Source organism: Gasterosteus aculeatus, chromosome 6 (assembly GCF_964276395.1).
Source record: "Gasterosteus aculeatus chromosome 6, fGasAcu3.hap1.1, whole genome shotgun sequence".
Taxonomy (NCBI): domain Eukaryota; kingdom Metazoa; phylum Chordata; class Actinopteri; order Perciformes; family Gasterosteidae; genus Gasterosteus; species Gasterosteus aculeatus.
The window spans coordinates 8,990,731-9,132,146 of record NC_135693.1 but is presented as its reverse complement, the minus strand read 5'-3'; the positions used below and the strand labels follow the sequence as shown (position 1 = coordinate 9,132,146).

The window sequence follows — 141,416 nt, the reverse complement described above, 5'->3', positions numbered from 1 at the left end:
TCCCAGGGTGGCGTTGCTGGTTTCCTTTAGTTTCTTTCTTTTTCCCCTAGTTAAAAACATAGATTATTGGGGTAGTTCCTACCCCACCTCACGCTTGCCACAAACTTGGCGTTGCTGGCAGGACTTATACTGAAAAAAAAAGGCAGAGACGTGTGTTCCTTTGTTTTTTGTTGTTTGTTTTTTGTTTGTTTTGTTTTTCTGAATAAGACAAAGCAGCAGCAGTCCCCTGGCAACCATGGAGGAAGAAATGCAAGAGTTGCGAGCTCTGGTTGCGCAGTTAAAGGCTGACAATGAGAGGTTGCGTCAAGCTTCGTTGGTGCCGCCCTCTAGTGCTACACCTTCAACCTCCTCAGTACTGCCGACTGCCCTTACTTCTGCCAGTGCCCCTGCAGCCGAGAGGTTAGTGTTCGTGCCCCGAGACAGAAAGTGCCCTATGTTTAGAGGAAGGTCAGGGATAGCTCTGAGCGAGTGGCTTGAAGAGCTACAGTCGTGTATGCGGGCTCGTCATTTAGCCCCAGCTGATCAGGCCTACTTTCTGTATGACCATTTAGAGGGAGAAGCACGGGAGGAAATTAAATACCGCCCCAGCACAGAGCGCGGGGATCCAGCTAGACTAATCACTATATTACAAGAACTCTATGGCTGTTCTGAGTCGTATGTGGCCTTGCAGGAAGCATTCTTCTCTCGTAAGCAACATGAAGGGGAAACGCTACTCGAATTTTCGCTCGCTCTCATGAGCCTTATGGAAAGGGTGAAGCAGCGTGCACCGCCTGGAATGCTTAATACAGATAGTCTGTTGCGGGATCAGTTTGTTGAGCAGGTCTTAGACAGCACCCTGAGGCGAGAGCTTAAACAGTTTGTTCGTCATCAACCTGCAGCTACCTTGCTCGACGTCAGAGGGGAAGCCATTAGGTGGGAGCGTGAAGGTCTGCCCAGCACCTTCAGAGGCCGCAGTAACTCCGTCCCTTCCATCAGTGGCATTCAGTATGGAGTTCAGGGTGCTCATTCTGTTGTATGTGTCCCTCCGTCCTCAGAAATGGTAGAGTTGAAGGAAATGTTGGGGCTGCAACAAGAGCAGCTCAACCATTTAACCCAGACCCTCGCTCATATGCAGCGCCCTCATGCTGGTAGTCATACAGCGCATCGTGGGCCCAGAGTGTGTCATCGCTGTCAGAGACCAGGCCATTTTGCGAGAGACTGTGACGGTGTGCGCAATTCCCGCCCCCAGTTTTCTTCACCAGATTCCAGGCCGTCTGCTAGGCAGGCAGAACCCAGCACGGCTCCGGAAAACTAGCACCCACCAAACTGCAGAGCCACAGTTTAGGTGGGGCCCCTCATGGCTCACGCCCTGTGTCTGGTGGGCTAGCTCAAGGCCCCAGACTGGTGTCGTCCTGTCCCTATTTAGAGGTTCTCATGGGAGGAGTCAAGGTGCCATGTTTGATTGACACCGGCTCTATGGTTTCTACTGTTACAGAAAGCTTCTTTCAAAAACATTTTGAACCTTGGGGTCAGGAGCGGCTCAAAGCCTGTAGCTGGTTACAGCTAAGGGCAGCTAATGGTTTGAGCATCCCATACCTGGGTTATTTGGAGCTCGATGTTGAGTTGTGCGGTAAACTAGTTTCACTGTGTGGTATCTTGGTGGTAAAAGACCCCCCTGGTAATGCTTCTCTTCAGGCCCCTGGTGTGTTGGGAATGAACGTGATCCAGAAATGTTATCGAGAGCTCTTTGTGCAGCACGGTTTGTCCCTGTTTAATCTGCCCTCTGTCACGCAGGCCCCGCAACCTGTCACGCAGGCATTACAGGAGTACCATCAGGTGACCACGCAGACCTCCCAGGAGCTGTCTGGGAAGGCAAAGGTCAGAGGTAGGCGTGCCTGTCGTATTGCAGGTGGTGTGATGCAGATAGTCGCAGCTACTTGCTCAGGGCAGGGTACCGATAGCACAGTGTTGTTTGAGCCCCTTGACTCCGGTTTACCTGCAGGTTTGTTGGCTTCTCCATCTGTGGTGAGGGTAGTTAGAGGTACAGCATACATACCCATTGTAAACGTTGGCTCTATAGAAGTACTGCTGTACCCACGCACTGTTCTTGGCACTTTACAAAAAGTGAGTGTTGTCAGCCTCCCTGCAGGAATCGCAGAGGTCCCATCCACTGTAGCCATTGTAGCTTCTCACACCGCCTTACCTACCGTGCCAGACCAGATTGAGGGTTTAGATCTGTCTTCTCTTTCCCCTGAAGAGCAAGGTCAGGTGAGGTCTCTCCTTAGAAAGTACAGTCCTATTTTCTCTACTCATGACGGTGATTTAGGCTGCACTAACCTCATCTCTCATGACATTCCTCTGTTAGACGAGACCCCAGTCACGCAACGCTACAGGCGTGTATCCCCTTCTGATTATGAGGCTGTCAAAGACCACATTAATCAGCTTCTTTCTGCTCAGGTAATTAGAGAGAGTTGTAGCCCCTATGCCTCCCCCATTGTGCTTGTAAAGAAGAAGGATGGGAGCCTGCGTATGTGTGTCGATTACCGGCAACTAAATGCCAAGACCAGGAAAGATGCGTTCCCGCTGCCACGCATTGAAGAATCATTGGATGCCTTGACGGGTGCACGCTGGTTCTCTACCATGGACCTGGCCAGTGGGTACAACCAGGTTGAGGTCACGGAGAAGGACCGACCGAAGACGGCGTTTTGTACACCATTCGGCCTGTTTGAGTGGAACCGTATGCCATTCGGACTCTGTAATGCACCTGGCACTTTTCAAAGATTAATGCAGAGGATCTTTGGCGATGAACAAGGTCTGTCTCTGCTTTTATACCTAGATGACATTGTTGTTTTCTCTTCTACTGTAGAGCAGCATCTTCAGCGACTTGACGTGGTACTAGCCCGTCTGAAACAGGAGAGACTCAAGGCCAAGCTCTCCAAATGCACCTTTTTTCAGCCAGAGGTGCGGTATCTCGGCCACATTATATCGGCCAACGGTGTCGCCACGGACCCATCCAAAATAGAAGCCGTGGCAAAGTGGCAGCCTCCCCAGACGGTCTCTGAGCTTCGGTCTTTCCTGGGTTTCGCAAGCTACTATCGCCGCTTCGTGGAGGGCTTTGCAACGCTGGCAGCCCCCCTCCACCGACTGATTGCTGAGCTTGGAGGCACAAAGTCTAGACGGGTCCAGCGGTCCCCACAGCTGAGCCCTGAGCACTGGAAAGAGGAGCTTAAAGACTGTTTTGAGACACTTAAGACCAAGCTCACTAATGCCCCTGTGCTTGCTTACGCAGACTTTTCACTGCCCTTCATCCTCGAGGTTGACGCCAGTTATGGTGGGTTGGGTGCAGTGTTATCACAAGAGCAAAACGGCAAGGTGAGGCCCATAGCTTATGCCAGCCGCGGACTGAAGCCCACCGAGCGTAATATGGCAAACTATAGTTCCATGAAGCTGGAGTTTTTAGCCCTAAAGTGGGCTATGACCGAAAAGTTCCGAGAGTATCTGTTGGGCCACCGCTGCATAGTCTACACGGACAATAATCCACTCAGTCATTTGGCGACTGCTAAGCTTGGCGCCACGGAACAGCGCTGGGCAGCTCAGTTGGCCTCTTTCGACTTCGAGATCAAGTACCGTTCCGGCAGAAGCAACCGAAATGCGGATGCTTTGTCCCGTCAGCATCGGCCTGGCCCATTAGATCTGACGGCCATGCTCCCTGGCACACCACTCCCGGAACCACTCCAGCAGGTCCTAAAAGTGAATAAAACGGTCGTGACACAAGCAACTGTGACTGTTTTACCTGAGAGAACCCCTGACGACATCCACAACCTGCAGCAGGCTGATTCGGTCATTCGGGAAGTCCAGAGGTACTGGGAGGAAGGACGGCGTCCCAGTTACGCAGAGCGACAAGAGCTCTCACCTCCCGCATTGATCCTGCTGCGTCAATGGGGCCGGCTGGTTAAGCGGGGCGACATCCTGTATCGGCAGACCTTGCGCCCTGATGGAGCTGAGCCCATCCTCCAGCTGCTCCTGCCTGCAGTTTTAGTTCCTGAAGTGTTGACACAGGTTCACCAAGAACATGGCCATCAGGGTGTGGAACGGACCCTCGCTCTTCTACGATCCAGGTGTTATTGGCCGGGTATGTCAACAAAGGTCGCACAGTGGTGCCAAGCTTGTGAGCGGTGTCAAGTTGCCAAGGACCGTCAGCCTGCTGCCAGGAATCCCATGGGACACCTTTTTGCAGCAAGACCAAATGAGATCCTCGCCATTGATTACACCCTGCTGGAGCCCGCTCAAAATGGCATGGAAAATGTCTTGGTGATGACAGACATCTTCAGTAAATATACGCTCGCCATCCCCACCCGTGATCAACATGCTTCTACTGTAGCCCATGTTTTGGTGGTGGAGTGGTTTTCGAAGTTTGGGGTTCCTGCAAGGATACATTCGGATCAGGGACGCAACTTCGAGAGTGCACTTATCCAGCAACTTTGCAGTCTTTATGGCATCCAAAAATCTCGCACCACTCCATATCACCCAGCTGGCAATGGTCAGTGTGAAAGATTTAATCGAACTCTCCATAACCTCCTCCGCACACTGCCTCCATCCCGAAAAAGAGACTGGACCTCTTGCCTCCCACAAGTCCTTTATTCTTACAACACCACTCCCCATCAAACCACTGGCGAATCACCATTCTTTTTAATGTTTGGTCAGGAGCCCAGACTCCCCATCGATTTCCTGTTGGCCAGAGTCCAGGACCCTGTCAGTGGAGGTGTTCATGAATGGATCCAAGAGCATCAGGCCCGGTTGCAGATTGCGTTTGATGGTGCAAGAGAATGCATGAAGACTGCAGCGGAGCGCAGAAAGACGGCGCATGATCAGCACCTCAGAGGTGAACCACTGAAAGAAGGTCAGTCAGTCTTCCTGCGCGACTTGAGTACCAGGGGGCGTCACAAGATGAAAGACCGCTGGAGCTCGACAGTGTATTCAGTCCTCAAAGCACCAAAGGAAGGAGGCGCCGTCTACACAATAGCCCCAAAGGATGATCTGTCTAAAGTAAAGCATGTTTACCGTACCTTGTTGAAGGCGGTGGTTGGAGCAGAGCCCCCTGACCATGCGGTGGCTAGTCATGCACCGCCCCCTGACAGCCCAGTCTCTGAGTCCTCCTGTGATGGTGACTTGTTGTTCCTGGTCCCTAGGACTGCTCCCCTCCCCACCCTTCCAGCCACTCGGGCACGGGCCGAGACTGAAACCGCTCCTCAACAACTACACCATCGACCTAACATGGATCCCACTGTGCCAGGTCCATCAGTGCCCCCTGTTCTGAATCCAGACCTGCCATCTGCATCCCCAGTTGCTCCGTTCACCAGCTCCTCTGACCCCATTAACTTGCCACCCCGGAGGTCAACGCGGTCAACTGCTGGCCACCATCCTAATGTCCACCGCATTCCAAGGCCAGTGGGGGACTTGGCATCGGGGGCTGCAATTTCCGAACGCCCCGTATCACACTTAGTTACTGCACTCTTTAGACCCTGGAGTTAAGCACGCATTTAGTTTATCGTCGGGACGGCGATACAAAGAGTGGGGGTAGATTGTAGCAGGATGACTGCTTTTCCAGTGGCTCCGCCCACTCGCAGTATTGTCCCCCTTTAATTTATTATATAAGGAGGGACCTGTAGATCTGCTCGCTCTCTGACAGCTGATACGCACCTCCCCCTTCCGGGTTTACCTGGCTGCAGGTTCGGCAGACGCTCGGCACTCTCTGCAGGGTTGTGCAAATTGTTCCACCGTGCAGGTACGTTGCAGTCTATTGCGCGTCGGCGATCTAGTCGGCACCGTAATAAACTTGCGTTTATGTGCAGGCGCTGGCAGGTCGGACTGCGTGTTTGCTCGTTTTGTCCCGGAGCTATGCCACGCTGAGGTCCCGACTGTCCTGACCCGTTTTGGACTGCTGCTGCTTTGTGTGGGGATAAAACCCACACTTTTTACGGACATTGCCTGCTGCTTTGTGTGGGGATAAAACCTACACTTTTTACGGACATTGCCTGCTGCTGCGTTCGGGTGTGGAAATCCCGTTGTCCGCATTTTTATGCCTATTGTATTATGTTTTCATGTTTAGCTGCCTGAAATAGGAGGTGGATGGCAAGGGAGATTTTTCTTTATTATTTTTGTAGCTATTTTTGATTATTTGATGGTTTAGTTCTTTGAGTTCAAACTGTAACCTGTTTTGATATTTTCCTTTCTTTTTGATTTGTATTGGATCTCTATTGTTGTTGAATTTATTTTCAGTCTCCCATTAACTGTCCATCTATGTGATTCCAGGTGCTGAGGGCCTCACTGGTGATCCTGTTTGGTGATGGTGTCCCTTCGTGTGTAGTGTCTTATTCACTCCCCTCCTTTGTTTTGCTTTGCCCTTGTGTGTTTGGAGTGTTAATTTTGGATTGTGGTGCTCCCATTTTAAGTTTATACTCCCACCCCTCACTCACCTTGAGCACAAATGCCCCAGCCCTGGAATACATGATAATTTAGACAAATAGGATAACTTTTTTTTAGATTTGAATTGTGCCCAATAAACTGTTGTATATGCTTTTGGAAACACGTCTCTCGCCTGCTCAGTGTAACGAACTTGTGTTGTCCTTTTGTTTAGATTTAGTAATTTACCTTATTCATAGATTTCTTTCTTTTCCCTGGGTGATTTCTCCCAGGGTGGCGTTGCTGGTTTCCTTTAGTTTCTTTCTTTTTCCCCTAGTTAAAAACATAGATTATTGGGGTAGTTCCTACCCCACCTCACGCTTGCCACACATGAGAGGTGAGACTTTTCATTCCACTCTACAGCATAGACGCTTTGTCCAACGTATTTGTTTGGGCCTGAGGTTTTGTGTTTGCTGCCACGTCAATTTACTCCTGGCCAACATCATTTAAATTGTCCCAAAGATAGCATGCGTAACTACACAAACAGGCGTATTGCATTTTGCCATTCAATTTGCTGCTGTAATGCATGAATTGCAGCCTCTGTTCATTTTATATTTAGCTATTGATGTGTTGGTGAAAGTTCTGAATATCAGGAAACAAGGAGTGTGCAGAAAACACACTTTACCACAACATTAGAAAGTCCTCTGTGCAGGATAAAAATGTACACTTTCCCTCCTCGTACTTTCTTGATGCCAGCATGATTTCCATTGCAGATGCTATTACTTGACCACTGTGTAGGAACTCAATCTATTAAGACATTCTTCAGGCAGGTTATGACTGTGTACTATATCATATTTAAAATGATAGTGCTCAAGGCCGAAGGAATTCCTCCTATCATCTCTTGGGCCCCCATTGAAACACCTCAGGCTCGGAGTCTTTGCTCTCTTCAAATGGCAATTCAACACATTTTTCCCTCACATGTTGCACGGATCTATCATCCAGTAAAAGAGGCTGTAAATCATAGTGCTTTATCCCAAAAGAGGCAACAGAAGACACCTCTTACTAATACGCTGTTCCTGACCCCCTAAGCCTTGCTCCGGCCCTAAGTGTACCCCATGTCTCTTGTACCTTGCTGTGTCTCCCATTAGTCCCGCCCTCTGTGCCCTGGCTGGGTTAGGATTAAGATTACAGTTTTGTTTTCCAACCCTGCTGCTGAAATGCTTCCAGGTTTAAGTGCAAACCTTTTTGTTTCCTTTCCTTTTTGTTTAGGTGTGGGAGGAAAACCCTGGTTTTTGGCTCTTTGGTATTCGGGGACATGATTATTTTGACGAGAAATGGGCCTCTGGGAGAACTGCCGTCATAGTCGACTCTAAGAGACAGACTGCGGCCTCATCAGTGATTTCTGGAGGGAAATAATTAGACACTATCTGAAAGCCTGGGCTCTTACAGTAGACCTTCCAGTAGCACTTTGAGTTTGAGGCAGTTTGAGGTGAGGTGTTGATTTGGTGGTATAATCACGGGCCTGTATGGCTCGCAGGCTAATGTTCATAACTGTTTCATAACTGTTTCAACCAATTTCAAGTACAGTGTTAGCTTTAACCATTAATTAAACAGATTTTTTGTACATTGACAGCCCTGGTTTTTCCAATCACCTGCACTTTAGTACAGATAATCATTTTACGTGGGTTGGTATTTGTTTAGTTTATTCATTTAATAACATAATTTATTATTTCAATCATTGTTTGAAGTGAGTATTACTGAGCTGATTATCAGGCCAAAAAGCATTCTGTAGTGGTTCCTATTACATATAATATTTAAATAATTATAATAATGATAACTGTAATAATAATCTACACAGGAAATGTCACAATGTTGAAGCCACTTGTCAGGGTACCAAGTATTTAAAAAGGTGCTGAAGGGTGTGATAATCAAAGGAGAAAACGTATTTGACTTATATTGCACCAAAAGTTTATAAAATGTGTACATTGGATAACCTGTATTATCTAAGGGCCAGGGGACGGACCAATGCAATGCTTTCTGTGCTAACAATTTAGCTGCAGTTGGGCATTTGGGTTGAAACAATTATCATTTTCTGCTGCAGGGCTTCAAATGATTCCACAGCCTTTAAAACATCTTCCATGATTTTCTTTTTTTCGATTTTAGTATCATAGTATTTTAAACTGGAAATAGCTGCTCTTTCCTGATCCCAAGGTACAATCTGTCAAGGACCTTGACATGCAAGAGTGATAACTACGAATAATGTACCCTCAATCCTTTATTTTTTTTTATATTATTTGTTTTCATATAAATGTATGTGTAACTTTCTGCATCACAAATGTGTGCATGTGCATGTCAATGCATATTTCAGTAGCTCTCAGCAGCAGCAGCAAAGAAACATGGTATTCTACATTGAAACAATTCATTCTTACCAGTTTGACATTAAAGTCCACTGGTCATCATGACTACATATCCTCTCATCACATCCTCATGTATATCAAAGAAGTACAACTTTTAGAGTCAAATTAAAACTCACCAAAGAGAAAAAAGAGAATATGGAAGGAAGATTACCGTAATTTAATCTGCGCTGTTTGTACTATTGAAGGTCATGCATATTTCTAAGAGTGAAAGCCCCAAAGCAATGCCAACAGCTGTATTTATCTTGTCTCTGTCAGTTCACAATGAATGGCAATCTGCTCACTTAAGAGGCAGTTTAACAACCATTGATGTTCTATTTACTTAATAGCATTTTAGATGCATTTCTGCACGGATGTAAAATTTATATAGAAGAGAATTCCAATACATTACATTTTTTTATAGATGCAATGCAGAGTAGTCGGGTAAAATTATACAATATCTCATATCTGTTTGGTTTTTAAATGGAAATTGAAAGAAGGCAGCAACCAATTCTCAGTTGTTGTTGTTGTTGTAAATAAAGGGAAATAAAATTGTACTTTAAAATAACACTTAAAATAAATATTGAATGATAGTTTGATGGGAGCTTGAGTGATGGGCATCCCTGACTCTATCCCAGCTGTCAAGATGGAATGAATTGTCCATCCCATCAAAGATCACCTTTGAGCTTGCTGGAGGAGATGGTGAAAAGGCAGAGAAAAAACGAAGTGATTTCTACACTCTGTTTCCAGTCAATCTTATATGACGGAATTGCTCACTCTTCCGAGTAGTGATGGCAAGTTTGGAGCATTTTACTGACTCGGTTCTTTGAAACGAACGAATCTTTTTCGAGTCATTCGTTCATTCCGGGGGGGGGGGGGGGGGAGTGGTAAGATAAATTCCTGCATTAAAATATAGTATCATGACAGTCTGGATGATTTGAAGTGATCATTTATTTTCACACTATCATTCAATTATCACGGCAAACAATTACACTGCACTAAACTGCAAGTGTAAATGTAAAGTGAAAATAACAAAACCAGTCATTATGACTTGTGAACGAATATAATTCACGTTTCGATACTAAAACAGCGGTCACGAGAAAGGGAATAAGGTAACTGTTTCCTCTTCTAAACCAATGCAGGTCACGTGAAAAACGATCTCAAGATCTGTATCCGGCAGATGAGTGAACCGTTCACCTCCCGACCGTGTCTTCGGGTCAATGTTTCGTTCATCTGCCAACCGAGCATTCGGGTCAATGATTCGGTCATTTTCTACCACGAGACTCTGCAAGCGGGATTGTTGCTTCCAACCACAGCGACAGAAACCCACCGGGACTTCGCTGCTGCAGGGATTTCATTCGAATGACGGAAGGATCGTTCACGGCTCAAGAGGTCCACGAAGCCTCAAGTAGAAACTCTGGAAAACGTTTTGGATTAACGTCTCCGATGCTCGTCTGTGTTCGCGTGAAGTGATGCAGCCCCTGCAGACGTCCAACTATGGTTTGTAGATTGTGTGCGGGATTGTTGGAGTGTTGGCGAGTTGAGGACTTTGTGCGAGGGCTGCCACCAGTTGCGGGCGGCTTAATTAAGTTGGCGACGGCAGGTCGCCGCGCAGTGGCTGCGTGAAGCCTTCTCGTTAGAGCATGGTTGGATCGGGCCGACTTTTTCTGTCCGAGCCTGGCCCGACAGAGTTGAGTCCGACAGCCTTTAAACTATTTTGTCCGAACCCGACCCGAGCCCGACGGAGTCAATGCCTGAACTGTTCATAATAATGACACATTCACGAACCTTTTTTTTATTTATAAATAGCCTGCCTTTATTAAACTCAGGCATCAACAGATAAATATACTCGCTCAAACAAACAAGTGTCACGGTGTCGTTCACTTCCTGTCCTATTTTGTAGTTTTCTCCCACTCGTGTCCCCGGGTAATTTCACTTCCTGCCTTGTCCCGTCATCCCCTGTGATCGTCTAATAGTTTCCACCTGTGTCCAATCACCTGCACCTCCCTTGTGTATTTAAGCCGTGTGTCTCTTGTGTCACTTGTCGCGTCATTGTCTATCATTGTGGATGTTCGTAGTTCCTGCCTGCTGGTTTTCCCCTGGTTCCTGTGTGTTTTTGTCCCTTGGCCTTTTGCTTTTACCGTTTGACTATTAAAGTCTTTTGCTTTCTATGAAGTCTGCGTTTGAGTCCTGCCTCCTCCACCCATCCCTGACAACAAGCGCTGTTAAACGCACGAGCACGTTGAAAATAAATTATAAACAATGCAAAAACGGAGAAATAGAATACACACGACACAAAACTATGTACATTGTCCAACCTTCGAGGTTTAATCCACGTTGTTGTGGACTTCAATGCCTTATCGCGCTGATGTGTCCGAGCCCGACTATATTTTCTAAATATTTATCCGAACACGGCCCGTCGGGCTCGGGTCGGGTATCCACCCTCTACTTCTTGTGCAGACAGTGTGGTGATGTTTAACGCCGTGTCTTCGGGTCAATGATTCGTTCATGGTTCATTTTTCACGTGACCTGCATAGGCTCAGCAGCACTGGTAGCGAGTAGATCAATGATTCGTTCATCGTTCAATTTGGCAAGGATCATTTTCCACGTGACCTGCATTCAACGAATCATTTATGTTTCCTTGGCTGAGCCTATGCAAGTCCCGATGCGTGGCCACGATAAAATGAACTAATCTTTTTTTGAGAGGACTCGTTACTCTCGAGTCCTTGTAAGGATTCGTTCAAAATGAACGAATCGTTCACGAACGACACATCACTACTTCCGAGTCATTTCACATGTGGAGTTCCTGTGTTATGGTTTAAAGGCCTTATATGAGATTCTTAGACAATGTGTTTATAATTAGACAGGCTAATAAAATGCCTGCGTGACTGATTCAAGCCATAATCAAACCACTTTGCTATCACAAGAAAACAAGTTTTTGCCCAGATGTGTCAAATTTTAAATCAAGATTGAACACGACTTCTTCAACCTTCAAGTGCTGGTCTGTAATCTGTCATAAGTAGTTGCTGTGTTTGAGTTGACTTAAGCATGATTATCCCAAAGACAAATGTTTCTTCTCATTGCAGAAGCCCCCTCAACCTTCACTTGCTCGCAAAAAAACACAGAAAGTAGGATCATCCTCAGGATGTCTTACCACGTACACACACTGGTGTTTGGAAAGTCTGACATACGCGATAGCTCCGTAGCTGGGCAGGTATAGAGATGAAACACTGAAGTGACCTGGTTCCATTCCTGGTTATAAAACAAGAGAGTGGTGGGAGGCAAACCAGGGATCAGATCCTGGTATTTGCTGAGATTCATGTCACAGTGGGTGGACTAACACTCCTAGCGGGAAATTTCATTCTCCAAGTGAGGGTTTTTTGTTGTGTCAGTGCAGGCCAATGAACATTCTTAGTGCTCGCATCGAGGATATTTATGTATGTAGGTAGGTATGTAGGTATGTTTATGTTATGTAGGAAAAATTAAAATACTACAACCTCATGGCTAACTGCAAGTAAAGTTCCCTAAAAGCTATGCTGTGTAGAAATACGTATTAATAAGGGATGGGATAGTTTCTAATTTACTATGTACTCTCAGTAGGGCTGTCAATAGATTTTAGAAAATTAACTAATCACACATTTTGAAATTCATTAAACTCGATTAATGGCGATTAATGAATGCTGTTGTTGTAAAGCCAGAGGTTCCCACGCTTTACCGGTTCGCAAGCTACTTTTCAACTAACCAAGTCATAGCAATCGACCCCCTCCCCTCCGTGCCGGCTACTGGTGAATAGCTCCAATAACGAGTCAATGTGAATAAAACATCGAGCCTCTCATCAGTCAGAAGAAGGGTCACAAGCATCGCGTAGATTCTTGCTTATTACCTTACTGGAGTCAGCCTGGGTTGCTTTGGAATTAAATTAAATCTGTCCGTAAGCAAGGATCGCTAGTTAGCATTGGCATTAGTTTTGGTCATCTCCCGCGGTAGACCGCAAATGTTTGACGTGATGTCATTTTTTTTATCGATGGCACGCGATCGACTGGAACTGCCTTCGAGATCAACTGGTTGATCGCGATCGCCTTATTGAGCACCCATGATCTAGGCCATAGATTAATGCATTAATGTTGACAGCCTTAATTCTCAGGCTTGCTAGCATGTGGTTTCACAATTTGGATGTTTCACCATTGTTTGATTGTAGAGACAGCCTACACCCGTTTGACTACGTCTTCTGCTGAGAACTTTTAAGCCGACTTGCTCTGTATTTGTAAAGCCCTTTGAGACTATAAACATGATTCATGGGCACTACAAATAAGCTTGATTTGACTTACTGTCTATTATTAGAGAATAAAGGGGTGTAATCCCCTGCTTTTTGGATACCTTATCATATGAAAAATAATTTATGCCTGTTACACAGTTATGTGGACACCAAATGACACATTTGTCCTAAAACCCATTTGTCACTGTCATTACACATTGCAATCAATACATGACCTACGAAGATTTTTTTTGTGCCAAAATTCAACTGATTTGATCATCCGTGGCTGTTTTCCTTCATCATAGGTAATCAATATTCATCATTGTTAACCACAGGTATCATTTGTCATAATCCATTCATTGCGCTCTTTGGATCCATTTCATGGTCAGAGACCAGGAGCTGGATGTGTACTGTGTCACAGCCAGCTCTCACACCGCAACAAAACAGGGGGACAAACTAGCGAGCTGCTAAGAAGAAACTATTTATGGAAAAAACAATCAAACAATGTAATGGGGAGGTATTAGTTTATCAGTAGCGCAGTGAATGGTGGGGATGAATATGAACATAAACATAAACACAGCCCCAGTGTCATGCCAGAAAAACGATATATATATATATATATATATATATATATTTTTTTTTTTTTTTTTTTTTCCAGAGTTGACCAACTCTGTAATTGAAGAAGAAAACGTTGAACATAGTCAGATTATGAACATTACACGTCTATGCTCTTTTTGTTAATCCGCCTACAGTTGTTTATATCAACGGAGGCGGCTGAATTTTCTTTTATTCTCCACTCTGACAACCTTTCATTTCAAAGAAGTGTGCCTCATATTTGTCTCTATAACTCTCTTTAAGTACCTGCTGCTATGTGTTGTTTTCCCTTCATTATAGGCAAATTACTGCTCTCTCTTTGTTTAGTATAACATCGTGAACTGCCGACATGTGCCTGTGTCTGTCTTCCTGTCGATCACATATAATTAGATTCAATTCAATTCATTTTATTTTCTATTGCACAAAATTGCAAATTATAAATTTGCCTTAGAGGGCTTTACAGTCTGTACGCATGCGACATCCCTCATCCCAAAACCATCACATCAGCACCGGAAAAACTCCCCAAAAATGAAAAACCTTCGATGGGGATAAAAAAGAAAGAAACCTCATGGAGAACGGCAGAAGAGGGATCCCTCTCCTGGGACGGACAGACTGCAATGGATGTCTGTGTACAGAATGAACAAGATCAACATGAAGTGTTTAGGAATCACTTCAGCAAAAAATGTAAATAAACACAGATGCACCAACCCACTCATGCACACAGTATGTCCTTATGCCGTCAAGCAAACAAGCATGTGCACAACAAAAGATGAAGATGGTATACTGCCTTAGAATAAATTGTTTTATAATTGTTTATACATTGTATGTAGTAGTAAAAGTAGTTAATCAGCTTAAATACAACTCTGATCAATGTTAGAAACACATCCCAATGGTTCCCAAAGCATAATAAAATGTGCGGCACCACCCACAACTGTACATAAAAGTCACAAATTACTCGCACAAGGAAGAAATGTTGGTCCAATTTAGAAACTAATAGCTAGTCTTTTTATGTACCGCTGCTTCTTGTGTCTTCAAATTTAGTCCACTTGTAATGCGCTGTCGTTAAAGGCTGCATCATATGCCAAACATCTTGACTCAATGCTGAGTAAAGACCAAATCTTGGAAACGCAGCCAGTGCAGCTTATGCATGAATGTTGGTGAATCAGCTCATTGAAACAAATTCAAAGCTGTATACTGAATACATGTCTGGCAGCTGCAGACAGAAACAGTCCAAACAGACAATTTGGGACTGCTGAAGATATGTACAGTTACTGAAAGACATTTGTGAATGAAATCGTTGTGGGATATGTATTGCTAACAAAGTTAAACGACAGCTCAGCAAAAAACACATTTATCAGCATCCCTGTTGCAGCATTTAAACAAAGGAGAATTACAAGAGAAAAACAAAGTATTCTGTAGAAACGTCCTTTTGCACATGAACAAATAAACCTTGTTGAGGCACTTTGTTATCTCATCTACTTAAAATACACTGAAACATGTCAAATGGAAAAGGCACTTATTCATCATTTAGCTGTTACAACACCATCAGCGAATCCCACAAAACAAATTCAATTTTATAACAGAACATTGCATCTGTAAATACATGCTGTATTGTTGTTTTATTTTTCAAAGCACAATTGTGACCTCTCCAAGCACCATAATGATTTAAGGAGACTCTACAACAGAGACAGACGATAACCTCGTTTTAGGCACACCCAGAAATACATATCCTCCTGAACCAAGGAGGCACATTCTACCCGAAGCTTTCATTTCCATAGGTCTATTTTTAAGTGAGGAGTTTCCATGGTAACCTGAGGTGCAGGTATTGCGTGTTGAAAGCGTTTGTGTGGTCTAGCCACCGAGTTGGAATTCAATAAAAGAAGAAGAAAAACAGAAACAACAACCTTAGCTCCAGTCATACTTTTTAGTCGCACAGCAGATGAGAAGAGGAGAGGGAAATGTCAGAACTGGTGATCTGAAAGAGACAGGAGGTACAGATACCAAACTGTTGCTTGATGGAAAAGCTGAGATCAGGCAGCCTTTGTGAGTTGGATAAAGCATGTCCCAATTCCAGTGGCGGCTGGTGGAAAATCTTCCAGGTATCGCATCAATTTCAGCACACATCTCAGGATGGTTTAATGCAAAAGAATTAAGGTATCAAAAACACATTACTACTTTGCAGTTAAATATTTCATATTTATTCAAACATGAAAGAAAAGCAGTAAATAACGCTTTGTCAATCCTATTTTGTCAGCCTCAAAGGACAATTCAGTATAATATGAAATATATATGAAATAATAATCAGTATGATATAATATGTACTGTGAATATGTCAGTTGTCTCGTCTGCTTGAATGGCTAGAAAATCTGTCTTCATTCAAGCAGTTATTATTGTTAATAATTAATTGTAAAGTTAAAAAAAAAAACAGCAGCTGAAACATAATCTGCTATCACTGAAAAGATTCATCACGCAGAACCTAAACCCTGACTTCTAATTAGTCTCTTTATCATCACAATCAGTAATGACAACTAGCTAGAGACAGACTGCTTAAGCTAAGCTAAGAATCCTTCTAACATGATCTGTGGACATCTTTTCTTTGGGTTGCGTTCCGCAGGTCGGGATCTGAATAGCAGAATAATACAGGGAAGGAAATTGGGAAAAGTATCTTCCTAAAGCGCCAGCGGCCTGAGCAGTCCCTTGACAGTAATACAGGCAGACACAAAATTGACATAAGCAGTTAATTTCTTCAATAATAGAGCCTCGTTGGAGGTTGTAGTGGTCAAAAAATAGACCAATTCAGCGCAGATGTAGCTATTACAAATAATAAAGCCTGTCAGGGTTCTTTTCATGATAACATGTAAGTGACCCCTACACATCTGTCCTCAGACATATCTGTTACTCATCTGGTGAGCTGTAACAGAAGCGTTTACACAAAATGAATTAATTAATTAGTCCATATTCATTTATTATTCATTTTAACCCGATACATTAGAGCGTTTTATGGTGTCTTTCTTTGGCAGTGTATGTAGATCCAACGTGATCTCCAAAACCTGTTCGTAAAAATGTATACGAAAATCTTGAACATACAAATTCGTAACAATACATACGAACTGCGGGGGTTAACCACGCCTCTTGAGTGAACAACATGGCGGACCATGTCGGATTCTTGAGTGAACGTCTCTCCGCCATGTTTTTTTTTTGAGGGGGTTTTAAGGGGGTTAGGGTTAGTATTCTATTCTTAGTTAACATTGATTTCTCGTTAAAAATGCAATCATAACACGTTTATTTTACATCGTTAGACTTCACAAAGCGTGTTTACGGGGTGCAGGTCCCCATTCACTTTGAATAGGGTGACATCATCAGTTGCAGTCCGTATTTATTTCGTATTTCGAATTTGTATGTTCAAGATTTTCGTATACATTTTTACGAACAGGTTTTGAAGATCAGGCTGGTAGATCAGCCTTATACTGTATATACTGTAGATCTGTGCTCCTCCATGAAGCTATGTGGTCCTTTCACTGTTATATTTAGTCCTAGCATTGTGAGTCGTGGCCATTGTTTAGCTTTGCTTGTGGTTCTAATCCGTCCAGTCGCTAAATCTCTATAATGGTTCTGCTGCAGTAAGTCAATCAGTTCCCAGGTATAGATTAATGTTTTGTTCTTCTCGTGGTAATCTCATCTTCCCTCTTACTTCTTCTTCTTTTCCCCCGCTCGTCTCCTCCACTCTGCACCGAGCTCACAAATGCGGGAGCATTAATCAAAAGAACTGCCTCCCCATTCCCTCCTAATAAGTGGAGAGTGAATGCATGGCTGCCTCCATCACAAATAGCAATGAGACCTTAGACTCCATTACCACGGGCTTGTTAATTCATGAAGTGGGTTTTTTCTTGCCCCCTCCCTCCCTCCCTCTCAGAGGTCTTTCGCATGCCCATTTTTCTTATTCCCTGTGATATATTTTGTACCCTCGCACTTTCACTGCTTTTCGTTTCATTGTCATATTTGGGGCGGACGAAGGTTGTTTCATATGGGAGTGCTTCCAGTGCAAACCGTGTCGCGCTTCATAATTCAGCAGCGAACAAGGTAGAAGTTATTTCTGGACATGCATGGGGAACAGAAAAGCGATCACGACACACACATTAGCAGCTTTATACGCACTAATGGATTTATATAAATGGCGTGAGAAGGAAGACTTACATTATTCTGCTACATTTAGTCTCGGAACTTCTTTTTGTTCTTTTTTTAATCCCTTTTCTCTCAAGAAACAACACAGCCACTGAAAGTGCAGTCAGTTCTCGGGTTTGAGACCTCTGCATTTATTTGAAATTCATTTCAACGTTTTTTGCAAATAGAAAAATACTAATTATACGTAATCAAATCATTGAAGGGCATAACTTTAAGATGTACTGTATACAAAGAAACAGCAAATAAAGGATTTGTCAAGTCTCTGGTGTTGTTTTCGGCTTGCTTATATAATTTATATTGCAATTCAGTTTTTATATCATAATCTGCTTTCGTAAATCTAAACATTTTTACAGTTTTGACTGTTTTGCTTTCTTGCAGTGGTCGGTTGTACGGTGTTCATTGTAGGACATCCTCAGATCTCAGACTCAAACGAAAAGGCGTCAGGTCTCAGACCAACAGTCGTCAGACTCAGGCGAAACGGCTTCAAACCAAACGGCGTCATTCTTTATCAGTCATTCTCAGCTAAAACCTAGTCAGAAATAAACTTGTCAGAGCTAGATGAGGGAGCTGTTTACTATCTTTCTGAATTCTGAATTAATCCCCCTCTACAATGAGCTGAAGCCTGCACCATAAATAGTACATAAAAAAGCTTTGTTAGAGAGTGGAGTAATGTAACTATGTTAATTGACATTTTTATGAACATTTAAAATGAATTCCCCCACTTGTCGCTAACCTAACTTTGCTAGCTAGTCAGACTTAACAAACTAGCAGAAGGTCTATGATAGTACACGACATATTTTTCCTTTGAATCGTTTCATTCATGGTATACATTCGATTGGCGATTGTGTTGTGTATTAGTCATTAATGTTATGCACGGAACATTACAGCAAGAATAACGGAGTTTTGTGTGTTTTTCTGAGACTGAAGCCGTCTCGACTTTTGGTCTGAGACCTTGTTATGATCCGGCTCCAAGGCCACAACAAATACAAGCAACCACGCTACAGGGATTATCAGCCAACAATTTTTATTCTCCAAATTAACCGATTAGACAAACGAAACCGCTATTGCGCTGGGGAACAGGAGAAAGCCAGAAGTCACGCCAAAACACTCAGAAAGGAGCAGGTTTTAATGCACTCAAGACAGTGACCAGCTGCGTCTGATCTGCCTGATGGCCTCAGCTCCACTCCAGGAAGTTCACCCTGTAACACACACACAGACAGAGACACACCCACAAATAGCCTGGCAGTGGCCCTGGGGCCGTCACAGACCTGACGCCTTTTCGTTTGAGTCTGACAATTGAGTCTGAGATCTGAGGATGTCCTGAAATGAACACCTTACCGGTTGAGTAGATTGAAATCTGTGTAATTTGTTTGCGCGCCATCGATGAAACTGCAGCCAACAGCTGATTAGCTTAGCATTAGGACTGAGAACAGATGGAAAGCTTGACTGGCTTTATTCAGAGTTAACAAGATTTGCCCACCAGCACCTCTGTAGCTCCGCAATTAACCCACCTTGTTTGTATGATTTGTAGTACAAAAGAATAATAAAATCAACCCATTGCTGTATTGTATCACGATGTGATTATTCCACTATACTATTCCATGGCCAGATGCAGCGACTTGGGAGTTGGTAGAAGGATTTTGATGTCTTCCTGCAGGCCAGCTGTTTTTTCCCTGTATCCAGACTTTGCAATAAGAAGGTTTAAGGTTGTAATCCTTTAACTCAGACCCTACGGCCTCTCATTGTGTGTAAGAACGTTACTTATACACTGGAAAAGCGACATTATTTCTTATAATTAAACAATTATATAAATACACATATCCTGTTGCAATGACGAAAAGTGAACATTAAGGTTGTTAAATTGTGTCTACCTGCAGCCTGTGGCCCTTGTGTCTGAGCCTTCCTCCTGCCACTGACATCGATCGAGGGTCCCTGGAATATTTGCACAGCTCATTTGCACTCTGTGTGGCACACAGAATTGCCATTGACTGCAATCTTGCAAGCTCTCAACGGCCTCAGAATGACAGTGCTTGTTAAAAAACGTACCACGAATAAGTCCTACGATGGCTAACAAGCATATTAGGTATGGCAACTATGTAGTGCACATTGTTTACACCCACTCTCGAGGCACACATGCACATGGACACACGCTCTCACACACACACAATCACGTGGGCCTCAAACTTAAATGTTCAAGGGAAGTAAGGGAGGCAGTGCCAACAGGAGTGAGTAAAATTAGCTTGTTATACAAAACACTCAACGCAGGTTGCAAGTGAAGGATCACAGACGGCACAAGTGCCAACGACAGATCAGGTAGTCAGGATAATGACCCTAAAGTGTTTGTGAGGCAGCAATTAGCTCTCAACCGTCAAAATAAGGCCTGTTTGTCTTTTCAGGCATTCATTAACAAAGGAAAATCTTGTCCACAAAGTTTCCTCTTTCCACATCTATTCCTCCTCCTCTGCACTCTGGTGCGTTGCCAGAAAATCAGATTTTTCACATGGGCAACTTTTCTCCTTGTGAGATTATTTTAATAAAATTATTTAAATAAAAAAACAGTCTTCCCCCGCAAGGCACGATCACAAGCCAAATTACCCACTCAGGGAACGTGGCTTTAAGAATGAATAATGCATATGTTCCCTGTTAAATTGTATTTAGCTTGCAAAAACCAGAATCAAATATCTGGACTGCTGGCAATCTGAAAAATGTTAAACCATTCCCAAATTTTATATGGCATGTATATATATATATAAAAAGCAAAATATACAGTTGAAGCAAAATTACCGAAAGTATAAAAAAGGATTTTTCCTGCAGGTTTTGTGAACTGTACACTGCTCTGTGCAGGCTCTTTAGTTGAAGACTCTATTAATTTAATCAGAAAGACTATTTAGAGAGATAGCACATTATATATATATATATATATATATATATATATTACGTCTTTGACAGTGAAGTTTAATATGATTGTGTGTGGATTATTGCTAGGTAACATCAGTCCTGTGTCAAAGAATAATAGGTCTGTTGGATGTGAAAGATATTTTTTAATGTGTATCAAAGTGTAAGTTCTAAAAAAGCAATTGAAGGACACATATGTTAAATCTGCTGTTAAATTTGTTATTCACGGCTCTCGGATGTTTTTTAATTATTGCCTGCGCTCAAAGATATTGTACTTTCAACTCAAGTCTTCCCGGTATGAATATTATTCATCAACATCTGCCCTGACTCAAGCATTAATTAAATAAACTCTTAACTTATCAACAAACCACTTATAGTATCTTGCAATCAAACCCTGGGAGACGGTGTAGTTTTGTACTCAAAAGATTGCTAAATTCCTTACAGCGTAGAAGGACTCTTTTATGAATCAGCTCTTTCTCTTAAATCCACAGAGTGAGTGTAAGTCGAACTACATACACAATGTTGTTCCAATCCTTTCATAACATCCGAAGATTTCCTTTTAGAATATTGTCTTGGACAATAAAACTGAAACATTTTGAGTCTTTTTGGCCCCCTGCACTTGTGTTGGCAAGTGGGGATAATTTGTTCCCAGTCAGAGTGTGAATGCTAACAAGAAGTAGAAAGCAGGGGAGCAAATTACTTTCACGAGGACTCGGGACTGGGATCTTAACACTCGAGTGACATGTATAATAAAAATATGTCTATGCCGTGAATTCAGTCTAGCTTTCATTAATGAGTCTAATTCAGTCACCTGTTCTGCCCAAATATTCCAAATATAAATGGAACGTAGTTGGTCCATAACTCTTTATAGTAAAAACTATTTTAATGATTATTAAAATTAAAGTTATTTAAACTTGAAATAACTCACAGTTATTTAAAGTAAAGTCATTAAAGTAATTTTCAAGCAACCACCTTTTTGTTTTTACGTTATTGTCTTCTGTAACTAAACCACAGACCTGAAACCAGAAACATATTTCACCAAAAAATCAGTTATCATCATAATGGAAAATGCTGTTTTGTTGTACGGCCAGATCATTTTTGAAGAGAACAAACTTGATGATTCTTCTCATTCTCATTTATGAAACCTGTTAATAGATCGATCAAGAAAATAATTTGCTGATTAATGGATAATGAAAAACAGTAGTTTGTTGCCCTGGTAGACTTCATACATTAAAATGAAGATCTTACTTTGCAACGGATACATTTTTAATGTGTGATAGCAATATCATTTAAATGCATGTGCAATCATGTTGAGTAAAGAACTATTGTTTTTTTTCCCAGAGATGCAAGTCAGAGTAAAATTATTTTTAACTGCCACGGCTCAAAAAAGGAAACCACCTGCCAAATCTGTCGATGAGCGACTCATACACTGGTCACACCCACATCCCCATTTTCTCATGCAGCGCCATGTGAATTATCATTCACATCTCCCATCTTTCACTCATCTTTATTCAGTTGATCTGATTATAGTTTGCCTTTTCAATTAATGCTACAACCCAGACAGAAGGGGGGGGGTCAGATTGAGCTTGATATGTGGACTGATTGTAAATTAGTTGGATTTATGGAAAAATGGCAGAGATGTGGTCCACAGCTCTGGAGGAGCACATCTAGAGCCCCTCCAAGTGCTAAGAGGAGCTCCTCTCCCCGGCTCCGTCAGAAGCGGCAAAGGGGGAGAGAGCCTTTGAGCAAACAAGAAGAGAGGCAGAGAGAGAGAGATGGCTGGAAGGGGCTGATTTGTACTGATCAGCAGTCGTTCCTTTTCATAGATGACCTTTTTTTATCAACTGCCAAAGAGATACTGGACATTCTGACATTCTATATCCTTATAAAGTCCTTATCCCCCTACTCCAAAATGTTGAAGTTGAATTGATGAATCTGCCTTGATGTAAGGTTTCGTAAACTGTGCCGAATCCCCAGTTTGGATCTCTGATACTCGTAGCATCGGGCGCAGAGCATGCAGGAAATCGTTGTGGGCAAGAGATGATGTCGGAAATAAGACAATGCCTTATTTGGATGCAGTAAATTAGAAAGGTCGATTGATTGATGGCACTTGCGGGGCGGGATAGTGAAGTTCAGCCGTCTGTGAAAAAGTCCACGCTCGCGGTCAATATTTACGCCTTTCAGGGAAGCTTTAATAACATGACATTAAAGGCTCTGTGAAGAAGCACTGTTTTCTTTTTGAGTTTGTCTTCCAGGACACAATTCACACGAATCCTTCATAAAAAAAAATGTGTTTGCTCTCACCATCACTCTGCTCCAAATATCTGGTTTAGTTTACTGTGTGCAGTTGTATCAAAGTGCATTGATTTTTTATTTGGGAGACAGAAAGAAGCCATCTTAATGAAATGCTGCTTACGACGATCGGTTGTTCAAGAGGATATAAAGCTCTTCTGATCGTTCCAACTCTATTTATCACTGAGGGACGAGCTTGTGCAATAAAGCCTAACTCCTGTTAAGCTGCTGCGCAGCTTTTCTTTAATCTGTATCAATTTATTTTCTTTTTGGGGTTTGAAACCGTCTCTGAACTTGTTCCCTTTCTGATCATAAATCTCTTGTCTCCTTGTCATCTTTTTTTTTTCTATGAATAGACAAAGAAAAAACAGTAAATATTCCCCATATCACTACTACAACTACTACTACACTATAAAAGAAGTATCCATTTTGTAAAAATTCTGCAGCAGAATATTGTGGGCTTATAAACTTTTGCAAAGCCAACATAGCTGCAGCAACATTATAAGAGCTGTAAAACTGCATATATATACATATATATGAATGAATTTCATATGAATTTGAAAGGACGTTGCAAGAAGGAAGATAATAGAGAGAAAGATATAGGAAAGAGGAATGTACAGTGACTGAATGCGAAATTATCTCAATAAAACACGAGGTGAAATGATGAAGCTCTTAGTGTTGCTTATGCACTCGCATTGCCTTTTCTTAAAAAGAGGAAGAAAGAAAGAAGTAGTAATAACACTTTGTGGTTACATTATTTTACTTTTTAAGTAATGATTCTTTTTAACACAGGCTAATATCAGTATTGTTTATTAATATACTACACTGTCACTGACAAATAATATAAAGAGGATAGAAAAAACAAGAAGAACATTATGTGCTTTAACACATTCTCATCAGTTTCTAAATCATCTTGTATCAATTTGAATAATTGTTATTCCACACAAGTAAATCAAATACTATTCATGTCAGTAAAGAGAGAAAGACAGACAGACAAAGGCTGGTATAAATATTTGCAAGCGCCTGCACCCGCACACAAAACAAAAACAATAAAAGTCGATCATTTTTTTCTGACATCCAAATTAATACTAAGCGTCCCCCAGAGGATTATATATGCCGGAGTGGTGCATGCTTATGACAGCTTCATCACTGTGGTATGAAATGCAGACCAGGCCAGAGGGACACTATTGTTTACCCCCAAACCATTACCAAGCATTCTCTCGTATAAATCATTCCTTGCATTCTATTCTATTGTCAGTTTGTATGTTCAATGTTCAATGTCTTTGCTGCTTATGTAATAAATTCCAGTCTGGCTTTGATCGTGCTGCGTTCACGCTCCATATAGTCAATAAAACGCATCTGTGAATGTCTCAGTCACTAGTTTTATGAATGGAGTTAATGTATATATAGATACATAGATATATCTTTAGTATCTGTTTTTATTTGTGAAACTTTAAATTGGATAAATTGCACAATAATGTCATTGTCCTGTCCCAATTCTGTTTTATTCCCATATTTATTTTACCATTTTATTTTTGGGGCTGCACAAAAAACACATCATTCATGCAATTTAATGAATATGTCTCCATTTATTCATTTATTGCAGCAGGCAACTTTCCTTTACTTTTTGTTTTGTTGGCACAACTAGCAAAGAAAACTGCATCCTGTGCAACTAGTAATAATTTAACATTTCCAAATAGGGCAGAGCTTCAGTTATCTGCCATATGGGATCATTAAAGGATTGTGAATCTTTGGTATAAAAACAAGCTGCTCTTTGATTGGAAGATGCAAGTTTCCTCGCATGGATTGCTAAACCGCTGAATGCTGACACGATGAACCAATGATATCAATATCTGTGATCAATACTGAATTTTGGTGTGCAATTCTTGTTCCAACTCAAGGATTCAAGAGCAAAAATATAGAATTCCAATTAAGATTGAATGATTATTTTTCATCAATGTGCCACGGTCCGAAGCAGCACTGCTACTGCTGAAGACAGTTCGTCTCCTACCTCGTCGCCTACCTTGTCTCCTACCTCATCTCCTACCTTGTATCCTACCTCTCATAAAGCATCAGGAAAAAAAATGTGAAACTCAATGACGGTACGTAACTTGTCCCTTCCTCGAGACCATTGTGTATTGCAACATACTATATGTGGTTATAAAGCGAGATATTGGCATTCTACAAAGGCATGCATGTTGATCCGCTGCTTATTCTCAATGCCACCTGTGTCAACCAGAGAGGAATATGGGGGAGGTCCTATATGATGCTTTGGGATGTTTTCAGTGTTTTCAGCAGATGGTAAGAGCCATTTTAAATCCCGGTGGAGGCTGAGACGGCCTACACCACCCTTTGTTCCCCCACACGCTTGCACAAACCCACTTCTGGGCTGACGGGGTAAAATCAATCTTGCCGTGACAGTGCTTCCCCGGGAAGCTAGGGGCCTAAATTTATTGTTCTAAATTAGGATCTGACCGAACACCTTTCTTTCACAGGAGACAGCAAAAAGTAAAATTTGGAAAGTGAATGAAAGCCACAAATATTGGACACTAACGTTGTTTCTCACTGGATTTGAGCAATATATCTAGCCAACTCATTTTGCCCTTTAGATTCTCAAACACAACATTAGCTTTTACCCTGAACTACAAATTGTTGTGTTGGGTTCCTGTTTAAAGTACATTTTCAAAATACTATTCCTGCATTATCCGGGCTTTTGTTGTGCATCCTTCTGATGCTCTTGTAGGAGAAAACTAACAATGAAAGTACAAAGAAAATTTGCCCTTGAAGATTATTTGAAATGAAAGATGTTTGTTTGACTGTATCAGATAAATACAGAATGTCATTTTTCTTCAGCCTAAGGTCAGTGTACCAACAGTAATTCATCAGCTCTCGAAGATTCTGCTTATGTTTGTGATTTGAAATACTGTTTCTTGTATGTTTATTGGTATTTAGAATGTCAATTTTAGTGCTGAGTAACGATATAGGGTGTTAAAACCGGTGACTTATCCAATAAAAGAAAATTAAATATGTCGTGTTTAATAAATAACAAATTAATACACGTTACTTCAGATTGATTATTGTTACAGATTATTGGTTAATATCAAAATGATACTGACTGTGTGCTCTTAAGTCAAAGTTTCATGCAGTCCTTTACACAGGAAATAATTTTGCATACATTACATGTTGAAATGCCCTCCTGGCAATGTTTCATTCCATTAATAATGGGATATCTAATTGATACCTGTGGGGGAACTTGTCTATATGTCACCTTTCAATATTCAGTCATGGTCAACTTTAATACCGGTGGAAGAGTATTAGCGTCCTACGTAAAGGAACTGAGGCGCCATTAAAGCACCTTAAAGAGACGCTGCACACACTAGCTGCAAACTAAATGAAATGACCGCACTGTGATGAGACACATCAATGCGTGTGATAATATTATCATATCTTAGCAAATTTACAAGAATCTGCATTTCATAGCCATCTGTTTTAAATTTGGGACTGAACATTGCAAGGTCAAAGCTGAAGTATCATTTCTGTCTGGAAATGTTACATTACCATCCAGAGGCGACGTTGTCATTGAATAAATTTGGCAGATGCTTTTTTTTAATGCATATACATCGAAAAGATATAACCAAAGATAGATTTAAATACCAAATTTCAATTCTAAAGACAGAAAAATAGAGACTCCCTCTCCTCATTTATGATGCTACTCCGTAATGCCGTTAACTGCAGGCCCAAGTTCAACTCAGGTCGACATTCAAATGCTCCATTTATTTTCCCATTGAGAAGCTGATGCTCCATTAATTTTACAAAAAGAATAACAATATTCTCTCGTGCCCTCCTTACATGAAAGGCAGGAGCTCTGTCAACCCAAACAGCAGATGTCCACACTACACTCTGCTTTTCAGGTGCATATATGCTTGACTGGCCTCCTCCCACCTGTGCATTAGTATCATCACTCTGGCAAATCATTCAATCTGGACTCCCTGTGGAGCCAATTAGGCCAATAATTCCAAAGCCTCTCTGTGCTTTCTCCTTCATTCAGCCGTAGGCTGCAGTCTGGCTCGGCAGACGATCCAGTTTGGGAAGCGGAGTTAAAGGGAGAAAAGTAGGGAAATCAGAGCGATGACAAAGCAAGGTGAGACCTCCAGGGCCAGGTATCAGGAATCAGGAATCAGGAAACATTAATACCGGTAATAGACGGGCTTAGACACTCGTTATGATACATCTCGGTGAAATCCACCGCCCAGTACAGCACCTGCAGCGTGCTAAAGATGTGAACCTTGCCTACCGCAAACGCCTCCTCCATCCCACAGGTGACCAGTGTCCACCAGGAGATGGGACATTGAGGGTGCCGTCAGACACTCACCTCCACTTACAGCATGACTGCCACTGCCCTTGACTTCTGAGACACAAGCATTGGAATAAAATACGTATCAGCATTTATTGGTAAGACGATCACTCTGCCTCTCCCTGTTTCGATTTTTTTGTTGTTGTTTTTTTTTGCAGGAAATCTCAGATCACTTCACATTGACATTTCAAGGGGAGGAGGCATATGGAGGCAGTGGGGTAGTATGAATGGTATCCTCTGCCAACAGCATCTCGAGCTGGTTCCCAGCGTATCATGCTATGAAATATTCATCCATAATCCCAAAATGTCATGAGTAGGCCACTGCGCAACGCGGCCCCTCCTGGATCCTGCAGCAAAACGAAAATGGAGCCAACTCATTGTTGGAAAAGACACTTTTCACGCTCAAAGTGCAGTTGTAGCTGTATTGTACACTGTTTAGGGAGCAGTACAGTAACACCACAGAGGTGTATGCAAAGAAGAAAGTCTCATTGCCTCCGTGTCTTGTTTCCTGGTAAGGCGAAGCTGCCAAAGTCACATACTGGGTGAAGCAACCTGTTGCTGTTGCGCTCTGGAATGAAGGCGAATCCCCTGGCGGCCTGCCATCCGACATGGTGCGGTACCACAGGCCATAGATATCCGCTTCCTTAGCACCCATCAGCAGGCAGCCGAGGATTTATCATTGGTGTCAGGGAGGCATTAGCAGACCTAATGAAATTTCACGTTGTTCTTCAAGCAATATTATCCCTGTGACCCCTCTCTTTTCACTAAGGCGAGGTTTAACTGCTGAATGTCAAACAGCTGGATAAGCCTTTGGAATCAAGCTTAGTTGCATTTCGTCTTCTGTCTTTTGTTATCTGTGCCTATTTGGATTTCCGTTCCGGACAGAATAATAGAAAATAATGACAACCACGTAGCTTCTTTCAGTCCGAGGTGGGCTGCAAGGTAATGACATTGGGCCATGTTGTGATTGGCTGCATCCCCACACATAATTATGGTCTGATTGGGACAATAATTGTCTGCTGTTGCAGCTATAGCTATAGAGTGCTGGCATATGGCCGTATTCAAACATATATAGGTGCAGCGGAAAGGTTTATACCTTTAAGTTTTACTAGCGATCAGTTACAGTTAGTTAGTACAATGATAGTGTGGAAATGAAAGTGTGTAGTAGCACGGATAACTATAAACGATGAACTAAATTTATTAAATGATATTTATTTCCATTACGGCCTTGGTTTCTGGCACAATTTGTATTATTTACTTTGTCATACCTCCCAATAAAGCACAATGGTCATGGCATGTATGATGATGATGTCGGTTTAAAATAAGTATTTTCCACGATACACACAGTCCAGCTTTGAGTGTTCATACAGATGATTAAGTTGGCTCCTCCAGTAGAAATAGCATTTTAACAATAGACTTCTGTGGCCATCAAGACAAGCAGCAAACAAAACTAGATGAAAGTTATTTTATGGCTTTGTATAGTTTCTGATAACAACACAACAAAAACAACACTGACTGTGTGTTTTCCTGAAAATGATTTGCCACCAAACAGTAGTTATATATATATATATATATATATATATATATATATATATAGCCATTGTGCAACGCTGGGACGACACCTGCGTGCAGTGCGTAGATACGTGGGGGACTTGGCACGCTGTAGAACCAGGACACACACGCCTCTCCTCCTCCCTCCTGCCAGACCTCTCCGGGGACTCCAAGTTCAGGTGGTTGGTCGTCATGGTAACTGCTGAGAGTGAGGGCTATTTTGCATTGTTTCTGCTTTCATCTCTAAAACCATGTCGCTATCCATACGGTGCAGGTACTGCTGTTTATTTCTTTGCCACCACCTGCCTGATCATCCTTCTATTTGTCCGTCCGCCAGTTCGTCTATCTGCCTCGACCAGGAGTCTGCCTTCCTTCTCAACTGCTCTCTTCATCTTCTGACCAGTCAATCTGTGCACTGTTCCTCCATCGACGATGCATTTACCACATCTGCCTCCTTATCTGTGTCACAGCTGGAGCACTTAATGTATCTGGAGCCACTTTTCTCTGCACCCATTCTCTATTAATCACCAAAGTACCAAACACATACACACACACACACACACACACACATGCAAAAGAATCAAAAACTGTATTTTTTAATTAGTTGTTTACTCACTCAACAAAAGCCAAACCTTGTGTTTTTTTGTGTATTTTGTTAACATTCATCTTACATGTTTAATGTAAAAAGAAACAAGCTTGATGACAATAATATGAAGTGAGTGCGTAGAAGAACACCCAGGTTTTGAGGAACACCTCTGACATCTGCTGGTCGGGACATGAACCTCAAAATATTAAGACAAAGGTAAGATAAATGGAGCAAAGCTCATACTGGCACGAAGAAGCAGAAATGGCAAATGTGGTGGACTAATTCACTAATTAATGCTCTGCAGAAAAGACATCAACATCAATTAATCTTCATAAATCCCGCATATATTGGAAAACAGGCTATGTTTGTCATGTCATTTGTTATTTTAACAGCATCATCAAATTCAACAGTGCAAATCTGCTTTTAGTCAACCTACACCTGCATCTAAAAAGAGCAAGAACACAAATGTATGAATAAATGCACCAACTATCTATGTACAGCATGAAAGCACATCGGGATAAAGGTGGAGAGCTGCGAGATATCCTTTCTTTAACAGCCTACTCCTCCACAACCTCTCAGCTGCACTAATTAGGGGATTTATAAGCTATCAAAATGAAAGCTTTTCCTTGTTTTGTTTCACCGTAAAGATAACAGATTGGTTCATTAATTACAGATACGTCATTGGGTGTTGTAACACCTGTCAGAAAGACTCATCCTGGAGCAAACATCTCTCTCTGCACTTAATGTGTCATCATACACATATTATCAGAAATGAAGGCCGCAGAGACCTGAGTTTCAATATGTCAATGTACCGTTTGTTTTTGAGGAAGAGGAAAATGAGAATTCACAGAAGACTGTGAGATGGAGTCTTTTCTGCGTTGTGTTTTTTGCAAATCTGGATCCATGCCAGTATTTCATGAAAGAGAGAGCAGCTGTTTGCTGAATTAACATATCCACATCCAACTGCTTGGTGTTTTGTGTGCACCAATTCCCACCTCTCCACAGCATGCTTCATTGCAGAATAGCAGTGCTTTGTAAAGTCGCGGAAAAGTCAGTTAAGCCTGTAGATGTTTGATTGTAAAGTATCGCAAACAACGGGCCTCGACAATACTCGGCTAGATAGCCTTTGAAATAGGAACCAAAAGGCAGTTGGTTGGAGGCGGATGTTATGTAGTGGCCCTTAAAAATGGTGGAGTGACTTTTAAAAAGTAATTTGACAGCAAAAGCAGCAGTAAAAAGTAGGAATATTTGTCGGTGGACTGGAACTCTTTTAAACTCAAAGTCAGCGCATCACTGACTAGCATACGGCTTCCCTACACACTCAAATGTTAAATTTCTTTGGCCATTATTCAGCTGCAATAACTTACTTTATGGCCAATTGTTGGAATCTGGATCTGTAAACACAACACTTACGTTACGTGAGGCTCACGTGTCCAGCAGGTACGGAGCCACATGGAGTCCAGTTTGGGAGTTATTCAGCTTTGTTTTATCTCCAACAACTCCAGAGTCCTTTGCTTAAAAAGTCTAACTGTGCCTGACGTCTGGTGCTGGGCAGGTAGCAAGGGGCTTAATCAGAGCTTTTCTTACTGAAAACCACTGCAGGATAAAAAAATGACTCTGTGCCATTACCTAGCAAACATTATCAAAGCCAGAACAATAAGCTAAAACATGCTGCCTGATGATTGATGATAATGAGTATCATTATCATCAATCATCAATTGTAACAACCTCTTTCCCATTAGACCGATACAAATATTGCTCAGTGCAGCTTAGTATTTTGAAGTATTGTAACAAGACAGGATATTGAGCATTCAAGGACAATGAAGTTTGTATTCTAAATGAACAAGCAACAAGAAGTTAGTTCTTGCTTGTTCATTATATCGATATCCTCCCACTGAAAAGTCTCAGATCCCCTTCACACAGTTCCTTCAGTGAGCGGTTCACAGGAGCGGTGGACCTTCAAAGAAAACTCATGGGAAAGTGAGTCACAGAGCGAGCGCTCCAGACAGGATGTGATGATATGATGGGTAGTGGAGAAACTTGTGCTGCCACGGAGAGCTTAATCCGTCTAATCGATGACAGGTCTGTGTCTCCATGGCGAGCCTGCGATTGATGGCACTTGACCCCCCCCCCCCCCCCCCCCCCCTTAAATATCAGAAGTGCCAACATCCCTCTTGTCTCCAAGTCTCACCCAATCAGGATTGATTGCACCACTTCCACTCTCTTCCATGGACGAGTGACTGCTGTTATTCCCTCTTGGAGAACGACGATGCTCAACGCAATACTGCAGATTGATCCAATAACAGCTTCCCGTTGTGTCTTGAAAAAAAACAACTTTAAGGCCTTTGCACACATTGCACTCAAGTGCAGAATTTGAATTAAAAGTCATACTATAGTTATACTATAATGCCTTCAACGCATGGCTGTAAATTGCATTATCTTTCTACTTGTTTGGATTTGGCCGGATTTCTGACTCTGTTTTCCAGAGTCTAGAGGAGCAAGGTGTCTTATATTTAGTGTCCTCACAGGGCCTCCTAACAACGCCATTGACCTTTTCTGTGACACGGGCTGTATTTTAGTTTGCAGAATGCTTAAACAGCCAAAGCTGGAACCCCGGAGGTGCAGCTTGTGAGCTGTGATTAACGCTCCTCGCTCCCAATATCTGACAAGCACCAGGGCCACTCTCCCCGTGTGATACACTTCTTCCCAAATTGAATCCTCTGCGCTCCTTTCTTGTTTGTGATGCAATCGCACTTGGTACCGACCACTTCTCACCGTACACCTAACCTCTTGTCATTTACAGCAATAAAGTATAATGTGCGAGTCGACTTCAGCAGCAGCTCTCAAAACACATTTGGTGCTTTTGGAGGTCAGCACGGGTATTCATCAGCGCTGTGCCCCGCTGTGGATGTAATGATCAAAGTTTTTGTGTGCCACAAGGCCTAGCGGAATTTACAGCACCCACAAGCGCCCTTGGCCATCACTCTGCATGGCGCTGCGCTGATCATTGTTCAGACCAATTATACGACCCGGTGAGAAGTATATGATTGCCGTTCTGTATCAGCGGCTTGCCAAATAAATAAAGTGTTTAATGACCCTCTCACTCCCCTTTTCAACTTAATTAGGGGACGAACAGATTTGCTGGATGGATCTACAGCAACAGACTGTGAATTCGAAGCAGGGGAATGCCAGCCCTTCATTTGTTGTGTGTGTGTGTTGGTTTGTTTTGCAGCTGCTTGATTGCTGCCCGAGCCACTTAACTGTAGCTGACCACCGGCAGGCCCAGCTGTGTGGCTGCAGCCATTCCAGCGCCCTGCTGCAGCCCGTCGCAGAGAAAGAGACGAGACCATCATGCAACCAATTCTGCAGGTTGCTCGAATGTGTCTCCTTGACCACACGTACATGCATTGTGTGTGTGTGTGTGTGTGTGTGTGTGTGTGTGTGTGTGTGTGTGTGTGTGTGTGTGTGGGTGGGTGTTGGTTTGTGTTTTGTTGACATATTTTGTTAATGACGTTTTTCACAATAACAGCAGGAGGAGAAAAGGACAGAAAAGAATGAGTCATTGCAGGCTAATAATTCTGCATCTGGCTTATGACACATCAGTGTGGCGCCGTCCAATAAAACCGGCACGACTCTATAACTTCGTACATCTCGCTTTAAAAACCCTTCCAGTGCATCATAATTATCAAAGCCACAGCTTGCCTTTCATCAGTCAAGAAACCTTGAACAAAAATCTGCACAATCCATGTAGGTATAATGCTCAAAGCAGCATTTCAATAACCTCTGAGAATAAATGGAAGATCAGGGCGCCTAAAGTGAAGGTGGTGTCCTCACCGTTGTGCTCGGCAATTACTGTTTTTTTCGCTGACAGCTGGCTGGGTGGACTTCTTTCTGCGCTATGACTGAGAGCGTTGTGTGGTTTCACATGCTGTTTACATTCTTTTCATCACTGTCCTCTGTTTCAAGGTCAACCTTTGCAGTCGATGTGTTTCAAATTTTTTAGCTGCATCATCTTCACAATAAGGTACTGTGAGGTCCAATAGGGTATATGATTAATATATGCATCATATTACCCTATTGTTAGTTTCATATCATTATTTTTTGTGCAATCAGTAGGTCGAGCCTGTGACTGGTCAGGCTGTGAGCAGGAGGTAAGTGACCTTTGAGAGCATGGCAACATTTTGACTTGTCACAGCAGGAAAAGCACAAGGAGCACGAGCAACATCTCAGTATTACTATGCAAGTGTCACATTGAGCCAGCATGCTCAATACCAGCTCCCTGAAACATAAGCAGCTCAGTGGAATTCAGCCATCACCAGTTGTTCTATTTACACCTTTGCTTCCCTGTGACATGTCAGAAAGGCTCCGGTAAGAAAAGGCCTATTGTATGTAAGTCAATGTGGAATCTCCAAAACAGTTAATGACATCATTAGCCTAATTGATGAAACTGACGATCGGCCGGCCACTTGATATTCATCATATAATGTGAAGTTATTCATTTTAAAAATCATTTTTTAGGGAGTAAATAAGAAGCTATTATACACTGGTATCTAGTGGACTGCCTAATAATCCTTAATTCGGCTACAAACTACTCAGCAGCTAATTTATTTGCCTTTATTTTCTCCAGACAACTGCATTTAGTTAACTTTTTCTTAAAACCTGTGCACATTCCTGTCTACCCACACAGGAGTTTCTGCCCAATGCTCCTGATGAGACTCTTTTCAGAGCTGTTTGGTCATGGATGAACTGTGACTTATTCACATCTCTCTCGCCCTTCTAGTTGTTCTGTTGTAGCTGTCGGAAACGTCTTTATTGTCAATTTTTCTGAGGCTGCTTCCATGTTCATCACTCTTATTATGGCATTGAGTGTTGAACCATGCATAGCTCTGTCCAACTTCAACCTGCAGGTCCAAAAACTGTACACAACTTCGCTGAGATTTGCCAGTTTACGGAACAGAGGGCGTGGCCTCTGTGGAAAACTCTGAAATCATTGCGCTACAAATGTGGCTGATTGGGGTCAAAAGTTGAAAAAATACAAAAAATTAATGAGGCTTATTATTGTGCAAATAGTCAGTTCCCAACTGGATAACAGGAATGTATGTGGAGAAATTGAAAATTAAAACTGACTTGTTTATCTAGTTTAGCAAGATTACCAGTTGCTACAAAGATTTGACTTTACTTGCCTTTCAAAATGTGAAAAAAACAATGTAAACAACTGTTTACTAAAGGGGAAAACGTTGAGCTATTGATATATGAGCAATTGCATCATACCAGGGATAAAAAAATGTTTTTGCAACAAAGCGCCACAAAGAAAAATCCATTGGAATGCAACAGAAGGGACTCAGCCAAGCAAACAGTAATTAACTTTTGGTTCCCAACCAGATGAAACTGATCACTGCACTAAGCACTTTGTCCAAATTGTGGTTTGGGGTTTCACATCCCATTAAAATCGTAGACATTCTGATTTTTTATTTTTCATTAGCGTATTAGGTGGCACCAGGAGGCGCAGCTGCTTTTGTATCTGCTTTTGTGCAACTGCTCATAAGTCTGTTTTACACACAGACAGAAAGTTCTGCATCATCCTGTTTTGAAAGACTTTTCAGGTTTAAATAAAAAAACCAAATGATCTATAGAGCGGACAAAGAAAGCATCACACCAGGTCATCAATGGAGCAGTTTACCGTCACTCTTCTACGTCCCCTTTCGTCTCAAGTTGCCTGCCGCAAATAGTTACTAATTCTAGGTCTGACTTGTAAAAATATGGAGCGGTCTGCAACAAAGGAATGTTGGGTGTAAACAGAGCATTTCTGTTCTGTTGCTAATAAATCCAAGGTGCTAAACGTCCAGGCCAGACGCAGCTCAGTCTGTGCACCGACGGTACATGAAGTGCTGTCCTCAGACGTCCTGTGGAACACACGGTGGTGAGGAGTGTTTCGGGGATTTAAGCGGATCGACCTGTGGAGCTTCTCAGTGTCTGACACGTCTTTTCCTCTCAGGACTGTCCTCAGTAGACAACTAAACCTCTGCTTCTGGGCAAACGTCACAGCATCCAGACAAAACGATACGTGAAGATGTTTCTATCAACAGAAATATGCCGATGGCTGGGCTGCAGTCCAGGTCTCCCACTCTCTAACACACAAGCACACACACACACACACACACACACACACGCAATCACACACTCACACCTAGCCAATTCCAACACTGCTGTTGCAGTCCAGCTGGCACTGAAAGGGATGCTTTGATGTTGGTCGGCAGAAATTGCACGAAGGGTGTAAGTTGTGAGTGGTTCTGCCTCTAGTAAATCTATTTTAGCTACAGTGCTGGAGATAATTTGGGGTAATTCAGAATAAAAACATTCAAATGAAGGCAGAAACTCCTCGGATCTTTTTTGTAGCATTGTGTGTGTGTTGTTTGTTTTTTCTGAGGACGGAGCAGAAGAGGTACTTGGTGAATTATTGACTGATTATCAGTCATTAAATGAAATACGAGAGACATTTGTATTTAAATGCATTTGAACTCGTTGAACTTGTTGAGGAAAAAACAACTTAAAACGCATATGTTACAAATCCAAATGATAATAAATTCAAATGACTCTTAAGACAGCCAACATGCATTCAACAAGTGTGCTGTATAGTCAATGATGGCGATAACTAATAACTGGTGACAATTAGATCATATTCAAGACTTGAAATGAACAAGGGGCCATTTTGATTTTTAGAAATCTGCAAGCGTACAGGTACCCAACATGGACACAGTTGATGCATAATGACACTTATTAAAGCATTGGCCTGGAGTTGTGTGACAAAGGTATTGTGTAAGAAGTGGACTTAGACGTCTCCCATTAGTTTGTGAATAATGTTTTTTAAAACCTTGAGGTTTGAACATTTTGAACAAGGCTTCAATGTTCCAATTGACCTTCATGAACTGATAACACACTATGAAAGGATTAAAGATGTAAGATGAAAACAGATAAATCCCCCACCAGACAACGACGTGGTAGCCTGTCAATCACAGTCACAGGACATGCCCTGCTTTACGGTCTATTACCGTAATTGCAACCAGAAATTCCATACTTAAAGGACTTGATCTAAAACAACTGAAATATACTGCACAGCTCTCTGGACACTTAACATTTGAGCTCCCTGTCTTCCACAGAGGCTGTAACCAGGCCCGCGTCCCATATTCACAACACGGATTATTCTTTATCATTAAATCAGAATGAATCAGTGATCAAAGAACCAACTGGCTTTTCACAGCAGGATTCCTGAACTCAATCCCAAATACGAAAGTGCTCCCGGACATCTGTTGATGAAACTGAAGAACTACAGCCACAGTCAAACAGGTGAGTGCATGATCAAACAATGTAGGTAAGATGATGTGTCGTAGGTCATTGAGGTCCCTGCTCATACACTCTTTTTTGTGACTATGCAGTGAACAAGGTTAACGTCCTGTCTGGTTGCTACAGGGTTAACGTTCTTAATTTGATATCTCTGTGCTGCATTTCAGATGTCCAAGGACCAGAGAATTCCTGCCCTGATAAGCTGTCAGGAGCATTGCCTTGTCAAATTGTGGTGTGTGCGTGCGTGCGTGTGTGCGGGTGTGTGTGTGTGTGTGTGTGTGTGTGTGTGTGTGTGTGTGTGTGTGTGTGTGTGTGTGTGGGTGTGTGTGCGTGCGTGCATGCAATTGGGAATTGAGTGAGGAGACAAGCCTCAAGGTTACATGCTATTAAAACAAGGCTGTATGAATTAATTAAATAATTCATAATTATGAATACCGTGTTTGTTGGCTGCTTGTTTGTACCACATTCATTTACATGCCGGCCTCATGGTGCACATTTTGCAAAACGTCTTGTGGCTGCAGGAGAATGATTAGAGGGCATATCCAAATGGTGGTAACCTGCTGAAGGGGAAGTATCCCAGGTCCACACATGCACAACCCCTTGTGAGCAGCAACGATTAAGTAATAAATAAGTAAATTGAAGGCATATTAATGGTGTGCATATGGATGTGTGTGTGTGTGTGTGTGTGTGTGTGTGTGTGTGTGTGTGTGTGTGTGTGTGTGTGTGTGTGTGTGTGTGTGTGCATGCGCACATCTGTGTCACTATCTCTGCTCCGTCATGTTGAACTCTCTTGGCTCTCTTTCTGTCTCCTTGGCCGTCACTTCGTTGCTTGTGATATGAAACTTCTGTTGTGTCCTCGGGTGCATTTTATCCTTCATTTTTGAAGCCAAAGATAATCATTCCTGACCAGCAATCTTTTCTTAGAACACATGTAAAAATTAATTAATGCTTAAATATATTTTCAAATGCCTACAGCGAAGTAACTTAAACTAAGATACGGAAGGAGAAATCAGTAAGAGACTGTTATTCACATAAAATGTATTTATCCCGATTCAATCTACCAGAATACTCGCTTCATTCATTTTCATTACTTTTATTTGTTTTGGTTCAATACGTTTGAGTAGCTTATTTTCTTTCAGTGACGCACGCAAACATATTCAGAAAAGGACATACAGATTATGGAACGTTGTGTCCCTGCCTACCCAATTCCTAATGACTACATCCTGAAGCCCAATGACCCGCAGAAGAGATGCAGGCTTCGACCTTGTGGTTGTAACCAGACATCTCTCAAACTATTGTCGGATTACAAGGCCTTTTGGAAAGTCAGCACCCGCACTACAGTGACCGAGCTGCCATATACTGTATTTTCAATATTAATTATATTTGCAATTATAATTGCAATATAAAGGTTCTCTGTAGGCTCTCAAAATATCAAAAGCACCAACGAGCATTCAGATATGAACTAAAATCATCAAGCGAGCAAATGAACAAACAGTTGATCACATAAGGAGGAGGTGGAGGGAACTGGTGTCATCGTCAGTGTGGTTAGAAGAGTTAGTGAAAAGTTCACTTTGCACCGGATTATAGTATGATTGCATGTTAAAAACCAGGCACTGTGTTACTTTTAAGTAAAGCTGTGCTTCATTTTTGCTGAATTTAACTTGGCAGAATTAGAAAAAGGGCTTAAAATGCACTGCCACCGAGTTGTGGTTTCATTTTTAAAACAGGCAACTGATTGTTTTAATTCGATTGTGTTTGATGGAAAGAAGATAATCTTTGCCCCATCTACCTCGAAGAATAAAACAAAAGGGCCACAACAAGTCACAGACTGAGTGTCCCTGTTGCCGATTAACTCAAATGCCACACTGATGTGTGTTCGTTTTTGAACTCGCTCCCTGAAAATGTCACCTGGGAAAATAGCAAAAAAACATTTGACACCAATTGCTGCTGCCACCACTTTCAGTAATTACTGCAGGTCTGTTCTTACTCCGAATGGGATTTACTGATGTTCGGGCTCCTTCTGCGTCATGTTGGTTTGTGTGTCTTAATTTGTGCTCCATTGTTATTTACTTGATTGTATGAAACTGCTTTAGATTGCGTTGTGTCTCGTGTGTGTCATGTCATTTTGTGCTGTTGTGCTGCGCTGTGTTCCTCACACTCTGGTCGTGCTCCCCGACAACCAGCAGGACGCTGACAGGTCAACAGCCTCCCTCCCGGAGGCAAGACAGACCTCGTCTCTAAAAAAAGGAACCTCTACATACAGAAACAAAGAATGTGACTGTGACATTGCGGGGCGCGATCACACCTACGGTCTGTTATGCAACATCCACACAGGACTGAGTGACACTGCTCCAGAATGATTGTACTTTAAAAAGAATCAGTTGTCCAACTTCCTTTAAGTTGTTTCTATATATATTTTGAAAGGTCTACATTCTTACCAGCAGGGATAAGTGGCTTCTAAAATTGTATCTGCAATAGTGGACATGGTTTTAAGATGTTTTAACAGCAATGCAAACTGCCCCACGATCTGCTCAACGTTCAATTTCTAGTTCATTCACAGAGCACAATATCCTAAAACAGGATAAGCAGTCAAATCTCTGGTCCAACTGGGCTTATGGAGTTCAAATAGAGCGGAATGAGGCCTGGCTGTCCAAGAGGAACAAACTGCAATGAGGCCACACACACCTGACTGAAGGTAAGAGTGAACGCCAAAGTCTCTCCAGGTGGATCCACCAGCATGTTAGCATTTAGCATGTTAGCTGGACTATATTGGTTACATTGCTGGTCCTATTGAGATTGAGACAATTCAAAGAAACTGCACGAGAGCGAGCGCTTCTATTGGTGCAAGGAAGCATGAGGATGTCTGATAAAAGTAGAGGTACTTTGCATTTGTTAACTTCAACAACAAGCATGTGTATTGTAGTAGAAATATCAATGTGGTTACCCGATGGCAAGCTTCTTCATTTATTGTATTATTTTTGCTATTATTTTTATCACATGCATTGTTGTTTGTTTTTTAGGTCTTTTGTCAAGAACTGTTTTGTTAAATAAAATGCAAATTTATAAAAATGAAGGTCATAAAGTAAACTGAACTGTCCTTGTAGGGTATCTTGATTAATGGGGTTTATTTGTCTTCATTTTAATTTATAACAGTGAATAAACAATAAACAATCCAACTAATAATGTCCTTTACAATGCAGAGGACCAGGGATTTAAATGGGAGTCTTGACATATTATACATATTATTACTTTATCCACGTGACCCCTTCTTTAAACACGGCCCCATCTAAACTTTGAAAAATATCCTTATCATAAAATCAACTGTGATGTGACAGTGTGTTATCAAAATCACCAGTAACTCTTCCAGCATGCTAATAAACCAGGTCAACTATTAGGATGACTGTAACCACTTGTTTTTCACATCCTGTCGAGCAAATATGAAACTTTAATGTGGTCTAATTTTGAAATTGTGTCCGTATGCTTTTTCCTGGAAACTTTCTTCCTGCTGTGCGTGACCTTCGAGGTGCGATGTGATGCACAGCGTGGTGTTTAGCATGAAGACGTGGGCTGACTCATTGAAGTCCACTTGCATAAATTATTCCCGCTCTCTCGCTGTCAGTGTTCTTTTATTTACTTGGTCTTCCACAGAGTTTAACATGCAGGAACTCGACACTGTGACCGGCTGAGAGGCTGCCGGGGAACGCCAGAGTCTTAGTAAACAGTGTACCGGGTGGAAACCTCTCCAGGGGACTGAGCGTGTGTGTGTGTGTGTGTGTGTGTGTTACGCAGCGGGAGTGAGAAGAAGGTGCTGCTGCTGTGTCGTCGGGGGTGACAGTGGCACCGTGGAGGAGCAGGATGAGAGAGCTGTAAACGGGGTCAGGGGCCCTGGCAGAGGAGGGGATGTAGCTCAGGGACGGCGCCGACACAAAAGCTTCTCGTTTTCACAGACTGGTGTAAATGGGAGCCAGAGTCGTTTTGTTGTCTCCTGTGATGTAAAGTACAGATAGTTTTACAGAAAGGTAGCTTTAGATATATAAAACTCTCCTTTTCTTGGGTCTACGTGTCTACGGCTTTATCGAGTGGAACAAACCGAAGCACTCTGCCGGAGCTTTGATGTCATCCTTGGAGGTTCCTGTTACTAGCTGCATACAGACAGACCAGGTTGTACAGTTTCAATGGAGCAGACCCATTGTTAGACTATATAAATTAAACTAAGTAGGGTTGTTTAACATGTGTCATCAGGCTTTTAGTTGGTCTGTCTGTATGTTTCTTTTTATTCTGGCTGTCCACAGACATGAGCTACACTGGGCAACTGTGCAAAACCCGCGAAGAAAGGAACTTCCCAGTTTTCAGTGTTTCTCCCTGGAAGAATGAATGTGTAGTACATGTAATATATGTGTAAAAACACATATTTTGCTGCAGAGAAGGCCGGGCCATAACAAAGATACACAGCTGCAGCTTCTGCCGTTTCTTTGTCTCTGCTCCTTTGCGTCATCTTAAAAGGCACACCTGCGAGGCTTTGACAAAGGCTTTTTTCTTTTTGTTGAACATGATCCTCTTTCCAAGTTGGTTTCTTTCCATTGAACAGCTCAGTTTTTGGCTTGATGAAGGAGTCTACATTTCTTGTTTTTTTTCTCTTTTTGGATATCCAGCGGAGCACTAACAAAATGATTAATAGAAAGTGTATCATTACAGTACAAGCATTACAATTACATGATTTAGCTCTTAAACAAAACTTTCAAGAAACATATATTATCTTTAACCAATTTAAATATGTATATCTACCAGGCATCAATTTCCATAAACACTGCACAAGTGAACATCAAGTTTCATAAATTTTGAGAGTTGATGCAGTTCAGACCTTTCAAATCAATCGGCACCGAGAAGGATTTCAAAACAACAACATGGATAACTTGAATGCTCTTTATGGTTTTATATGAAAAGCTATTAAATATATTTGGAGAATGCCAAATATCCCTTACAAAATAAAGATATAGAAGAATTATACCGAATACTGTTATTATAAACAAATATAACCAAATTAAATTCTGTTCCCTTGAAAAACCCAGTGACAGCTTGACTCCATCACTTTGACACCAATACTTGACGGAGCTTTCATGTGATCTCCGCCCACTAAACGTCACTTCTCTGCAGCTCAGCTGTCAAAGACATTTCCGCGTGAGTTTCACTTGAAACCGCCAGACATGCAGCAACTTCATAATTACGACGGCACCTGAAGGCAGCACTGGATCCCGTGAAGCGCGCATGTGGAAAGAAAGAAAAAAAAAGCCTATCAATATTTAACCTTTTGCCTTTGATCTGCTGTGATTTGAAGATAAATTAGCGCAGACTCAGCAGAGCCTTTGGTTTTTGTCGTTGTTTTTCTCTCTTTATCTTTTAAAATCGCGGGTGTCGCGCATGGCTCCCCGGGGGGTCTGTCTGCTGCTCGCGCTGTCCGCCGCCCTGAGCGCGCGCTCCTGCTGCGCCTACACCTGTCCGGCCGTCTGCCGCTGCCGCGCCGACACCTTCCAGTGCAGCGGAGACACGCAGCGGGCCTCCGGGGCAGCGGCCGCCTCCGTGCGCCGCCTGTAAGTAGCCCGGCTCTGCCCAGTTAATGCTTTGTGGTCAACTTGGCTGTCAACGTATTTCAGGACTAATGCGATGTTTCTGTGGATAACCTGAGGAGTTGTGCATTTCGCAGACGGCTCCAACATCTGCCGTTGGAAGAAGTGCCCGCTCAAGCCTTCAAGGAGCTGATCGACATCACACACATGTAAGTGCTTTTGTGTGTTTTATGCTTCTGTTGGGTCACTCGCGTGGGCTCAAGAGAAGGAGGACGCCCAACATTCAAAAGCATTAAACATTTATATGATATTTTAATATCAAGTGTAATGAAATGGACAAGAGAAGTTGTCCTTTGCGAATAAACCTCCAAATGCAATTGTGCTTTTCCCTGTAGCGCCACCTACTGGCGTCTGTGTGCGCAATTTTGGAATTTTGTATTAGAGAACAAAACCTGAAAATATAATAAATCCGATCATTTATTCAATTATCCATTTTGTAGCACCACTTGCTGCTAGACAAGGAAACACACCCACTTGCCTCTCACAGTTCAAAAATGTGGTCTCGATCAATGATATTGAATAATTATTAGAACTCTATTAGAACTGTATGTACATTTATGTCAGACATTTTTTTAAAATATGCATTGTTTCTGTTATGTGACAAAGAACCAATAAATATATTACATCATATATTTGCTAGATTCTTGAACAGCAATGACAACAAAGGACGGGGTGAACTAGTTTGGGATTATTTTATTCACTAACATTACACTGCTCTGGAGTTTACTTCCTACAAAGAGTTTTAACAGCAATGTAAGACTTTCTTACATCACAACATGAGCATCCTGCTGCAGGTATTTAAATAAATGACCCGTAACCAAGAATCAGATGGAAATTATTCATATACATGATCTTTTTTTAAAAAGGAAGCTGTAAAACATGTCCCACAAGTAAATGATTTATCTTGTTTAAAAAAAAAAAGCGACAGTCAAGTGAAAACATAACCACAGTAGCTGATCTCATCTTTATCATGTTCTTCAGATCTTCCAAATACTCGTTTCACCGTTTAATTAACATATCACTCACAGCTCCATGAACAGATAAGCGTAAATCCTTTCCCGGAGGTTTCGTGGTGAGTGTGTGTTGACGAGTGTTATCAGTCTCCGGTACTCGCAGCGCCGACATTGTGTCTTCATCGGTTTCAAATCTCGCCTCCATTTGGTTGGGTTGTCATTGTTGAAGCACACTAGAAATCACTGCACAGCTAAACGTACAAAAAGGTTTTGAATGAGCTGTTAGTGGTAATTATGATCCTATCCATAATGCAATCAGAGGAGGGCGCGATAGAAACTGAATTTAAGACGCGCAGACAGACGAGAGTCATTTAATTGTTCCGGTTTTGTTTGAGATGGACGCAGGGAGTCGTTAACCTAAGAAAAGTGTGCGCTGATTGCAGAGGAGGGGAAGAAAACATGATTACAAAAAGAAGATGGAGTCGGCCGTGCGTCTCATCTGAAAACAAAGTGCTCAAGGACAAGTGGAGGACTGTTGTTGACTTCGTTTGTGTCTGAGCGTCTTTGTTTAGTCTTGTTGTGTCCAATCCCCCCCCCTCCCCGTGGCCCAGATACATCCCTGCTGTGCGTTTGGAGTTTCTCCAAACAGGATGCGCGTGGTGCCCTACAAGTTTTGAATATTCTCCCACGGTTTGTATCCCAATATCAATCATCTCCGTCCTATTTTCTAAAGGAAGCGCATTGCGAAGCTGGTAAGGAACGAGAGATCCATTACTTGCTGTGGCTCCGCGTACCGAGGGGAGTGATTTGTGTTTTCCGGGCGCTTATTAATCTGTCGGCTGTTTGTTTGTTTGTTTGTGCCGCAGTGAGATCTCCCAGAGCAACAGCATCACAAAGATACGGAGGCACGCCTTCCTCTCGCTGCACAGCCTGATTGAAATGTAAGAAACGCTTCACCTTCCACCGCACCTCCCAGAATCCAAGCTGCACCGTTAAAACCGGCCGTTCGCTGGATCACTTGTGCTTTGCGTTTAAGTTTCAGCAGCCTGATTAATCCTTGAGTGCCGAGAGCGGCCTGACGGGCCACTAGGCTTTGCCGTGTTTGTTTGTTGACAGCCACTGACAGTAATATTGTAATTACTGAGGCCTTTCTCTCATTTCTATTCCCTACAGTACTGTGCAGAATATCAAAAGTCTGAGAGTTATTGAAAAAGGGGCCTTCACAGACCTCCCCAGACTGACACATCTGTAAGTCTTGACTTTGTCGATCAACTTGTTTCCACTGAATTCATGACATTTTTCTTCTGTTTTAGTTGTATTGTATTGGGATCCTGGTATTGACACCATGTTTGACATGGATCCTGTTCAGAGTATTTTTCAGCATTCGGACCACTTAAATGTAACTAACATCTTATTGTGTGTTTATTTTCATTTCAAACAAAATGCAAAAAAACTAGCTTTCCTCAAATAATACTGTTATCTTTCCTGATGCCATTATTTGATTTACTATTCATGTTTTGAGACGAAGCATTAAAAATAGAAGAAACGGCCAAACTAGCTTTAGGCTATGAATGCTGTTGTATGTTTGTTGGCCTCAGCTTTGTACTTGAGTATCAAAAAGTAGTGATAAGAAGTATACATATTACATGAATGAACAGGGATATTAAATGGGGGAAAGGGGATGTTGAGGTGTTAAAATAGCACACAAGCCAATGATCTCGTCAACGTTGTATTGAGTTTATACCAAAGACTTCAAATATCTGACCAAACACCTGTTATAGAAACCGGGTTAATGGAGTCAGAGACACATTCAAACAGGCAGGGAGGGTCTGCAGGAAAAACGCTGTTGCACTCTGTGAATATGTGCGATCCAGTATTTTGAGTCGTTTAACCTTGGAGATATCTGGCATTCAGCATTCGTCGGTGCACATTAAACCGGGAAGAATCGCATTAAAGGTCACGACAGGCTGTAAAAATTAGGTGATGAACGAGATTTAAACTGAACCGTGTCTCACCAACTCTGCTCATCTGCAACCCTGTGACATTTTGTGGGGACTTTAAAAGATTTGTTCTTATCCGCTCGTGATCATCTGTCTTCTTAACAGGAGCGTCTCTAACACGGGCCTGAAACACTTCCCAGACTTCACAACCGTCTCCTCCCTGGTGCCAAATGTCATCCTGTGAGTAACCGTGTTTCTGAATTGGATTAGTGTGTCAATATGACGCTAAGTGGAGCCCAAGTTGTTTATTCTGAGCCCGTTTTTTTACCTTTATCTATCAATGTCACGGTGCCACCCACACCGCCGCGAAACCCCCGACTGGGTCACAGTTCCTCAAACACCGCTTTTTTTTTGTCATCATTTTGTCTGACAATCACGGCAAATAACCCCGGTGAGTGTTATCTCCTCCGTGTGCAGGGAAATGGTAGACAACATGGGGATTGATACCATTCCCGCCAATTCGTTCCAGGGTGTCGCAGAAGAGTATGTTGACTTGTGAGTATTTTTGCCACATTATCAGAGCCGAGGGCAACAATTTGTCGCCGCCCGCGGCAATTTTGTTGACATCGGTTCGATGCGGTTACGTCACCGGGTGCTCAGTTCTCTGACCTCGGCGGTGTGTCCAGCAAACGTATAACATCGTGTCTTTGGCAGGAACCTGTTCAGAAACGGCTTCAAGAAAATCAAATCTCATGCATTCAATGGAACCAAGATCAGCACACTGTAAGACTTCAAAACATTCATAATAAACCCACAAAAAAATAACACAAAAGGTCGATAGTGTGGATAAGTTTTCTTTTTCTAATCATAGAAAACTCAGCGTACCAGTAAGCAAACGTTACGTCAGACCAAACAAAGATTGGTTGCTCTGTTTTTTCTTGTTGCTCTGCCCCGTATGGATGAGACGTGTGCAGACACCCTGCAGTCTATGAATAATGCTCATTTTGCTCAGCGTCACCCTGAGAATACAAAAAGTATGTGACTTTAGGGGCATTGTTTGCCATTAATGTGTCATCTTACATTCTCATTGATATTGCATGTTAACTGCCAAACTGCTGTTTAAACTGGATATCGCTTGTTTTATGGTCGTTGTTTATGTCTTGTAGGATTTTGAAAGACAACTGGTATCTCAGTGACATTGAAGAAGACGCTTTTGAAGGAGCCACAGGTCCGAGTTCTCTGTGAGTGGCAATAATTCAAGTTGATGAAACCAATAAAACTAAACAACTTGCCAGACGTCTCATTCAAAATGAATGATGATAGAATTATACATATCTTTTTGTTTTAAAGCTGCATCTGTCAGCTCATTGTTTTTCATGTTATGATCCACAGCTTTGCTGTTTTGGTTCACTCTCTGCGTCCGACTCGCTTTCCAGCCATAAAATATCTGATGGACTGACGGAGATGGAATTAAAATATTAAATGATATTAAAGTAAAACATTCAGCATTTGAATTATTACTAACGAGTTTAACGAGTAGTTAAAACTTGTTATGCAGAATAGCTGATTTCAAAATCCTTTCATTTATAGTTTTGCATTTTCAGAGTTAATGTATAAACAGTTTAAAGAGTTTTTTTAGGTACAATACATAGTACACTGTTGGGCATTTAAATCTGTTAAAAATGCATCATACTTTGAAACTGAATATAAGATTGACGATAAAACCTTCACTTAGAGTAACTAGAGTCTGTCAAATATATCCAGTGAAATAAAAAGAACATTTTGTGAAACTCAAAAAAGAAGAAACAAAAATGCTCATACTTATAGCTGAGACTTGTACTTACGTAGATACAAAAAATGAAGCGGTCCCAAAGTTAAAGATAAGAGGTTGACATAAATACACCAGGTCATTTATGATTGTGGAAGTTAAATACCAAAGCAATTTGCTATCTTTTGTTGTTTAAATCAACAGCATTACGGCGCTAATATTTAAACTGGGCCAGTGTAGCATGATTAATATTCATGACAATGTTTATCATTTTATTGTATAAACATTAGGGCAGCCCGTCTGTGTAAACAACCAACAAGGAAGGCAGGACTGCTGAATGCTGATGAGTCTGATGTAGCTGCAGCTCACAAGTCTCTGATTGCAGCCAATTCTGCATTGTTGATATGAAATGTCCCCTCGCGAGTAACAGAAGGATTTGTGGTATTATTCCCTGACACGCAGGGAAAGAAGGTCTTTGGTCTCTGGTTATTTTCAGATTTAACGAGTGTTCTTTTAATGTAAAAAAGGTATTTTTGTTGGGGATGAGCGTCTTGATGAATACAACAACTTTAAATCTGCGCTTGGCTGCTACAGTCACGGTAACTTTCAGAGGAATCGCATTACCACTATTACAGAAATCCCTTCATGGTGGGAAACACTGCCTTTGTATCTATATCTATCTATTAGAAATCCCGGCCCAGTTAGAGCAGCCGCTCTGGTGACCAGAAGTAGTCCAATGCTTTTTTTTGGGGCGGGGGAGGAAGTATTTCATTGGTGGATGTTTGGAGTCACCCTCACTGAAACACATGCCTGTGTGCTCCGCGTGTTTGAATCAGGGATGTTTCCTCCACCGCTCTGAGCTCCCTCCCACCGACCGGATTGAGGCAGGTGACGTTTCTGAATGCCACCTCTGCCTTTGCTCTGAAGACGCTGCCTCCGCTGGAGAGCCTGGCCGAGCTGCTGGAGGCCGAACTCACGTACTCCAGCCACTGCTGTGCCTTCAACACGTGGCGACGGAGTCAAAGGTATAGCCGCTGCCCAGAGGTGCAGCAAAACCGTTCACATGCCGCACAAAGAGCAAAAGCTCCGCCCGGTGAATGCTGTTCATGAGCGGTTTGGTAATTAGCAAAGAGTTTTGGGGATTTTTGTAAGCTCTAACCTTTTTCTTTATTTTGTATTTAAAGGGAAAGTGCCTTAAAGAACTTCACAAAGTTGTGTGATCTCATGGAAACTGAAATGTAAGTTGCTTCACTGCCCACTGTGCACAATGATTGCTGTGTGACCGGTGGATTTCTGCGTTTAATATATACATATTAATATGAGGCCCACAAACCACAGAAGACAAAAAGGAGGACTGGCCCTCAACATCAACACGTTTCAACTTCTAAAATATATCTATTATTTAAAATACTGTATCTTTTTCAATACAATCGGACTAAGAAAAGGTCCCTCAACCTCCAAAAAATAACTACACACACATATAAACCTTTTTCTGACTCCTCTCCAATTGCAATTGCTCTGTGATATCTGTGTGTTCTCCAGAGAGCCCACTGCGGATAGCGAGGACCTTAACGATTACATCAACTTTCAGTACCCGGACCTGGAATCAGATTGTCTTAAAAGCTCCTTGGTCAAGTGCACGCCGAAGCCAGACGAAGCCTTCAACCCCTGTGAGGATCTGCTGGGCTTTCCCTTCCTACGTTGTCTCACCTGGATCATCACCGTGTTCGCCGTGGCCGGTAACCTGACTGTCCTGGCGATGCTGCTGATAAGCCACCACAAGCTGACCATCTCCAGGTTCCTCATGTGCAACCTGGCCTTCGCCGACCTCTGCATGGGACTTTACCTGACGCTCATTGCCTTCATGGACCAGCTCTCCCGCCACGAGTACTACAACCACGCCATCGACTGGCAGACGGGGCCCGGGTGCGCCGTCGCCGGCTTCCTGACGGTGTTTAGCAGCGAGCTATCGGTGTACACTCTGACCGTCATTAGCCTCGAGCGCTGGCACACCATCACCAACGCCATGCGCGTCAACAAGAGGCTGCGGATGCACCACGTGGCGGCCATCATGGGGGCGGGCTGGGCCCTCTCTCTGCTGGTCGCCCTGCTCCCTCTGGTGGGGGTCAGCAGCTACAGCAAAGTGAGCATCTGTCTGCCCATGGACATCGACGAGCCGGGCTCTCAGGTGTACGTGGTGGCGGTGCTGGTCCTCAACGTGGTGGCTTTCTTGGCGGTCTGCTACTGTTACGCGTGCATATATCTGAGCGTTCACAACCCGGAGCACTCGGCGCGCCTCGGCGACACCAGGATCGCCAAGCGCATGGCCGTGCTCATCTTCACGGACTTTGTGTGCATGGCGCCGATCTCCTTCTTCGCCATCTCGGCGGCCCTGTGCGTGCCCCTCATAACCGTGTCTCACTCCAAGATCCTGCTCGTCCTGTTTTATCCCATCAACTCGCTGTGCAACCCTTTCTTGTACACGCTCTTCACGCGGGCTTTCAGGAAGGAGGCGCGGCATCTGCTGGGTCGCTGGGGCTGCTGCCGCGCCGGCGCCGACTTCTACAGGTCACAGACTCTGGCTTCACACCTCAACTCCACCCCGAAGATCCCAAACAAGATCCCTCACTCGCTCAGCATTTACGCCTATCACATTAAGATGAAGGATTGCTTTTTAAATAAGGGCGCCACATGAGCGGCGTTGGGGATTCTTTTTTTGGGGAACTTGCTGAGAATGTTGCATTGCTTTTCAAATGTAGGTACGTACGGGTGAAGGGAGTCTCAGTCTGGCACACGGCAAAATTAGATTTGAAGTTTTGAATTTAGTTTTCAGAGTGAGAATTTCCTCAGTCTGGACAGAGACGTCCAATTAAAGGCGGCGAGTGCTGCAGCCTGCATTTCTGCGCAATGTTGTGGCACAAAGAAGCAGATAGATGGAGCAGGAACAAATACAATATTACGGTTTATTTGCAAATCTATTTTGAAGGTGTAAATGATTTTATCAAGATTTGTGTAAGACCGTACAAGACACAGTTTTCTTGAAGATCAGTAAGTAAACAATGAAGTAAATATGATGGAACAGAAGCATCCGTTTCAGCTCATCAGAGACAAGTCGTTGTACTCAGGAGACCCTCAGTTCACCGCTGATGTTTTAATACGGTTTATTGGTCATTAATTTATCTTGCGCACCACTCAACCCTGGAGGGTCTTTGGGCAACTGGAGTCAATCTCAGCTAACCTGGCAAGAGGGGGAGGAACAACCATTCACTCTCACACCTACGAGTGATTTACAGTCACCAATTGACCAACAACCAACGGAGCAGAGTGGGGGGGTTTTGGGCCTTTTACCTTTAACGCTATTCGACAGTCTTTCGAATCATTGCTGCAGACTTCTATACGTTTACGTCTGCAATGGTGAACTTTACCAATTAAATATCTGAACGGATGCTATTTGGGTGACTTCATTGTACTCGAGGATCAGTGTGACAATGTTTTTATTGGTCACTGTGAGAAATGGCATCAGGTTTACAGAACATAAACATTTCACCATTATTTAGAGCCTTAAATCCCCCTTGTGTGGCGCCCACTATAATTGAGTTATAAAACCAAGTACACTATGTAAAAATGTGCACACTGTTTGCGTGCTGTATTTGAAGCCAGGAACCAAGACTGTTGCCTATATATTGCTACACTTCACTACAAATGTCAAAAATATTATCTGCATTTTTCAGTGATTTGTTGCTGAAGCCGTCTCACCTCCCACATGCTTTCTTTCCAGCTGTGAGTAGATGCTTGATTGTCTATCCAAAACAGTGAAATATTAAATTGATTTTGGTGTCCATGCTGGTATTCATAAATTCATTGTGTCATGTTTCATTGAGTTTTCTATGCAGCGGTTTAGTTTGAAACAATAAAATCCTGATTAGAATGATATGAAAGCAAGAGGCTTTGTACAGAAATAAAAAAAAAGGTTCATTGAATACAGCACAGCTCAGTGTATTTGAAGCATGAATAAAGGCAAACCATTACATAGTTTTTACCACAGCTAACACATTAGGTACACTCAAAGCAGCCCGGTCATGACAAAAGAAACAACATTCTAGATCAAATTATGTTTCGCTTCACCAGTAAAGAAAACTATTTTCAGCAAAATATTATACAACAGAAATTCATGCTTTTTTCATCAGTCTGGATTCACGAGCAACGCGGTTGGGAATCGTTTGCACAGTTGTGTAAATGACAAGCAGAATTGCCCTGATACTTACTTAATAAAAAATAAATCAGATCTTGCACAGAGGTGTCTCACACCAAATGCAGGTGTTTTACCCAAATGATACCACCAAGAGGTATAAATGCCTTCATTATCTTTCCCTTTTAAAATCAGTCTCTACGTGATACTCTGATAAGCTCAAGGGAACTAAAGCTCATCACCACTCTGCTTCCCCGACAGCTTTGGAGAAGACGTAGTCTCTGCCTCCATAACAAATCACTCCATCCTTCAAATGGAACTTCCAGCGGTTCTTGCTTCGGTGAATCTGTAATAGAAAGAATACGGTTACACAATATTGAGCCAGTGTTAAGGTTTGTTGAGAGGAAAAGTATTTCCCAAGAAGATTATATATACATTATATATATATATATATATATCGTACTTTGTCGTATTGGCAAACAATGACGTTGTCAGTGTCAAAGAGATCTGGGATGTCCTGCTCGACCACATCGTCACCCGAGTTCAGAGGATCCTGAGGATAGAAGTGTGTCGTTAAAACAAGTGTGATCAAGACATGCTGCAATACCAGACTGATTAAAGTACACACACACACACACACACTTCCAACTGACCTCATCCTCTACGTTAGTGAGTTCATCTGCTGCCTCCTCGTCGCTGCTGGAGGAGATGCTGTTGCAGTCACTGCTGCCGCCTCCTTCCTGCAGGGCCTTTATGGCCTCTGCGTTTATTATGCCCAGGAAGTCGTTGTCTTCCAGGGAAACGGCCGCCTCCTCCTCCATGTCAGAGTTGCCTGCAGCACCGTCCAGCTGAACGATGTCTGACAGTTCACTGTAATTGTAGGCCAGGTCCAGCTTAGCAGGGACATAGAGACAAAACAGCAACAGTTATGACAAAGTCATATTTAGAAAATATGGAGTTTGCTATGGTTTAAGTTTCTCTTTGGATCGGCTTCGGTTGAAAGCGCAACAGCTGTTTATACAGCATTTGAGAGGTTCGTAACCAAACTAACACAAGAAGGTTTGCTAAAAATGAATGCAGACTTAATTATGAATAAAAAGTTATTTCAGGCAAATTAAATTGTCTTGACTTTCAGACTGAGAAAATGTTGGATTCCACACTTCCAACAGAGCGGTTTTCATCAGTGCGTCCAGTTTAAGGAATATTGTATCACATTTTGTATAATATTTACATATTTAGGAAGAATACATATGAAATATAGCTGCAAGGAGAGATATTAATTTCTTAATCACCCCAAGATCAGCATGGGACTGGTTGACAGTCTTCCTGGCCATTACTGCCTTCCCCCTCTCCTCTTCAATCACTTCCTTCAGGATGTCGTCGAGGTCATTGGTCCTTAACTGTCCCGTTTGGGTCAAAGCCTCCTCGGTGCTGATCTGGAAGTCCAACAACTGACTGCAGGGGGAGGCGCTCGCGCAGAGGGTCGCGGGTTCGGGCGGTGGGTTCGGTTCACTTTCTCCTGGGGGGGCCTCTGGCTGTGGGAAGTGGGCCCCCGGAGGCTGCGAGGCCTCAGCAGGAGGGACCAGCGGCTGCTGGGGGAGGGCGCTTTCCTCGCCGGGGGGGAAGTTGGTCTTCGGGCGCGGCGGCGGCGGCGGCGGCTGCTGCTGCTGCTGCTGCTTTTCAGAAATAGCCGGGGCGGAGAGCGCCTCCTGAGGAGGACGAGAGGCATCTGGTGGGGCCGCAGTGGACGGAGGGTCAGGAGATTCTCTGCGCTCGATGACCTGTGCGAGTCGGGACACGGGGGGCTGACCTGCTGGGGCCTGAGTAACCACAACAGGAACATTGACCTTGTAAAGTTGACCTCAGGGGAGGCAAAAAGGAGAGAGTGACATGTTAATTAAAAACCATCAGCGCCTGGTGCAAAGCAAAATCAAATGCCAGCCAGGATGAACAGGTCGTTGTGTACCAGAAGCCGTTTGTAGAGTGACTCCAGCTGGTATCTGAACAGGGTAAGATAACCCAGCGGGGAGAGAGAAGGTGGGAAGTATCCCCGAATTGTTCTGCAATGAAGGAAAATAAAAATATTAAACAGTGTTAGTGACTACAAATCATTTAAACATTGCTGATTATTGCCCAGGTTCGTCCGGTGTCAACTTATGTTGTTGTGTCTGTCGAACTTAACCTTTTATTGTAATTAAAAATATACGCTGACAGGTTTAAATGACCCATTTTGAATCACACACAATGCGAATGCACACAATTTTAAAAGTATATGAATTGGATAGATAAATGTATACACAACCGTGAATTGCGAATATAACTACATCTGAACTTTAAACAACTTCATTACACACTCAAGTTCTTGAAATTTAAACAGTGATTTAATTAAGCAAAGAGAAATTCAGTTGCTTTCAAGCTTTGAATTCGGATGTGCCCTTTATGTAAAAAGCCACATGAGGTCAGGAACAAGATGTGCTTTAAATCTGGATGATACTTTCCTTCATGGGGAAACTGCGAATATTCTGACTTGCGGGGATCACAACAGAGGCTGAGGGCAAAAAAATGAAATCAGAGGAGAGCAGGTGATCAAACAAAAATCATCCAAGCATGAAGCAGTTCATTTCAAGCAGAGCTGCATCACCTGTGAGCTCTTGATTGGTCCGATTGTAGTTGGCAGGGAGCTGCAGTACAAAGTTGGAGGAGTTGATGTTACTTTTCCTGTAGTCTTCCATTGCTTTTGACTGCATCATCTTGGACTCCCAGATCTGCACAGCAGGAAGCCGCAGCGGTCAGCCGCCCCGGTGGGACGTTATGCTTCCGCTCTACATGGTCGAGGAGTTAAGATGTGACTCACCTGTCTCAGGTCGTCCAACACGCGATCCTCCAGCCCCTCGTCCGTGAAGAGCTCCCTCATGCTCTCGATCACATCATCGATGATGGACAAGTAGAGTTTGGCCTGCAGTCGTTTACAGACACTGAAAGTCAGAAGCTGTTGAGCCGCTTTTGATTCTGAATTATTTTATACGCAGCACACACACAAAACACCGTTTAATCTTAAATGTACACACCAATATGCCATGTGACCTCATCACAAAATTGACAACACAATTGATTAAACCGCAATCAGCTGTTCCAAATAAATAGCTTGATCCTTTAAATGTACGAGATTAAAATAAGTACCTTGAGGGGCACATGGATAAGCCTATAGTTTCAGCACAAGCGGACCTCCTCCCAACACAAGTAGCTTAGCTGGTATTCACCTAGACGGTAAGAGAACCACCTAAAAGCAGCCGGGCTTACCACGGGGGCCGTGTTGGTCAGCATGATGCTCTCCGCTGATGGCGTTGGACTTTGGGAGCGTGATATCCCGGACGCGTTGGGAGGAAGGGCCTTCACCTAAAGGCAGAGGAGCCCCAACGTTTGGCCCTCACTCACGCGTGAGCGCACAGGTGATCGTAATCAAGCTCCACAGGGAGAGGCGATTGGAGCAGAGACATCCGCGTTTGTTTGGAGGAATTCTCAGGAAAGATTTGTTTTTTTTTCTTATACATACGACATGCAACTTAATTTAGCTCAATTTGCTGAAGCAAAAGCGTTTTTGCCATTTATTTTGCCATCAAAACATTTGAGACTTACAGGTGCAGGAGTGGCTGGACATAAGGAATTCTTCACCCATGTCCTCGATACGTCTGTGCTCTTGAAGCACTGACTTCAGCTGCAGTCCACTCCAATTTCTTCAGTGGGCTTTGCTCCAAACTCCTTCCTGCTCCTGTGCTCGGTTACAACCCTCAGTGATCAGCTTCTTCAGCAGTGACCTTCGACGGCTTCCCCTCCTGGTGGAGGCCCTTTCAACCACTGTGAAGTCAGCCGTTTTCCCCCGTGAGCGCGTAGCCTCCCCGACCAGACTGAGAGAGAAAACCTTGGCAAGCGTTTTGAGTTCATTAGCTGATTAAAGTGTGACAACAACGTGTTACTACAATAAACACAATATTCTCATGAGATACTGCATCCTGGGTTTTAATTTGCTGCAAACCATAATCATAAAATAAAAAAAAGAAATAGAAGCCTAAAATATATCACCCTGTGTGTAATGAATCTATGGGTTTCCCTTTTTTAATTGAATTACTGAAATATTGAACGATGATATTTTAACTCATTAAGATGCACCTGTACTCGAGGTTAAGCTCACTTCTGTCGGCATTGGTCATCACTCAATGGGATGATAGGGGCTTAAGAGGCATCAGGACATGAAGACAGACATTGTCCCCGCAGGCCGCCTTGTATCCACAAATCACCCTGATGCTGAATATCGTTCCGCTGTCTTGTTGTGAGTCTAAAACATGAGGTTTGAGAGAGACTCCGATAACTCTGCCCTGGATAACTTCAACAGAAAGCCAACGCCGTTGCACATCTTCCACAGCGCTGGGGGCTCAGCGTCTCATCCTTAGACTGCAAAATGCCAGGAGTTAAATATACTTCACGCTCTACAAAACACTTTATTTTGAATTTGCTGTTCAATATGCACCCGTCGCAGCAGCAGGGACTGAGATCCCTGCTTCCTCCGAGCATCCGTTTGGTAAAACCGGCAGCCTTTCAACACTGCAGGTTTGCTCCTCTGATGCGGATGAGAGAGCTGTGGTTCAAAATCAGCAACAGCCGAGAGTCTGACACCTTTGTTAATGTGCAGCCAACGACTCCAACGGGCTCCAACTCAGCTGTCCCTTTAGTCCTCCTGGATTCACAGGCTCTCTTTACCCTTTCACATTTATAACTAATGGTAAATGATTGTTTTTCTGGTTCACACTTACTTCATAGACAGTATCAGGTTATGGAAAATATTACCGAAATGGAAGTAACCATAGTGATTTTACTGTGACAAGCACTGCCCCCTATTGTCATTAGAAGAACAACTAATCTAAAAGCTGTTCTAGTTACTGGTGTAATTTTCAGTTGAGAAATGCAAGAAAGAAAAATGATTACAGAATTCAGAAACATCATTTGTGAAATAATTTGGTCGACGTAGTGCAACAGTCGTCATTTTTGATTAAAATGTGCATTCACTCTTCGGGTTTTTGTGTGTTGAAGTGAAACATCCTAATTTATATACACCCAAAGACCGTAAAAAACTGACATGTAATTATTAACCAAAAACAAGCGAGTGAAGCAAAGGGACTCGGAGGTCCAAGGCTGAGGCTTTGTTTAATAGCAGCAACAGCATGAAAATAAGCTTCTTGCAAAGCGCGTGTCATTTCTTGAGCAGCAGCAGCAGCCTGTCATTACTCTCTGCTGGATGTCTCGGAGGCGACGGGCAACAACGAGTCAAGTTGTGCAGTTTTGACACTCAGTGTGAGGTTTGTTTTGCTCCTTCAAGAAGCTCCAGGAACATCAGTGAAGAATCACCATGAGACACACAGCTTTAATACAATTTTTACTGTTGTAAATAAGAAGTAATCCAGCTTGAGCCAGGTACCTTATACATAAAAATCACCATAAAACCCTTGCTGTCCCCATAGAAGCTTCACCAGTCTATTCACAACCCAGAGGCAGAAAAAGCACATAATAAAGATCTGCTGTTTTGCTTAAATAAAATTACAATCCTCCAGAACACAACCTTAATATAAAGTATAAGGTCAATTTGAGGTAAACAACACAAGTAATGAGTAATATTCCATTTGATATATATAAGAAATATACATGAGACAGAAATATAAATGTCCCAATTTATGTAATAAAGCATGACAGTGTATTTCAGAGCGGAGATGAGCTTCTACTTGTAACTTTTTAAAGAAACGCTCCAAAGGCCGGTCAGAGGACGTTGTCATCAGACCTGCTGGGTTTGTTTCAAACTGCAACTACAGTCTCATTTTGTGAATGCACATACGCAAACCATCAAATACGATATTATTTGGTAGCTTTCTAATTATCTCTACTGGCTTTGAACCTTTGATTACAGTATCACGCTGCTGAGAATGGCTGCAAATTGGCTTTAAACTGCAGTCAGTTCAACCAAAATAATTGTGATTAGGGCCAATTCAGACAAAGGCTGACGGGGCTCAGCATGAAGAGACCCACCTGAGAATAAATGTATTTGAGCAACTATAATCAAAGTCAATTGCACTTGGTTACTGCACATCGAATGTAACCCTGATACAAGGTGTTACCTACATGGGAGCTGCAAAATATAATACAAATTTGAGGATTCGTAGCTAGATTAATACGTTTGGAAGTATGTGAACTTTAAACGTTGCCAGGCAACAAAAGAGCCTGACTCCGTGCGTCCGCTGATAATATTTCTTTCTCTCAAACTGAACACGGCTCATTACTTGCGCTGTTTATCTCATGCAGCCCAGTCGGCGCACATTATTAAGGCCGCCAATCATTGTGGAAGGCAGTGCAAGTGATGGAAGTGTAAGCTTATATACAGTACTCATACAAACTGTAGTTAATAAATCTATTAAATGTAAAGTGCTAGGCAAAGGAACCACATTTCTTTATTAGGTCTAGACTAATCAAGTCTCAGTTAAAGGGTAAAAAATCAGTTAACCTCCATGACAAATACTAACTATGAGTTATTAGATGATTTTGATACCAGATAGAAGCAGAAAGTCCCTCATCACCCTAGTTTGTTCTTTTTTTTTGTCATTCATTTTCATAGTAAAGAAGATTTTGGCAAATATCTTAGACCAAAAGGGGAAAAGTCCCCATGTCAGCTCCAGATAATCACTGTGTCATGCAGCCAGATTGCTTCTGTGACTCGGTTTCAATCCATTTCTTTTCCACCTCCACCTATGAAACGATAAAAACACGGTAGTTAGTTGCACCTCGTTCCACCAGGGGCTGACAGCGCTCCCATCACGCCGCTGGGCCTCCTCACCTGACAATGATACCGCGTCCAACTGGTCACGTGTTTCTGCGGCTGGACGTCGTTCTCGGTGCCGAGGGACTTCACCCTGGTCTGAGACACGACTGCGCCCACAATTTCACATTCCATGGTGACAAACGGGTACCAGTCACTCGGGATCTCCTGGTCAGAACCCAGCTCCAGCTTGCAGGAAAAGGAATGGGGATGATCCACTGCTGCGTAGGAGAAAACAAAAGGTCGCTTGTAGTTAGTGTCACGCCACTCAGCTGATGACAAGCACCAGAAGCCGAGGAGCTAAAACGGAGGATGACGCGTTGAGCTGCGGCGCGGTGCGTTGTGCGTTACCCGTATTCTTCGCCGGCAGTCTGTCGATCCTCCACACGACGGCCGAATATACGTTCTCATACTTGACGGTGCCGACGGTCACCTGCATGGCCGGCTGCGAATGTGCGGCGCCGGCGGCGCCCAAGCAGGCGTTTCTGTTCATGCGGGCCTTCAGCGACCTCTGCCGAAGCAAGGCCACGGTCTGCGTCACTTTGACCCAGTCGCCCGGCACCGGCACGCGGATCACTACGTTCTCACACAGCGGGTTCGTGTCAGACAGCCCCGCTGTAGAACAGAAGGAGGCGGACATGTTGAGAAAGGCCTGGAGCTCCACGTAGGCACCTTGGACCGTGACCACGGCTTTGATCGAGAAGGGAATGTCCGTGCGGCCCAGAACCGCCGTCTTGTAGCGCATCAGCTCGACCCGGCAGGCGTCCGGAGGGGAGAACTTCACCAGCCGGGACCTCTGGAACTCGGGCTCGTTTGCAGATCTGTGAAAATGGCAGTCGGCGATCTCCATCCAGAGTTCGCCGTCGTCCTCGGACCCGTAGCTGGAGTCGAAGCGCATCAGCCCGAGATCGTTGAGGGCGAGGAAACAATCCCCGAGTCCGTTCAGGAAAGCCAGACAGTGGATCTGGGTGAAGGCAGTGCGCTCCGTGACTTCCCCAAACCTATCCAGTTGCACCCAGATGTGATCGGTGATCTGCAAGGACAGCTCCTGCTCCTCGTAGTGCCGCCTCTGCTGGTGGTGCACGCACAATTTGAAGATCTCCTCCTCCATGGACACTACCAGGTCCTCCATGTCACTGTGCACCGTGGAGCCAAACTTCAGCAGCTCTTCTGCCTCCGCCTCATGACTAACCTCCAGCTTCGGGTGGTAGCGCTTCTTCTCCGTGTACGAGAAGTGCTCCACCTTGACCGAGAGGACCTTGCGCGGCTCGCCGTAGCTTTCCAGCTTAAGATCGGAGAGCCTGCACTGGGGGAGAAGCTGCAGCTCCTTGTACGGCCTGTCCAGCCCTTTCTCGTAGTACATCTGCAGCACGCCTCCCGGCAGCAGGCGCAGGTAGATCGGCCCCCACTGTCGCGAGGACATGCGGTTCTTTTTTTCAGGGATCCTGAGCAAGACGGACCAGCCGTCCCTCTTCTGGCTGCGAAACAGACCCCGAGGGACGAACTGAGACGCGCCCTCGCCGAGCACCTCGCTTTTGCAGCTCGCCCGCCTCTCCCGGGCCTTTTCCGTCCCCTGGTCCGATTCCGCCCGCAGGCCTTCCAGTTTGTGGCAAACGTAGGAGAAGGAGCTCCGCAGTTGGTCCCGCGGCGGCTCGCTGCCGTCTTTGCTCCGAATGAAGAAACGCGGCAGGCTGTTTTCAGCTTCCGAGTCCGAGGAGGAGCTGTCCTCCACATCCGCGCTGTGTCTCGATCCGTCCCAGAAGGGGTTGTAGTGTCCCGAGCGGCCCTGGAAAGAAGGAAAGGGGCTCGGCCCGTCTGAGGATGGGTGCAGGCCATCTGGCGCAGGCGAGGGAACCGAGGCGGTGGATTCGCGCGAGTAACTCCGGAAGAAGTGGTTGTTTTGCTGCGCGTTGGGGTGAAACGGGGACGCGCTGTCAGGAACCCCACTCACAGGAGTGCAAAAGGGCGTGTTGCACGGCACGCAGGAAGTCTCCCCGAGGCTGGAGTGGCTTTGAGGGGATTCCAGGGAACCGCTGAAGCTCCAGGAAGTGTCTCCGATTGGAGGAAGGACTAACTTCAGACCGTTGGGACGCGGCAGCGATGCTTTGACGACCCCCGCGGACTGCAGGGGCTTTTGGGGTGACGAGAGCGGCGCGCTGTCATCTTCAAACGTGACCCAGTTTGATTGATTTGTGGAACACATGGCTGAAGAGGGCAGATGGCCAGTTTCAGATCAACAACTCCTCCTTTGTTGGGTGAACTGCCCCCCCGTCCCCACCCCGGAGTCTCCTCTGCAAGAAAACAAACAGATACAGTCAGAAAATGCTACGTAAAGCTGTTTAAAAAAGGTCATTTTCTCAATGGTTACAATGTCAACACGTTACAGAGGCCACGCGCTCTTGAACTGATCAGTTCCCTCAGAGCGAGCTCCTGGGAATATGAATAAAATATATTTCCTTAAGGTACTCCATTAAAATGTAACGAGCGAGTGACCCTGAAAGCCGTGAGCATGTATGCATGATTATATTAACACCACAATTAAGTAAAGGGGCGTTTGATGTGAACGCTGACACAAGCACGCAGAGTCAAGCTGCAGGAGAACATCTTTCTCGGTGACGCCGCGGATTAGAGCTTTTCTTTGATGCTTCATACAAACATTTAGCAACATTAGCATTTAGATGCAGCGCTGCAGCCTCGATTCTGTGTTGCCACTATAGTTCCTGCTGTGGGTGAGGCCCATACAAATGCACCGCACACAACTTTTTAGTTTGTCTTTGGAAAACAAAGACTAGTCTTTTGACACTGGAATTGTCGGAGGATTGTGATGCATGGAGGTGATCGGTGTGCTTTGAAGCTCCTGATAGAGAAGAGGACGAAGCGCTCAGTGAAAAAAAAAGAAAATTACACTTCAAAAGCAAGAAGTTCTGTTTGAGAAGTTTTTTTAATTGGTGAGCTTAAAAGTTATAGTTTAGACGTAGCGTTCTTTGAAATGAGCATAGTTTAAATTTTCAATTCGAAGCCTGCTCTAAAGTATGTGTGAGAAAAAAAGGTTCTGCCTCATTAACCACCATCAAGTCAAGTGTGAGAAGCAGGAAAAAAGCTTCAGAAAAGGAACCAAGATAGTGAAATGCGTCCTCACACCTCCATGCAGGCATTAAAAGTTGGAAACGGGTTATTGCCAAAACCACTACGCCGTTGGGGGCTAATTGGCCACGAATGAACACGCCGTCATATTTACACCATCTTTCTGTCAATTCCCGCGCCGGTCCGTCACAGAGTGTCTTTTGATGTGCCAGCAGCTCTGCTGTCACCAAACATCAGGCGACGGAGAAGATGCATCTCTCAAAACGACTCCTCTCCCCCATAAGATAGTTGAAAGCCCAGAGCCTCAATTGCCGTCTTCTCCTCGTCCCTTCAAGATCACAGCGACGACTTGGCACAAAGGCGATGCAGGGGGGCAAGCTCCCTGAGCTATAAATAAACAAGGGAGCGGGGCGGCGGAGGGGAGAGGGGGGGTTCTGGTTCAGGGTAGCGCATCGGCAGGTCTTCAGTCAAACCCTGGAGAACATCCTTCTAATGAGTTGGCGTCTGCGATGGCGCGCAGACACCCAACGCCTCGGCGACTCATTGAATCCCTCAGTTTCAAAAGAGTCGGGCCCTGAGAAGACGCAGTTCTCCGCGGGGGGGGCGGGGGGTGTTAACTGACAAGTCTCTCGGGCGCATTCCCAGTCCTGCTGAGCGTCCCCGGGCTCTCCAGCAGGCAGTGGGATGCGGAGAGATCTGCAGAGGACGCAGAATTACATTCCACACATTCCCCGGGGAGAAGCAGCTCTGCACACAGGAAACACCAGCCCGCTCTGTCCGCGTCAACCCACAACAAATATTGTCTCAATCTCATATTTTAGCAGAATTTGCCAAAAATGAAGCGGCTATTTATATTCTATATGGATCGTCGGGTTGTTTGTGACAGCCAAACATGACAAAACAGAAACAAAGAAGCCGCCTGGGGATAAAGAGATGTGCCTATTGTTATTTTTATTGTAAGCACCAAGGTATTTGTAAAACATACAATACCAGTCTGAGGGATTTAATCTCATGTCGGGACATGGCGGGGGTGAAGAAATCTCACAACAAACCCGTCTCCCCAACCAACACTATTCAGGTTTGTACCCAGTTAAACAGCCAGGCTAATCCCACGCGTTAGGCCTATCTCACATTTATCATTACTATACTTACAGAAATGACTACCCTCGCTTAGCTTGGTGAGGCAAAATAAATGTGCACACTTCACAGATTGCAACCTAAAATGCACAGTCACCAAATTATAATTATTGGGTCAGAATGTGGGGCCAAGCAGATGCACAGAAGAGGGCGGTCAGCTCTCAGATATTATGTGCTATTTCTCTACACACATCCATTTACAGTTGCAACACTCCAAACTGTATTGAATAACGAGGCGGCTTATTACAAACCCAGAAAGTTCCATCCACAAAGAGGAAGAGCAACCACAAGCTGATGCTAACCAAGAAGGATATGAGAAAACATGAGCTCCCTCTGACTGTTCATCCTAAAACGTGGAACCTCTTAATTGCAGCCACTGCAAGTCATCTAATTCAAGATTGGTCAAAGTGTAATTCAACAAGTCCGTGAGGAGCTTTTCTTATGTTGCCTTTAACTGTTATTCCTGGACACAGTGACAGAAAGGACAAATCCCTTGATGACAGGAAGCAGGAACCGTCGCATGACAAATGATGACTGAGAGGAAAATGAGAATAAAACCGCTGGGTAAAAGAAAAAGCTATTTTGAACTTAGACAGATGCTTTCTGATTAAATGAGACAGGATCCTGTGGGATACAGTGGATTATTTGTTAGTGAAGTCACACTAAATAACCTACTGTTGTGACCACAACGGCCGTGTAATCTAATGAAAATGTGATGACCCGTTTCCGGTGGCTGGCAACGCCGCCGCTGTCTGCAAAGTCAGCTCTGTTCTCCCGTCAAAAACAAAGCGGAAGACAAAGTTTGGGTGCAGCTTTTGTCTCCTCACACCTTAAACAAACAGAATGAATACATGCTGTGTTAGTTATGCCATGTACAAAAAAATCCAGGGGCATTCTTTTTGGAGAAGTTCAGAAAGGAAAATAAGCAGGAATGAATGAATGTCAGCTGAACTAAAAAAAAACAACAAAAAAAACATGTTTCCTCTTTTCCACTTCATGTAGTTTAATCAAGTGGGAGTTGTTCATTTTGATCCATTGAACTATTAATAAACTCATGGAAAATGCACGTTTCCTTTATATGTTAGAGCACTAAAAGCAATATGTCCCTTTTGGGAAAAAAAAAGTATTTCCCTTTGCAAAGGAAAATCTGAATTCATGAATAATAAAATACACAACTATTTATTCCGCTACAGCTCTTCGTGACACCAGCTGGCAGCTTTAAGGTTATTTAATGTTAGTTAGCTCACTTCAGCTAAACGTCACTCGCATCCACGGTGGCTGAGAGACAAAGTCTCCCATCCGGTGGACGAAAACCACCGTGTCCTAACAACTAGTGCACTGAATGTCCTCTATAAAATAAATGAAGCGTTGTTGTTAAAGAGTATCCTCGCAGCGTGGTTTGTCTGGTATTTACATACCAAACATTCCAGACAAACCCACGAGTTGCCGGAAAAATGACTTTTTTTGTTTTGTTTTAATGTCGCCCAATGACGAGTCTGCCGGGAGAAAGATAACAGAGGCAGCATGTTATCATCCACAACACACACACACACAGCGAGAGACGTGTCCGTGTCCCCGGGACCGGGACATGGGACATGGGACATGGGGGGGGGGGGGGGGCACTTCTGGGGTCCGTCCCGCGCCTTTGTGCTCGTGCGGGCGTCTGAGGAAAAGTTGTAACATTGTAACTGAAAAACATCACGTCACGAACACGCGTCATTCGCGGTGCGGAGCAGCGGCTGACGACGCGAGCGAACGTCCGCGAGGAGTGAAGCGAAACGGGTCAAAGTGCTTTCTGACGGACGTGGACTTCCTCGGCTCTCCCTCTCAATAAAAATAAATAAATAAAAAAAAACAGAGGAGAGAGAGGCGATACTCACCGATTCCCGCGCGGGCTCACGGGCTCATGTCATGACTTCTTGGTCAGTGGACGCGTCTGTGCTCTTCGCGTCGGCCGGGTTTTTTTCCTCAAAATGGCAGAGTGTAAATCCTGGGAGTTTTTTTAACAGCGCAGCGCTTCCCCTCCCGAGTTCACGCAGACTGTCCTGCAGCGGGACACTTGGGGGAATGAACGCGTTCAGTGCTGCGTTCAAGGCGGTAGGAAATGCTGCCACCGGGTGCGCAAGTACACGGGAAGTAGCTACAAGCAGTAGCGAGTGAGAGAGATTTTAAGTAATTATTAAAATAGTGGGCCCAAAGAGATAGATTTCCTGTCAAATATTGTAAATTCGTACAATATGTTGGTCTAAAAAGGGTTCGTGCAGTACCATCCGTTTGCCCGTTTTGTTTGTTGACATGCCATTTGTAAGAAAAAAAAGGTCTGCCGTGTTATTACTTTGCCAAAGTACATATTTCAAGCTGGATACTTTGGCCACTTTTCCACCACTGCACATGTTTTGCATTATGTTCTCACAATTACTGAATTGCAAAAATGCAAACCACCAAATTGGAATCACATTCACATCATTATTGGCCAACAGCTCTTGAATGCACGTAGACTGTTATTACATTTTTAACCTCCGAGTTCATGAAAGCGTCATGAATTAAACTAAAATGACAACATGATTTTCCTCCCAAACAAAGTGACGCATCGAACAGTAATCTATTGGTTCTCCGATATGGTGCTGCCTCATTTCCCAGTGGTTAGGGTGTGTTCAGGGAGGTGGTCTTTTAAATTACAGGCAATTTAAAATCCCAGTCTCCGCCAACTCCCAGAAATGCAGCACGAAAAGAAATCGGATCATCGATAACCAGGAGAATCTAAATACATGAAGCCTTTGAATGTTGAACAGCCTTTTTATTTACTTTTACATTTTTCTGTGTGCTTTAGAAGGTTACATTGTGAGAATACAAGTGTTAATAAATCAGTTGAGGGGTTGTTGGCAAATCTTTTATGATCAAAAGGGCCTGCTCATAACCACTGTTGCCCTTTCGTTTCCCTCATGTCACAACGTGCAAAGACGTTGTACTTTATTGTAAACTTTAACAGCACTCTGCCGTGAATCATGCATCAGGCTGTCTAAGCACCTGTTGCATTGTGGGCTAAAACTCCAATGACTCCCTCTTCTCTGACCTTATGAGAAAACCAAAAACTCAGTTTTCAATTTTTTTTAGAAAATAATGTGTAACGTCTGAATCAATGCTTTTGTGTGTGTGTGTGTATATATATATATATCTCATTTATAAATATTTTTTAGAAATTATACAGTACAATTATATCATGATTTGAAATTTGTATTTTCACATTAACCCTTTTTGTGCATACATAGTACAACATGAATTTAGCTCTGCTGTGCCTCACCAGGCTTCTGAGTGCACATCGACACTTACTTTGGTGATAAAAACGACTATTGTTACAACGTCACAGAGACTGACTGACACCATTTCACTGACACCATTTACGACTTGTCCATCCTTAGCTTCTCGTCTAGTGACACACCGTTAATCAGTGCTTCAACTAAAGACATTTATTCTTGCCTCACAAGACTGAACAATTCAATGAGGAATGAATTCAAAATTTGTTACTTGTTCCTTCCGGTTTTAAAGCCCTTCTTTACAGGAGCTTAGGGCATATGCATGTGTTGTAAGGGCTGTGATGCTCTGTGTATACGTACGGGCTCTTAAAACCACTAGCGCACATAATCGGAAATTTGATCTAAAAACTTTTAATTATAAAATGTCAACGGGTAAATCTTAAATCATTAGTCGCGTGTTGTGGAGCCCGAAGAGACAGCCCTCCGCCCACACACAGCCACACCAAGATATACTCTGATAGGCAGTAGGAACAGTTGTCTTTTCTTTTACACGTACGTTAAAGCAGGAGAAGTACAAACGCAGCTCAACAGGGTTTGGTCTTCAAGTCTTGACTTCAGTGAGCGTTGCCAACAGCGACTGTTCCCACCGTCCATCTTCCTCTGTCTCTTTGGGGGCAAGTTGTTTCTCTCCCACTCTGCTGAGGCCAAAAAGGTCACGCAGCAGCTCCTTGTATAGTTTCAAAAAGCATTCGTTCCAAATCGTGGCATTTTAACGATGAGAAGAAAAGGGGGGCGGAGGGGGCTCTTCCAGGTCAAACATGTTCAAGCCTCCTCAAGAGTTCATATCTCAGAGGGTCCTGTAGCCGTCCTGTGCGTTGGTGAGCAGATCCTCCTCTCAAGGTGCTCTTTGTGGTGCCCAAATGGTGCAGCTTTAGCGACCTTTGTTCTTTTTTGCATTTCCCTGAAGAAAATAGAAAAAGGGGAGAAGATTGAAAATCAGTTCATGCTAAAACACGATTCCCAGATTTAGTTTTTAAGAACCGTAACACGTTAATGTGCAGCAGCTTTTGTCTTCGATTTGTTCCGTTTCAAAACCTCAAGAACGTGCTGAAGCCGGTCTCTCGCCTTCCAGACAAAATGACAACCTTTGACTCACAAACGTGTTCCGTCCCGCAACTTCGCGGCTCGCGGCCATCTGTGAGCACGCAAGCAGGAACTTGCTCGCTCAACGCGAGCCCCTCCGCTGCCTCAACGACTACTTCAGAGGCTTCCAGCAGGTGCTTTTCCCATCAGGCCCGAAGGCAAGCACAACCCCGCTGTTCACCTCATGACTGACTCTTCACAGTGTCACATTTCACTGCCAAACCTCAACTGATCCTTCACACTCCCTAAAGCCACTAGATTTTTTTTAAATTTATTTTTCAAATCGCCATCTCCTCAATGACTTTTAAAATGTATTCACATGGGCGACAGCTCGTCACCGCTGAAAAACAAAACAGAGCACGAAGCTTGAATTGCAACGGATAAAAAGCACACCCGAGGACGGGAAAGGCCGTACCTTGCTGCCCAGCTTGAGCGTGTCGATTTCCTCTCTCTGCTTGCTCAGAGTCTCATTCATGCTGCACAGGTGGTCGCTCATCATGCTCAGCTGGTCTTCGTAGCTCCTCTTTGTCGTAGTCAGCTCGTCCTGCACGGAGACACCACAGCGAACATGAGATTGTCCTGCGAGCCGGAGGGGGGAGGCTACGGTCGGTGCTTGGACAGGAGGCTCTTTGGTAACGGGTCTGCCTTTTACCTGCAACCGTGTGATGTTCTGATTAGCCAGTCTGACCTCCTCGCTCAGGGCCTCCCGGGATTTTTCTGAAATGGCTAATCTCTTGGCCAAAGCTCGACACTAGGAAAGGGAAAAGAGAAAAGGTAGCGCTTGCATACTTATTAGATCGTTTTCAGAGGCTGAAATGAAGGGGGGAGTTTCTCTGATTAGTGTGGATATTGGAGGACAGCGCCAAAGATGTGAAAAGTGACAGTTTAATTCCACAGACACCGACTCCAAGATCAGGTGCGTTCCTGTGGCTACGATCGAAAGAGTTGATGACTGACATCCCGGATAATCAAACCGCGACCGGATGTCACTTAGAGCAGTTTTATCATTCAGATCAAGCACCGGTGTGATTGCTAAAAATATAGGGTGTCAGTTTCTCAGTCAAAAAAAATTTCCATAGCAAAAATTGTAAAGAGAAAAAAAGTTAACTCCTCGTTCAGTTTCTTTGCACACACGAGGGAGCAATCCAAGTGACTAACTGCGTTTAGTGGAGGATTTAGGAATTTCCATATCTCCTCCCAGGTGACATGCAATGCTAGAGAGGCTGTGTGTGATGAAGAGGTCTTCTCTTTGCTTTGACAAGGAGGGCAGCAAGGGCCTCACCTCAGAGTGAAAATGCACCGCTTTGCTGTCGGAAATCTGGAGCTGCGTGGTGAGCTCCCCCACTCTGGCCATGTAGTGAGTCTTTATCAGCTGCTCCCGAGACTCCTCGTCTCCCATCTGCAAAACAGACGCAACGTCCAGCCAGATAAGACTAGTCTTCTTCTGGAAAGCATCAATTTCTTCATCTAAATATGTCAATTGGATAAAGTCCGCGACAACTCACATGGTCAACTGTCGGTGTCGTGCACAACATGCCAACCTGAGAAAAAACCATGTCAGGAACATGTACCAGTTTCGATGAAAGAGACAACAACGATAAAAGCTAAAAAACACGAGTATTACGGAGACTAGAGTTAATTGTCCCTGGATCGTGACTGAACTGTAAACTCTTCACTGACTCAATCAAAACAACACTATTCTGCAACACCAGCACATTTGAGGTCTGAGCTACATCGAGCAAAAACATGCTTTGCGTGGGACCTGCAGGAAAGGAACGATAATGCTCCCTTTTGTTGTAACAAATCACACACCAGCGCCCCGGGCGGTAAAATGTCCGCAGTAAGCAAAAACTAACAAGCACGGCAACCGCAACGGAGGCTGTACCAGGCTGGCGCACAGCGCCGTCTCTTTCCCCGCGGCCTTGTGCTCCCTCTCCGCTTCCTCGTGGCTCTCCGAGAGCGTGCTGGCCTCAGCTCTGTGGCAGTGTGGACTTCCCCCTAGAGCTGCGGCGAGCTGCGCTTCCAGATCCGCAATGCGCTGGTTCTCCTTTTCCAAGCGCACCTTCCCCAGCTGCGCCTCCAGGAGCCAGTGCTCCTTCTCCTGCTCCAGCCGGGCAATCTTCTCCTGGCTCTGCTGCACCTGCAGGGAGGAGAGGACAGTGGGGTGAGACATTTCTAAAAATCTTGTAAAGAAATATGAGGTCCTGAGAGTTCTGCACTTGTATGACAAAACTCTTTGACGTCAGTCTTTCCCAGAAACGATTAATTGCTGCCATTATGTCAACACAACAAGCATAATTGCATGTGGAGCCATTTTCGGCTTAACCTCCATGCTGTTCTATTACTGTTTCTAAGGCAACCAAACCTGGCTGGCACAAGGATTCATACATAGCCACATTGTCCACATAACACTGGGTGTCTATTTGAAAGAACCTTTAAATACATGAGCTTTAAACCAACAAAATAGGTTTGGGTTTTTTTTTTTAGCCAAGTCATACCTGCTGCGTGAGACCTTCTCTGCTCTCAGTGGAGCTGGTGAGAATACGACGGTTTGACAGGGCGTCTCTGTACGGAACAGACTGCGGCATGTCCTGAAAAAAGAACAAAAATCTGTCTATATAAATAATATATTTGTAATGAACTTCCCTCATACAGCAATACACTTAAAGCTACAACGAGAAACTATTTTCTGTCGGTCTCCGTGGCCAAAGGCAGAAGCAAGGCGGTGCCTCTATTGGCACAATATTCCAAAGTCTGGGGGCTTCCACTGCCGAGGCTCGGTCACACTTCATCAAGAGCAAAAACCTGGAAATAATCAGCCGAGTGAAGCGCATACTGACCTGTTTGATAGCATGGATGTAGGCAGCTGCTTTCTTTTTGTTTGCCAGCATACTCTCTGCTTGCAAGGGGTTGAGTGCTACTGTGCAGCCCCTTGGACTGTAGCCTGGTGACGTGAAGAAGTCCAAGTTGTTGCTAAAGAAAGTGGCAATCTGCAACAAAACAGGGACATAATGTCTCAATCAAACAGATCCATGCGGCCTATTTATTTAAAGAAAACCTATTAATGCCTGCATGTCGCAATACAGATACTCAACATTCTGTTTAGCCTTGAATTGGGAATGTGTCCAACTGGATAAATGTCTAAGCAATTACGCTGCAGCCTGCATAGACGATTGCTATCAAAATGCAGCTCGCGCCACATGTCACGTGCCGGCATGTTATTGAGCATCACAACCCGCTGGACTGTGCTTCCCATCTGCAGACAAACCTCGGCCAACGCTTCACTTAATTCACAAAGACAAATGTGTTTTTTTCTCCCCCTTTGGTCTGACTGGGGAGCAGCTGTACAAACGGTGAGATTGACGGTACCTTTCAACTTTTAGCGGCTGCCCACCTGAGTCCTGTCGTTCCACGCCCGCAAAATGACCAATTACAGTGAAATTTCACCACTGGTTTCCATTAAGTTTTTGTGCTTTCACGTCAACCAAATAGCATGTGTGGACTGAACATGAGTGAGGGGAAAATAAACCTGGCTGCGGCCTGCCCCCTGTTGGCCGTACCTTGCCAGTGCTGCTGGTCAGAGAGCCCAAAGATCCCAGCAGGCAGTCTGTGGTGGTGCAGAGCTTCTGGGTGGTGGTGGGGAGCTCTTGCTCCAAGCTGGCCTTCTGGTTATAGTGCTTGGACATCTCTAGACACAGGGGGGAGAAAAGAAATACAGCATTTACAGCCTCAGTTTCGTCTTCAGCTGCACTAGCTGGATATTGGATTTCTGTCAAGTTTGGAGGTTAAAAAGGCAGCTTTTTTGTGACACCCCTTTACCGGTGTGCAAAGGATGCAATTGCATTTCATATAGTATGCCTGTATATCGCCTCAATGTATATTTAACACCAATCACTATCTCCACAAGTACAAGACAAAAGCCCTCATTATGTAATCACGTTTTCACTCAGCTAATGTGTCGTCTTAACACTAAGTGACTCTCCTCTGCCAGAGAGCACTACATTATACTTCCATTTTACATGACAGTGTAGTGGATGCTGGTTATTTGCACTTCAAAGTATAACCTGCTGGGTATCGTTATGAACACTTTTCTGAATAAAAACACTAGCAAGGTGGATAGCTTCGGGAATCATTGTGCTGCATCCAACTGGTTGTGAATGGCAGCAGATTTCTTTAAGGTGCTTGTCGTGCTGCTCACCTTTAATGGCATCGTGAAGACTGTGTAGGCCGGCAGCCAGCTGGGTGAAGACAGCTGAGGTGCTGCTCTGTGGCACGGCATTCTGCCGAACACCTGAGACATTTGTAAAAGAAACATATCGGTTCACTTCACAGCAGGAGCACCCGTTCTTTCCATAAAAACAAGCCACTTTAAAAAACCGTCCTCTTTTCTTCTCACTGACGTTACTTTTCTCATCCAATATCAACTGTGTTAATGGAAAAAAACGTTCAGCGGGTCTGGATAAAGTGCACTGCCTGACCTGCCACAGTAAGCAAAAACCACAGAAAACAGAATTTATATTCACGTTGCTAAAAACATTTATAGCTGTTTATATAATAACTATAAGAACTAATCTATGACATATGGAATGTATTTTCAATGTGAACCTACTGGGTAAGGCCAAAAGCGTAATGTAGCTCTGCAGCTTCTCAAAGCACGAAGTCACTCTCTTCATGTCGCTCTGCAGATCCTGGTTTTTGGCAGTAAGGGCAGCTGTACCAAGAGGTGCGTTGCATTCTTCTTCCAGGCTGAACAGAGGGGAGAAGATCAATAAAGCCGTAGTCTCATTTTTATTTTTATTTTTTTTACACAATCTCCTGCCCCCCTCACACATACTGACCTTTTCAGCTGGTAGGGAAGAATCTTTTGCAGAAAGCTGGTGTACGAGGAGAAATTATCAGCAAAGCTCTTCAGCTTGACCACAGTCTCCTTCAATTCGAGAAGATAAAAACACACAGTTGGTGGTTGGCTGTGAGGCAAGCATGATGAACAAGACCCCCCCCTCCGCACTCACCAGCACGGTCACGGTGTCCTCTGTGATGCTTTGGTGTAACTGTAGAAAGCCTTCCTCCAGGGGGCGCACATAGGCTGCATTCTCATGTAGGTACTGAGAAAACTAGGTAGAAAGGGGAATCACACATTTAAGCCTGTACTTTTCTGGTTGGCGTAACGGTACGGATGTTTTACGTGAAGCAGTGCGGATTCCTAAAGTGGATGTCCTCACCTTCTGGTTTAGAGGGGAGATGGGCTCAATGGACGAGTCCAGGGGATATATGTGCACTCTCTGCTCTGTGTACGAGTGGAAGTTCAACAGAGCAGCCACCAGGTCCTGAATAAAGCTCAGGGCCTGACCTGCCACGTCCCGGGCTTTAAGCTGAAACCACAAGAACAAGCCAACACTGCGTTTGAGAACCACCTCTGAAGAGATTCAGCTGGTATCAGATGTACTTCTGCCAAACATACAGGTTTGAGTCAAACAACAGGGAATGAACATGCAACGGTTTTGATAACCAATTCATAATTTAGGTCATTTTTAAGCAGATGTATAAAACCCTGTTACGGCTCCAGCTTCTACATGGATTTGCTGTGTTTTTTATTTATTTAATTGATGGACCAATTGTCTAGTAAAACCAGTCATCTACAGTGGTCACACATTGTTGATGTACGCAGTTCAAAACTGTGTCCATAAATACGGCCTGTTAACAGCAGTGGCCTTCTGTAAAGCAGTAACACATTATAGAATACTTTAATTTAGTGATACGATTTCTTCAAATAATCCATCATTGCAGCCACTATCAGATTTATTACTGAGGTCGGAGAATAACTGAGAATTTGTTAGAATCATTAGTTATGGATAAAATCTTTGTAAGACATTCAAAATTAGGCTGAGAAACAGAAAAATCTAATCGGCAACAAAAGAAAAAACATTCTAATAACAGCTGTAAAAAAAAAAAAAAGAAATCTAGTTATTGACAACTAAAAAATTAGCTTTGCCTTTTCACTCACCTGGTGCCTTCGATTGTGTGGCGGCACATTTAGGCTGTTGTAGTCACCAAATTCTGGGCAAAAGAGGAAATCAGTCAAACCAGAGCCGATCTTTAGTCTCCGCCAAACTATTCGAACTCAACAATTAAATGCTTTAGCCTCCTAGCGGGCAATATCACTGTTTGGTATATGAACTCCTGGAAAAACACAACAGTCCTCAAATAGATGGGTCATGTTTGCCCACGGGGCTCACAGATACTCACTGGTGTCATTGAAGGGCACTTTCTCCTGGATAACACTGCTGCTTTGTTTCACGTGTCTGTTCAGCTCTGACTGGCAGCGTCTCACCTGCTGCTGACTGCAGAACGAGAGCAACAAAGGAGTTTGTCAGACAAAGTTGCGCATTTTATTTGGTAAATCTCTTTGAATGGGTTATCACAACTATATACTCCTATTAATCACCATAGTTGTATGGATTTAAGAATGCTGGTACGTAATTGTCGATCTTTTTAACAGTCAGGTAGTGTGTTCATGCAAAAAGTTTATCTAAACTATACTAGGAATGTATACTATGTGTAAATCACCATTATGGTTTCCTGACACCATATTGGTGGATTAAATCATTCTCAAACAGAATAAAAAAGAGGATGTACCACTCTTCTGTTCGCATTCTGCACTCCTTAGCTTCCCTCTCCAGAGTCTGAGTTTTCACCTGTCAGAAGACAAAACAAATACACACATTCTAATCAACTTCATGAAAACTTTGTCCTTTGTCCTCATCCCCTTCATCTTCATCGTCACCTCTAAACGGGCCTTGTCACTCTGCAGACGCTCAATGGTTTCCATGTATTTAGCGGTGAGTCCGTCCACAACAGCTCGGTGTTGCTCAGAGTCTTTTTCCAGATCCTGTAGTCGTGTCGTCAGCGCAGCCTCCTGCTTCCTGTGGTGCTCGTCTGCTTCGTAGAACTAATGCGCAGGCAGCAGAAAATACTTATTACATACATGGCCCCACCAGAACATACATGTGCATATATACAGGTCACTGAAAGGACAATCTAAAGTTGAAACAAAACGCAGATGCTTACTTGGATATGAAGTCGCTCATTTTCTTTTATCTTTTTCTGCAGATCCTCATCAAAAACACTCTGAGTCTCCAGACCATGCTGCGACGGAGAGTCTGCTTTGCTCTGAGGGAGGCAAAGACGAAATAGGGGCTAACTAACTTCATCTTAATGGCAATCATTATGGAGTTTGAGAATTTCAGAATTACTAGTTTTAAATGACACATCTATGCGAGTGCAACCGGTTCCCTCTGTTAAGAGAACTGCTTGGCCTCTCCCTCATTTCCCCTCATGATCACCTTCCCCTTTTTGCCCTTGGCTTCACAAACAGCTAGCTCCTCTTGAAGCAACTCCACCCTTTTGGCCAGCTGTTGGTTCCTGAAGCTGAGACTGTCCATCTCCTGCTCCTGCTTCCTCAGGCTCTGGTCCCTCTGCTTAAGCTGCTCCTGAGGAGGATAATGAGAAAAGCATCAACTTGCTGTACATTCCTTCTCAGCAATCAGCACATTGAGCAAATCCCTACCTCCTTTTATTTATTTTTTGTGTTTTTGAAGAATATGGCAGAAATGACTTTGAGCAACTCCAGTGAGATTAGCAACATTGCAAGATTTACATGGCAACCTGATGATGGATCACAGTTCAAAATATGATCTGCAATTTCCAAAGCATCATAGTTGTGGATTTATTAAGCCTCTATCTGGAGTAATAGTGTACAAAGAGCTGTGGATCGTGTTTTGTTCTTTCTGCTTTCCATGCCACGTTACCTTAAATGAGGCAGAGTTGGCCTGTTCATCCACAACTCCCTTCTTCAGCACCTGGTTCTGGGCACGGAGCTGTGAGGCGAAAAAAACATGAGCCTTAACCTCAAAATAAAATGCTGTCTACATTGAGAGGCAATGGAAGTTTATATATAAATAAATAATATAATAAATACTCATTTGTATGGGGCATCTGAAAGTGAAAACCCATTATTTCTTTACACAGAAAATCCCTGTTAAATGCTTGCGTGAGGTTGCAGTTTATTCATCCAGTTCCGTATAATAGGAAACGGTCAACTAAAGAAATGAATGGCTACTGGCCTCTAAAATCAAAATAAAGCATAACGGCAGTATGTGCAACAGCTACTTAGTCAGCACTTCCTCAGCAGATTATGGTGCTTTGCTAACAGGGAGATCAGAGTGGAACAGGAAGCAGCACACACTCCCCGTGCGGTCAGCTGACACAGAAACATTATTAAGACACATTCAAGCTTAAACATGACACCATAATCATTATCCTGAAACGTCCGATGTCAAATCCGTGCACATGCAGTTGCCCATACATTTATTAGTCTACCGGGTGGATTGTATTAGACATGGCAGTGGTGTGTCCTGTTTAAATCACACTTTCAAAGAGTCGGGTTCAATTGTTTGGTATAGTTTGTAGTTTATGGGGGGTAGAATTTCGTTGCATTATAGTTATGGGCGTTTATAAGAAAATACATTTAAACAGCATTTACATTTCTCAGACCACACAAGCTTTGTAGTTGAATCAAAGGCTCTTTAAAATATTACAACCATGAATATAGGACAGTTTGCACTGATCACAGCTCTGCGTGCTTTAGCCTCAACTCCTCTCTCGTCTATGAGTGGAGATGTTCCCTATGTAGCATTGAGTACAGGTGCACGGCGACAAATCAAATAGCGTATTAAATGGTCGCTTCAGAGTTTCCAGCGAGGTCAGTAACTTAACGTTAATAACTGTCTTCAACAATGACAACACGTGCGACACCTGCGCGTTTTTTTGTTTTACCTTAGAGTACTCCTGCGCCAGCTTGCTGTATTTCGTTTGCAGGTCCGTAACGTTCGCCATTGTCGTTGCCCTTATGCCGTGAACACAAACTTTTGACAGAAGGAGAAGGGGTGCCGTCGTTAGCCCGGGCTAGCTGATGAGAGAACAGTTAGCTCGCCGGAGAGAACGCCCTCCACCCCGCCGGCTCCTTCAGACGTGGACGGTTAAGACGGTTAGCTGCGAGCTAGCCGACTCGGGCTAGCTAGTTCGCATGTAACGTTATCACTCAACGGGCGGATAGTTCCGTTACTTTGGGAAATTAAAGTGAAAAACATGGTCCCCGGGGGGACGCACTTGAGTCCTGGGGAACGAAGCGGCCAACGGTCATCTGATTTAGGCTAATTTCTAAAGCCGGATGTTATTCCGACTTGACAGGGACGCGTTTTTTTTTTTTTTAAGTTAGCACTATCAGTGTGAACACAGCCTAGCGAGCTAGCCGGCTAACTTAGCCAACAGCTAAACTAGCTTGTAGCGGGTCATATAAAACGTGACAACATGTGACAGCTAAACCGTTTTACTGAGAGTGTCGCTGCTGCTAAACTAATCCAGCAGCCTCTGGAGAAATGTATCTGAAGCGGTGCATTCATTTTCTAAAAAAGCTCCTTCGAACGGGATCCGACGCCGACAGGCAGGCTCAGAGGTCAGAGTTCAGGAAAGAGGAAAGTGGTGAGCTGGTGTGAACAGTGCGCCGTCTAGCGTCAGAAGGCCTAGAAGAGGAAATGAGATGGATGGACGGAGCGATAATCACACAGCCACACGTAGAGACAGAAATACAATAGAACAACACTCCGAAAGGCTCAGTTTTTATGTTCTTTTACACTCGAAAACGTATGTAACGTTACTTTGAATTGAATTACTTACTGATAAATGATTAAAACACGCTGGCATTACTAAATATATTATGAGTGTGACATAAAATCTAGATCTGTTATATTAACATTGTCCCCCTTTCTGAAACTACAACATTTAAGATTACACAAGTGCAGTGATGTCACTGCTAAATAATTTAGCGCTGAGTTTGAGTGTGGTGTGGGTCGCGTTAACAAAAACAAGGTCAGAAATGACAAGCGGGTTGCAGCTCTGTTAAAGACGGTCTTTCCCTTTAAAACGCACATGACCTCGTTTAGACTACAAGTGAAATGACATGTTGCTAATGCAGCCGTCCCAGCTCAAATCCTGCAAGATTAATTTCACCTAATCCATAATAATCTCTTTGTATATATTTCAGCAAATATTATAAATATTTCTTCTAATTTCTAAGTTATTTTTTATGGATCAAATCAGCTTGGATGTTTTGTACTATGGCATGGTATTTTCTCTGCTGCTGTTTCACTATTCCTGATTTTGACTGCACACGGGCAAAACACAAACTCTCACACGCACACCACAGCCAGTGGCACCAGCATTGTCTGGTTGCCTGGCAACTGTCGGCGTGGCGTGGTTGCTAGGGCCGTGTGGGAGGGGGGGAGGTGATGCTGCTCTGATTTCCAGCTGAATTGAGGCAGTCAGTAGGGAGAAGCCCCCCTCTTCCACTCGACACACAGGACTCTATTGAACAATAGAGCTGTGCCAATGGGCCCGGGGCTAGTCAGACGAGCCCTTGTTCAGGGTCACACAGTGTTCATCCCACAGTCCTCCATGACTAATTAACTTACAGCGGAGAGTGTCGTTTGGGACATCTGATGATGCATCCATCACTGGCACAACCCAGGAATTTACATTGAGGTGAGGTGCATTTCTGGTACCCTGCCATGTTGGTGCCGTACGAAGACACAACCGCAAAGGAAAATGAGCGGACGGAGCCGCCACATGTAGCGCCGAGCACAGCTTGTGCAGTCAAAACAGTACTTAAGTACTGGTCTTGGTGTAAATATTTGCCAGGTGTAACATGATTATGGGAGAACTGAAAGAGCAGTCACTGGGAGACGTAGCGCTTCAGAAAAATAGACCAGCGTTAACGAGAAGTTCAATCTTGAGGCCTTCACAGCAGGTGGCAATGTTGATCAAAAGATTTAGCCAGTCTAGTCTGCTAATGTAAAGTGATGGAATTCTTGTTTAGAGGGGAAAAAATGGGTAAATTCTTATTCAGTAATGAAGTGCTACAACCGAGCTGCTGCGACAAGAATAAAAAAAAAGACAATGAAAACAAGAACAGGTTTTTATTAATATTTTTGAAATACCATATATAATGCAATTGCATATCTTTGGCGAAAATAAATCTTATAAACATTTTATCAACAGAGGTTAGCATACAAAAACCAAAATGTCGGTTCAGTAGACATGGCAGACAACTGACACAAATGTATACTGGGTTGGCAACAAAAATGTTCTTCATACCCTTAGGAACTGCAACAAAAATTTAGAGAATCACGTAATCAATATTCGACAACAGGTGTTGAGCAATGAAGGAACTGGGCTTTGCGTTGGACGCCTAAATGTTTAGGTGGCTCATCCACCGATCTGACTCATATCAGGTGAGTCTGATCCAGTTTTCACTGACATTATGAACATGCATAAGCATTATGAGTTATGAGTGGCAGTCATTTTTTTAACTTGTTTTTTTTTTTGTGACTGTGATGAGACCCGAGAGCCAATATTTAATTGGCTTAGGTCACAATATCTAAATGTTAACATGAGACAAATGTAAAAAAAAAAAAAAAAAAGAAAAGAAAAAAAGAAATTCACTTCTGCAATGCGTCTTGAATCTTATAACCCAGCTATGCATCAAGTTTGGCAACAAAAAGGTTTAAGGATCAATGATAATAAACTATCCGGCATAACAAAAAGCAAAAACATCAAGAAAACCTGGCAGTCAAGGTTAGATTGAAAAACAAAACACCCTCTCTAAAGACAGTAGACATTGGCAAAATACTTAATCACTATATCATAGTGAAAAAAAAGTGTATTGCTGTAAAATAAGACATGGAGAAAAACAGAAATACTTATTAAGTGGTGTTCACAGAGGGAGAAAAATAAATCTGCCTAGTCACTTGTTTAAAATGACCGGTTTTTGATAGACTTTGCATTCAATAATCCCATAAATTAATGTCATAAATAAGGTGATGATTAATGAACAATAATTTGTTCTTTTTTTCACAGCTAAACAAGACCAGTGTATGCAAGTATTACTTATTAGTAGAACTGCAGCGTACTCCGCTAAGAGCAGTTCCCACTCTAAAGCTACAAAAATAACCCAAGAGACTGGTTAGGTCACTGTAGTGGCCAGCGTCCTCTCCCATTTCCTGTTCGGATGATTGAGAAAACTGGGGCATTGTTACTCCCAGCGCTGCATTGTGGCAGCAGAGGAATACAGTTACCGTCGCCCTTTGCACTTTTACACCAGTGGCACGGGAAAATGTTTGGCACTGACCATGCATGCTATACTAACAGTCACTGCGACGATGTGATCTAGTGCTGCGGGAAGCGATATTATGATTTTCTCTTTGTTTACCTCAATGGGCTTCCATGCTACCTTGTATTGTGTGCTGCCAGCATATCGCCTTTTTTTTTTTTTTAATAGTACAAATGACACTTTTGGCCTTTTGCACAAGCGGCTCGCAACTTCCCCTCAGTGAACTGCATGCAATCAACTGACAGCAAACACTCCATTTCGCAGCTTGAGAAGAGAGCGTGCACTTCTATCATTTTGTTCTAGGAGGAAGAGCGAGGACGAAACACTTGTGGCCGACCAGAGCCATGAGAGAGTCACAGGTCTGCCACCCCTTCCAGTTCTTTCTGGCCACGTACGGTTCCCTCCTCACCCTTTGACCTCGAGTATGCACAGTGATCGCACCTTTACAGTTTCCTTTCCCCAGAACAGACACAGCCTCTCTCAAGTTGTGAATTAACTTTACCACAGGTCCAGCCAACAGAAAATGAGCGGTATCAATTTGTCATTTTCCAAAAGTACACAGAGGAGTGCTGCAAACCCAAATAATGGAAGGAGTCGCTATTTTAGTTTGCCGCCCGCTCCTTATTCTGGTTATTAACCAGCTCTCCATTGAAAAAGGACCCTGAGCAGGTGGAGTACCAGCGAGAAGATCCGTCATTACACCGATCACATCGGGGGGGTTCGAGTACTTACTCAGTAGAGGAGAAAGTGTTTGACAATTTCAAACCCTTTCTGTCAAGACCGTCATATCTCAGGTTGAGGCTGAAGTCGACATGCACTATGAAACAGGCACGCACACGAGACACGCAAAATCAAATTAAATCTATGGAGGTTCACCTATGAACAGGCAGTGAACATCTGGCAACAAGTGGCAGATGCTTACTTTGCATAGGCTGTCACCAAACATGTGAATATATGTCTGCACAACGAATGTCAAAAACACACTGATGAACAAAGGGGGTCGACAGGATGAGCAGCTGATTTGCAAAATAAAAATAAAAAACAGCTTTCATTTGTATAGCAATGTAATGGACGCACAAAACTGAGCGAAGTGGTGTAGCTAACTTTGCAACTAAATTTGGCAGTGGTAGAGTAATACTATTTCCACATCTTGCTAATCCTGAAATGGAGCCAGAGCTTGTGTGTAATAACTACCGCATAACAAGATAATAGTACTACTCCATTCATTTTCTTAATTGTAAAGTTCAACTAGCATACCCAACTCGGAAAAATGCCAACATGAAATCAAGTCAAAAAAAGTTAGGGTTGTGGATAATTATTGCATCTCTCTTACAAGAGGATTTGTGGAACAGGAATTCCTTTTAAAAGTGTGGAATTTTTTTTGTCTTTAGCAGGAGAAAATGGATAACACCAGGAGGTTAGGTTTTGTCTGTTACAAACATGCATTCATTCGCTTCATAAATAGATTCACTTGGAAGAGGATACAGGTTTGAGGAGGAAGCATGCAACGCTTTGAGTTATAAAACCTTCAGCTTTTTCCCATTATGTCTTTTTGAGGAAAAAAAAAAAAATCACAATCTTCTAATCCAACAGAAGCAGGCAGGTCATTTTGGATAGGTTTTCCTTGATGTTTCTCCGTAGCCCAAACACCAGACCCCTCCGAGTTACAAAAGTCTATATGGCTTTGTTCTCCTGTGTGAACGATACTATTGCCATTAGTTTTGTTGGACAGGGATACTCCCTAACAAAAAAAAGGCTCCAAATGGCCAATGAACGATCAGATAAGGAGAAGGAGGCACACTCGGACACACGATCAGGGGTCAGAGGTTAGGGTCCACAGGGTCCGGAGTCTGATGGGGGGGGAGTAGGGAGGGGGGGGGGGGTGGTGAGGCGAAAGCAATTCTCATTTCCTGTTCAGTTTTGTGCTCTTGACAGTGCGTTTGGAGCCCTCCGTGCAGCTGCGTATACCGGCGAGGTGCAGCAAGGACCCGGCGGCCTCCTTCAGCTCCTCGTCCAGCTCGGGCTTCGCCTCGCGCCGCGCCCTCTTGCCGGCGGGCCACTTGATGGCCGGCGGGCGTCGAGAAGTCTGGTGGACGCCCCTCTCGTCCCAGAGGTCGGAGTCCTCGTCGCTGTGGAAGCCCTCACTGCCGGCGCGGTGGGACTGCCGGCGCTCGCAGCCTCCTTCGTCCAGGGAGGAGAGGGACGAGGAGGAGGAGCGGGAGGAGCAGCGCTGCATGGCGACGCTGCTGTAGTTGTGGTCCTGCTTGGGATCGCTGCTCACCAGGACAGAGTCGGGTCGGGAGAGGTCCAGCGGGCCGTCGGAATTGCCTGGGGAAAGAGCAGCATGAGGAGAGCGGCAAGTGCGCGTTGGAACCTAAAAGCAGGTGTTTAAAGTCCTGGAGCAAATGCTCTAAATATAATATATATATTATCATGACTCAAAGTTTCAGTTGGCTTAAAATAAGACAGATACCAGACAAATCCCATAATATGTGAGGACTTGTGCAACTTTACAGGTAACCAGACTTGACTTTATGTTGTTATGTTCTGATAAAACAAAGAGCCAGAACCAGTGAACCATATACTGCAGCTCTGTCTCACTCTGTTTACAAACATAAAGCAGAAGTGATTCTTGTCACAGCCCACAAGCCCACGACACCTAATTTAAAAATATATTTTAATTAAAGCAGACCAGCGAAAGCAGAAATATTAGCAAAACCCAATCACGCTGAAACAATACTTAGAGGGCTCCTGCCGTAACTCAAATCAAATATTGTGGAAGAGGATAATAAGAGGAAAGATTTCTGCAGGAAAGAATGTATGCAATCGGTTACATGTAATATTGTGGAAAACCTTTTCTACGCCAAACAGTTGCTTGCAAAAACAGGTGACTTGCACACAAATTAAAGCACACAAAATAAAAAAATGACATAAGCAATGACAGGATGGTATGTCGGGGAAGGAGACAAAGATCTCAAAGTATGAAAGTATGGCTGCTTGTGGATTTTCTTACATGGGTCAACGTGGTGCCCGGGGGCAGAGTTTAAGAGCATCATGGCAGTGGCAGCATCAATGTCAGACTCTGGAAGAGGAGAGAACATGCATGATGGTCAGTCCTGAGGTGTGAACGCATGCTAGCAAGGCATATGTACTCGGACTGGGCTCCCTTCAGTTATTCTAAACCAGGGACAGAGTGACACAACCAATGCTCGCCGAATGGATCGGAGATGCCGAAACGAACCCGAGGATGGATTGAAGCCACTGATACTGCATCCAATCTTTTCAGACCTGACAAAGTGTCTAAAAGCCTCATAGCTCACTTCTGGGGGCTCTAAATAATTAATGATTACAGTGAGACTGAGTGCTTAACACAGCACCAGCAGAACCTCTGCCTGTCGTCAAGGTTACCAATCCAAGAGGCGGAGGGTTTGGGGAGGGCTGGGGGGAAGGGGGGGGGCAACGCTGATGCATGGACTCGGAGCTCTCTACATTATGGTCTACATGAGGCATCAATGACTCGAATGCAACAAATGAAACCAAGAGTTGCGGGTACAAGCATAGCGATGCTGAATGTTCTGGGGCTGAAATGTGAACAAGCAACATAATAAAAATACCAACAACACACAAGCTACAAGAAACTGCCGTGATTTTTATACACCTTCTTTTAATGTAGACATCAAAACCTGAAATTTAAAAAAAAAAGTTTGCTTTGCTTCCGTCTCACCTTTGAATGAGCAGCCTTGTAGAAAGGGATGACGGGGGGGCGAGGAGGCACTGCAGAAGGTAGACAAAACACACACAAAGGTCAGATCTCGAGTTTGAAAAGGAGATATAAAGTACTATGTGTGCCTTTCACGAATTCAAATGATCACGCTTCAAATAGATACATAAACCCTCGAAGTAAAAGGAGAAACCTGTTTCACTAACAGTGTCACAAGTCACATCCAATTAATACATGGAACACGGTATTACCGATTCACAAATCTAAGTCGCAGCCCCCCGTGAGTGACTGGTGAAAGTTTACCTGGGTGGGGAGGCGGGTGGTGTGCAGAAGGCATATGCGGCAGGGAAGTGCTGCTTCTTAAGGGCTTGGATCAGGTTGGGGCGGTACTCCGGGTCAACACACCAGAGAGAACCCTTTCCATTGGCCTGTAGGAAAGAGCAGTGAACATCAAACTTTTGGATTCTGGGAATCAATAATGTTCTCGTATAGGAAAAGAAAAATCTGGATTCCCCATTCACTGCATTAGTGAAAGGCCACATGTTTCCTGAAAATGTATTTGGATTGGTACCCGGTGGATTTTCCCACCAGAACTTGTGGAACATTGTTGAAGCCAAGCGACCATTGTCTTTGCTTCCTGATAATAAATCCTTCATTGCAAATGCATTATTTGAAATGAATGCATTCTTTGTATTCACGTAGATTGCAGTCCCTCTCAACACCCTTTAAACCATATTATTGATATCCTTCTTTACACTTTATCGTCTTTTTTGTGAAATTGTAATCCATTGAAAATTTGAAACAACATATATCTGTGTGTCAGAAGTTTAATTTAAATTCACTAAATTCATAAAAATCCTCAGATGACAATTTGAGTTCGCTCTGCATACAGCCTGATCCTCCTTTTTCACAAGTAGTAAAAAAATGCTACGCCACCAGATCTTCAAGGGAGCACATAATAAACGAAGCGTTAAGAAATAGCAAATGCATAACTGAGAATTCCTCGACGGCCTAAACAAAAAGGAGGGAAAACTGAACCTCAGCAATGTGTGAGGAACACATTTGTCAGTTAGCTGTGTGTGCGCCGGTGTGTTAAGTGTCACTTTAACTGATGGCGGCGCATTGCCCAGTCTGGGAGGAGAATAGAGCGAGGGAGGGGAATAACCTTGACTCAGATTACCAACCAGCCCTGATGCAGGAAGAAGGAAACGTCTCCATGGCAACGGAAACCACCAGCCAGTGTCATGTGAAACTGGTCTCTCAGCAGACGAAGGGCTCACGCTGTGCACCTGCATGCTGAGTGGCCTGCACTGCACCACGCCACTACTCACCCAGCGCTAAGCGCCCGCAGTAGAGGGGGGGGTGTGAGGTCCCAACCCATACCAGAGGTCAATATGGCCGCCATTGTGACGGTACAGTAACATGCAAATCAGGTGGCGTCTGATAGAGGACTGTCCTCCGAGGGACGTCCCTGGTACTGCTAAAGAATGTATGGATTGTACAAAAGGGGAAACTAAATATCAAACAAAAGCAAACCTCTCCAGCTCTGGAATCCCATTTCAGCCACAAAAAAAATAAAAATCAAGGTATGAAGGTCCTTGCTGCTGGTGTCATTTGTGTTGGATTTGCGCTCACGAGCTATTGAACCGGGAAGTCCGGATCTGTGAATAACTTTACCGAACCAGTGTTGCCGACTCCTCAACAACAAAGCCGCGAGTTTTATGTCAGAAATGGATTACCATAACTCAACAAATTACCCAACACAAAAGATTGAAAGCATTAGGAAGTAAAAGAACTACTAACGCTTCAATTTTTTCAGTTCACCAGAGAGTTTGTGCAGGCGTGTTGCCCTTCTGTCACGAGCATGTGCACACGAGAAGGTCAACTTCTCTTTTGTTTCCCCTTCTCTTCCTATACCGGAACACAAATGTGTCACACGCTGCGCTGCCAGGAGCAAGCTGACAAAGATGCGCAGGAGGCAACGCTGACTTCCTTATTCGCAGAGTGACTTCAAAATGTCCAAATATGCGATTCTTCTCTCCCGTTCTCCCTCTCTCACTCACTGATTTCAGAAGGTCGCACCAGGGACAAAGTCCTATCAGAGTGTGTTTGCATATCCGCAGGAGTATCTACAACCGTGACCGTATTCCACCGTCATGGCGGCGGTGTCATAGGTCCCGAGACACACCGCGTGCTACAATGCAGACATGCTGAAATGCTGAACACCATTCGAAAGTGTAAATCTGTACGAGCATTAGCAGGAAAGTTAAACAACCTACCTTCCCCAAACTCCTCTCGACCTTGCGGAAGCATTTGTTCAGGGACAAGTTGTGACGGACCGAGTTCTTCCAGCCGGTGGGAGCGTTGGAGAAGTACGGGAAGTGTTCGAGGATCCAGCCGTAGATTTCCTTGACGGGCAAAGACTTGCTGGGAGACTGCTCGATGGCCATGTAGATGAGCAGCGAGAAGGAGAACGGGGGCTTGGACTTCAACGAGTCCCGCTCGCGGCCTCTGCCGTGTGACGAGGACGAGGAGGACGACGACGGGCCCTGGCCGGACCCGTAGTCGCCCTCTATGTCGAAGAGAGGGCTGCCGCTGGGCTGAGCCTCCGGGCCCCCCAGGGTGAAGTTCTGAAGCAGGTTTTCGTGGAGCCAGTTGAGGTTCGTGAGCTCCTCGTCCTCGGTGCCTCCGGCGCGATCCACACTGGTGGCCAGCGGGCTGGACGCGCACTCCGCCTCCGGGAGGGTTCCCATGCCGCACGTGCCCCGGAGCCCCGTCCGCTCCTCTTGCATACCCGGGATTTCCGTTTTCTTATCTGGTGACATCCCAATGATTGGACCCATTAAATCAAAGAGGTCTGGAGAGGGAGAGAGAGGCAGAGGTTGTTAATGTTGGACACAGTGGAGACCAAAATCACAGTTTTTGGATTTACTAACAGAAGTTGGCAGTCTGAAAAGAACTGGATTCAACATCATGGAATGATGTGGACTTTCCTAAGTCCTCCTTGGGGGGCAAACCCCTCGTCTCTATTGCTCCTGCTGGCCTTCTTACTGCCCCTCTCCATCCTCTTGACTCAGCCGAGGATCTCCGAGGAGTCCTCTCGAGCAACTGAACCCCACTCCTCGACGCCCACTTCGTTGATAGACCGGATCCCGCTGCTTGTTATGTGTAAAGGGGCATGAAACCGTCCGACGGCCCGAGGAACGAGTGGAAGGCCTCCATCTTACTGAGTGAATGGCCTCTTAAAGACTGATCTGCATTCAGCCAGGATCAAGTCTCAATTTGTCACATGCCAGACTAAGTAGTGTAAAGAGGCTACAGGCGCTAGGATATTCAATATTGCCAGAAGCCCCGCATCATTACCTAATTCTGCCCAAGTACCATCATTAATAAGACAATGATACTTTCTTTCTTTTTTTTTTTTTTTTTACACAAGCTCAGAGGAGGGATTAACGGCTTGTCATCAGCAAGGATCCTGTCAAAGTGTTTGAATCGAACCCAATGCTGAGCTGTGATTTTAACACGTGGCCACAATCTCAGCTCACTAAAATAAGCACGTCGTTTATGTGTGTCTGAATATTATAATACAACACAAGCTACGGTCTCGCACGCTGTTTGGTGAGGCCAAGAGCACAAAGAGATCACTCTTTGGCTCAGCTCACAACAAGCTTTATGTCCCGGGTGTCACCATGGCAACCATGCCATCCCTTCAATAAAAGCAGAAATCCGCACAAAACAAGATCCATAGATACAATAAGAAAATAATAATCTGCGCTGCCTGGCTCTGCCACAGACGAGGCTCCTGCTGCACCCAGCAGGTGGACACCAGATGCCCCGGTCAGGGGAGGTCCGGGGTCCTCTGGATGCGGGCAGAGATGGAGGGATGGATAGGTAAACGGGCACAGCGAGCGAGGGTGGATGGGCATATCTTTTCATCTCGGCAATAAGATAAGAATTGGGTCAAACTCAAGAGTGTTTGCACAGTGGGCGAGACTGTAGAGGGACTGCGCACACACACACACACACACACACACACACACACGCACACACACCCATGCACGCATCAGTTTGTTAAAGCCAGTGAGGACAAGAGGGGGATGGAGGAGCCATTAGTGCATTTACAAAATGACCACTCAAGCCTCAATGCGGGGATAAACATATAGCGGGCTGATCCTATTTTATTTTGAATTGACTTAAAAAAAAAAAAAAAAAAGAGGACGTTTGACAGTATATTTGTTTCTGTCAAGTCAGAACTGTTCAGTCTCGTCTGCTCTACACGTGACGTCATTCCGGACACATTTTGTCCTGCGCGCGGCCTGTCAATCCGCCATTGTCTGAGTCTCAACTTGTCAGCGCCATTGGAATTCGCTTTAGCGATCTGCATATACACTTGGAAGAAGGAGGAAGTGAGGCAAAGCGCATTCGGGGCCAAAAGGGACAGGAGGAGTGAACATAGGAAGGGACACAACAATAGAGACATCCTTTTATGGAAGGACGAAGGGTGACAAAAAGAGAGGCCAGGAGAGAAATGGAGAGCGTGAGCCAGCGGAGACGTTGGTGGAAGTGCGGTAGGCTGTGCGAGTTTCCCGGGTCCGGGATGAATCACAGCTCTGAGCGATCGGGTTTGTCAGGCAGCGAGAGAACTGCCCATTTGTGTTAAAAGGACATATCTGCTCGAGAGACCACAACAAGGAAAGACATCTCTTGACACGACCGGTTCCTACTCCGAATGAATTCAAAAATAGAAAAGGGACGGACTGGGCCAGACGAGTCTGCAGTAAAACACAAAAAGGAGGATAGCTGTGAACCAGAGATATTCAATGTTTGAAAGTTAAATGTTTAGGCAAGAAGAGTCCATTTTTTTTAACAAAGCCCTGTTGAATTTGTGAGAGAGAGGAGGAAAAAGGATCCCTTCTGACAAGGAGAAGACCTACTTTAAGCTGTTCTTTTTAAGTTTAAGTCAAGCCAAGATCAATGACTGTGCTTCCCGATGAAAGCTGATGGAGAACATCTTTGCCTGGATGGGGTCTTTAGTTTGATTAAAAGGTGTGTTCAAAGGGTTCTGCGGAGCCGGAGAGAACCGCAGCACTCCCCACGGTGCTCCTTTCTTCTTCTTCAACGGGCCACGACTGACTGGCCCGCAAACTTGATTTTGGTTTTGTGGCGGCGAGATGAGAGGAAGCAGCCCGATTAACCTTAAAGCACAAAAGAGTTTGGGCCATGACCTCTCGGCTGGGATCGAGGAGGGGAGGGGGGGGGGGCTATAGGGCACGTATCCTCTCTTGACTCCGACATTTGGATATCGAAGCAGATTGCCCGAAAAGCTGCCTCGCTCGCGTCCGGCCAAACACAGGAAGTGTTTCGCCCCTCAATGCAGCTGGTCAATCACCACCGTTGCATCAACGTCCGCAGTTGCCGCCGATCTCGCAAAAAAGGCATCATAGAGGGGGCGGGCGGTGTATGAGGGGACGCGAGTGTGCCGAGGGGAGAGGGAGCTAAAAAGCCAGGCCGGCCTGTTGACTGCAGCATCCTTGAGAATACACCAAAGCCGCGATGGCGCTGACCCGGTGTCTCATCTGCAAGTTAAAATAGCCCCGCGCAGCGCCGGCCTCGTCATGTTCATGTGCAAACAGGCGGGCACTAACAGCAGGTGCCATGCCCCCCCTCTCTTTTCGAACTGCTCTTTTATCCTGTTAAGCACTTAGCCTATTCAAAATGACACAAAGACATATGGAGATAGCTTCAAGTGGCAGATCAAGCCGCCGATGTGTCAAATATGTACAGGGGAATGTAAAAAGGAGGAGATGGCGGGATCAAAAATGAAGAGGTGCAGAGATGTTTTTCTGTCGGTGAATCCAACCAATCTGGACTCAGTTGCCACGGCAGCCAATGTTGTAAGGGAAGCAATTGTGCTCATGTCTGTGCATGAAGAGAGAGCTAATGTGGGGAGATCAATACGGGCGGAAAATGCTGAGGCCGGCAGTCTGCCGCGGTTCTTCACAAACCTGTCGGACAAAGAGCAGCGGGAAAAGGCCCCGGCCGATCTGGATGTCACGGCACTGCAGACTAAGGGCCGTTAAGGCGGACTTCACAAAAGCCACTCTAGGCGACAGAAGGGCTACTTTGTTTCCAAAAACAACTCATGATTGACGTAAACAGCAGACTTCATAACAGAACCCAAACAGGTCGCGTTTCCAACCGCCATGGGTTGAGACGCGCTCGCGCCGCACCCTCTTCGACGAGGAAGAAACCAGTTGACACAAACCAGTTACACCTCTGTCGTGCACACAAAGGCGTGTCGCAAAGCACCGCGGCGAAAGCTGTTATTTGACTCTCCAACTGATGTTTAGGTGACTACCCAGTCTGGCCAGAGCTTTAAAAAATGTGAATGAGACAAAGGCGGGCCGAGTTAGAGAGAGAGAGAGAGAAACACAGAGGGGAAGAGTGCGAGAGAAGCTCTTCCAAGGCGGCTTTTTTCTCCTACTGGAGGCTCAAATTATGTCATAACAAATAAAGCATCCGTTAATGTTAAGCCTAATCAGGCTGCTGAGTAAATGAAACATTTTCAAATCAATCCACTGAGTGGATTCTAGCGATCTACTCGAAGCCCTGGAGGTGAATGGAAGAAAGCGCGCACAAAGGCTTACGATTGGCCCCCACACTCAGCGCGCACAAAGGGCCAGTTGTTTTTTTTGCTCTAGTCATGTTTCAGAAGTGCTCAGTATTCACCTCACAGCTCCAAACAAGAGGACGGGGGAAAGAAGGCCCGTGGAGGAAGTTCATTTTCAGGGGGTTGGGGGGGGAAACAAATTCGGACTCCGCGCGGAGACAGCCGGGGCCCCGCTGTTTGCCGGGACCCGAAAGCGGCGAGGGGCCGAGAGGTAGCGCTCCCTCAAGCAGCGGCTGTTTGCTTTGGCAATTTCTGCATTCCAGCGGGCGGCAGCCGGCGAGCTGCCGAGCTGAACCCCCCCCCCCCGACGGATTGACTGATGCAATCACTCCAGTGTGATAAAACAAAACACCGGATTGATTATTGGGACGAGGGCCCGAAGACGACGTCGACTTCACACAGCGACTTGGAAGAGAAAAACACACGAGGCTGCACTTTGGCAGCGGCCTTGGGCCGCCGCTGAAACCTTATCTCTCGGGTCATGCGGCTTTAAGTTCAGTGAGCAAACACTCGGCCCCCCATCGGGTGGCACCGACCTCTTCTACTTATTAATACTGAGGGCCGCCTGGACGGAAAGTCCTTCTGATGTGGCACTTCAAAATGAATGTTTAATAGATACGTTTTTTTAATATTAGGGGTTGGTTTCTAAGTTTGAAGCACAATGCGCCTTTAAAAGTTCGACATAAGCCCTTTCAGGAATGCACTCTGTCTGAGATTAGTTTCCAAGTAAATACTAAAAAGTATTTGCCAATTCAATTGTGTAGAAACACAGAAGCCACCAACAAGGCCTTGCAGGAAAGTCTTCGATTCTGAAATATAGAAACTATTTTATAGCCCTTCATAGGTACTCAGGTAATGGAAACATTTACTGCGGCATCTGGTGCACGTAAAAACAACTTAAGTGCATACAGATGAAAAGCTGAACGGGCATAAAGTAGCGGGAAGGCAACACAAGAAGAGTTTTCTTCTGCAGTGCCCTTGGGCAGTCTTTGTATTCCTTTCAATGTGGGTAAAAGAGGATCTCCTCAAAAACAAGCAGCCATTTTGTTGTTATCTTCTTCTTGCCGAACCAGGTAGCGGCGCATCTGCTCCCTTTTTGTTAAATCTTGATGAAAGTATGAACAGCCTTTTTCCGTTCGTCATTTACTCACTTACGTTGAGTCACCGTCAACAGCTTCTACGAATAAAGAATTATTGAACGAGGTTAAAAATCTTTCTTTTTTTAGTCAAACAAACAAAGGAGCATTTCTTGCAGGAGCATTCATTCTCTCGGCGTAAAAACAAATTGAGATTTGATATCACCCGGCCATCACCATGCAACACTCCACAGGCCGCAGAGACGCCCAAATGGAACAAATCGTGCAACATTAAACCATTTTTTCCCCCCTGTTTCACAAAGGACACCTAGCGGGACATGGCCACTGTTATATCCGTTACTGACTTTAAACCCCCCCCCCCCCCACCAACATATCACCATGGTGATCTGATGACAATGTAGGGCTTTTAAAAATAGCAGAGCTCTAGACTAGCTCTATCTAGTAAACTGAGCAGCGTGTTTATTCCTGGATTGAGCAGCGTCGAGTACAGAGCTCGGTATGAAACATTCAGTGACGCTGTGTGCGAAGCCTCGCTGAATCTGTGCAATCAGCTGACCGGCCCTTCTGACGACGCTATTATTGTACAACTGTCCGAGGCGCGGTTAAAGTCGGCGTTACAGTAAGATGACACGCACGCAGCAACTGGCCGGCCCGTGTGTCGACTCAATTAAAAGAAGCCCCCCCCCCCTGTTAATTGGACCGGGGGCGGCGGGACAAAGGGCCGTTGTGACGCACTGACTTTCCTTTCCCTCGGCCGGCGTTGCTGTGGTTGAGGGTCCGGCCCTGACGGGCTGCGGCTCGAGTCCAGCCCGTCAGAGAGGGAGGCAGGCACGGTCAGAGTGGGGCGGGGGAGTGGGAGGAGATGGGGGGGGGGGGGCTCTGCTTCGATGCATAACCACTGGGACCAATCACGAGACGTAAAAGCAATAACTGGAGCAGACGGAGGGGCGCCACAACAAGAGTACATTACGCAGACACAACTTCTGTAGAACACACACTCTGACACGCTTTCATTTTTTAGACAAATTTTGTCCTGCTCTTCCTCTTTGTTAAGGCCTTACCTGCAGTATTTGACCAGTGTTTGTGAAATAGTGATCGCTGTTAAGTGGGAGGGCCGGGAATAAAAATAGATGCCATTTAGCTGCACCATTAACAACAAAACAATCACCACAACAACAACAACAACCCAAAAAAACAAAACAGACAAGTTGAGAATCAGACCAGGAAAGGGAAACAAAAGAAGGGCGGCAGCACATGCCTCCACGGAAGTTTACATTTGCATCTCAAATTCAGCAGCCTTTGTTTGACGAGCAGAATGTCACGGACCCCGAGACGACTCACTCCCGGGGATAGCCCCCCCCCCCCCCCCTTAAAGCACAGGGTTTGTGCAGGGGATGAATCACACATGTGCAGCTTTAATTATTCAAGCTAAGCATCATAAAACTGCACGAAGCAGTGAACTCCCCAAGACAGACACAGGCCGACGTCAGCAGTTAGAGGTGGAGCTCACTGACTGGTGACTGATCCCGGATCAGATGCTTCTTCAATCCCACCACCTAAGCTGTCATAACAGAGGGAGGGGGGGGGCACAGCCTAAGTAGCAGTGACTTGGAGACAAGTATATGTCTCATTTCCAGTTTAAATGTGTAAACAGATTGCAATGTGCACATAACTTCCTTATTGTGGGAATACTGGTCATGTGAACCAAATACCTCATCCTCCCAATCATCCTATTATTCCACCTCTACCATTACAACGATTTCATATAGTCAGGGGAAATCAAAGTCACCAAGGACTTGGTAATTACAGGGTGCTTTGAGCTTCTCTGTTCAGCCGATCCCTGAGAAACCAGGTTCTGCGTTGCTCAATCCCAGAAGGTTTTGGGCCACGTGGTTCGGGCTTTCGTAATCAATTTGAAAGCGCAGTCACTCTTACGGCCACGAGAACATGGTGGATTTGGGAGGACGCCACCTTTCATTTACTCCGGGTCAGAGTACGCAACTGTGTGATAAGACTGATAACACGCCAGCGCCACCATTTTGCAGTGCACACTCTTTACCACTCTTGCCTGGGAAGGGTGTAACAGCAACAAGCCGCGCCACTTCCTCATTACGACGCTTTAACATCACATTCAGAGCGTTGTGACGAGCGAACGGAACAAGAGGGACAAGGGAGCTCCGCAGGATCTCGTGTCGCGGCACGCTAGAGACTCGCTTGGTTCGAACTGCCGTGGTCTTTGGTCACACGGCCTCAGTATGGACGTACGTCCCCCGAGGGACACCTTTCTGTTCAGGTCCCCGGCACAGTGAAGTGGAGCACCTTCGCAGAAAAGTGACACAGAGTTGTAAAAAATGAAGGCGGTCTGGAGGAGTTATTTGATACCACCGTGTCTATTGGTAGTAAACTTGAACATGGGGCAATATAGTACAAGTGTGTGTTCCTGCCAGGGCATTACTCCATTGAGAATTGTGTTTTATGGATTAAAGAAGCAGGCCAATGCCCTCACGTTTAAACACAACAATTAAGATAATATGATGGAAATAATACTGTGACTCACTGTTGTCAAATTCACTCGTTGTTGTGTCTAGTTTCTAGCAGTCATCGAAGCACGGCAGTAACCTTTTCAAACATCACGCTCAGAGTTGACCCATAAAAAAATAAAATATTCACGAAGACTCTGCAGTCCGCTTCCTCAGGATGCCACCTCGTCCTGAGGAGACTTCAAACCGTTGTCTCCCATGGTAACGACTCAAACAACCTCATGGTTGTGCACGACTGAGTCGAGCGATGCTTTCCATCGCAGCATTTGTGAACACGTGTTGGAAGTCAGCATTTACAGCGTCACTGGGTTACGACAAGTCTTTATTTATAGTAATGAATGTCAGTAAAGTTAGAAGACCCAGGTCTATTCTGGGAGGCACAAGTCCTTCCCTCTGTGGGGGCTTCTGCATACACACACACACACACACACACACACACACACACACACACACACACACACACACACACACACACGCGAAGAGGAGTGGATACAAACAACAGCAAAGAAACAACAGATGGTTTGACCTACAACATGACCATGGTGGTTCTGGCAATAAAAAAAGAATGGCAGATTGACAACATCTGTTTCTTTTTGTGTCCCATAAGCCCCTTTTGTCTTCTGTTGATCACTGGGGCTTTAAAAAAAACTGTCAAGCAAGAAGCAAGCAACGTCAGCCTACATTAAAGTCATAACCTCGCAAAAGACGAGACAGTCTCTCCCCATGATCATCATCACCACCACCACCACTTTTTACAAATACACATATAGAAACAGAGCGACACAATTCATTTTAGTTGAGGTTTGTGCAGTAAATTTAAAAAAAACAGGAAGCATGTAGACAACTAGAACACGCAACATAAGACACGTGGAACACCATCCAGGACCTACTCAGCAGCCAACCTATAAACGATATCACACCGGATTAAAGAGAGAGGTTTTTCCTTCACTCCGACAATGTTTGCAGAGCTCTCTGTATCTGGGACAATCTTGTGATAATCCATTACATCATGTGCTTTGCTAGTAGCCGCTGTAGCCTCCCAACCTCTGGGCACACACGTCGACAGGGTGACACGAAACGTTCAACTTATTTAGGAATACGAGGAGAAAACACGCGTCTTAAAAGCAGCACACACACACAAAAAGAAAAGAAAAACGACAGATATCGATTTGACGTCACCGCCTACCAAAAAAAACCCAACTTACCACTCCGAGAGCCACGCGACGACCACAAGTATTACACGTAAAAAAAGTGATATTGAAAAGTTTAAAAATAAAATGTGCTTTGTAGACAGCGCAGACTTTACGGGGGGGGGGGGGGGGTGTGTTTAGTCCCAAAACGAAGACAGCAGCGCCCACCAGCAGCCGCACAACGAGGAAGACAAAAGTTAAACGCAACGGAGAGGAGCGTTGCACAACTCGCTACCTAAAGTCCAGTGTGCGCGTCGTTCGGCTTTAACTATTAAAAAACAAAAAGTAGGTTTTCACGAGGTGTAACGTCACCAAACGTGAGCTGAAGCCAGCAGCTCAGTCGGGGGGGTCGCAGAGTAGCGTTAGCAGCGGTAGCTCGGCGTGTCAGGGAGTCTACCGCTAGGGCTAGCATAACACAACTAGGGAGAATACGGTGGTAATTACGTTTCCGTACATTCAACCAAAAACAAGGAGGGGGTCCATTCTTTGTTGCTGTAATAAATACGAGCCGAGAGAGCGAGAGGAGGGGGAAGTCACGTTAACATTAGCTAGCTGGCCACATGCTGTCGCTTGTTCTGCCATGCTGGCTGCTCTAAGCAAAGTCACTTGACCACATTTACTTTTTCTCCGCTTGTTCGGAACACAAACCCCGCGTCCGGCAAAAACGCGACTCAACCCGAGACGCAGTTTTTTTTGTGGGGGGGGGGGGGATAAGGTTCAGATACTTACAATCATCCACTGCGTGCCTCGGCGCGGTATGTTTAACGACACGTCCGCGCGCAGTTTATTCCGATGTCTTGTCTCGCACAATGTCAGAGATCAGATCAGCAGCTGCTTCCTCCATACACGCAGCGCGCAGATCACACAGCGCACGGCAACGCTACCAAACCCCTCGCTGTCGCCATAGCAACAGGCCCACTTCAGCCAATCAAAACCCCTCCCCTCCGATCTCCCCTGGCAACTGCCGCAGCGCAGGAGCTCCCGTGAACGCGCACGCCATCCTGTTTTGCATCGTGAAATGTGCTTTCACTTTTACCGCCAGCTGCTCGTAACGTGACATAGAGGAGGCGAACGCGTTTTATTAAAGGCATTTTATGAATGATGGGGAATACGGGGGAAGTCGTGGTGGGGTTTATTATAATTTAATTAAGTGTGCGTGTAAGTGATCAAGCCCGGACGGGGACCCCCACTAAACAATCCCGCGTTATTTAGGCTGCACAAACACCTCGGGGCGGAGAGAAAGGATGTGTCACCACACCCAGCCTCGTGACGATAGTGGACCTTCAGCGGGGCCCCTCCCAGAGTAAACGACGATACAAGGGGGCTAACGTGACGTGTAAATACACGCGCGCGCGCGCACACACACACACACACACACACACACACACACACACACAAACAACAGGCACGCGCGGTTTGATGCCTGAGCCATTAGACAAAGCAAAGACAAGCAATGGGAAAGCACCAAGTTGCAGATGGGACCATTCTCTGTGAATGTGTGGAAAATCCAAAATGCACACACGTGTTATTCACATGACTTTACAGATGCACTTGGAGAGCAACAGGGACCCCGTGCTATCTGTTGAGTGCAGCTTTACTGGCCAACTGACTTTACACCAAACTGTAACTTTTCACATAACAGCGATACCTTACTCATCGCGGCCACTCTCATTTCATAAGCGTCCACACGAGTAGCTCTCAGCGGACTGATCTAACAGCCTCTCTTGTTTGCTTTTGCTGTGTCTAACCAAATACCGGCAGTGCAGTATGGCCGTTCTTCACTGGTGTGGTTGCACACCCTTGTTTTTCCCCTTCTGCTAACTGGACAAACAGGCTTTGCAGCCGCGCCACGGCGGCTCTGTGTCAGAGCGAAATACCTCAGTGAAACTCTTGAAAGTATTTTTGTTGATCCGTGGCTTGGTTACTGCTTCAGTGAGTCCCTTGTTTATCTGGGGTCAGTTTGCTCAGGTAGGCATTCGTTGCCTTGAAACACGCATGTCTGTCGTATGCCAGAATGGGATTATGTGTTGCAATACTCATTTGTCTAAAAAAGAGGCACATAAAGTGATTCACCAGTGGTGGCAAAGCACTCTGGATACCATTATATTAATTCATTCATGATTTTGAACCTTCGCTCAGGTTTCTGTGGCACAATTCTCCTGCACACGGAGCTATTCTTAGGGCCAGCAACATGTGTACACTCTGCCCCATTTTTCCTTCCAGTATCACTCCTTAGGATGATGAGGTTGCAAAGCTGGCAAATGGGAGAGAGGAGAGCAAGATGCATTAATAACACTGGGAAACAGTTGATTGTGGATGCATTAAAAAAGACAGACCCATTAGTCTGTGTGCCTGCAATGGTGCTAATCTGATTGTAAAAGCTGTTAGGCTAAAGCAACATGCCCCACTGACCATCATCAGAGATGCTTTTAACAGTACCAGAACATTTTCTTGTCCATGTAATGTGTTTTCTACCTAGAGGGCTAATAACTGACTTTAGTAATGATCCTCTCCTGTGACATGGACGGATAACAAAAAGGTCTTTGTGAGAACTGTGTTAACTTAACAATAGAGGAGAATAATTACAGTAAACAACTCCCTTTGTATCAAACAGAGTGAGGTGAAGTATGGCAGGATTACAGACCCCGAGAGTAGTTCATGTAAGGCAGTAAAAGCGGTACTGGTGGAAGGGATGAACAATGAGGACGCTGGCCTGTGATGGAGAGGAGCGGCGAGCTGAATGAGGGTGCAGCGTGTCTCAGCAGCACAGCCTATGGTGGCACGGCGGTCAGGAGGCCTGCTGCTTTAATGGTCCATAAATCTGTGTGGACTGGCTGGTCTGATGCCGCCCCAGTGAGACCCTCTCATGCGGAAAATGAATCAGACCGTTTTTTACGGAGCGCAAGTGTGGAAGCTCTCACCCTCCCCTTGCTGCCAATGAGCCGATAAGAGCTGCTGCACACGCACGGCACTCCATTTCAGCAGGTCTGGAGCTCATAAAACTCTCTATTAGTGACAACCCCTGTTCGTATGCGGCTCTTCATTCAATGTGTCCTCTTGCCTCTGTTGTTCTCTCTCCCTTTTTCTCTTTTTTTCTCATTACAGCTCGCTTTGGTATCTGGAGTGGAAACACAGATGTTGATACTTTGGTACCCAACCAGCAAAGAGGGGAAGACTGAAGATCGATCACATTTCGGAAGAAATTCTCTCCAGATCCAAAATAATCTCTTTTTTTGTCACTGTATCACACACAAACACACATGTACACTGTAGTATACAACATGGCAGGTATCTCTACTTCTATTTTTACTCCTGCTTACGGAGCTTACGCACATTTGCAACAATGGACACAGTTGTGCAATGACATGCATTTCGGGACTATGATGTCACACAAAATATTAAAAAATATGCACAACTGGCCCTATCCTATGGATATTTCCAGGCGAGAACATGGAGCGTACCAAGTCGCTGACCCGATTGGACATTCGGGAACCATCGCATGCAGTTGATAAGGGACTGAGACCAGCAGACAACTCGCACTCTGAGTTAATTAGTTTGAACCCCCGTTGAAATGCGAAGCGAAAGAGTCATTGAGAGAATTGTGATGTAGATTAAAGAGCGCTAACTCACATGCACAGATATGCAAGCAGAAACGCGCGCAGGTTTCACATGCACATGCATGTCAGTCAGCGCGGTTACTGGTTATAAAGCATGGCATCTTATTGTTATCTATAAGTATTCCCAAAAGCTGCTGATTAATTGTAACATGTTTCAAATGCAACACTTTCTTTGTTCTCCCGGTATGTTCTCCCTGGAGGTTCTGCCAGCGTTTGCCGGCAGTTATCCTCAACTAAAGAGCCTGTTTGCCTACAGAAGCCTTTGTTTGACAATCCTTTCTGCTAACCGGGTCTCATGAATTGTGTCAGCAGTGCGCTGATTACCTGTTATCTGTCAGCTGATAAGTGCCTCCTCTAATGCACGTGCAATAAAATGCTCTACCTGTAGGGCGAAAGAATGATCCTTTCAACAGTCAAACAAATAACCTGTAATTCTGTATTGATTCAGCGTATTTGTTCAGGTTGGCTTGGGCATACGCTTGTATAAACAGGCCCAAGTGTCAATTTGTTCCAGCGGAGGAGTAAGTTAAATTGTACTAGGGCTTAATGAAAAAGTAAATACGTGTAACGATTCAACTAGCTGCTTAGTAATGATATCTGCCATTTTTGACATGTTTAATTTAGTAAGCAGGGCTCAGTACACAAAGAGGTTAACAATGTCCTTGTTATGAAGACAAGACTTAAGAAGAGTTCCCCGTTACACTGTTACTGATTATACTTTTAATCAGACATTCGTTCATTTACAAGGCATTTTACTTTTTATATGGCAGCAATTTAACAAACTTGACTGTACACGAGCACCTGTGAGTGTGGAGAAGCAGAGCATACGGAAACCTGCCTCGTCTGCCCTCTAAACTCAAAAGACTGTGTAGAGAAATGGGAAACCGTCATATAACCTTCACGCTTCAGTGAAACAAAAAGAAGAAGAATGTATCAGGTGAAGGAAGCATTTCCCTCTCAACCGTCTGTGTTTACCCGATTAGTTGCTACCAAACACTAAGCACTGAACTTTGGTCCTATTCATGTCGTTCCCTTCGGGGATGTGCTTTTCTCTCTTTATTGACCATTATCCACGCTATCTCTCTCCCCTTTTAGCACACTAAAGTTGCATGACTCCCTATAAACTACCTTTAAATGGCCCTAGTATACAATACACCACATGCAAAGTCAATTGAATTAACCCATTGATCCCCGCTGTTGTCCCATTGGTGAACAAAATTTTGTTATTCACCCTTAACGACTGTTCCTCGCAGGGAAATGAACACTTGTAGTCAATTAACAGTGAAGCAGGAGGAGGATACAGGAAGGACTTCCCACTCCGACGTGCACCTAGTGTGAAACCTTCAACCGATGTATTCTTCACCGTAAACAACAACACAACTACAAAAGCTTTGTTCTCTGACACTCCCGTATCTTTTCACAGCATCTGGTCCTACCCGCATCGCCTCTGTGACAAACGCACTTTATCTTGTGGGACAATAGTGGTCTTGTGCTCCGGCAGTGTTGTCTGGCACTACCAGCTCCTTAGTGGGCTATGACACGTATGAGAGATTCCTGATGCTCTTCGAGCAGTTTGAAGAAGCGTGTGTTGTGTTTTCATATTTACATACGCTCCAGTAATCAGTCTGGCTGCTGTTTTGTACAATTGAACACAGATAAACGGTCACATCAACCGTCATCTATAGGTTTAAATGATAATCTGCCAGTACAGCTGTGAACTTCCATCAAACCACCTTTTGGTGTTCGAGCACTCAAGGAATCACTGATAACTGATACTGTTAGCTAACAGTTTATCAACATTTGTTTGAAATTAAACAAAAATAATTAAAGTTAAATTCTGCCAAAAGAAACAAATTCAATAATAAACTCATGGATATACAGCTCAATCAAAGGGATTGAGGGATGAATAGCTGAAATGCATAAAAGTAACTGGTTGAAATAGTTAGATTAAGTCAGATTTAAGCTCTTGCTTCTAGTATGAATGCAAAAGCACACACACTGACCTAAACTTTGACAACTGAATTGTCCAAAACACGTATTTGTACACTTGCTGTCATGTATACTTTAACGGATGCCTGGCGAAAAAATAAAGGTTTGTGTATGACACCAGGTCAGACATCCCGACGTCGTCCCTGCAAGATGCATTTAAAATGAGTGTGACCCGGAGCCTGAGGGCCAGTTTATACCCGGCCCGTGTCTACGGGGAGCCTGGATGCGAGGCCGAGAGCGGGCACGCGGCTGTAGTGTGGAGAAAGTGGTGCAGTGCCTCTCTGTGCCTGGCTGAACACTGTGTAATGAAGCGTGGCGGAGGAGAGAGGAAAGGAGTGTGTCTGCAGGGTAGGCATGGCCCTCGTGTTCCTATGCAACCAGGGCGGATGGCTTAGGTGATGCAGGACCGCCTCTGTTCTGCTTACTTGTCATGCTGCTGCCACGCTTTCTTTCGCTTGTTCTGGTGAGTTGTCCTTTTCTCCCATCCCTCCTCCCTCCCAACACATGCATGTGATGCTGTCAAACCGCCTCCCCAACTCCCAACGGACAATATGCAAAACGTCCTGAACCTAATCTACCAACATTAATTATCACGGCAAATGACAAGGAATTAAGATGATTTGTGTGTGTAATCTGCAATACAACTATGGCAAAACAACCACTCGAAGCCTAGTTAGTATTTATATAAATATCTTGTTCACTTAGAATACCCTCTTGTTTTATTAATTGATTTATCTCCTTCCTTTCCATGAAACAGTTGGCTGCCCTTTCAGCCAGAGGTCTGTTGAGAGCAGATGTGCTATTGTTTCAGAGTTGGTGTCTTGACTGATATACTTTCCTAGTGCCTCACCTCATCTCTACCCTGTGTTGTTGCCCTTTTCAAATGTTGCGTATGGATGGATGTATTTAAAACCTCGGCAATGACTCGAAGAAGGGCGATTAAGAACAACAGAGGTGTGGTTTTGTGTGTATCATTTGAGAACTTTCCCTTCTGAGGATTGGCCAAATCGTTTCCATTAATTGTTGAGAAGTTAAAAGAATCAGTGGAGATGAAAGATAAAACCCTGGGTTACACTTGGTGAATTAGTGTTAACTTGGGCAGAGCACTACGCTACTACAAAGACAAATTTCTTCACATATTATAATCTTCCGTGCAGCCGCACATTTCCTGTGGGCAACAAGTGTGGATCTATTCTTAGCTGATGGCCAGGGCTTCAGCAATTTCTGCTCGGGCTCCTTATAGGTTGGACAGGATGAGGTGTGATTCAGTCCTGCCAGGCCTGACTGTGTTGTAGCTTGTGTCCAGCTGTAGAGACGGTGGGGCCCATCGACCATCTGTCCCCCACCAGCAGATTCAAGGCTCGTTCCCCAGAGCGGGAGGGTGGGGTGGGCGAGATGAAGTCGGATGGGGGAATCAGCTTTGTGTTGCCATAAAGCTGTCTTTCCTCTCTCCTAGCAACGGCCTCCCATTTCCTTGGTTTTGGGCGGCATCGTCCTGTTGGTCGGTGTGCACGGCCCCCTCTCTCACTCTCTCTCTCTGTCCTATTTATGGTAATGAGCCATCTGCCCTCTCTGTAACAGCCGCCCGAATGGAGGAGAGGTTGGGGGGGGTTGTCTCTGACAGACAGGAGTCTCTGAGACAAATACGCTTGTCCTGTTGTGTCTGCCTCTGCCCTAGTGGATGCCTTCAGATGTGCATTAAACTTAATGATGGCGACGAACCTGAAACATGTTCTCATTTTCATTTGTGGGGATTAAGTAAAGCAGAGGTGTTATTTTGAAATAAGGACTTTAAAGTAAATTGTGTTTTTGTATTTGCATGCATCTGATGGAGAGACAGACAAAGTAACAGAAACAAAACAGAGTGCTACCGCCTGCAGGTCAGTTGGCCTACATTAAGTGGTGGAGCACAAAGAGCATTTGTAACATCATGGCTTGGATGACCCCTCCACAATCACACACACACACACACACACACACACACACACACACACACACACACACACACACACACACGCATGCACACGTTATTGACTCCTGAGCTGAATATTACACAAACCTACTATTATTCAGAACCGCTACATGGATGTGCCTCTGTCACTTGGTGACACAGGAGAGTGGTGGGCACACCAGCCAATACAGAGCCACCCGGCATTCAATAGACCTCTGTTGCCACTGGATACTAGATTGGTTACCAAGCCAACACATGTGCATCACTGTCATATCTCCAACAGATTAGTGTCGAAAACCACGAATATCTTGACAGTTAAGCTCCCCATGCTCCAGGTTTAGAGAAAGTCTTATTTATTCTGGATAGTATTTTAAGAGGAAAATAGAAGTAAAAAGATTTTCCTAAATGAAGATTACATAAGACGGGGAAACAAATGTTTCCTTCTGGCCAGAGCAAAATTGAGTCAATCCACTTTACCATCAGAGAACAGCTAGTGTATTAGAAACACAGAGGCTGTTGGTTCATCACACACATTTACCCCTGTCTGTTCAGAAAAATGGATCCACTGGATTAAGTATTTAAAAAGCAAATTACTTCTGATTTACAACTTAAAAAGACAAAGACAAAGACCAAAGCCAGAACAAGAACTCCTTCAGTTGGTGAAAAAGGCGTGACCAGTGTTGGCTAGAGGTACCAAGGGTTTGGTTGATTTTAATATCTGACACAAGACTCTCAGCTGACTCCTTTCATGAGGTCAATCAACATTAACCTCATCAGGCAGACAGACGGCCAAAGTCACAGATGGGTCATTGACCACAGTGCAACAAATCACAGATGGTCCCGCTGATAGGCCTGGAGTGGATTGCCGACATAAAACAAACCAATATGACATCGAACAGATGTGTGAACAGTTATTTATAAAAACTGCAAATGTGTATGAACGCTGATTTGCATCAGTTGTGAGGATGCTGCCACCTGAAGGCAGTTGCAGTGTACTTTTGCATCTTAGTGTGACTCGTTTATTCTAGGAAGATAATTATTCAGTGGATCAGTATTCATTAAGATCTGCCCAAACATATGCAACTTAATGACTATGTTGTCGTCACATGCAAATATTGGTGTACTACGGGCAAATATCCACACAATCACAATGTTCAGCAGTGCAGAAAAACTGGTTTATGAGAGTGGGGATTATTCCACTGTGCATTTGAAACTTTAAGATACGACAACCAACGTCGTTGTCATGGCAGCATCCTGGAGCGAGGATTGTGTGAAGGATTTATGTGAAGAAAAAGTCAGATTTTAGCATAAAAATCTAGGAAAGAGGAAGCGATGTTCAGACAAGAGAGAAAAAAAGACCATTAGGGTAAAGCATCATGGGACGCTCATATTCACACAGCATGCAGTGATGACTATTAGGTGGAGATGAGGAGACATCTAGTGGTCAACCAGGCTACTGTGCAAGAGTATGTTCATTTTGTGTAGACTGAGACCCACGATAAACCCAAATGTATGATCAAAAATTTCCATATCCTTTTTTCCAAATTAACCTTAGATGAAACAATTTCCACATAAGGCATTTGGATAATTGTATGAATGTTTGCACTAAATCATAAAAATGTAAACAAGATGTTTTGTGGTGCTGTTTAAACAACTAAAAGATAAAGTATGTTTACTCCCTACTTATAATAGAGAACGGTCTCAGCATCCAGCTGTTAATTCCAATAAAAAGTGATCATTCTTCTTTGCTTGGTGTGGAACACACACACACACACACACACACACACACACACACACACACACACACACACACACACACTCATCCCAGTCTGTTGTTACAGGAAGACCTCCAAGCATCCTGAACAGGTAGGAAATCATTCAACACACTCTTTTCATGTGAAGGAACAGTGGATCAATACTAACGTGGCCTCAAAACACACACAGTTTCTCATTTTGGCCACTCTGTTCTACAATCTCATCTCATTTCATGAAAGATTACGTGATTGACAGCTGTGCTTTCTAACTAACCCCCATTCTTATCACTTCAAACACGAACGCATGAATATAATCATGAGACACTTTATTGATCTCTCTCGAGTACTTATCTACTTAATTGCCTCTTCTCTGAGCTCAAGCAACTTTCAGTGGCCTAGATGGGTTTTTTTAATTGCCAGTGACAGCTTTTTACCTCTGAGAATCTTCTCAGCTATCACCTATCTTGTATTTTAACATATGATTCTGAAATCCCTAATTTAGGTCAAGCATCACGTAATAAGGTATACATTCAGTCAGATAACGAGTGGTCTACTCCTTCATAGCATGAGGAAATGTGATTTGGTGGCTCAGACAGCAGTTATAAATAGATGGCAATTTTTTGGATTAAATAAATAGGATACATTTTTCTCAAGACACTTTACCTCCAACTGTGGGGGATTATTATACGAATTATTCCGCTTAAACGTGATGGCCTTTAAGACAGACAGCTGCCGTTGAAGGTCTCGGCGAGAGGTCCTCGCATGCGATGTGACCGAGAGGTCCGTGTTGAATGGCTCCTCCTGCTTCAGTAGAACGGGGCTCAACGTAACACCAGTGCGGAGGAACGGGAATAACACACAGCGATACGCCCCCCCCCCCTCCCTTCCCCACCACCCATCCAGGTGCCACGGCTTAAGATGGCAGATCGTGCAATGCTGAAGAAAAATACATAGACGATGTGCTCGCTGCTGCTGCTGTTGAAGGCTTAGACGTTCATTTAAGGATTAACGGCACCGCAAATGAACTCCGTCAGAGCAAGTAACGTTAGCAAAAGACCTAGGCGAGTGTCGAGGCCGCGCCCGGTACAGCCGGAGAGGAACCACCAGGAAAGAGGTGATGTTAGCTACATTTGGCTAGCGTTAGCATCGCTGGAACGGCTTGCCAGACCGCGAGCTTCTGGGTGAAAGCCACGCTGCATGTGCTTGAACGGTTCCATGTAATGATGTTCTTTTGTGTTTTATATTGCGTGTGAACGAGGAAACCGATATTTTTGTATTAATAAAACAACATAGAGCTATCGTGAACAGGAGTCTGGACGGGTTTCTTCGCTATCAGGAAACTCCGAGGCTTTTGTGTAGGTCCATAGCACTGAGGCCGCGCTTTGTTTTGCTTGTTTTTTGCCCCGAGACGGCTTTGTATTACTTGTCTGATCTCATATTTGATGCGTTTTGTTATTGGCAGCTAATGTAACACTAGAGTTGACAATTGCATGATAAATGGAAACGGTTAACTGGATTAACGGGTGTCTAACGCGAGGAAGTGTACATAAAGTGGTTTCGCCAGTTGTCGTAGCATGCTAGCTGGACCTAGCCCGTGCTAACATAGCTGTTATTATTAGCATGTTTGGCTAACTTTCAGCCGTCTGGCGTGTTTTAATGAAAAGCACCAGCCCATAAGGTTTATTCTGGCACTGTTAACACGTAAAGGCACAACGTTAGATGTACCACTTGTTATTCATGTAATAACGTCAGTGTTCTTGACGTTATGTAGCCTCCCCACCCCCAAGCAAACTGCAATGAAAGCGATTATTGACTGCAAATTTTAAAAGTAAACATTAGCTCAGGATGCTTTGCTATCGTAGTTGAATTCTCATTCTGAAGAACATTAACGTAATTGGTAGCATTACTAGTTTGTTGCTGAATCAGATGAAACGATATTTGGTGTACAACTAACACGTTGTGGTGTTGGCTATTGCATTATTGAATGACAATTAGCAGCAGAGGGTTAAACAATCTATTGGAGACCTGTCAGTTGGTGTTTAGTGCTTCTCCCTGCTTCAATTCATTTATCAGTGATGACTTTCCACAGGACCGTCCCTTCTACCGATGCCCACCGTATAGCTGAGTTGTTATTTTAAGGGGACATGAAATCACAGATAGTGTGTAACAGTATATGTTTATTTCTTACTATATGGTGTAGATTAGCTGTGATTTTGATATACATCTCAGTTCTTAAATAGCCAGGAGAACAAATTCATTATTTCAATTCACAGCAAAAGATAAGTTGTTTAACAGTGTTTGTAGTGGTTACTGACATAACAGCGGATTTCTTTCAACAAGAGCAAGAACAAGAGTTTGCATCTCCTATTTGTTGTAGCTATCGACTCTCTATGCCATGGCAAATAAGCTCAGAAATAGATGTATACTTAAGGATTTATGCTGTGGTTGTTCTGCTGAGTGAATATCCTCTTGATGGGACCTGTAAATCCATTTGCAGTATAAAGAGCAGTTAATAAAAAATCAGCCTTTGGTCTAATAGAATTTAGGCCTCTGGTAATGTTGTGTTATAATGGATTGCTTATTACTGACAAATTTGTCTTTGACAGATCTCTTCTTCACTTCTAATCAATGGTAAACACAATTGATGCATTACAGTGTCTGTCTTTTGTCACTCAAAGTGCTAAAACCTACACATAAGTAAATGAACATTATTGCAAATCCGCTTATGCATAATGGACTCCACAGGAGTGATATGGTACACTGGACAGCAAGTTAATACTCAGTGTATTTAGCCATAGTGCATTTTGCTGATTGTTCAGGAATATCCTTTTGCTGTCAATATCCAAGTATATTGAAAATGCTAAATCATGAAGTTGTTGACAGCACCTCAAAAACATGTTTCTCTTGTTTTCTACTGTGGACTGGGATGCCATATTTTAGATTGATTTAATTAAGAGTCGGAAGTAGTCTTTATTTGAACCCTTTTTGCACGCTATTTGCAGATGAGGACGTTCCTGCAGATATGGTCGCAGAAGAATCCGGTCCAGGAGCTCAGAACAGTCCCTACCAACTTAGAAGAAAGTCTCTACCCAAGAGAACAGTGTGTCCGACAAAGACTAACATGGAGGTGAAGTCTTAAAGATGAACTAAACACAATAGTTCATGTTTAAATGTCTCCATTTTTCAAATGATTAATTTATTTTTTTAATCTACAGGGTGCTTCCACTTCAACCACAGAAAACTTCGGACACCGACCTAAACGCCCAAGAGTTTCAGCAAAGTGTCAAGACTTACCGGGTAATTAAGAACTCGTTATGTAAGAGGTGACTGCTGTGTCTTTCTTAAAGCTGCATTTATTGTTGGGTTTTCCACAAGGTGTGAGGATGGATTACCTTTCCTTTGTTACAAGGACGGAGGACGGCAGTGTAGTGACTCTTCAAATCAGGGCATATGTTATTTAGTGTTGGGCAATGAGGCATTATACAAAGTGTCACGTGAAGACCTGTTTTTTCTTTTTCTTGACAATTGCAACATTTTATAATTCATTTAAAAACATATTACGATAGCTGTCTATTGCATAAAACATATTCATGTCATTTGTAATTTAACAAAGTTTACATGTGGAGTAAATGCAAGATGCATGACCTTTCTAAAAACAGACTCTTATGGTTGTAGTTTCAAACCTCACCCAAAACCCTGTGTCTCCTTGTAAAAATATTGTATTCCACGGCCCTCTTCTTCCCAGCAGCTCCAGCAGAGCAGTATCTGCAGGAAAAGCTTCCAGACGAGGTTGTGCTTAAGATCTTCTCGTACCTGTTGGAGCAGGACTTGTGCCGTGCAGCGTGTGTATGCAAGCGCTTCAGTGAGCTGGCCAACGACCCAATCCTCTGGTGAGTGTGTTCGGTGGCAAGTTTCTATCTTACTGATGCCGCCTTATTTCTCGTGCTGCTTTCTACATGTGTTTTTTTTCCTTCACTTCCATATATCAGGAAGAGGCTGTACATGGAAGTGTTTGAATACACGCGCCCCATGATGCACCCCGAGGCAGGGAAGTTCTACCAGATAAACCCAGAAGAGTATGAGCAGCCAAACCCGTGGAAGGAAAGCTTTCAGCAACTGGTATGAATCCTCCTCTGGGGCCCCTCATCCAACAGAAAGTTCAATATTTTACCTGTTGTTACGTTTGACAAACACCTATGAACCATCTGATACTGGCTGCACAGTGCTGTTGTTGTGACCTTTTTAAAGTCGGATGGATGTAGTAACGCTGGCTTTATGCTAAAAGAGGCAAATGCTTCCCTGACTAAAGGGTTCCATGAAAACAATATCTTCATTTGTAATTGGGTAAAACTGCTAACTTTCTAAAGTGCTTTATATCTTAGTGATGGGGAAAATAATCTCAAAGTTGAGATGTGGAGTGAACATTAAGCAATGTTGCTTCCACCTACAGCAAATTCCAAAATTGAGCAACTTTAATTGGCAGTATTTAGAAGACAAACTCCACTTTCAATTCATTTGATCTTTACATGTTTCTTTGTCGCCAAAAGTTCCCCCAGTTTGACTTTAAATCTTCTTGTGTACAGAGAGCTAATGTCACGTAAAAGGGCAACACCACAGGCCATAATCGTGACATTCAATATGCAGGGGACGAAGAAGAACTGTTTTTAAATTGTATTCCTTTGTGATGTATTTTGACCTTTTCTGTATTGTTGCAAGCATTTCTCTAGTGGTGATTTTCCCATCTTGTCCAAAATTCAATGTCAGGGAAATGTCTTTGTCGGTCTCTCTCCAAATGCTCATGATTTCAGTGTGTAATCTTTTTTTTTTTACGTTTATTTTTTTAGTATAAAGGTGCACATGTGAAGCCGGGCTTTGCAGAACACTTCTACAGTAATCCCGCCAGGTACAAGGGGAGAGACAATATGTTTGTAAGTAAACTCTTTCCAGCATCCTTTTGTCATTTTGAATGATCCGGTCATTGACCTCCCTTTTATGTTTTACTCCAGTACTATGACACCATTGAGGATGCTCTTGGGGGGGGGCAGGAGCCTCACTTCGACGGCCTGATATTCGTCCACTCTGGTATTTACACAGACGAATGGATCTACATTGAGTCGCCTATAACAATGATTGGAGCCGGTATGTATTTTTGTGTGTGCGGTGGTGATGGGGTAGTAAAGTCACAAAGCCACTGTGTCTTTGTTTAGTCTGTCATTGAACCTTTATGCTGATTAGATTAGATTAGATTCAACTTTATTGTCATTGCACAGGGTACAAGTACTGAGGCAACAAAATGCAGTTTAACATCCAACCAGAGTGCAAAATAGCAAAAAGTGCAGAGTATGTGCATATGTAAAGTGTAATAAGTGAATAAATAGATAGGTACAGTAAGAAATGGTTATGCAATATGAACAGTAAGAAATGGATATACAATAACAGTGCAAATGTTCAGTGGCTGGATGAAGGTGTGTGGCAGTCAAGCCAGGGTGGAGGGGGAAGAGTTCAGTAGAATGACAGCCGCAGGGATGAAGCTGTTCCTGAACCTGCTGGTCCGGGAACGAAGCACCCTGTAGCGCCTCCCAGAGGGGAGGAGGCCAAACAGTCTGTGGCTGGGGTGAGAGCTGTCCTTTTCGATGCTGCGTGCCCTCCGCAGACATCTTTTGCTCTGGACAGCCTCAATGGTGGGGAGTGAGGAACCGGTGATGCGTTGGGCAGTTTTCACCACCCTCTGCAGTGATTTACGGTCAGAGCAGCTGCCATACCATACTGAGATGCAGTTTGTAAGGATGCTCTCTATGGTACAGCGGTAGAAATTCTCTAGAATCTGAGGAGACAGATGGGCCTTCGTCAATCTCCTCAGGAAGAAGAGACGCTGGTGTGCTTTCTACCAGAGATGAGGTGTTGAGGGTCCAAGAGAGGTCCTTAGAGATGTGGACACCCAGCAACTTGAAGCTGGCGACACGCTCAACCTCCATCCCGTTGATATGGATGGGGATGTGTGTGCCAGTTTTCTTCCGGAAGTCCACAATTAGCTCTTTGGTCTTCTTGGTGTTGAGGACCAGGTTGTTGTCGGCGCACCATACCGCCAGGTGCTGGACCTCCTCTCTGTAGGCCGACTCATCGTTGTCACTGATGAGGCCAATCACCGTTATTTTGCAGCTCCTGGTAAAGTAGCAGAGAAGGTCATCATTGAGAATACCAGAGACTCTACATTCGTATTCATGGAAGGCTCCGAAGATGCTTATGTTGGATACATGACAATCAGGGTGAGCTGGCTTTTTTCTCCTTCCTTCTGTTCTTTCTTGTAGGATTATACAGTTCACATGCACTGGACATCCATCCTTTTCCTCTCGCTCCGCATGGTTGAAAGCGATTGCCACTCATCTTTCAGTTCTACTGACAATTGTCACTGTTGTTGAGTTTTTTTTTTCTTTTTTCTACTGCAGTTCAACCCTGATGATAAATCCGCTCAGCATCACAACGCCCACCACTGCTTGGAGATCACAGTCAACTGCAGTCCCATCATTGACCACTGCATCATACGCAGCACCTGCACCGGTAAGTCGGCGGTTCCTTTTGGCCCACTTGCCTGGTTCCCAACCTTTTTAAGGGGGATCATAAGAGAAATCTGAGATGGAGGGAAGAAAACGACAAAGATTTGTTGTATAAATTTATAAAACTCCTGAAACGTGTGACCAGTGGTTGTCAGCAGACACTCCTTCAATGTAAGGGAACGCAAGACAAGAAGGTTTGGAATCACCGGTACACCTAATGTTGGTAAAACTAGAATCCACCACTAAACCCTGACTATGTTTGAGCTAACATTGAGTTTTTTCTCATTGTGTTGTTTTATAATGTGATTGTTGTATATTTTGTAGTGGATATTGGTGCACCAACATGTCTCTGTCCTGCTTACTTCAGTGGGGTCAGCAGTCTGTGTCAGTGGACAGGGGGCTTGTCCCACGATCAAGCACTGCAACATTAGTGACTGTGAAAACGTCGGTCTTTACATCACTGACCATGCGCAGGTAACGCACACATTTCTTTACAAAATATTACACTAAGCATCCTTGTTATTAACAAGTAGGTCCTCATTCTCATACTTCTGGCTTGTTTCATGAGCAGTGAATAAGTATTGTCCTCATCTAAGGGACCTACTTTTGACCTGTGAGGTTAAAATGATCAGTTTCTTTCCCCTCAGACGTTGGTCTCATAAACAGAGTCCCGCATTGGAATGGAATACTCCATCCCGGAAGCATTTTGCACTGTGGTTTCTCTCACCCTGGAAACATATGGATATACATATGTGTATCAACCCACTTGCCTGTTTATATTGTTTTCATTTTTGCTCAGTCAAATTCCTCTCTGTGAACATATGTGACAATAAACAATCGTTGAATACAGTTTTTACATTCTTTTTTTTTTTTAGGGAATATATGAAGACAACGAGATCTCAAACAACGCTCTGGCTGGGATCTGGGTTAAAAACCACGGCAATCCAATCATCAGACGGAATCACATCCACCACGGCAGAGACGTCGGCGTTTTTACCTTCGACCACGGCATGGTGAGATCCAAAATATCAATCAAATAAGTGTGCTATCACAAAGCTGCGGTGTAGTGACTGTGGAAGGCTAGCGGGTTGATTTATAAATGTTCTCGTTCTTTTAGTCGCCCTCAATGGCTTAAAAGGGATTTTGATGGGACACGCAGTCATGTTGTTTTCCTCTGTCCACTTCCAGGGTTACTTTGAGAGCTGCAACATCCATAGGAACCGCATCGCCGGCTTCGAGGTGAAGGCGTACGCCAATCCAACTGTGGTCCGCTGTGAGATCCACCACGGGCAGACGGGGGGCATTTACGTGCACGAAAAGGGCCGCGGGCAGTTCATCGAGAACAAGATCTATGCAAATAACTTTGCCGGGGTGTGGATCACCTCAAACAGTGACCCCACGATAAGGTCAGTGCAGCCCGGCCGGCCAACCACTAAATAGAACTGGTCCTGGTTAATAATTTTCAAATTGGCTCTGGTCCTTGGGCGACTGGTAATACCGCCCATCCCTCCTCGGGTCCTTCACAGTTGCATAGTGTCTTTAAACGAGTTGTTTTGTTCCAATACAGGGGCAATGCCATTTTTAATGGCAACCAAGGTGGAGTTTATATTTTCGGGGATGGCCGAGGCCTCATCGAAGGAAACGACATCTACGGCAACGCCCTGGCAGGAATCCAGATCAGGACGAACAGCTGCCCCATCGTCCGACACAACAAGATCCACGATGGCCAGCATGGCGGCATCTATGTGGTAAATACAAACCCACGGAGACACAATGGTGTTTTGCTTCTTATGCACCCTGGATCGTTGTCACTACTGCTGCCCGTCTCCCGTTGCCTGTTTTTTTATTTATTTTTTTAACATAGCAGTGACGTCCTTTTGTGTCACACAGCATGAAAAGGGACAAGGCGTCATAGAGGAGAACGAGGTGTACAGCAACACGCTGGCAGGAGTGTGGGTGACCACGGGCAGCACGCCAGTCCTGAGGAGGAACCGTATACACAGCGGGAAGCAGGTAGGACAACGTGCTCCTCACAAGCTGGTCGCTGATAAAATAATGCAGAGACAACCTCCCATATCAGTCCGCCACACGCCGTGATGTAGTCACGCAGGCGTAGATGCGTCTCACCGCTTATGTCATGTATGTGATCACAAAAGAAACCGTCAAACTGGCTCACTTTCCTACATTTCTAAAGAATCAGTTGGGATCGGATGTTGGTAACGTCGCTCTAATGAAACCGAATCCTCCAAAGCATTTTGGTGCCATGAATGAATTACCTCTATTTCACTGTTAATTAACAGGTTGGGGTCTACTTCTATGACAATGGCCACGGCGTGCTTGAAGACAATGACATCTATAATCACATGTACTCTGGCGTTCAAATCAGGTTTGTGAAATTCTACATTACAAAATAAATGAAAGAAAAGCAATTACCTTTAATAACAATTGCCTCATGCGTTTTGCTGAAGTTTGGATAAATAATCTGAGTAATCCCGCTGTTTGCTTTAGCAGTGAAGCCAAAGATCAACCGTCCCTTCGTGTGCCCTTTTTTTTTTTTTTCTTACAGGACCGGCAGCAATCCCAAGATCAGGAGGAACAAGATCTGGGGAGGCCAGAATGGAGGCATTTTGGTCTACAACTCAGGTGCGACTTGGACAAGTCTCTCTCACACACACACACACACACACACACACACACACACACACACACACACACAGTGGTTTTCTCCTGAGATTGAGTGAATCTTCTTGGCGTTACCTGAGAGTTTGTGGCCTCTGTTTGTTAATCTACTGTTTGACCAAAGCAGCTCTTCCCTGTTGCACCAATAATGACACACCAATGTGTGCACTTCAGGCTTAGGCTTCATTGAGGACAACGAGATCTTTGACAACGCCATGGCTGGTGTTTGGATCAAGACCGACAGCAACCCAACTCTAAGGAGGAACAAGATCCATGACGGGCGAGATGGCGGGATCTGTATATTCAATGGAGGACGAGGTAACTCGGTTTATTTTCAGATGAAAAGAGGCTTTCTGGAGTTCTGTGTGTGTGTGTGTGTGTGTGTGTGTGTGTGTGTGTGTGAGAGTCGCTTTACGTGCATCATCCACTCAAATAAAGCCATGAATTGTTCTATAGATTTACATAATCCCTACAGATAACGTCAGTTACGCACAAGGCATCGCTGAGACATTTGCACGTCCGTTGTTAATGGCTCCGACCGTGTGTTTCCGCTTCAGGCTTGTTAGAGGAAAACGACATCTTCAGAAATGCCCAAGCAGGCGTCCTAATTAGCACCAACAGCCACCCCGTCCTGCGGAAAAACCGGATATTCGACGGCTTTGCGGCAGGTGAGTAACACCTGCACCTGTAATCAGTCATTATGTAAACGTCCTTAGTGAGGCACTGTATGATCAGAGGCTCTGTAATACAAACTGTTTGTTTTTAAACATTTTATTAGGTATTGAGATCACCAATCATGCCACAGCAACTCTAGAAGGCAATCAGATCTTCAACAACCGCTTTGGCGGATTGTTCCTGGCATCGGGTGTCAACGTTACAATGAAAGGTACTCTACTGGTCGCACAAGCCGCAAAGCGCCTGTCCATCCACCGCAGCGTACCAACGTCTCCCTCTGCTTTCTCCTCTTCCAGATAATAAAATAATGAACAATCAGGATGCCATTGAAAAGGCTGTGAGCAGAGGTCAGTGCCTGTACAAGATTTCAAGTTACACCAGCTACCCAATGCACGATTTTTACAGGTAATTGATGTTCATGCTCGCAATCAAGGTGACTCCCGGTCAACCGTTTGCCTGTTTTGTGATCGTTAACAAACGCCGTGTCCATTTCCCCCCCTGCAGGTGTCACACCTGTAACACAACAGACCGCAACGCCATCTGTGTGAACTGCATCAAGAAGTGTCACCAAGGACACGACGTGGAGTTCATCAGACACGACAGGTCAGACTCGTAGCGCTGTGATCTGTGTCACAACATGCACATGTAAATGGGGTAATTAAAAAAAAAAAAAAAACTGAGTTTAACTGCCATCATTTGTCTCCTCGTAGGTTCTTCTGTGACTGCGGTGCCGGCACGCTGTCCAACCCGTGCACATTAGCTGGAGAGCCGACCCACGACACCGACACACTATACGACTCGGCTCCTCCTATAGAGTCCAACACACTGCAGCACAACTGAGCCTGAGACCCGACCCCCTCTTACGCTACAACGGACATCAGACACTTTGAGTTGTGTGGGGTTGGAGATCCAAAACGCAGAGCGTGTAAAGTGACTAACAACAAAAAAAAAGACATGAAGATGCTCGACTGAGACGTTTAAGAAAAAAGGTTTGATTATGGATGGCTCACTTTGTCTTCAATTATATGACTTCAAAAAAGAAAAGGGGGGGGAGAAACAACCATCGGTGGGAGAGCAGATGAGCCGCTGACTCAGGGTTTGTGAGAGTGTTGGTTTGGTAAAGTGAAGCTGGTGAGAGATGGACGAAGATGTTCACCGGCTTTTAGGAATCTGATGAACCAAATACTTGTACAGACCCATCGAACAGAGACCGTCACAACAGGCACAACGTTTCTCATGAGGCAAAAGACCCACCACATACAATGCTTCCATTGCTCGGCAACCGACGTGCTCGTACGATCTGTACGGGAAAGATGAACTAGCACTTCAGCTTATGGTTTTTTTCTCAAGACGACTGTTTTGATTTTAATGCTTTTCGTGTAGTTTTGTATTTTCATGGAAAAATCTAACTGTACTTGAATGTCTTTATTTTATTAAGTGTTCATATATTTTTTTTGGGTTAAATACCCTAGAATAGCTGTAATTATACATGTCGCAGTATCCAACTTCTTTCTGTGAAAGAGATGAGGAAAACACTAAACATTTTCTCCAGCAACGTTGACTCTTTTAGATTTGCAATACCGAACAATTGATGCTGAAATGTGCTTTCACCAGACTTGTATATATTTTTTCTGTTTGGAAGCTTTTTTTTATTACATAATCTATGCATATTTTATGTTCTGTTTGTATTAGCCGGTCATGCAAAACCCAGTTCACAGGAGAGGTGTGGGCTGAAATGAAGTATTTTGAGCCAAGACTGCAGTTAAACCATTAAGGGGCGTGGCTTGTTCAGCCAGTGGACCCAATGGGATCTTTTATTAGCTCTTTTCTGTCCTTCAAATGAGAAAAGAAAGCATTACAATACATATGTTAAACATTTTGTATGGTTTACTTTGTGATACAAACTGGTAATGTCTTCAGTCAAGTAGATTATAAAACCGTATTACATCTGAACCTGTTTAAGAATCAATGTGGTTTTATGATCCTCTTTAATAAAGGCGCACCTGTTCTGTAAGGATACTTTCTTTTCAGATAACAAGTCCAGTGAAAGCACAGCTTTACTTTCCATGTGTTTACCAATGTTGCTGGAGAATTTCCAAAGCTTTCACTCTGCTGAAGCTGAGACAAGTATATACACACAGAGCTCTATGGGTTCATCACCCCCCTCCCCTGTGTACTGGTGATTGTGGGTTCTCATACAGACTGAAATGTATGCATGTATAATAACATCTAGACTTAATATATTGTGAAGTATTCAATAACCGTTATGTAGGCTTTAGCGTGAATTAAAAGGGTTTAATTTCATAGATGAAACATTGTCATTTTTAAAAATAAACTTTATTAGATCATTACAGTAGTGTTTTTTCAAGCGCTGACAAAACAAACATCCAGCGAGAGCCAAGCTTTTTTTCATTTTATTAACTACAGGCTGTGGAGCATCTCAACGAGTGAAGAGAAGTGGCTTCCTCCCAGCGTGGCGTCGTCAGCAAACCGGCACAGCTTCCTGGAGGGGGGAGGGGTCACACATGGGAATAAGTTCAAAACCTACAGTCAGCCGCAGTAGTAACAATATTTTGATCAACCCGAACACATACTTAAAAAGTCTGAGGCTGATGGTGCTCTTCTCAAACTCGCTGGCCTTCCTGTGTCCCGATTGGATGACAGCCTCGGGCAGGCTGGCGAGTCGAGCGGCGTTGAACCCGTAACTCTTCGGACAGGCGCCAGCAATGAACTTGTAGAGGAATGTGATGGTCTCCTGACTCGGGTCCTCACATTCGTTTTCCACCATGCACGCCTGAGGAGCAGCAGTAGGCTCAACATCATTCAAGGCCTGACAGGCTTTGGAGGATCTTCTAAAACACTCAGATTTCCTTTCTGCGCTCGATAAAAAAGGAAATTGCATTATGGGGAGCTAATACGCATATTTTTTTGGAACATTAAAATGTAAGACTTTTTATCATTAAGGCAAATATCTTCAGAATTATATTTGAACATTGCGTCCGATCTGTTTTAATTCCTGTAATGGGGCCAAAGTGAGTTTTCTGTTAAAAATGTTATCATTCCTATTCCCTCATTGCCTGGAGCGGTTCATACGCAGCATGCGGCGTATTCGGCCCTCGCCGCACTCACCATGTGGCCGAGCCGCACGGCGGGGTTGTTGGCGTAGTCCTCCACCAGCGAGTGGTAGTGGGTCGAGAAGAGGGTGCGACAGCAGATCTTCTCGGCCAGCTCCTTCACCACGGCGCTGGCGATGGCCGTGCCGTCGTACGTGGCCGTGCCCCTCCCTGCAAACAGTTCACAGCTGAGCGGCTGCACTCCCATGACCACTTACTGTGAACAAGCAACCGGGACCGACCCAATTCATCCAGGAGCACGAGCGAGTGCTTGGTGGCGTGGTGCAGGATGCTGGCCGTCTCACTCAGCTCCACAAAGAAGGTACTCTCTCCTGAAGAAGACGGAGAGATAACACAGGCTTAGACCGCGAGGGTGGACCCGTCAGACGTGGGCCCGTGTGCGCTGCGTTGCAGGAGGCCGTGGCGTTACCGGCCATGATGCGGTCGGAGGCTCCCAGCCGAGTAAAGACCCGGTCGACGGGCGTGAAGCGCAGCGTCTCGGCGGGAACGTAGCAGCCCAGCTGCGCCAGGATGACGACGAGTCCGCACTGCACACAAAGGGGCGGCAGGGCGTCAGCATCGCGGCGAGCGCACGCCGCAGTCGGCCCGTGCCGCAGAATTCACCCACCTGTCTCATGAGGGTCGACTTGCCGCCCATGTTCGGCCCTGTGACGAGGACACAGGAGGCTCGCTCTTTCCCCGCGTCGGCTTCACCGCCGCCGGGGCAGCCGATGACAACGTCGTTGGGGATGAAGTCGTCGCCGAAGAAGGTCTTGGTGACGCAGGGGTGGCGGGATCCCACGAGCTCGAGGAAGGTCGACACCTGGTCACCGCTTTCAGGGAGCACCACCTGCGGCCTGGACATCGGCCCGTCTCCACCCTGACTGTAGCGGGACAGGGCCAGCAGCACGTCTGAAGAACAATTAGCTGTTAGGAACAAGGGTTCAGCAGAGCTGGATCACCTCAGAAACAGATGTTGATTGGCTCCCCGCCTTCGAAGCTCCCCTCATAAAATGATTATAAAACAAAGAAAGCGATGAGCTCCAGCGGGAGGAAAAGAAAACATGAGCTCATTATCCTGCTGCAGAAAACAAACTAATTGCTGTGGAACTCTACAAACAATGGTTTCTAATGAGGATCCCAACTGGTGCAACAGCAGCTTCAATGCACATGATTGAGGCACATCGGTAACATCTGCACGAAACGTTTTCAGGGCAGACAACACATCACCGTATTCTACATCCATTCCTTGAGACATTCTATTAATGCCTGCTAAAAAAGAAAAAGTAAAAATGAGAATGCCATGTTACCGATCACTGCCATGCACTCCACGGCGGTCTTCCAGTCTTTGTAGTTCTTGTCAAAGTTGTAGAAGAGCCTCCTCATGCAGTCCTTGAGGGCGGCGTCTCTCTTCTCCTCGAACCCCTGCAGCTCGGAGAACAGCCGCTCGGTCTCCTTGGTCACGTAGCGCTTCCAGCCTTTCTTTGTGGACTTCACGTCGTACTCCGCGGGAACGCTGACGCCGCTGTCAGGCACCTCCATCTGGTAACGGTTTCGCCCGGTTCCCCAGTACGACATGGTCCTGCAGCCGAGTCTCTTCTTCTGCCGGTCGAGGTACTCCTGCAGCTCTCGCTCACAGCTCTGGATGGAGGCCCGGGCCTGGTCGAACTCCGGGTCGAAGCCGGCCTTAGGGGTGATCACGCCGGTGGCGCGCGCTTTCTGGTGGTCGAAGGCCGTCTCCCAGCGGCGGAGTTCGGCCGAGAGGTCGGGGAAGAGGCCGCCCTGCCCGCTTTTCAGTGTGCCCACCTGCCGGAGCAGCGCCGATTGGGATTCGCTCGACGCCGCGGCGAGGACGGCGACGACCTCTTGCATGGTCTTGAAGCCTTCCAGGGCCGAGAGGAAGTCCGCGATCTTGCGCTTGCTGTAGGTGACCTCCTCGTAGAGCACCGCGCGGCCGTCCGGGTGGTCCTGGCCCTTCAGTGGCGTGCCGATGCTGTGGATTTTGCTCAGGAGACGCTCCAGATCCGGGAGCTTCTTCAGCAGCTCTGAGACCTCGCTGGCCTGAGCCGCGGCGCCCATCAGCTCCTCCACCGCCTGCAGCCGGTCCCCGATGGAGGTGGGGTTGCACAGGGGAGCGCAGAGCCACTGCTTCAGAAGCCTCTTGCCGAACGGCGTCGAGCACGTGTCCAAGCGCTCCAGAAGAGTCCCTTCGGTTCCCCCCGTGCCGTTCTGGAAGATTTCCAAGTTGGCCAGCGTCACGCCGTCGAGGACAAGCCGCTGGCGAGTCTTGGCGAAGAAGCCGGCAGGTCCGGCGGCTCTCTCCAGCTCCACGTCGACGGGAACGTATTCTTCAAAGTTGGCCAGAGAGAGCAGCTCCTGGTCCACCAGACATTTCTTCAGGTAGAAGATGCAGCCGCCCAGCGCCGACAGCCCCAGCTCGCACCCCTCTTTGGGCGTGAGGCACAGCGAGTCGCTTGCGGACGTCATCGACTTCAGGGGAGCTGGGAGGAAGCCGGTTCCCGTCCCGCGGTCCTCGCCAGCGGCCTCCCTGAAGTAATCCTCTTCCGAAAGTTGTTTCAGGGTCTTCTGAGCGTCCCAGAACTGAGTGCCCGCGCTGAGTCCTTCCTGCAGGGCGGAGGACAGCGAGGCCTTGAGAATCTTGCGCGTCTCCACGGAGGGGTTCCCCTTCTCAAAGAGCACCTCGGCCGGGGCGTAGTGCGCGATCAGGGTGCGCAGGCGCGAGCAGTGGCGGTCGTCCGGGAACTGGCCGACGTGGAAACAACCCACGGAGGTGTCCACGAAGCAGACGCCGTAGCTGCGGCAGCAACCGGAGCCGTCCTCCTCGGCCTTCTCCTTCAAACTCAGCAGGAACTTGCTCTGGCTCTCGGACGGCGCGCCGTCCAACACGCTGTAAGTTTGGGTGCCGCGGGTGATGATCCGGCACACCTCTCGCCTCACCACGCGGTCAAATTTGGTGGGCTTGGCCATGCTCCTGCAGCGGGCCTCCATCATCTCCGGAGTCTCAGTCTGCTCCACGCGGGCCACCTTGTAGCCTTTCTGCACCAGGCCGTCCGAGAAGCGGGCAAAGCCGATTTCGGGGAAGCCCGAGTGCGCCCAGGTGCCCTTCATGAAGGTCAGGCCGAGCTCGTTGACGCCGATCACGGCGTCCATGTGGTAGAGCTCGTAAAACTTCCCCACCTTGTAGAAAACGACTGTGTCGAACATCTGGGATTTGATCTGCCACCACCGCCGCATACCGGGGCTGATGCGGTTCAGGAAGTCCTCCGGCACGTAGAGGGTGGCGGGATCGTAGTCGTCCTCCGACTGTCGCCGCCGCCGGCCGTCTTTTCTCCGGCCGTCCTGACACCACTCCAGCTTCTCGTGGTCCCAAGTGGTGGCGCTTCCGGCGGCGCCCGCTCCGTTCGACGGGCTCTCAAAGCCATCGGGGGCTGAAAAGGCCGAGAGGCGGGACTTGGTGTCAACGGCGATGGCCGCCGGCGCCCGCTTCGCTGCCGTCGACAGGCTTGTTGGCGTCTTAGCTTTTAAAGGAGCGGGCTTTTCTGCCGGGCGTTTACGCTTCACGGGCTTGACAGGGCTTTCTGATTCAGACTCGTGTGTGCTCTCTTCCTCGCTGCTCAGCGTCGCTGCGGCTTCTTCCTCCTCCTCCTCCTCCTCACTGCTGGAGGCAGCCTTTTGTGGGTTGAATTCCTCATCTGATCCATCACTGTCAGAAGCTACAATTATGCGGCGGCGCTTGGCCTTGTTTCCCGTTTCTGTCGAAGCGCGGGACGAACGCAGGCCGAGCTTGGAGGACTTTGCTTTCACATCCGCCTGTTCTTCCTCATCACTGCAGTCGTCTGTCAACGTTGACGTGTCGAGCTAAAAACAAACAAAAATGGGGTAAAAACACATTTGAAACTATGTGTATTACGGACCTTTTTTTACTAGTGATTAAAAAGGGGCATTACTGTATATTGTTATTACATAGTGATAGTAAATTAAAAATTTGTTAGTCGTAAATTATTGTCACAAAATCACCTCCATGTCTTCCTCCTCATCCTCCTCCTCATCAGACGGATCCATGCAGAGAGGAATCTTTATTCTTTTTTCAGGGCTGTCAAACATTACTCCATCCGCGAGCTCCATCGCACGACGGATTGTTGGTTTACCGCTGAAGAAAACCCCTCCTGTTTTAGCATCACTGCTGTCGGAGCCTGGAAAGCCGTAGAAACCACACGCTCATGATTATTAAACTATACAACAACCTGCCATGTAGCTTAACGGAAGGAAAAAGCCCCTCCGAAATAGCATTAATTAAGGGGCGATTGACTGTAGCCAACCTTGGTACTCCCTGATATACTTGGTGCTGACCCATCCTCTTGTGGCGGGTTCATCGAAGAAATGGACGTGTACGCGCTGGCTGCGCCCGCGGCCCCTCATCTGCTGTCCGGTCAGAGGTTGGGGTACCACCATGCACGGCCACCACGGGTGTCCCTCCAGTTTTGCCCACACAAGGGCACCAGCACTGAATGGACATGTGCTGCTGGTGAACGAAGGAAAGGTTTAGATCCATACAGGAGTATCACATCCAACCAACTGATAGTGTCAACCCATGTGTAGGATAGTTAACGGCTCTTAGGGACGTGGTCCTCTTAAGTAGCCATTCACATCTATGGGAAGAGACAATAGTCTGGGAAACATCTGCACACCTACAAGAGAAAGTTAAACTGTCCTTTGATGTGAATATTTAGGCTAAAGGGACTCATTACTACATAAAGTGTAGACCAGGCAACGGGCATTTGGTTTCAGAATAGTTTTTAGACATTAGGCCAATTTAAACTTAAAAGATGGGAAACTTGAAGGAGTCAATAAAGAAAGTTACTTATTTAGAATGCATTTTTACGTGCCATGTTTTTAGACAAAATGATTAGCTTTTAGTTATTTTTTTGTTTACCCTAACCATCCAAACGATCAACCCGATGATTCGGGGGCCTTATGGGGGCTGCACACCGTCTTCAGCAGGAAGGGGAACGCGGTGAAACACGTGCCTCCAGCAACTACACGGCTCCCGGCGCGCTTGCGGTTAACTCACCTCGGTTTGACTGCCGGGGCCTTGTCGCCAAAAAGTTTGTTGAATCCCCCTTTGGAAGACTTGTCGTTCCTTTTCGCGTCCACTCTGCCGGCCTTGGCAGCTTGCTGCGGTGTCTCCTTAGCTTGCTCCTTCGGAGAGGAGCTGGACCTCTGTACGGAGGAGGGCAGGTCCGCCTCGGTCGGCGAGGGACTCGGCTTCGGCTTGGAGACCGGCGGCGGAGACTTGGTGAAAAAACTGAACAGGGAGCTTTGCTTCGCCATGTTGTGTTGTGTGTCGTTGTATTGCTGCTATAATGCACACGACGGCACCTGCGTGCGTCTCAGACAAGCGACGAGGCGCGCGACGGCGTCTGCTTCGCGGGAAAAATACACGGGCTTCGTGGGAGTGGACAGGACTCCTCCTCCAATGAAAAGTGAGGTACACGTCACGTGGTGTCAACATAACTTCCTCGGGTGACCGGAAGCTGCGGTCGAACCAGAAACATTTAATCATATCTATGATTTAACCAGCCTCCACTTCTGTTCCAGTAAACGTGATAAGTCCCATTCATTTTGTAATCAGTCAGTATAATCGATTTTAGAAAGTACAACGTTACACAAAGTGATTAGTTGCACTTTGGATTGATCGCAGACCCCCTTATGTAAAATTCCAGAATAAAAGTCCTTAAACCGGACTGATCTTATAGTGTGAAGTTAGATAGGAACGCGGCTCTTATTTTGAAAACAGTACTTATTGATTACGGTCAATGGGTGCACTGCCGAACGCGGTGCTTGATTGTTTTTTCGAAGCGGCATTACTGCAATGCATAAGACGGTAAAAACGTTCCACCTTTTAGTTCAAAACGTTATTTCCAATACAGATTATACATTACTCTTTTTTCTCTCGATCTGAAATTTGCTTTGCAGTGCATTTAGCTCAGAATACATGTTTCCACACAAATTGACCTGGGTTGTAAACAAGCAGTCATCATGTCCAAGCATATAAATGGTGTTTCCGTACTTTTCTCAAACCATTTTTTTAGGTGACCCATAAAAGCCAAAGAGAAAACAATACGTATAAAGTGTTGTACATTGATTCTGTGGTCTGTCATCTGTGCTGGTGTTTTACCACCAGCAGAGAGCAGCAGAATACCAGAAGCTTCATGTGCTCGGTCTGAAAATACAATTTAACTTGAGAGATGTCAGGGCAAATATTCCAGTTACTAATTAATTTAGTAGTTACCACTAGCCACCCTCTTTATCTGTTCATTATCTAGATCTTATCAACGATATTTTAATTAGAATAGTTAGTACATGTTGATTAAGCCCTAGTGTTTATCATCTCCTTTCTTGTACAGCTTAATCAATGGGAAATAAACGAAGCCGTATGCATTCATCAGAGCATGCATCGGTATTAAATATAGTGATCTTGTTCCAGCTAAAATCTTTAACTAAAAAAATGAATGCTCTTCCCAGTTGTGCTGGACTAAGAAACGTGCCATGGCTAATTTATCCACTAGTGTAAACACATCTTCACTGGAAAGCAGTGGTGTTACATATTCAAAACCACCACCCACATATAGTGGCACTTTTTGACATATGGTGTGTGGGTGATAGAAAGAAATTAAGACAGCTTTATGAAACCTTACGAAGCAGTTGTTTTGGAGATCTTCTTTTAATTAGAATCTTTGAGAATAAATTCACAATCACCAATAATCATATTAATGATTTATAATAATCATCACGTAAACATGAGCTAAGTTATCATTAACAGCCTCACTAACAACCTATGGGTGAAGATTTGGATGGTGTCAAATGCATGTACAGAAGCTCGCAACCCACCTTCCTCCAACCATCATCTGCATTCTGGGCCCCCTTGTCTCTGCAAACTGCATTTTCCCTTTTTCGCTCTGCATGTGAATCCTCCTTCCTGTAGTGTACAGTGTACAGCAGTGGCTGATCCAGCTGTGGTTTGTCCAGCAGGTGCACTAATGAGGCTCACGCAGCAGTGCAGGCGTGACGTTCCCAAAGTCACCATTAAACTGGGTTGAATCAAGGCAGGGAGCAATAGACTATGAATTACATATATACCAAGGACGTAAATACTCTTTACAGATATGGTCCTCACCGATTATTAAAGCTGCTCCAGGTAAGATGTACATGTCAGAATACACCCAGCTCATGAAACGGGGTTGCAAAAGGGAAGATCATCACACCTCAATATTCTGACTGTTGTTACAAATACTACAACCGGAGGATGTAGATCACAGCGAGGTCTGATTGTGAGCTGAGTGTGTCTTAATTCTCCTAAATACTTTCCACTTATTCTTATCCAGCACACTGCCAGAGTGTGAGTGCCAGATCTCAGTGGGCACCAGTTAACTTGTGCATTAAGGAGTAATATATATGTCAAAACAATATAGTAACTGACAGTGTTTGAGTGGCGTCCTTTTTAGCCTTTATCGCATCCGTTTCATTGGTGCAGGAGGTTGTAAGGAATTTATTGAACATTAATGATAATAATATAGTTAACAACCTTCTCCACGGACCTGTCTTTGGGGAACAGAGCAAAAGCAGCAACGTTGATGAATGAACAGAGACTCTCTTTACATCCCTCTTCTTTTTATTCCCATTTCCCCTTGATGGGCTGCACCGCCAACCTCTTACACCTGTTAATTGTTCAGTTTGTTTCTCCTGGGTGTCTTTGCCCCTCTGCAACCATTCCCGAACCAGAGCTATTCAAAAGCAAGTGCTATAAGACTTAAAGACAGTCCTTATGATATTTATGCACTGTGAGAAACATCATGTCCTAGTACACTGAGGAGGGAGGATGATTCCCTAAGCCCACCAGGGACTGTATAGAGAGACACAACATGAAACCACAGCTCAGCCCTTCTTCTCCTCCCTTCCTTCCTTTTTTCTTTGCATAGACCAGAACAATTAAAAGCCCACATGCAAATGAATATTGCCTCTTGGCAGGTCGCAGCTCTCCGTTCGGTGTGTGTTGTATGTTTTCTGCCGCTGAGCCTTAAGATGCCATCAATGTTTACGGTTCAGTCACATTCATTCAGCTGCCTCTGGGGGAGCTGCCATGAGGGCAGCCACCGATGGTGGAGTGATCGTGTAGTCAGCAGAATAAAATCAAACTGCAGAACTGCGGTATTTTTTTCTTCTTCTCTAGATAGATGGATAAGAGAGGGTCTGTGTAGATGCGAAGGGGCAAACAAAACAGAAGAGAGATTGAGAAAGATATTGTAATGCGCAGTATATTGTCCTCCCAATGGGGCAGGATGAACAATTCTGTCTATATTTAGAAGCATTTAGCCGATGATTCTCTGCAAACAAAATTATTTTGGAGCGCCCACACAAATATAGTATACGAAATGTGAGCATAGAAGATCAAGAAGAAAATACCTGGTCTTATCTAGTTTTCCATCATCTATAATTTCTGCTCTCCCTGAGAAGCACCAAAGATATTCATGCTGATTTGCAATTCAAAAGCAATTTAACCACCTCTTATTTAAATCTAGTTTATTTATTTTTCATTCAAGAGATTTAGGAATACTTTACTGTTCTTCAAAGCAATGGAATTTTCTTCTTTGCATCTCAAATAAGTAGAAATCAAGAAGAGGGACTTTGGATGTATACTTCCATATTTTAAACTTTAATATGTTCTCCCAAGTTCATAATTTTGTGTTGTTAATTTGTAGATGTGATATTGCTTCTTATGTGCTTTTGCAAATAAATGATTGCATGCAGTCAGTTCAAGAATGATTTCAGACATAACGTTCATCTTAACTAACTAAACCCAGGAGGAGTCATTGTCGTCCCAGGTAATATATGAGATTGTGTGTGTGTGTGTGGCATGGTGTGTAAAATCGATCTGCTTTAAAATATTTGTAGGAACATGAAAGATGTTGAATTGTTTAACAACATAAATGCTGGGGTAATGACCATAGCCAATACTTGTATCTACTGATAATTACAGAAAATGGGAAAGATTTTATAAAGACGGAGCAGTCAGGTTCCTTCCTTCTCGGGACGGAGGGGCTTGGACAGAGTCGTGTGTGTGTGTGTCTTTGTTTGTGAACGAATGAATTATGGTAAATTCATGCCAGACTTTCGACAATCTGATGCAGACGAAGAGAATGAAGATGTTAATGCACTCTGTGGGAACCACTCGGTGACCCCTCCGAGGGATTTCCACCCAGTCACCACAGTCGACAGGTGGAAGATCTCCAAAGATCCCAGCACAATATGGGTGGTGTGTGGATTTGCTGGACCGGGTAGAGGAGAAGGCGCCGGTACGAGAGAGAAGGAACAAATGAAACTGTATACCGTCAATCGCACGTCGCCGAAGGTCTGGAACGAATGGAGCTCAAAAAAGGTGTATTATGAGGACCCGTCCTCATAATCAACCTTTCAGGATGAAATAACAGTCATGTGAACACATAAAGGCCGTCCTTATGATATTTATGTACTGTGAGAAACATCATGTCCTAGAACATCTCTGGGCCGTCTGACTGGACCGTGTTGTATCTTTATTTGATCTTTGTCTGGAACTTTGTGTTCCAAGTTTTGGTTCATCTAGGTTGTTTTTTTCCTCCTTTTTTCACGTTATTCATTCAGGCTCGATGTTTCTTACTGTTTCTTAGTAAGTTCACTCTCCCGTTGTGTCATGTCTGGATTCCCTTCCACACCTTTTTGTCAGCAGAGCTCCTACTCACCGGTGCCTCCCCATCTGTCCTTCACTCCTTGACACCAGCCCGTTTCTTCCAGTTCTGGTCCAGCTTGCCTGAGTTGTGGCCTGATGTTGTCATGCTTTCTTTGTTGGTCTCGTACCACATTTACTGCTTGTTTTCCCCACTTACTGTAGAAAACCTCATTGTTTCATTGAAACCCATTCAACCAGCCGTTATCTTATTGGGGACACTGACACCAAAAGAATGAGGCACGAAAATAAACATTTTTACCATCTCATTTTTTTATCTAACTTATCTGCCAAAGTACTAAACTTGAATATCACTTGCTTTATAGATAAAAGCACTAAATTTACACAGATGGAGGAGGATTTGCAATTGCATACAGACCAATTCTTTACCACTGGCGCCACTTTATCAGAGTCACCGAGTTGTTCAAAGCTGAAAGATATTATTCTCACATCCGGCTTGATTAGTATTTATCTAGCTTTATCTCCTGGGAATGATGTTGTTTCTTGCGTTCAAGCAAACCGACTATGAAGAATATCTGTAAGCACCACTGTATCGTAATCTGAGGAAGAGATCATATTGAACTTCATTAGCGGAAGCAGTGAGTTTCCCTTATCTATTAACGCCGCCGACTCTCCAGCTCTCCTCCCATGGTAATGGATGGAGCAGATGTTACAAGGTAATTGCCTAATCACTCAGGCGGCTCAGCCCCTCTACATGTAAATGTCACATTTCCACAATGGCTTTTGAATCTCACACTCAGCTTTTAATTCAGATACGCTCATTGTCTCTTTAGATAATATCATGGCACTGCGGGCTACTTCAGCAGGCTTCCCCATGTGCGTTCTGAATAGACGATGAAACAGCGGCCACTCAACGTGAAAGGCCTGTATGAGAGATGGGTTCTGGGTTGAATTCTTAATGCGACTAAACGTATTACTTCTCCAGGTTAAGGCATTAAGGAGTCAAGGAGTTTGAGGTTGTTAAAGGGAACTAAACCAATTAACTTTCATGGGTTTTTCAAATGTCCAAATTTATAATGACAAGGGTTTATTACTTACAGGTCAGTTCTATTATATGAATGAATGAATGTTTCCAGCGTCCTTCGTTTAACATTCAGTTTATTTAAACAGTCAACCCCTGTAAAGAGTCATTTAAGACAACATCATACATTTCTGCTCTATGTTTTTTCTTTTTTACATAATATTTTTTTTCCTCCAAATTTCCGAATCTATATGTAAATTCAGAGAAATCATCTTAATGACTTAAGTTGAGCATCGACTAAAATGAAAATGGCCCTGCATTTTCTGCGTATTTCTGAATAAAAGACCAGGCTCGATGTATTATTCTATTCCCTGTCTGTTGCTGTAAGACCCAATTAAATTTATTCCCACTGATAAATGAGCATATTAAAGCAATTGTTATTTGACACAGTTATACAGTTAATTCATTTGGAAATAAAAGCTAGATATTGGGCACTGCACTTTTATGTTAGCAAGAATTACTCAAACGAGAGGGGTGTGTGTCTTTGTTTATGGCTGTTTTCCGCTGGAGATGTATGCTGGTGTTTGCTGGCGCAGGATATGAGGGAATCGGGGACACTGGCCATGTTTCTCGTAATGGAGGAACAGGTTTGCCAGAGCAACAGAGTGGCTCACTAATGTGCTTTTTATTAGCTTTTAGAAAACAGTGGAGATCTATCACAGAGGAATAAGCTATGTATTACATAAGCAACAATAGGTCACATTATTTATCCTTTTGTTCTAATATCGTGATACACAGACAAGCGGTTTTATGACAGCAAAGAAAATACTGAGCGTCAGACTTATCCTTTATTTATCTACGTCTTATCGAACAACGTATTTATCTTTCAGGTAGCGCATATTTTCAACTGCTTGCTGCTGACAATCTTAAAAATGAAGATAGATTACATTAATAATGTGTGTTTCAGGATTTGTAGAAATCTACTGTTTCTCTCCTTTCATCTACATCCAACGTTTTCCACCAATAAACGTATCTGATCGCAGCTGCGAACGGAGTGATATGTATGTATATTGTGAAGTGAAAACTAAATGAAAAAAGGGAGGAGATGATGTAGAAGGAGACAGTGAAAACCGTCCCTGACAACAATCAGAGGTTTCTGCTGCAGTGAAGGAATTGAGTCATATGTTTGTGGTCCAGAGGTAACACTTCAGCCTGCTGCTCGGGGTTGAACTGCAGTCCTGTCTCCCTGCGGGATAAGCATGCTGTTCCCACTGTATCGGCGTAACCGAAAGGTTTATTTTTAATGCCTAGCAAGGGGAAAAGAAGAAAAGATAAATATGGACGTTTTTCATTTTTTCTGGGAAAAAAATAGATAGTTCGATATGTTTCGAACAAGCCTGGCAACGTGCCGTTATATATTCCAGCAAAACCGAAGCTCTGGAGATCAAATGTAGTCCAGCAGAAGGAGAGGACAGACATCCAGGTGGGTGTTAGTTCCCCCAGCAGCAATATTGAACTGTCGATGTCCCTAATGATAGAAAAATGCCGGCTTCTTGCTTAACAGAGAATTACTGATGAGCACAGACTTTGCGGTACATCTCCTCTACGCAGACTCTCCTAACCCCTGTGCAGTGAGATAATATATGTGGTTTTTCAGAATAATTTGCTGGGTTCAGACTCATCTCAATAATGAATGCAATTACAGGTCCATCTTTATGACTAACATCCTGATTGACCCATTACTGAGGAGCCACGCTGTTTCAAGATCCTTTCAGAAAGCTGTATGTGTTCTGGTGGAATAATCTGGAGAAAATACATGATTCAATTTGTCATACATATGAGGACCAGCATTAATGAACACATAACTCAGAAGTTACCTTTTATGGAGGGCTTAACGGTTATTGGATTGATGAATGGTCAATAAAAGTCTTTTTGGAGAGAGGTAGATGATTCAGAAGGCAACGCTCAGCAAGCGGGCAATCAGGGGTGTTTTTGCTCTGTCCAAAGGTAATAAATTACCAGCTCCTGTAAAGCTCACTAATTAACACGTTATGTCTTCTTTCATAAATCCTTATGAATATGAGAACATTTCAATTATTAGTCATTCAATAACAATGAAGAAAAGAAATATCAGTAAATATCAGTGTTTAATGTTACCCTTGTTTCATAGATGTTTTAATTTTAATTAAATAAATATAAAAGTACAATCATTTGTATAAATGTGCAACTTGCAAACACAATATATTTGCAAACATTAACTGCAGGTTACAAGCAATTTGAGACACAGCAGGGTGTATAATTATGGTGATATTGATAGAGCCTAAAGGTCAATATATAACTGTGGATCACAGGCACCTAAAGTAAACTTATAAAATGAGATCTGAATTGTATTGTTTTTTAACAACCTTTACAAAAAGAAACCCATCAGTCTCACGTCCTGCAGATGTGGAAAACCAAACTCCAGATCAAAGCCAACGACGTGACTCCTCTAAAAGATCAGATGCGGCCAAGCAGAGAAGTGATACATCATTCTGTTACCAAACCACTCAGCTTTTCACCGCTTGTGCTCCGGCCAAATGAGTGGAGATACATTTTGTTCCTGAAACCAGTGGCTTTAACAGTCTCAAAATACAAAGGCAATCATGCAATCTTCCCCGGATGAATTCAGAGCAACCACAGTGTTCTGTGTCTGTGATCACAAAGAAATAACACCACCGACAGCCTCCGAGATTAACAACATCTCCAAGTCTCTGATTATTTCATAATGGGCCTTGTGATTGGCTATGGACCATGACATTTTAATGGGGCGATTTGACAGTCACAGTGTGCTTGACTACAGGGCAGATTTTCCAGTGTGAATACATTACATTATGTGTTGATTGGAATAAACGACGGCCGCCGCAATGAATCGAACAATTCAAGATTAAATGAACAAAAATGACTAAACTGACCACCATGCAGTGCTGTGATCCAAGTCCGCTGTGTTCACTCACATCATGTACTAACATTGTGGGCGTGAAAATGTTGCATTATTTTAATCAAATTTTTGTATGACAGGAACGTGACAGGAATTCATTCCACTGAAAGAAAAGTCAGTGTCATGACATTGGAGGGGCAGACCGCAGGTCCTGAGACCACCTGTCTCCTCTCACAGACGATCCAGAGGACAACAGCACAGTTAAAACCATTGCAATCAATGGAGATATGTTTTGCATGAAGCAAAAGGATTGTAATGTATTCCACACAAACTTTATATACTAAAATCTTTGAAATAAAGAACCTTTTTGTACAAGGACTAAAGTAAGACAATGGATTTCAAGCCACGCATGCATTTTAAATGAGCAAACATTACTCTAAATATTATAATATTCAGTGTCTTATAAGCTTTATGTATTTCAGTCTTGAGGGAAATACATTTTAATCGATATTGTGTATCGACGCACTTCTGGTGGACTTTTGTTTAAGGAAGCATTTAAGATAACATTAGTCCTTTAATTCTTAATTTCAGTCCTTTACACACCTATTTAAACACACAAATGCAAAAATACACACATGCTCCTTGCTAAGGATATGGTTATGGACACAATGCAGCCAGCTAGACCCCCAAAGGCTACTGGGGTATTAAATGATCAGTCAAAAATCATGAAAACTCTTCCATTCTAACCTGGGGCCTCGGAAGGAAAATTAAGGTTCAAATAGAGTATTATGGCAGTAAAACACCTCCCAATATGTTGACGCAGCGGGATTTATCATTGAATTTTACTCGATAATATGTAATTTGCCCATACTAATGTCCAAATGCCCTGGGGTTTGCCACTGCTATGCCCCCCCTGACACTGCTAGCTAAACCACATAATCCTAAAGCGTGTTTCTTGTAGTGGTAAATATGAAGATTTAAGCAGCATCGGGTCGTCTTAGCTTTGCATAAACATCTGGAACATATTTTACCTCTTGGATTTCTTAAACAAAATACAGTATAATTAGTTCATTAGTGATCCGGTAGACGCACTTGAGCCAGCTGGGTGTTACCTTAGCATTAAAATAAAGACTGTTAAGGAGGAACACCACACCGTCAGAGGTCCGACCGCCAGCGGGACAGTTGCCCCTCCTCCACCTCTCCCACATACTCCATCACCTCCACAGCTGGACTACAATCTTCGACAAGCCAGTAACTCATTGAGTCACCCAGCAACACTAAATAATACGCTGTTTGATGGGATTTTGTTTTTTAAACATTCTGGATCTGATATAATAGTACTGTTGAAAATCTATTTTAGATTTCCTCCCCCCGCAAACCTTCAGAGGAGATGACACAAAACATGTTACATGGAGCTTCCTCGCCCGCATGTTCAGTGAACACGTTGGGACCAACTGGAAAGGGAAAAAAGCCCTTCAGCCTTCAAAGACTTTGCTCCTGCGTGAGTAACTGTAATATTTACTTTGTCATCCAGAGGTCTGAGGTAGTCTTCAAACCACATTTGCACGTTTCCCAAGTCTTCTTCCTTTTTGGACTTTGACACTGCATGTCTGCTGTGTTGCACTGATCGGATTGTGATTACAGATGCCGTCAGAAAGAATCAATAAATAACTTTATTTATTTTATCCTGTTCAGTTGGTAAAAACACGCGCAGTAAAAAAGTATTTCAGTTAGTTAAGCTAACCAGCTACAGGTACATATTTATCTTGTAGTTGTAAGAGTGGCAACAATCTTCCCATTCAGCTTTCCCCCAAGAAATATATTATATATAATATCGCTATGTGTATTTTCCAAAACAGCAAACTATTTTTTTAAACATCTGGAAAAACGATTTTCACATTTACCCGTTGTATCCATGTGTTTGTGAGGGTATTGAAGTTCTGTATGGTGCATCTTAGTGCTCTGCAGACTGACTGTGAGACATTAGGCAATGACTTATTCAATTATCCACATGTACAAGCTATATGTAGAAAAATAGACTTTAAAGAGTCCTCTGTTTTATATACAGCTATCTTGTATGGCTTTACCACAACAACATGCAGGGAAAACTAAGGCAAGCCTGAAGATTTAACTACCTGAGTCATTTTCTCTATTCCTCTTGATGAGGCTGGGGAGTAAAGGAAATTATTCAGATCTATGTGTGCGAACAGGATGAGAATCAATAAAGAATAGATTCAAATCCAATTCACGCCGTATTGTAAAAGCGCTTTTTAAGACATTCCAATACTATATATGTATGTGTATCTACATGTATGGCATGTCTCATCATATTCACAGTGTTAGGGTGATGAGCATGAGGAGAGAGCCGAGATCTGTGGGAAATAGGAGGCTGGAGGGTTCTGTTAAGTGAATGCAGAGATGACAGAGAAAAAGAAGTGAAAGGCCAGGATTTTACATGGTGAAGATGGATGCCAAGAATAGTTAAGTACTTGGCTGAAATATATGTATTTTGATTGGCCATGCATTTGACACCACCTTCTCTACCTCCAGGCATCTCTACTGTGTTCTCCTCCTTCACCACTTAGCTAAACTATCAACGACTCCTTCTTTGTTGGCAGGTTGACAAAAATAATACACATATCACACGGCTATGACTCACACACGCCCTGGAAGAGATAGTTACCAGCAAACTAGGAGATTTATCATGTGGTCTGGTAGCACTGCATCCTCTGGAAACACCAGCTATCCAAACGTTGGCTGCACATTTACACCAAAACCGGGGAGAAGCGACTTGTGCAAGGCCTCTGGGTCACGCCGTGTTTCCCAGAAGAAAGCAAGGCTGCGAAGACGTATGAAAATAAATCAGAGCAACAGAATCATTCAGGGTTTTGTTTCCAACTCAAGCATCTGACACAGACCTGCCTACTTTCATTCCGTATTATTTAAATTACTGTACCTTCTGGATAAAACCATCCATTATTTGCGTCCTCTCCCTTTCACTTCAAACAAACATAAACCTACTCCTCATGTATTCAGTTTCCACAGAGACACTAGTCTACATTCTGCAGTCAAAGAGTAAATGATGCATTGCAAGCCGTTATAATTTTTTTTCTTCTCTTGCAGTAAGTTTAAAAAAATAGAAGCGAGAGTGGGAGTTGGGTGGTGCTTTCTTTTACCCTCCGAGTCAAAGTCTTTGGCCGCAGAAGCATTTTCCGGGCTGATAGGAAGGCCAGTTTCTCTCCCACAAAAAAATGGATTTCCATTTTTCAACCGTTCTCTCTTCTTTATCTTGAGCAATTGAAAATGACTCGTTTGCAGCCCATCAGTGCGGCGCACTGTAGAACCACCTGTCACTGCTGCCCTGTCACAATCAGCTACGTCACAGCCACGCTTAGCTGCCCCTCAATCACCACAGGGTAAAACATGCCTCGTGTAAAGACGGAAATGCAGTTTGCACAGTCAATGGAAGGTTTAGAAATGGTGCAAAAAATGCATGAGACGTGTAATGCATAGATCGGTATGTGCCATGTCATTCTGTGAACACAGTTGTCTCATTTATATCAGCATTCAATATGTACATTTAGATAAACTGTCCCAAAACAATGAAGATTGCATTGTATGCCGACCTCGGCTCTTTTTATAGCACATTTAAGTCGTACATTTCTGGTATATTGAGCATATGTAACAGACCTCGACACAACAACTGAAATTTCAGTGATTTGTTCTGGGTTTGGTTTGAGGTGAGTGCAATGAGGGATGGATGGTCCCCAAGTTTTGTTGACTTTGCGGTTCTCTCTTCATCATCAAACCATCACCACCACCACTTCTTGTACTTCCAACCAAAGCTATCCGACAAAAAATCCCATGTTTCAAGTATAACAAGTTACATCTAATCTCAGAAGCCTCATATCTTTTCACCGGTAATCGACCTCAGCGTTTGTTTCGCGGTGTGAGCATCAAGAGACCCCGTAGTGCCCGTTTGACTGCGTCCTCTACCTAGAGTTACTCGTCTCCGCCAGCCTGTTGTTCATGATGCCGAGCGCCCCCACCCCTCCAGAGAAGCCATTATGGCGGGAGCTGCCACAGACCGTCCTTGGATACCCATTGGCCGACTCGGACAGCTGCTTTTGCATGATGGCCAGCGACACCTTGTTAGAGGCTGCCAAGTCCTTCATAGAGATCATCTCGCCCGACAATCTGCGGCCCTCAGTATCACTATCGCCGGGCCCATCTGAGTCATGTGGGCGACCGTGGCGCCCCTTGGAGCCGGGGCGGATGGCATTGCGTCTGCCCAGGAGGACGTTGGCCTTATTGCAGCGCTGGCAAAACAAGCAGCTCATCTTCTCCAGAATCCAGTTGAGCACCTGCTTGATGACGATAGAGATGACGTTGAAGAGCGAGTAGATGCAGCACACGCCCATCAGCATGAAGAAGAAGTTGGCCACCCTGTAGAGGCCTTGGTGTCCGTAAGCCGCGCCCTGGCTGCTGACAAAATCCCCAAACCCGATGGTGCTGAAGGTGACAAAGCAGAAGTAGAGCGAGTCCAAGTAAGCCCAGCCCTCCACGGGGGTGTACATGGCGGACGCACAGCAGGAGATGGTGATGGCCGACAGGCCCAGGATCAGCATGACGTGGTAGACGGAAGGCTTCCAGCCGGGGAGGGAGTACGCCGAGAAGTCATGGCGGATCCCCGGCGGGAGCAGACCGCTGTTCCTGATTCGCCGCTCCCGCACGGCCTTCATCACCACGGCCAGCAGCGTGATGATGCGCTCAAGGAAGAGGTTGAAGAAGAGGATGGTGGCAGCGCAGCCCAGAAGCCCGTAAAAGATCAGGAACACTTTGCCGGCCACCGTCACGGGCGTTGTCATCCCAAAACCTGAAGGGACAGAGGAGAGATATCAGCCACTTCAGTCCCGTAACTGAGTCGACAACTTACACATAAGATAAGTTATATCTGTGATTATGAAACAAATCAAGCAATGCATGAAAGCAAAACATGAAATCCCAATATTGAGGTGCACAAGTAATGATAATGATATGGGATCATTTGAGAAACAGCAATGGTTTGCATTTCAAAATGAGCTGCATGTGGCATGCTCCATGTGAAGTGGAGAGATAATAAGGGAAAATAACAGAATTTGCACTTAGCCCAGTCACATGGTAGCTCTTTGTTCTTTGCAGCCAGCCAAGTTGAATACGGTATTTAATTTTGCAAGTTAGCCTAAAGGCTTTCTGCTAGGGAGAGGATTTCAGAATAGTCGTTAAAGTAGTATTAAGCAGTCTTAGTAGTATTATTACTAAGCAGTTTAAAGATAGACAAAGTTTGCCAAAAAACATCTATTGAAAAACATAAATTTAACTGTGTCTATTGTTGTTCTTATTATATATTCAGGAAATAAATAAAAAAAAAAACAAGGACATAGAGGCGAGAAGAATGCCAGCAATATGCTTAGGTAAGTCTTCTGAATATTCTTTGCTTCTCTGCTGTGTTGTTTGGCTTCCTGCGATCTTCCAATTAGACTGAGTGTCTAATTGGAAGCGGAGGAAGGGGTTACCAGAGGAGAGGCTGTTTGTGGATTCTGCCTCACATTGAAGGGGCACGTCTGTATCTCGAGGAGCATCTCAGGTGCAGCTCTGACTTTGCGGCTACAGTGTCTGACATTAATATTAGCTGATGGGTGCACTGTTTATTTGAGTAAAATCTTGTTTTTACTCCTGAAGATCACTGTGAAAAAGTTATTTTAGCATTATATTTGGTTACTTTGATGGTTCTACAGGGGCATTACTTAAACCTCATCCTATATACCCTATACTTAACCTTAACGTTGGCGTAACCTTAAATTTACCCTATAAAGTGTTTGTCCTAAAATGTAATTATTTCCATTACATTTATGTGCCCACAACACGGGTAAAACACACATACAAGCACACACCCTTGAACGCACAGACGCACACACAAACGCACAGACACAGTGTCATTCCCCTCCTCCACAAGACAGCAGATGGTATATTTGTCAACGAATCAAATCGTGCTGAAATATCAACCAGTTCACTTCCAGGCCAAGGTTAATTGATTGTTCCATCATGGCTACCGTCCATTTCAGAGCATTAGGGCCGAGTTTTTTCCCCCTTTTTTCCCCAACCATCCATGTCAGGTAATAAATTACATCAATATCTGGACAATACTTCCTTTATGATACCCAAAATGGCTTTTCTGACCTTATCTCTCGCCATGAAAACCACTCTCCTGTGGGTTTGCTGTTGACACGCCAGGTCATTTAGATCAACACTGATTGATACAGATTGTTTTATAGAGACGATGGGGAATGACCGTACACACACAGACATGTACGTGTGCAGGCTTCATACGGTACGCTGAATGACCTGGTTTTGTCCAAGATGGGGGCAAAGTTCAGTAACAAACAATGAGGGACAGTTAGGTGACTGGAAGGTGATGTGATTATCCAAATAAAGCCCTTCAGTGAAATCCTATTTCAGTGTTGCATGGTTAATTAATTAGCGGACCAAGTCTTTTTAACCCAACTGAACAATTGGGGAACCAGATTACATCTTCCAAAGGCGCACAGAGACAGTCTTCTGCACCGACTCATTACCAAGTAAATTGCCTTAGAGAGGGAAAGTCACCAGGCATTGATTCGGTGTAGCATTTCAGAGCCATTACTCAAGATGCATTAGGGAAAACAGAGCAATAATAGAAAGCAACGAATGGACAAGACCAAACACTGTGTGACTTCACACAGAAAGACGAGAGTTTAACTCCTAATAGTTACTAATTTTCCAATCCACACCAGTGATCCTGCTGCTGACCTCAGTTTAATCTTTCCACTGTGTCCGGGCAAGATGAGTCATTTCATTCGGCAGGATTTGATAATGCAGGAAATCATAAGTGCTAATCCAATTAAATGTTACGCTCTAATGATGCTTACACACATCATCTTACAATAGGGCGTCAACCAGAAGAAACGTTATGGAAATAGTGCCATTTGTATCTATTAATTAGCAGTTTTAAGAGAAGAAGAAGAAGAAGAAAAAGAAGAAAAAGACTGCTCTAATCCGTTATCACACTGCGGGGAGATGAATATAGATAGTTAGTGGCTTGCAGGGATTTGAAGGTTAAAGTGAGCTTTTACCGCCAGCCGTTTAAATCACATGTACTCAGGAGTAATCATACAGCCGACACTAAATAGTCTAAATAGCTCCTGTTACAGCCCAAGGGCAAATTACTTTGGTCAATTAAGTTGTGTATTGAAGTCAGGAAACATACAAAGAGTACAAACTACTTTGAATGTTACTAATCGAAGTACTGATGTTCTCTGCATTTGATTTGCACTCAGTAGACCACTCGCCTCTTACAAGCAATCAATCATCAGATGTTTACACATAAGAAAAAGACACCCGTTTTAAATCTTTAACTCTCAGAAGGTCCCTCTTTATCTCAATAATCTGAAACACTAAAGCAGCTATTAAATCAAATCTTAAAAGATGCAATAAAGATCATGGACAGGGCACGGACAAAAAAAAGACAACTCCAATTAAGCTCTGTGTCTGGGTAGGTAAAAAAGTAAGTGTCATAAATAAAAAGCCACAATATGTGAGAAAATCTAATCACCTTAAGTGCCTGTTGGTTCTTTGTGGGATTGATTCAAAATGAACAACATTCGCCATGTTACTAGTAATTAAGTGTAACAGTTGTGCCTCATTTGAAGGTTCTGTTAACCTTATTCGATCTGCACATGGCTTCTGTGTCACCTGCATACATGGAGGTGGCATCAGCGCTAAGGTCACTAACAGAGCTCACAACAGCAACGATGGCAACAGAGCCAACAGAGCGACCAAAAACAATAACAGAGAGCGCGTGTCGTCACCCCACAACATTTCACAGCACATAGTTGTTCGCTGCATATTCACGTTCCGTATGTCGTACGTTTAATAGATTTTGGTCAGCATTCAAGCTTGCACACGGAATGCGGGACATCCAGCCTTGGCTACGCAGAAAAGGCATTTCAGTGTGACCTTTGCATGGCATTTTCTTATCAATTTATCAGACAAATTGAATATAATATTTAACAATCTATTTAAGCAATACGGTACGAGAGGCTGTACTTTATCGTCCAGTAATGGTAACATTAATAACAGTTAAATTGCTTGAATAAAGATGAATCTCTTTTATAATTTGTGGCATGTAGAGTAGAGTCCTTGCTGTCACAGCTCATCTATGCGCTGTTGGCAGAGACAAATTGACCCCTTTTGCAAAACAAAGTGTCCTAAAAAAGACATATTGATTCACTTTCCTGGAAAATGGCCTCACAAGGCCAACTATAATTAAGGACCACATTTCCATCATGTTGGAAATGTCTGCTAGTTAAATCAGCTGATAATTGATGCAAAATCAGGACCTTCTGAACTAATCTGAAAAAAGACAAGAGGAATATAGATGGGGCCAAAGCCTTTAATGGATACACGCATGAGAATAAAAGGTTCCTGAATGAAGGACGTAGGCTGTACATTCAGCTGCCTTCCAGTATCGAATCTGAAGGTCACCGTGTGTCATTAAGGACGACAGCCCCCCACTTACAACTCCCACGGGGCTTCAAAATGGACCCAAAGATTAATTTAGCCCCTGTTATGCAAAGCTAAACTCAACCTCGGCCTCCTCCTTCCTTCCCATGTCCCCAATTATGAAAGCTTAAACGCGAGCCCCAAGTCAAACTAACTGCATCCCACTAGTGGGAATACGCTTAAATTGGCCTGATAGGAGCGGCAGCACAAAGCGCCACGTTCCTCTTATGGCTGTGTTTCTGTGACGAATAGGAAATTATTTGTCATGGGGGGCCGAGCGGGGGTCTGCGGAGAGGAGGCAGCAACATGGCCAGACCTGAGACATCAACACAACATTTACTGAGAAGCTGCCAGGGTTACTGGCAGACTGGATAATAATAGAAACACTCGCACGATCCTGCCAGTTTTACAGAAATCACAGGATAGAAAAGGTCACATACATCATTGATATGCAGCTATGTTGTTTATATCAGAGCACAATGTAAACAGGTCATATTTATAAAACACCCAAAGCCCAATATATCTATGTGCCCCCGAGGTAAGAGAATGTGGCTTTGAATTTAGCACCACACACAGGACAGGCGCTATGTTGAGCTGTTCTGTGTGTCAAGGCTTCCCTAATAAGTGTTTCGTGTTCCTTGTGTTCCACACGGCTGTGCAATGATTGGAAATAAGGGACTGAGGTGACACTTAGAACTTGTAAAAGCAAAGTCGGAACAGATATCAATTACGAGAGAACGAGTAACAAGATAACCTTCGCAGTAAAACACAATTTACAATACCTTCTTCCACAGATTTTGTAATTTGTTTGCCTCTTCCATAACTGAAACGAGTCTGGTGTTTTAAATTGTATCTCAGTCCTTAATTCCCTGGCGAGAGAGCCTGGAGGATTGATAGCCCCGCCTCTGTCTGTATTGATTTATTGTAAAAAGAAAAAAAGAAATATTGCATTGTCTTTGAATCTGTGCCAACATTTATTATTTTTCTCTTCATTCTTCGATCTTTATTTTTATCTTCACAGGGTTTAAAAAGAACTCGAATGACTCAGACATGCCCGGCGTCCCATATTGTGCACTTTATAGGAGTCGGGGCTTCAATAAGCAGAATGACGGCGTCGTCGTCCACCGGTAAAGGGCAACGCAGATTTTGTCCTTTCATGTGACTGAGGAGTCATGCTCTCATCAGATTAATAGCTTCTCCATGAATGATCTAAAGGCTGAATGTCCTTGTGTTTCCCAGTGTCTTGCTCTGAATGCAGAGTCAATGTTTGAGTAAAAGCTTAGCCACATAAAGCCCTCTTGTATTATTCCAAAAAGTAAACACAGCTGTGCAGGTGGGGCTTCGGGAAACACTATAACCCTCAGATCAGAGCGATAAGCCAGGTTCAACATAATAGATAATACAGATTTGTGGCACATATAGTGTCATGGTATCGCTACATTAAATGAACTGTACGTCTTCAGATCATGTGTTCCATTACAGGAAAACGGTAAAATCAGCTGGAACAGATATTGAATTGAATGTTTTTTCATCACTGAGAAAGTAAAAGCGCAAGTTCCTCAAATTTAAGGCCGAGCAAAGTTCTAAAACCCAGCTGCTAAGTGAGCGAGAGCTGCAATAAGGACCATGGATAGGGCATGGAAAAAATCACAGCGCGCTGTCTCAGAGAAACAAAGAGGCGACGCTCTGTTGCTCACAATTAAATCATGCTTTACTTTCTATTTACCAAATGTATCTGAGACTCGGGACGTCAGCCCGGAGGTAGCTGCATTGTTCATGAATGTTGGCATGATGACATAAAACATCGCTTTCGCTATGTGTGATCTGTTAAATAATGGATGACCATTATTTGATGATTGATATTTGTGCCAAATGAAAGTGTCCAAGTAGCAAGAGGCTGATTGTTTGAGAAGTACATCTGTTTCGGGAACGATTTAACTTCCTCCGCTTCTTGGCAGTTGATCTTCACTGTGTGTTCACTGAGAATCTCAAGACGGTTTTGCTGAAATAAAGGAAGGGATCAAGAGAGCTCTTTCCTCTAATCCAAACAGATTGTGTGAAAAACCCAACGTGATTGGAACGGCATATGGTCCCATTCTAGACGAGCATTGGTGTTTGAATTTGAATTTCTCTCCAAGGCAGATGTGTAATAGACAATCGCCGTGGCTACGACCAGAATGTGGCCCGGGATCTCGAGCTCCACGGACGACACCATCTTGTAATTCAATCATCTTTATGATTCAAGGTCAATCATTCACGAGTAACGCTGCTATTGGGTTTTGACCAAAAGGAATGTGATTTTGTCTCAAATTGTAAATTGAACTTGTGCTGCAGTGAATATTATTTCAGAATGCTGCTTGCATGTAAGCAGTTAAACGTCCTCGCGCGTCTCTCCGCTTTGCACAAGGAGCCGCTCCTTCGCACAATGAGACGGATGGACGGCTGCCAAATCGTTCTGTTTGTCGACCTGCTGATAGCTTATTTCCATTTAAACCTATTAAAGATGAACCGAGATGCAGATAAATGTTCTGCTGGTGCAGAAGTAAAATCTAATGTGCAATGTATGGCAACCTTTTTACTGGGGTTTCACTGCCGACCAACACAAAAG

General features: G+C 44.3%; 9 protein-coding genes across 20 annotated transcripts in view; 3 read left to right on the top strand and 6 right to left on the bottom strand.

The window, feature by feature from the left end:
• LOC144409523 (uncharacterized) overlaps positions 1–1,629 on the top strand; it is a 2,742-nt gene extending 1,113 nt beyond the window's left edge. Inside the window, exon 3 of the mRNA XM_078105013.1 lies at positions 1–1,629. This exon is cut by the window's left edge and continues 377 nt beyond it. Coding sequence (XP_077961139.1) covers positions 236–1,294 — 1,059 coding nt within the window. The 5' untranslated portion in view covers positions 1–235 and the 3' untranslated portion in view covers positions 1,295–1,629.
• A 40,375-nt stretch (positions 1,630–42,004) lies between these two features.
• LOC120821104 (lutropin-choriogonadotropic hormone receptor) lies at positions 42,005–50,948 on the top strand. 2 transcript variants are annotated; one of them, XM_040179510.2, is made up of 11 exons: positions 42,005–42,412; positions 42,526–42,597; positions 44,268–44,342; positions 44,575–44,649; positions 45,507–45,581; positions 45,819–45,896; positions 46,056–46,124; positions 46,508–46,582; positions 47,946–48,134; positions 48,294–48,347; positions 48,652–50,948. In XM_040179510.2, the coding sequence occupies exons 1-11, from the start codon at positions 42,243–42,245 to the stop codon at positions 49,802–49,804; spliced, it is 2,085 nt and encodes a 694-aa protein (XP_040035444.2). In that variant the 5' UTR covers positions 42,005–42,242; the 3' UTR covers positions 49,805–50,948. The 2 variants fall into 2 exon arrangements, with proteins under 2 accessions (XP_040035444.2, XP_077960276.1); XM_078104150.1 differs by lacking the exons at positions 45,819–45,896; positions 46,056–46,124.
• Positions 50,949–51,090: 142 nt separating this feature from the next.
• gtf2a1l (general transcription factor IIA, 1-like) lies at positions 51,091–54,747 on the bottom strand. The gene is made up of 9 exons (XM_078104151.1): positions 54,599–54,747; positions 54,153–54,254; positions 53,940–54,063; positions 53,799–53,846; positions 53,265–53,360; positions 52,591–53,159; positions 51,952–52,191; positions 51,762–51,851; positions 51,091–51,644 (listed from the first exon to the last, which is right to left on the bottom strand). The coding sequence occupies exons 1-9, from the start codon at positions 54,620–54,622 to the stop codon at positions 51,537–51,539; spliced, it is 1,401 nt and encodes a 466-aa protein (XP_077960277.1). The 5' UTR covers positions 54,623–54,747; the 3' UTR covers positions 51,091–51,536.
• A 1,966-nt stretch (positions 54,748–56,713) lies between these two features.
• On the bottom strand, positions 56,714–64,507 carry ston1 (stonin 1). 3 transcript variants are annotated; one of them, XM_078104147.1, is made up of 4 exons: positions 64,256–64,507; positions 58,506–60,445; positions 58,173–58,375; positions 56,714–58,084 (listed from the first exon to the last, which is right to left on the bottom strand). In XM_078104147.1, exons 2-4 carry the CDS (start codon positions 60,355–60,357, stop codon positions 58,019–58,021), a joined length of 2,121 nt encoding a protein of 706 aa, XP_077960273.1. In that variant the 5' UTR covers positions 60,358–60,445; positions 64,256–64,507; the 3' UTR covers positions 56,714–58,018. The 3 variants fall into 3 exon arrangements, with proteins under 3 accessions (XP_077960273.1, XP_077960275.1, XP_077960274.1); XM_078104149.1 differs by having other exon boundaries at positions 58,173–58,372; positions 64,256–64,449; XM_078104148.1 differs by lacking the exon at positions 64,256–64,507 and adding an exon at positions 61,393–61,625.
• Positions 64,508–65,151: 644 nt separating this feature from the next.
• On the bottom strand, positions 65,152–76,418 carry ppp1r21 (protein phosphatase 1, regulatory subunit 21). The gene is made up of 22 exons (XM_040179508.2): positions 75,608–76,418; positions 74,581–74,649; positions 74,116–74,262; positions 73,841–73,942; positions 73,557–73,721; positions 73,409–73,467; positions 73,019–73,113; positions 72,777–72,829; positions 71,995–72,144; positions 71,785–71,886; positions 71,611–71,699; positions 71,382–71,518; positions 70,971–71,063; positions 70,333–70,460; positions 69,613–69,762; positions 69,271–69,363; positions 68,658–68,912; positions 68,278–68,313; positions 68,055–68,171; positions 67,425–67,523; positions 67,188–67,316; positions 65,152–66,590 (listed from the first exon to the last, which is right to left on the bottom strand). The coding sequence occupies exons 1-22, from the start codon at positions 75,665–75,667 to the stop codon at positions 66,561–66,563; spliced, it is 2,358 nt and encodes a 785-aa protein (XP_040035442.2). The 5' UTR covers positions 75,668–76,418; the 3' UTR covers positions 65,152–66,560.
• Positions 76,419–77,788: 1,370 nt separating this feature from the next.
• foxn2a (forkhead box N2a) lies at positions 77,789–95,419 on the bottom strand. 3 transcript variants are annotated; one of them, XM_040179511.2, is made up of 6 exons: positions 94,946–95,419; positions 84,999–85,576; positions 83,023–83,147; positions 82,723–82,772; positions 82,012–82,080; positions 77,789–81,326 (listed from the first exon to the last, which is right to left on the bottom strand). In XM_040179511.2, exons 2-6 carry the CDS (start codon positions 85,560–85,562, stop codon positions 80,902–80,904), a joined length of 1,233 nt encoding a protein of 410 aa, XP_040035445.1. In that variant the 5' UTR covers positions 85,563–85,576; positions 94,946–95,419; the 3' UTR covers positions 77,789–80,901. The 3 variants fall into 3 exon arrangements, with proteins under 3 accessions (XP_040035445.1, XP_040035446.1, XP_040035448.1); XM_040179512.2 differs by lacking the exon at positions 94,946–95,419 and adding an exon at positions 94,232–94,604; XM_040179514.2 differs by lacking the exon at positions 94,946–95,419 and adding an exon at positions 85,656–86,335.
• Positions 95,420–104,219: 8,800 nt separating this feature from the next.
• fbxo11a (F-box protein 11a) lies at positions 104,220–115,783 on the top strand. 6 transcript variants are annotated; one of them, XM_040177986.2, is made up of 23 exons: positions 104,531–104,641; positions 106,134–106,158; positions 106,530–106,654; positions 106,743–106,824; positions 107,273–107,417; positions 107,517–107,646; positions 108,372–108,455; positions 108,534–108,666; positions 109,687–109,793; positions 109,974–110,085; positions 110,449–110,555; positions 110,957–111,094; positions 111,270–111,487; positions 111,649–111,829; positions 111,972–112,094; positions 112,382–112,467; positions 112,648–112,724; positions 112,935–113,078; positions 113,318–113,428; positions 113,539–113,646; positions 113,732–113,840; positions 113,940–114,038; positions 114,146–115,783. In XM_040177986.2, exons 3-23 carry the CDS (start codon positions 106,550–106,552, stop codon positions 114,273–114,275), a joined length of 2,529 nt encoding a protein of 842 aa, XP_040033920.1. In that variant the 5' UTR covers positions 104,531–104,641; positions 106,134–106,158; positions 106,530–106,549; the 3' UTR covers positions 114,276–115,783. The 6 variants fall into 6 exon arrangements, 4 of the variants coding, with proteins under 4 accessions (XP_040033919.1, XP_040033918.1, XP_040033920.1 ...); XM_040177985.2 differs by lacking the exon at positions 106,134–106,158 and having other exon boundaries at positions 104,220–104,641; positions 107,276–107,417; XR_013467875.1 differs by lacking the exon at positions 106,134–106,158 and having other exon boundaries at positions 104,225–104,641; positions 107,276–107,417; positions 113,732–113,782.
• msh6 (mutS homolog 6 (E. coli)) lies at positions 115,754–122,081 on the bottom strand. Of its 2 annotated transcripts, none has more exons than XM_040177981.2 (10): positions 121,641–122,081; positions 120,889–121,091; positions 120,587–120,762; positions 117,859–120,427; positions 117,177–117,460; positions 116,979–117,096; positions 116,791–116,880; positions 116,565–116,719; positions 116,030–116,229; positions 115,754–115,938 (listed from the first exon to the last, which is right to left on the bottom strand). In XM_040177981.2, exons 1-10 carry the CDS (start codon positions 121,898–121,900, stop codon positions 115,857–115,859), a joined length of 4,137 nt encoding a protein of 1,378 aa, XP_040033915.2. In that variant the 5' UTR covers positions 121,901–122,081; the 3' UTR covers positions 115,754–115,856. The 2 variants fall into 2 exon arrangements, with proteins under 2 accessions (XP_040033915.2, XP_040033916.2); XM_040177982.2 differs by having other exon boundaries at positions 120,889–121,088; positions 121,641–122,049.
• A 10,497-nt stretch (positions 122,082–132,578) lies between these two features.
• kcnk12 (potassium channel, subfamily K, member 12) overlaps positions 132,579–141,416 on the bottom strand; it is a 15,277-nt gene continuing 6,439 nt past the window's right edge. The window contains exon 2 of the mRNA XM_040177987.2: positions 132,579–135,104. Within this exon, the coding sequence (XP_040033921.2) occupies positions 134,221–135,104 (884 nt within the window). The 3' untranslated portion in view covers positions 132,579–134,220. The remainder of the gene's footprint in view (positions 135,105–141,416) is intronic.

Excerpts from the sequence above, each read along its gene's own strand:
- fbxo11a (XM_040177984.2), top strand. The coding sequence starts at position 104,548 with ATGAACTCCGTCAGAGCAAGTAACGTTAGCAAAAGACCTAGGCGAGTG. Across the intron at positions 106,825-107,272 it reads AAAGTGTCAAGACTTACCGG|CAGCTCCAGCAGAGCAGTAT; the intron begins GTAATTAAGAAC and ends TCTTCTTCCCAG. Across the intron at positions 111,095-111,269 it reads TTACCTTCGACCACGGCATG|GGTTACTTTGAGAGCTGCAA; the intron begins GTGAGATCCAAA and ends GTCCACTTCCAG.
- ston1 (XM_078104147.1), bottom strand. The coding sequence starts at position 60,357 with ATGTGTTCCACAAATCAATCAAACTGGGTCACGTTTGAAGATGACAGC. Across the intron at positions 58,376-58,505 it reads ACTGCCGGCGAAGAATACGG|CAGTGGATCATCCCCATTCC; the intron begins GTAACGCACAAC and ends TCTCCTACGCAG. Across the intron at positions 58,085-58,172 it reads GGACGCGGTATCATTGTCAG|GTGGAGGTGGAAAAGAAATG; the intron begins GTGAGGAGGCCC and ends ATCGTTTCATAG.
- ppp1r21 (XM_040179508.2), bottom strand. The coding sequence starts at position 75,667 with ATGGCGAACGTTACGGACCTGCAAACGAAATACAGCAAGCTGGCGCAG. Across the intron at positions 74,263-74,580 it reads CCAACTCTGCCTCATTTAAG|GAGCAGCTTAAGCAGAGGGA; the intron begins GTAACGTGGCAT and ends TATCCTCCTCAG. Across the intron at positions 72,830-73,018 it reads AGTGCCCTTCAATGACACCA|AATTTGGTGACTACAACAGC; the intron begins GTGAGTATCTGT and ends TCTTTTGCCCAG.
- LOC120821104 (XM_040179510.2), top strand. The coding sequence starts at position 42,243 with ATGGCTCCCCGGGGGGTCTGTCTGCTGCTCGCGCTGTCCGCCGCCCTG. Across the intron at positions 44,650-45,506 it reads CTCCCCAGACTGACACATCT|GAGCGTCTCTAACACGGGCC; the intron begins GTAAGTCTTGAC and ends TCTTCTTAACAG. Across the intron at positions 45,582-45,818 it reads CTGGTGCCAAATGTCATCCT|GGAAATGGTAGACAACATGG; the intron begins GTGAGTAACCGT and ends CTCCGTGTGCAG.
- msh6 (XM_040177981.2), bottom strand. The coding sequence starts at position 121,900 with ATGGCGAAGCAAAGCTCCCTGTTCAGTTTTTTCACCAAGTCTCCGCCG. Across the intron at positions 120,763-120,888 it reads GTATATCAGGGAGTACCAAG|GCTCCGACAGCAGTGATGCT; the intron begins GTTGGCTACAGT and ends ACGGCTTTCCAG. Across the intron at positions 116,230-116,564 it reads CCGTGCGGCTCGGCCACATG|GCGTGCATGGTGGAAAACGA; the intron begins GTGAGTGCGGCG and ends GCTGCTCCTCAG.
- gtf2a1l (XM_078104151.1), bottom strand. The coding sequence starts at position 54,622 with ATGCTGACCAACACGGCCCCCGTG. Across the intron at positions 53,361-53,798 it reads TATTCGCAGTTTCCCCATGA|AGAACAATTCGGGGATACTT; the intron begins AGGAAAGTATCA and ends TTCCTTCATTGC. Across the intron at positions 53,160-53,264 it reads CACTCTACAAACGGCTTCTG|GTCAACTTTACAAGGTCAAT; the intron begins GTACACAACGAC and ends GCCTCCCCTGAG.
- foxn2a (XM_040179511.2), bottom strand. The coding sequence starts at position 85,562 with ATGGGTCCAATCATTGGGATGTCACCAGATAAGAAAACGGAAATCCCG. Across the intron at positions 83,148-84,998 it reads TCGAGAGGAGTTTGGGGAAG|GCCAATGGAAAGGGTTCTCT; the intron begins GTAGGTTGTTTA and ends TCTTTCCTACAG. Across the intron at positions 82,773-83,022 it reads CCACCCGCCTCCCCACCCAG|TGCCTCCTCGCCCCCCCGTC; the intron begins GTAAACTTTCAC and ends TACCTTCTGCAG.